Raw genomic sequence first — 144,179 nt, 5'->3', positions numbered from 1 at the left:
TATTGTGAAAGACTAAATACTTGACACTTGCTGATTAAAATACAATTATCAATGATCTGAAGTATAATCATTCTCAGCTTTAAAGCTCATGAATAATAATGTCAGGAAGAAAGATATTATAAAACTAACTCTCCCAATCTATTTGTCATGAAAGAATTCTTTTGGAGAGGTGGCCCCACAGCTGTTACGGTGACTTTAGTTTTTAATTATAACTTTTAATATTTTTCAAATTAGTTTCAGCTAATTCCATGTAAGACACTTAAAATTTAATTACTTTTGAAGAGCCTGTATTTTAACATACCAGACTTTACAAGTAATTCTGATGCATTATAAAGATACCACAGTCTACTGTACAACCCAATTCCATCTTTTGCTATAACTAATGTCAGGATAATGGGGAAAATTTGTCCTTAAAGAGAAAAGGTTATCTAAAGATTTATTTAAATTTAAAGACATTATTTCATGGGACCTCAGCTACCACCTATGCTATATATTCAATGACTTCAAATCTTTTTTCTAAGACTTTATTTTCAAGTTTACTCATTTTTGAGAGGGGGAGGGGGGGAGGGGGGCGAGGGGGTCGAGGGGGGGGGGGGGGGCGAGGGGGGCGAGGGGGGGCAAGGGGGGGACGAGGGGGAGACGAGGGGGACGAGAGGGAGAGGGAGAGGGAGAGGGAGAGGGAGAGACGAGAGGGAGAGACGAGAGGGAGAGACGAGAGGGAGAGACGAGAGGGAGAGGGAGGAAGAGGGAATCCCAAGCAGGCTCAGCACTCTCAATGCTGAGCCTGTTGCAGGGCTTGAACTCAGGAACCATGAGATCATGGCCTGAGCAGAAATCAGGAGTAGAATGTTTAACAGACTGAGCCACCCAGGCACCTGTCTTAAGATTTTTAAGTAATCTCTACACCCAACATGAGGCTCAAACTTACAACCCTGAGATCAAGAGCTGCATGCTCCACCTATTGAGCCAGCCAGGCACCCATCAACATCTCCAAATCTTGATCCACCTGTGCTCTAAATACAACTTTCAAATAGCTTACTGGATATCCTTATCTGGGCTTTCACACTCAACAGATCTAGTTCCAACTCCTCACCCCTCATGCATGTCCGCTGCTCTTCCTATATTCCCTAACATTAATGGGATCATCTTCCACCCAGATGCCTAAAACTCACAAGTACTTTTTCCTCCTTCCTCCCTAAAACATCCAAAAAGTCACCCAAAGGCCAATTCCCTCCAATTCTGAAATATCTTTCCAGTTTATTTTACTCTGCATCACTACTGCTTTAGCTTAGGCCCTAAGGATTTCTCAGATGTTTTACGGAATTCATCTAACCGGTATCCCTACTTCTAGTAGTTCCTGCTTGCTAAACTATACACCACAAAACTATTACAATTTCTTTTAAAAATATAAATGTTTATTTCTCTGCTTCAAAGTATCTGATGGCTGCCTTTTACCAAGAAGAAAAGCCAAATCCTTGGCATAGCACATAAAACTCTGAAGATTCCTTCTCATCTAACTCAAGACTCTGGTTGGTCAAAAGTCAACTTTTATGAATGATTCTCCTACTCTCTCCTAGAGAATGAAAGCCCCTCCTATGCTGTTACTTTGTACCCACTTTTAATAAAGCACCTACCCTACCATAATTATGTTTCAATAGAGAACGTTCCCTGAAAGTAATACACATGAAAACAATTCAATTTGTAAATCCAGGAAGGACACAAATAGCTCATTCACAAAAAAAATAAGTGGCTATATATGTATAAAGAAGTCAAATCTTACTTTTTAATTTTTATTAATTTTTTTAATGCTTATTTATCATTTTTGAGAGAGAGAGAACGTGCGAGAGTGAGCAGGGAGGGGCAGAGAGAGAGAGGGAGACACAGAATCTGAAGCAGGTTCCAGGCTCTGAGCTGTTAGCACAAAGCCTGATGCAGGGCTCGAACTCACTAACTGTGAGATCATGACCTGAGCTGAAGTCAGACGCTTAACTGACTGAGCCACCCAGGTGCCCCTCAAATCTCATTCTTAATTGTCAATGAAAAACAATGATCCCATTTTGTATCATACCACCAGATTAAAACATTTGATAATATTTAATGCCTGAGAAAGACTCGTGAGAGTAGAAAAGAAACAGGCAATGTTGTACACTGCTGAGAACATAAACGGACGCTATCTTTTGGGAGGGAAAGAGCTTTTTCCATTAAAAAAAATGTATATAATCTTAGACCTAACTATTCTACTTTTAAGGAATTATCTATCCCAGATAGCGGGGTCAGTGAAAGGAGAAGAGGGTCAAAAGGCACAAACTTTCAGCTTTTTAAAATAAGTTATGGGGGTGTAATGGATACCATGGTGTCTATAGTTGTTAATACTGTATTGTATATTTAAACATCTTAAAAGTTCTTATCACAAGAAAAAAAAGACTTTTAACGGTGTGGGGCCAGTAACAAGACTTACTGTGATCATTTCACAATATATACAAATAGTGAATCACTACACTGTACATCTGAATCTAATATAATGTTGTATGTCAATTACCTCAATTTAAAAAAAAAATGATAAATTATCCCATAAATTTACATAAAAATATTCATTATAGTTTTAAATTAAGAATGAAAATCTGGAATTAAAACATCCTTCAACAGAGAACACGTTCAATTTATCATGACACATTTATATAAAGGAATACTATCCAGCTGTTAAAAACAATGAAGTAAATAAGTATCAAAAAAAAATATCCAACATACGAAAACTTGGGATTCTAGTACAGTGCACGTAGCATTATGCCATCTCTGTACAATAGTCACAGAATCAATAGCCACATGCACTGGTAATGTACAGAAAATACTTAGAATAACAATTACTTGTAGAAAAAGAAAAAGAAATTAGTGGAGTGAGAAGGTGATCTCAGTTTTTCATTCTGTATGGTTTTTGTTTTAATTTCTTAAGTTTATTTATTTTGTAAGAACGTGAGCAGGGTAGGGGCACAGGGGGGTGGGGAGAGAGAGAATCCCAAGCAGGCTCCACATTGCAGGGCCCGATGTGAAGCTCAAACTCACCAACCGTGAGATCATGAGCAGAGCTGAAATCAAGAGTCGGATGCTTAACCAACTAAGCCACCCAGATGCCCCTATTATTGTTCTTAATATGAAGCCATACTACTTTTACAATAAATTTTTTTTTAAAGCCCATTTACAGCTGAAGAAAAAATACCTATAAAGATTAATATTTTAACTAATTGCATATGTGATAAAGCTGAAATATGTTAGGTAAACCACCAAGCAATATTTTAGGTTTATTCTTTCAAACTGCAGTGGGTAGTTAGTTTTTCTAATAAGTATAGTGCTATAAAAAACAGTTCCATTACTCATTAAATGTACTGTATTCATATGCTATACAACCTCCCCAAAACTATACATAGCAAACACCATTAAAAAAATTAATTGCCTCACCTCTTCTACTCTGCACTGAAGCAACAGAAAAAAAGAGATAGGAAAAGATTAGGAATACAGAGAATTCACACATTTGTAGATTAAACTGCAGATATGGAAGCATTCTAAATTAAAGCATAAAAATACTACTCAGAAAAAAAATTTTTAAGTGTTTACTAATCATATTATACTAGATTCTATACAAGTAATGGAAAAGATGAGTGTTAAGTAGAATTGACCAAGTGTTTTTAAATCTAAAATACTTAATTTGATTTCCATTTAAGAGAAAAAATTTCCAGCCACATTTATAAGAGTACTTACTGATCTGATTCAAAGTTTCCTGAGGAATCCAACTCATGTCAACATCATTCTGACTTGATGTACCCATTTCTACCTTCTGTATGGGTCTCTTGCGCTAAAAAAGCATAAAAACATCATTTTAAAGAAGTTCTATCATGTTGTTCACTGTAATTTTAAAAAGACCTATTAAGTTACCTAATTTATATATCTTAAATAGTTTTAAAAACATACCCTTACTTAAGTATTTTATTAATTAAAAGAAAAAAGTCATGTCTAACACTAATTATAAAGAATAAACAATAAGGGGGGGAGGACTTGGGTGGCTCAATGGGTTAAGTGTTTGACTTCGGCTAAGGTCAAAATCGCACAGTTTGTGAGTTCAAGCCCTGCACAGGGCTCTCTGCTGTCAGCACAGAGCCCTCTTCAGATCCTGTCTCCCTCTCACTCTGCCCCTCCTCCGCCCATGTGTGTGTGTACACTCTCTCAAAAATAAACAAAACATTAAAAAAAAAAAAAGAATAAATTATAAGTAATAAATCTTTGCAACAATTATTTGTTTTCAGGTTTTAAAGACCTTTTCCTCTGCTATAAAGCTTCATATGTTGTTATACAACTGGTGGACCAAGCAAGAACTTCTATTTATACAATTTTTCTTTCTCTTTGGGAAACGAACTTTAAAGAATAAGTTTTCTACATCAAACAAAATTCAAGATAATTACTAAAACATTCAATGTAGACAGGCAGATTGCTGCATTGTTACCTAAACACACTTTTTAAACAGACGGCACAGGTAAAACAAAACAAGAACATAAAATCTCATTTAAGCCAACAACAACCTCAAACTTTGTCCCTGGAGTACTTGCAGCAAAACTGTTTGGAAGAAAGTGATTCAATTCCTTCTTTAGTCTTGCTCTTAAAACAAACAAAAAAACCTAGCCATTTACATAAGAGTATTAGTTATACAGTCCAGAAACCAGACTATATACACAGAAAGGTAACTAAAAAATGGCTTCATCCAAATAAAAAAAAAAAAATTTAAAGATGCCATTATACCTAATACACAAATTTATAGCAAAAATGCTATCATGAAAACGTGGGAAAGAAAGTTATGGAAATTAACACTTGAGCACTAAGTATTTCTCTTTAAAAAAAAAAAAAAAAACTTTTAACATTTATTCATTTTTGAGAGACAGAGACACAGGGTGTGGGCAGAGGAGGGCAGAGAGAGAGGGAGACAGAATCTGAAGCAGGCTCCAGGCTGAGCTGTCAGCACACAGCCTAGCGTGAGCTGTGCTCTCGTGAACCGTGAGATCATGACCTGAGCTGAAGTCAGGTGCTTAACTGACTGAGCCACCCAGGGGCCCCATCTCTTTTTTTTTAAGTTTATTTATTTGAGAGAGCGAGAGCTCACAGGAGGGGCAAAAAGAGAGGGAGAGAGAGAAAATCCCAAGCAGGTTCTACATGGCCAACACGGAGCTCAACGTGGAGCTCAAACTCTTAAAACCACGAGATCATGACCTGAGCTGAAATCAAGAGTCAGACGCTTAACCAACTGAGCCACCCAGGTGCCCTGTGTATTTCTCTTCTATTTTTTATCCTAAATGTTTGTTTTAGGGGGGAGGGGGGAAGGGGCAGAGAGAGGAGGAGACAGAGATTCCAAAGCAGGCACCACGTCCGACACAGTACCCACAACCATGAGATCATGACCTGAGCCAAGCTTAACCAAATGAGTCACCCAGGTGCCCTCCAAGTATTTCTTTTATTTTTTTTTATTATTTTTAAAATAAAGAACATTTTATTTTTTTAAAGTTTATTCACTAAGAAAACGTGTGTGTCGGAGTGCACAAGTAGGGGCGGGACAGACAGAAGAAGAGACAGAATCCCAAGCAGGCTCTGTGCCATCAGCTCAGATGCTTGATGCGGGGTTCGAACTCATGAACCATGAGATTGTGACCTGAGCCGAGATCAAGTTGGTCGCTTAACCGACTGCATCACCCAGGCACCCCAGTATTTCTCTTTTAAAGAGGAAGTACTTACTGTCTCTGACACAAATCGTGTTATATTTTCCATTGAGAGCAATAATATGGGTTGCTCTGGTTTTTTGCAGGGAGGACAGGGAGATAAAGATACAGTGATGGAATTAGCTACTGTATCCAGAGAAAGAGAAACCAAGATTATAGCAGGCGCTTCAGTGTTGCCACTTTAGTACCTTAACAAGAAAGCAGAAGCTAGACAGAATACAGCCAAATTCATTCTTCCTTTTTCAAATGAAAAGACTTACGTAATTGCTATCCTTACAATTAAGAGTATTAAAGCAAATCTAAAATCTGTGTTGCTCACGAGTAACAAATCCATGAAAAAGCATAGTAAACAGAACAATGAAATCTTATTGAGTTTAAAGAATAAAATTCTAGCACGATTTAGAATTACAATAAGGTAAAGATCATTCTGGAGGGTGTAGCCAAAGACGCTAATTGTATGTATATGAAAGTCTAAACAAATCAGTCACATATCCAAGGTCTCATCTTCAGTTTATTTTTTTTTAATGTTTATTTTGAGACAGAGAGAAAAAGAGAGAGGGCACATGTGAGCAGGGGAGGGGCAGAAAGGGAGACAGAGAGAATTCCAAGCAGGCTCTGCCAGTGCAGAGCCGGACATGGGGCTCAATCTCACGAAGAACCATGAGATGGTAACTCATGGACACTGAAATGAGCCACCCAGGTGCCCCAGTTTTATTTTAAAAAGGTACAACAGGGATGCCTGGGTGGTTCAGTTGGTTAAGCACCTGACTCTTGATCTCAGCTCAAGTCATAGTTTTTGAGTTCGAGCCCCACATCGGGCTCTGTGCTGACAGTGCAGAGCCTGCCTGGGATTCTCTCTCCGGTCTCTCTGCCCCTCCCCCACTCATGCTTGCTCTCAAAAAATAAACAATAAAAAAAAAATTTTTTTAAGGTGCAACAAACCTGTAAATACACAAACTCAGAATGATAGCAAGAAGCCACAAATAACTAGAATATGCTCAGTATATAACAACTTTTGATGTATGACTGTAAGAGTCATTCATCTAGAATTACCTTTCTAGATTCTAGGAGTTGATGAAGGCCAACAACCACCAACAGCCCAAGACCAGCAAGGAACATATACATAAAGATTCTGATATAAAAGGAGAAAAAACAAACTGGCTTTAATTCATAAGAAACACAACTAATTAAAACTAGAATTCTGCTTTACCTCAAACAATAGCACAACTAATTACAATTGTAATTCTAACACAATGTAAGTTTTCCAAATAACTTGTGGGGCAAAGGAAGAAAATATTTTATATTCAATTTACATCTAGGTAGTAAGTTCCACAAATTTACTTTTATCTTTAAGAACAATTAGTCAAAAAAAAAAAATCAAGTATCTGATCTAAAATAAATAAAATTACTTTATTATTTGTCATACTCAAGCTCAAGCTCAGTTAGTTAAAATAATTGTATTAGCTTTTGTCTCCCTCAAATATTATTTTGCATAATTTGATTTAAAAATTGCTTTTGCTCAATTACATATATGTATACGGTAAGAAATGACTCATCATTATTCATGAAGAACACAGTTTCCAAGATAACATCTTCTAATTTATATTTTTAATAGCGATTTAAGAGGTATGTAACTTAGATGAGGCTGGTGATCAACTTATGAGCATGGGGTAGAAAAGAATTTAGGAGAGGGGTTGTTCAGAAAGCCAGCTATCTTTTTTAAAAGTTTTTTTTTATCAGTTTCAACTATCCTTCCTCTCTGTTAATAGTTATAAGAACCACCTAAGATATAGATTTCACAAAATTTATAGGTCCGTTTTCGCTATTAAAACAAATGTTGACAGGAGCAAGCTTTCCAGGCCTGACATGTGAGATCAAGATCTACCTACACATTGCAACTTTCACTTACGTTTCTCCATCTAATCCATCCTCTCTTTCAATAATCGTAACTGTTTGATTGAAGACAGCATCTTGGAATACATTGCCCTATTAATAAAATAAATCACAAAAATGTGAAATTCATTGAAAAAATAAAAGGTACAATTTCTTAGAAGAATCCCCAACAGATAAAGAAACAGCTTTCTCATCACTTAGCTCAGTGTCAGAGACTCAACATTGTATTACTTTCTTCTACAAAATAAAAAACCTTGCTAAATTGTCCTCCACTTTCATGAGGGCAGAGAAGGGGAAAGGTGTGAGAAAACAGGGAAGTAAAGTAAAAAGGAGACAAATGTGCAGAAAGAAAGAAAAAACCCCACAGAACACCCATTAACTAGAAGCCATAACTTCTGTTGTACAGAATCCTCCAAAAAAGAAGGCAACAGCATGAAAATGTAGAGTAGCAGATTTTAAGAACTAGATTTGAACAGAAGTCAAATCCATGCTCTAAATTCACAATGAATTGGAAATCAATTTACAATAAACATGATCTGCAGTATCAAAGGATGTTTATGTTGTGGTCTTGGAATAATTTTGTCAGTTTCACACAACTTCAGTTTTCAAATTCATCATAGTCACTGGGACAATACTTAGATGTTTTCAGCGTTTGATGCTTCACAACAAGGCATTACTTTCTCAAAACTGTCACTTATTGCTAAACTGTAATTATTTAAGTTTTACTTCAAGATCTTTCCATCCACATTGCTCCAATGACAATTCCAGCAATCAGAATACATTGATACAAACTAACATTCAAACTGGAACTGAAACTATGTACATGTGTGCTCAAAAACAAGACAAAATATATAATTATTCAAACTGTTTAACTATGAAGTTGAGGAAGCTTAATACATTATTTTGAAGGATGAAAAACCCTCCCACTAAGTAATTTAAAGAAAAAAAGAAAACTTAATGGCAGCATGAGAAATTAATCTCAGACATGAGTGAACATGTTGACACTATGCGATAAAAAGGTTGAGTAAGCTTCCAGGAGAGGATGAAATTTCCCTCTTTGAAAACTTTGAGAAGGGAATGGTTTAGATGTGCTCTCATCTAAAGGACATAATAGTTGGCACCTAGAAGTCAACTCTCAGCAGTAAAATTCTAGTGGCCTTCTCTCATTAATTCTTTGGATATACAATGTGTATATTAAAAACCACAAAAAAGACAACAGAGCATATTAGACTATTTGGTTCTCATAAACCATAAACCTCACTGCTCTAACTATCCTAAAAATACTTGGTTATGTTTTTATCTATGAGGGTATAAAACGATGGAAAAACAGTTACAGAAAGACCTTCACTTACAAATAAAAGCAGTAAAATGGGCAAAATGCAAGCAATAAAAGGAAGTACAAAATAGATTACTTAACACATATTAACATGTGAATACGAAGCAGACTCCACTGTGTGGCTTACTGCTCCTTTTCCTTTTAACATCTAGCTCAAGTCACATCCACTTTCATACTACAGCACTTTACACCCATCCCTCGCTATGTATCATTTATAAATGCTGTGATATCACCTGTTTACATCCATCTGCCCCCCCCCCCCCACTGGATTCTAGATTTGAAGACAAACATGTGTAATTTATTTTTGCCTCCCTCTTGCCCATCACAGTTCCAACTACAAAACAGGCACTTAGATGAATAAGAGTATTCATTAAACAATGTCAACTGTGTCCTCCTCCATCTCTAACTTAAAAAAAAAAAAAAAAAAAAAAAAAAAAAAAAAAAAAGGTTTAGAAGGCCTTACGTTCAGATCTTTGTAGTTTAGATTGATGACTAGACCAAAGGGTCGTCCACCCATGGGCTCTGCAGGAATGAAGGAGTACTCAAAAGTCGCCTGTCTCTGGGGCGGTACTACAGTGTTCAGAGGAAGAGCTGTGAAATTCTGGATATAAAACTGGTAGTCCTGAGGATAACGGAACGAGGCATCTAAAGACTCAACGATAAAATCTTCTGTACCCTTGTTTGTAAAGCCTACTAGGAATTTCACAATGTTATTTGCTGGAAAATCTAAGAAACAAAAAAAGAAACCAGAAGATTAGAAAACATTCAAAGGACACGAAGAGACATTATAAGGATCTGGGCACCCTCTCCTACACGTGGACCTGGTTTCAGAATCTTTTTTAGTAGCTCACTCCAGCCCCCTACTAACTAGTAACAGATTACAGTTGATGTATAAACTGCAACCTTTGTCTGTGCTCCAGCGTTCCAACTTAAGAACTGAATGGAGTATCTCAATGTCAGACTACATCACTTGCACATCATGTGGTCTAAGAAAGAGATGTGTACTTTTAGCAGTTAAGATTATGCTGCCGTGGGACTATCTGTCTTGAAGTCACCTTCAACTCAGTATCTATTATCTGTGCAAATAACAGAAGAATGACAGAAAGATAGGCCTAAGAGATTCACCTGAAAATTGTAGTATCTGTTAAAATACTGAGAAAAAAACAAAAACGAACCAGGTAACCCATATCCACTTTGAGCAATCACTCAAAACACAAATTTGAAGGTGAGACCCCAGGAGACAGCTACAAAAAAAGGAGAAGGGGGGAATCTCTTATTCATATCATACCTATTGGAGGCATAAAATTGGAATGTAGGTGAGAATAAAACAAAACTTGAGAAGACCAAGATAATTAATAATTTCAAAAAAGAAGTCTTCAATGATTACATTGTGGTCTACAGAGCTGAGTTTCACCCAGTTTAGCAGAGGCTTTGGGACAGACAAATCTGGGTCTGTCTTCACAATCTATTTACCAGCTGAGTCACCCTGGACAAGTTCCTCACCTCTCTAGACTCTCTACTGAACAGTAGTAACTATCCTCATATGGATTAAATAATACACACAAAGTACTGAGAACAGTGTCTGCCATACAGCCCTCAATAAACCTAAGACATTATATGTATTTTCTTTTACTGAAACCAAGGCTCTAATCAAGGCCTAATCATACAGATTTAATATTTCACTAATATTTACACTCAAAATATGAGTTAGTTTACTGTGGCAGTTTGAAAAAAGTTTTAAAACAGTAGCTTTCAAAAGGACATTTAACTTCTAGTTAAAATGGATAGTATTTATTTTCCCCCTTAGTTTAAATGCCAAGAATACTACCTTACAGATATGGCTATTCACACATATAGGAAAACTTGTTTGGAGATATGTATTTACATACTTATTTGTAATCTAGAGAGGAAAATAATAAAGATCTTAACCATCTCTGCTTCCCAAATAAAGTGAGCTTGTCATCTGAAAAATTCCTATGTCTGAATCAAAACTAACATTTCTCTATTACCTTCTCCTTTCACAAACAAGATTGTTGTATCTGCACTTGGTGAAGCTTCAGGTTCACCAGATACATCTTCTTCTTCTTTATCTTCAGCCTAAGAAAAACAACATTAAAAAGTAATTATGGGGTAAAAATACATTATTAAAAAATTAAATAATGACTTTAAAAAAATGACTTCACTAGATTTAGCACAAAAGACTGCTTCTCTGAGGCTTTCTTGGGATTAGTGAATGAATTTCAGTGTATCTCATCAGTTAAAATAAAATTTACATCTCAAAAAGTAAAGTGCATACCAATCCCCTGGAGATTTTATGCAGATCTGATATAACTCTAGGGAAAGCTGGAAATTCAGTATTTCTTTTCCCCCCCCCCCCAAAATTTTTTTACATTTATTTATTTTTCAGAGACAGAGCATAAGCAGGGGAGGGGCAGAGAGAGGAAGACACAGAAACAGAAGCAAGCTCCAGGCTCAGAGCTGTCAGCAAAGCTTGTAGGGCTTGAGCTCACAAACTGCGAGATCATGACCTGAGCCAAAGTCATACTCTTAACTGACTGAGCCACCCAGGCGCCCCGGAAATTCTGTATTTCTAAAAGCACCCAGGAAATGCCAAGGCTGCAAGTACTCAAACCACACTTCAAGCTTCAAGGTTCTAAAGCATGGGTTGGTAAACTTTGTAAAGTTTGAAAAAAGCTTAAAATGTGTCTGTCAAAGGAACATTTTACATTCTAGTTAAAACAAATAGTATTCATTTTCCCCCTTAATTTAAATACCAGGAATACTACCTTATAGGAAAAAGTCTCAAACTTAGTCTTCCCCAGCTACCTGCCCCATCCTCCCACAACATGGGTGGAGGAAACAATACTCTGAAAGTGGCACCAACCCATGTACCCAGATACCAAGTATTTTTGGCTTTGAGAACCATGAGGTCCCTCGGGCAACTACTCAACTCTGAGGCTGCAGCATAAACGCAGCCACAGACAATTATGTAAAAGAATAAAGACCACTAGACTTGGCCTGTAGCCCTTTTGTCAGACTTCTGTTCTCGAGCACCTTGTCCTCACCCTTGGAGTGATTTCTATCCTGATTCAGAGAACAATTTTCCTCTGAGAAGACATCACACAACTTGGTAAAAATGGTAAAGGAAAGAAAAGAAAGGAAAAGGGAAAAGAAAAGAAAAGGAAAAGAAGGGCAGGATCATATTGGGATGATGGAAATGTCCTAAAACTCAGAACTGCTCACCTTAGTATTTACTAAAGATCACTGAATTGCATGTTTAAAAGAGACTACCATGATACGTAAATTAGGTCTCAACAAAGGTGATAGAAAATATGAACTAATTTTAATTTACAATTTTAATCCTCAGTGCAGTCCTTCTCCAAGCATCAATGAGAATTACAAAGATATTCATATATTTGAAATATTCAGGCCCTTAATAAATTGAGATGCTTAAGGGCACTACTGTTTATTGGCATTTTGCCTTTCATTTATGTAAAACACTCTCTCCCCCAATAGACAGACGTCAAGGGCAAAGACTGTCTTACACTTTAAAAAAAATTCTCCACAGCCAGCTAGTACTCAAGAGAAGGCACTCAAAAATTTGTTTGATGACTATGCAATTGTATAATGTTATATTTTAAGTATCCTTAATGATACCACTAATTTAGTAAGACTTAGTGAATTTCCACCTTTGAGAAAGGAGACCAGAGACAAGAAGACAGGAACCCTAAAACTGTATTAAGGAGGAAAGGGTATGCTAGAGAAAGTTAAGACAAGTCACCCTGAAGGTATGATTTAATGGGTTGTGGGATAAAAAGAAATGGAAGTAATAAGGCAAGAGCTTGAATCACTGAGCCATATCAAAACAGTAAATAATTTATGGAGGTGTGATGAATGCTAAAAGCTGAATTCCATTTTGGACATATAAAATCTGAGGTACTAAGGGGAGCATTGGTGGCTAGTTGATTGGGCTTCCGACTTCGGCTCAGGTCACAATTTCACGGTTTGTGGGTTGGAGCCCTGCATTGGGCTCTGTACTATCAGCTCAGAGCCTGGAGCCGGCTTCAGATTCTGTGTCTCCCTCTCTCTGCCCCTACCCTTGCTCACACTCTGTCTGTCTCTCTCTGTCTCTCTCTCTCTCAAAAATAAATAAATAAATATTTTTAAAAATAAAAAAATAAATAAAATTTGAGGTACTAATGGAATATCCAGATGGTGCTAACTGGCAAAGAGCTGGAAATAAAGGTATGGAGTTCAGTAAGGTAAGTGGTTAGAGACAAGGTCTGAAGGTTGTCAGTTAAAGATGGTGTTGGTTGAAACCACAGGGGTTTTTTTAATGTTTATTTATTTATTTTTGAGAGTGCACACACAAGTGGGGAGGGGCAGAGAGACAGGGAGGCAGAATGTGAAACAGGCTCTAGGGTCCAAGCTATCAGTGCAGAGCCCTACATAAGGGCTCGAACCCACAAACCATGAGATCATGACCTAGGCCGAAGTTGGACGCTCAACCAACTGAGCCACCCAGGAGCCCTGAAACCACAGGTTTCATTAACATTATGGGGATAAGCAGGGGAGAGAAGATAGTGGAAAGACCAAGCAACAGAAGATGGGCAGAGGAAACTAAAGGGGGAGGGTACCACAGAAGCCAACATGAAGGGACTGAAGGAAGGGATACTCTACTCTGCAAATGCTAAGAGTTTGAACAGGAAAACAATGAAAAACAGACCAGGAATTTCACAATTAGGTCAGTAGTGACTTAGCAAGAACAGTTTTACTAGATATATAGTAAAACTATACATTTACTCTTTCAAGAAATGTGCTGGTAAAGATAAAATGTGTAGCAACTTAAAGTGGAGAATACAAAGTGGTGTATGTAAGTACTGTATATGCATATACAGTTTGAAAGAATCAAGTCACTAAGAAGGATCAACATGTGAAATTACAGAATAATACAAAATCCCACAGGACAACAGGGGGACAAGAACACAGGTGGTAGGGCTAGCCTTAGAAGACAGTAAAGACAACTAATTTTTAAGGAAAATGTAGAAAGAATGAGTAACATATTTAGAAGTAGAAAATTTGACAGCGTTTGCACCTGATAGCCTTCACTTTCTGACACTGAAGGCAATGTGTTGCTAAGACTGTGAAGAGGACAAATTTTGGGGTTTAAAAGTAGTAAAGAAAAAAAAAATGTGTAGGATAAATTATAGTAGTCCAAGAGAGGAAATGAAATTAGCTAGAAGCATGCAGCAATAATCTTGATTTTAGCCTAACATTCTTACTGTCATACTATAATTTTAGAGTAAGTCTCAGAACTAGAGGACTTTCAAGACATCTTCTCTAAACCCCTTCCTCTTCACAGGACGCATTTTATATACTGTTTACTGCCTGCTCCTCACTTCCTGCCAGCAAAATACACACATACCGCCCCAAAAACAGAAACTCCACGATAGCAGAGAAAATATCTGGTCTATCCTCACACCAAGAACAGTGCCTAGCACATAGTAGGGACTCAGTAAATAGTTGCTTACTGGATGAAGGAAAGAAGAGGCAAATGAAATCCAGAGAGAAAAGCTACTCAAGGTCAAAAAGATAAGTAGTATGCATCCCAAATCTATCAACACTGGTCCAGTGCTATTCCCACTATACTATTACCCTCATAGACTCACAATCATATGATCTTTAATTGTTCTTTGTTTCATGTCTCCTTCCTTGTGCAAGAAAATATTTATAATCCATCCTCAATGACTGGCCCCATTCTCCCAACTTCAATCCACTTTGATCACATTTACAAGCCTCTAAAAGCAAGAATGTTAATATCAAATTTGTCTATAAAAGGATAAATTCTAGAAATGACATATACATGAGTTACATTGTATAGAACACTAACCAAATCTGTGGGTTCATCTTCTTCCACCTCTGCTTCATCATCTTCATCTTCAATTATCGAATCTTCTACCGTTTCTTCATCTTCTGTAAGATCTTGAGCCTCAGCTAATGAGCCTAACAATAAAATACAAAACAGTTAACCTTTACCCCTGGCAAACCAATGTTTTTTAATCCCAGGTATAGGCAACACACTTTCCCCCTTGGAGTAACTCAGTCTCTCAGTTCACTTGAATGATGACAAATAACAATGCATCTAGATGATTCATGATTTTATCTTATTGACTGTCTTACCAACTATATGTTAATTTTAATGGGAAATGCTGTTTAATTTTAAAAAGCATCTAATTGTTAGGAAAATGAAGGTGAAACTAAAGATGCCTGGAGGCTCAAATAAAAAACTTGAAGCAAGTTTGTTTTAAAGAAGCTCCAGGAGGCTGAGTGGCTCAGTCGGTTGAGCCTCTCTTGATTTCAGATCAGGTCAGGATCCCAGGGTCGTGGGATCAAGCCTGAGATTCCTTCTCCCTCTGATCCTCTCCCCTGCTAGTGCTCTCATAAATACATACGTACGTACGTACGTACATACAAAGATAAATGTAAAAAGCTCCAAAATTTAATCCCTGTCATTAACCATACAAACAAAAACCCTGCTCAGGCCTAAAGGAAAACAGCACTCTCAATAACTAGGCAAGAAACATTTGTTATTAAACTTGACTACAGTTCTAACTTTTAGAACTTGATAGCATGTAATTTCAAGGAACATACATTTGTATGGCATCCATGGTAAAAACTAGCTTGCATAAATGCATATGATTTAATGAAAACTGCACTGATAACTTCAGGGCTCATAGCCCTGAAAGCATGCATTTATTTCTGCACATACCTTCAAACATGTTTAAGTACTTTTTTATTTTCCCTACACTTAAAAATTAAGCATAACTGTAAGGCCAAGAAATTATAATTTTATAGACAAAAGTTCTCTAAATAAGTCACATTAAATCTATCTCAGGCAAGACCTCAAAAAAGAATTTCCAAGTCCTAGTGATTCTTCCAACTTTCCTCAGAAAAAAAATGATGATGTGGCAGTTCAGTAGAGGGAAAAATGTGGGAAAGGAAGCATATGTACATGCTGCAATACCCAAGAAAAACAGTACATATTAAGGACTGTGCATTTTAAGTTTTTTCCACTTCCTTTAGTTCTTACTGGTTGTTAAGATTTATTTAAAATATCAAAGAACACTGATCCACACATTGCGAACACATTGTGAAAAATAGCTTCTACTGTTTGCTGAAGAAAGACTCAAATAGTGCATTCATAATTTACAAGTCATTTTCTAAAACCAGTAAGAAAAATACCTATGCTCACACAATTTTAAGCTGTACTTAAATTTCAAGACTTCTCAATATATATAATGAATTTGCACCCTACATTTCAGTAGACATTAATGTTAACCAGTAACAATCTTGTGCCTAAAAGTCTAGCAATTTTCAATTGGAAAAATGAAGAGAAAACATCCTTTGAAAGACCATTCCTCACAAAAAATGCTTAAAGATATCCAGTTAGCTTTAGATACTGAATTGATGTTTCTTAAAGATGAAAATGTTTTAAAATCTGAAAAAATACACCTAGATTCTAATCAAGTACAATCGTCTAATTTTCTTTAAAAAGCCAAGTGAGCACAGACCAGCAAGCCACTCATAAAGGAAAAGAATCCCTCTTTAAACCCGCAAATGATTTCATTGACAGGTTTGGGTAATTCTCTCACTTGGTTTTCTATCCACTAAATAGAAGCCAGTCACCTCACTGTTCTTTGCAAAACCACTCATGGGTACCTGGCACTATCATTCATTTTGCCACACAGCTTGCTTGAACTTACAGAATGAAAGGAATTCTAGTAATCATTTAGTCAGACTGAATTTTACAGATTAGAAAACTGAAGTTCCTGATAGAACCAGGGCAAAAAGCCAAGTTTCCACATCATTAATGTTCTAAGTTATTTCCACACCAGGTTAACTGTTGGAAAGAATAAGCCGAAATAAACGTATCGTGTCGAATTAGATTCCCCACCCCCCACCCCCAAGAGCAAAGCGCTGTTTCCCACAGAACAAAAAACAGTTAACAGAAAAACGATAGGAGAAGAAAACCGAGGGCTCAAGTAATAGCAATTCCTCGTTCGGCCTGGGAGTAAGGGGTGGACAATGAAGGCGAACATGTGGAGTTCTTCTGAAATGAAGACTCCTGGTAACACGGACGGACCGAGTGCTGATAAACAGGGAGATGGCCAGAAAAAAAGATGCTCTAAGAGTTTAGGTGTGTAGAGACCAAGGGTTTCAGCAAATGAATGGAGGGCTCCCAGCGTGGAAGCTAAAGACACGTCAGCCCAGAGCGGATGGGGGTGGAGCGGAGGCGGCCAGAAGAAATACAACGGGCTGCAGAGCGCGCTTGGGGTGCAGCTGTGCCCACTGCCCCTTCACCTCCTTCCCCCAAGCCGAGGACCCACCAACTCCGGCCACAGCTGCAGGCGCGGGTCCCGGGCCAGAGGAGAAGCCCAAGGCTGCGGGCGGCCACCAAGCAAGGTCGCCCGGCACTGCCCCGCGCTCCGCACGCAAGAGGCGGAGACCCCAGCGGGACTCAGCCCGCGCGCGCTGAGACCCCCTACTACCGGCCGGGGGTCGGGGAAGGGGTAGGGAGAGGGTGGCGGGACGCACGCCGGACCCAGGAGCCGCCGCCGCCTCCAGCTTCAAACTTGCGGTCGGTGGCGTCTCGTCTCCTTCCCGGCCAAGACCCGCCACCTACTCCCTCGCCTCACCTCCAGGGCCGCCTCGGAGCAAGAGGGTGGCGGGAAACACAAGCAAGAGAAGCAGAAGCAGGCGGGAGAGGACTCTCATGGCGCGGCCGGTCCGGTAACCAGTCACCGCCCGCCAGTGCTCTCCGCGGCTCCGGCGGTAATGGCGTTACTCTTCATCCGGGCTCCGGCAGGGGGCGGGGCACGTACACGCAAGGGCCCTCGCCACGCCCCCTCTTCTGGCCCAGGAACGCCGCCAACGTGGCTGCTTGGCTCGGAAAGGGGGGGAGCACGGGCAGCCCCAGGAGTCACGTGACGGATTGCCGGCGGCCTCTGATGTTCCCGAGAAAGTCCGCCTCCCGCGTTAGACGCGGGCTGGCCACCAGTGGTTTGTTGCTCGCTCCGCCCTGCTTGTCCGTTGGTCCCAATTAATTAGCGTCGCAAGTAGTTACTTCGTTTGAGTGACGTTCCGCCTGGTGCCCAGCGCGCGATAGTCTTCGTATAATTTTAAATTACAGTGCTACAAGGAACATGAAGTGCCCGTATGTGGCACTGAAAAGCAGAAATATGTTCTGTAATATATAATTGTTAAAAAAAAAACCCAAAAAGCATTAAAATATACACTGAAAGATCTTGCCCCCTATCTGCCCACAACCTCATCTATGGTTAAATAGTGACAGTTCTTAAATTCTTTTTTTTTTTTTGACAGTTCTTAAATTCTTACTTGACATTCCAGAATTATAAATCACCTACAACAGTGCCTGGCATATGGTAAACATTTGGTAAATATAAAATAGAGGCAGCAATGGCTGTTCAGTGTCCTTCAGTTTCCTCATCTAGTTGGGTTGTTACCAATAATCTGGTATTTCATGCAATTAAACAATGTGAATATGAAGTATTACTGGATTGAATCCGTGTGAGATGTCCTATAGATGATGAAACAAATAAGTTAACCTTTATTGCCTGCTTATTATTTCCAATCACTATTTCCTAGAGCTGTGCTTTCATTATAATCTCAGTAATCTCTAAAAATCCCTATGAGCTGGATATTATTCACTGAAAAGAAAACTGAGACACAGAAGGGTTAGTAATTTACCCAGAGCTTAAAGGCTGGTCAATGGCAGATGCAAGATTTGAACCTGGCAGGCTGAGTCCACATTCCTGCTCCATGGCCTAGGGCCATCTGCTGTTCTGCTCCTGCATTGGCTCTTCTCAAGGCCTCTTTGCCCTGGGGCCCCTGTAAAAGCAGTTTGTGGCTGCTGTTGCCATTAATTCTGTCTACTAAAATCACAGCCTGACTGTGCTGAGCTCAAGCAGCTCAGCCCCACTCCACTCCACCAGGCCACCAGTGCCACTGCCGCCACTGCTGTTACAAAGAAAATCACAGGCCCAAAATGGCATCATTTAGGCCAAAACACCAAATCTGGACTTGATATGCTACTTAATTGCGGTGTCAACTTCCCCCAGAAATAGAGTCATAACCAGTCAGTCACGAATTTTCTGATCAGCATCAATGAGGCATCTAGTCACATGGGCCCTTTTCTGTCTCCCAAAAGAAGGTAAGGTAATCAACCTAATAAGACACCCTGTTCTTCCCCCTAAGAGCAGGTGACCAGGCCTGAAACAACCCTTTCTTTTCTTTTGCTAATAACTTCTGGCCCCACCCTCCTTCCTATAAAAACCTTCCCTTTTGTACAACTCCTTGGAGCTGCCCTCTACTTGCTAGGTGAAATGCTGCCCAATTCACGAGTCGCTTAAAAGAGCCAGTTAGATCTTCACATTTACTTGGTTCAATTTTGTTTTTTTAACATGGCTAAGGCACCTGGCAGAAGTGAGGCACTTCCTGAGAGGGCATTCTCCCACTCTGCTGCTGCCTCCATTTCTGTGCTCGGTTGCCAAAGCTGCCACTCTGCCAACGCCACCAAGGCCACTGTCAACACTTTGTGGCTGAACCTTGCGAGTACTCTACTGGCGCGGGAAGACTCTCCTTCCCAACCGTGAGGCAGCTTCTGTTCCCTGAGTTTCAAATCAGGCCTTTTCTGAGTTCCTGATGTGTGACAGGTTTCTGACAAACAATCCTATTTAACTTGCTGCTCTCTCCTTGTACCAGAATGAATCCAATGTGAGCCGTGTAACAAAGTATAGGCATTATGTACAGTACTCAAAATCACCTCTTGTCTCCTCACTGGACCAAGGATGTCTCACTGACTCTCATTTCCCTTCAGAGGACTGATTTCCCATGGGGAGGATTCTCATTACAACTCAAACGAGATTCCTATTAGGTCTGTCTCCAGTTCTCAGGACGTGTTTAGACAGTAGCCTGAACCGGTGAGGATAATCTAGTTCAGTCTTAAACTAGGACTGCCACACCAGGTATTAAATGATTACTAATTGATTTTATTTGTGACTTGAACTTCAGGCAGCCAGCTACCTAATACTCATCAGAGACAAAGTGTGCCTATCCTGGAAGTGACTTATATGCAGAATTTAGGAAAAATAAAAACATACAAACAGAAAACAAAGAAACCTATGTGACTGCCCAGTTGGTATTAAAATAAAAAGTAGTTGGGGTGCCTGAGTTGAGCATCCAACTCTTGGTTTCCGTTCAGGTTATAGTCTCACAGTTTGTGAGTTCCAGCCCCGCCTTGGACTCCAAGCTGAGGGTGCGGAGCCTGCTTGGAATTCTCTGTCTCCCTCTCTCTGCCCCTCCCCTGCGAGTTCTCTAGATCTCTCAAAATAAATAAATAAACATCAAAAATAAAAAGTAGTTGCCTGTGGATCAGGGAAGTAAAATACTTACCCTGATCTTGGTGCTTACAAATCCTGTGTTATGATCTACATTTTCCCAATAATAAGCAGATTTCCCATAGTGCCCACCCAGAGCTCTCCCCCTTAGCTGGTTCCAATCCTTGATTTATGGAATTAAGACTCTATCTCCTAATTTAAGGGCACCTGGCTGGGTCAGTCAGTAGAGCATGTGTGACTCTTGATCTTGGGATTGTGAGTTTGAGCCCCATATTGGGTACTGAGATTACTTTAAAAATCTTAATTAAAAAAAAAAAAAACAAAGAAAGAAAGAAAGTACTAATTTATTTAGGTCTTTCCAAATATTTCCCCACGTTCTCTTTTTCTTTCACCTCTGCACCTATCTGTCTGAAGATACTCATTTTCCAGGAATATACCACATCCTGGTTATTCTCTTCCTACAGCTCAGGCAGATCCACAGTTGAATTTCTCCTTTGGTCATTGTATTCCCTTAGAATTTGCAAAAGCAGAGCCTTCTCTTCCTCTGATTACTTAAGTGTTCCTTCAGCCTCTTTGGCAAATGGGCTCATTAAGCACCAGTTTTTGTTCTGTGTTATTATTTCTCCAGGTTACCACATAGCTGAGGAACTTCCTCATGTCCCTTAAACTCTTGCTCAGCTGTTACCTTGAGGGCTTACCTTCACCTCCTAATTTAAAATCGCAACCCTTCAGCCTTCCCTCCCCCTCTCCCCCACTGCCTATTTCCTTCTCTCTATTCTTCACTCACAGTGCTTACTACCTTCAACACAATATATAGTTTATTATGTGTCTTGTCTTTAAACATCTTGAGGCCAGGGATCAGTGTGCCTAGGCGACACGGTTACAGAAGAGTACACTCTGTGATAACACAGAAAATATTTGTTGAATTTGTTATATTGTTACCAGTGACATCTGTTCTTCACAAATTTGCAACTGAAGTTTAATTGTAGGCTTAATAGGAAATGAAAAAACATCAAGCAAAAAAAATGGTGTGTTCATTACATGCAAGCAAAGACTTCACCTAGCAAGGGCTAAAGAAAAGAATTGGGCTTTTTGTGCTATACTTTACCTCTGAAAGAAATTCCTTATGAAAAGGGGACATGACAGGAAAAAGAAACAGAAAATAAGGAAAGCTTTCGTAGGAGTTGTGGCTCTGGGGCACCTGGGTGGCTCAGTTAGTTAAGCATCTGACTTCGGCTCAGGTCGTGATCTCACAGTTTGTGGGTTTGAGCCCCATATCGGGCTCTGTGCTGACAGCCCAGAGCCTGAAGCCTGCTTCAGATTCTGTGTCTGCCCCTCTCTCTGCCCTTCCCCTGCTCATGCTCTCTCTCAAAAATAAACATTTAAAATACACACACACACACACACACACACACACACACACACAAAGAAGTCATGGCTCTCTAAGCTCTCCTAACTTAGGAGGAGGTCCTACATTCTCTCCCGGCTGCTCTTCCCATCTGGTTCTCTTTCTGCACAATTCACAGACCTCCCCAGCTCATATTGCCTTGAAAAGAATGGACAGACAAAAGCACAATCACCTGATCATTGTCCACAAAACCCTCCACTTATGTCCTTCTGTACACCTAGGCTCTGCCCTCCTTTCTGTTACAACAAAAATATTTATAGGCCCACCAAGGGCATCCACCATTTGTGGTGCACATCCTATCCCCTGCTCAAAAACGTATTTCAAAGATAGCCCTCTCTTTTCTACCTCATAATACATTTCTACTTCTCCAATCCATTGCTCCCATGAACATACAAACATACGGTAATATCGCCCAAGTTAAAAAACAAAACTCGGGGCGCCTGGGTGGCTCAGTCGGTTAAGCGTCCGACTTTGGCTCAGGTCACGATCTCACAGTCTGTGAGTTCAAGCCCCGCGTCGGGCTCTGGGCTGATGGCTCAGAGCCTGGAGCCTGCTTCCGATTCTGTGTCTCCCTCTCTCTCTGCCCCTCCCCCGTCCATGCTCTGTCTCTCTCTGTCTCAAAAATAAATAAAAACGTTAAAAAAAAAAATTAAAAAAAAAAACAAAACTCCCCGTGGCCCCTGTTCCCCTTCAGCAACAGCCTCATTTCCCTGCTTTCTGACACAGTAAAACTTCACTAGCTCACCTTTCAACTTTCTTCTCCACCTATTCCAACTGGGCTTTTTCTTTTCAACAGTAAAACATCTCCATCTTGCTAAACCCCAAAGTCCTCATCTGAGCCCCGTTCCCCGCTTCTTTCACACTTGTTTCTCTAGACTCAGTGACAACCTTACTCTCCTAGTTCTCTTTCCACCTCACCGCCCCCTCCTCCTCTGCCTGGCTCCTAAACGTAAGCCTGTTTGGGATGGATCTACTATGTAAGGCTGGAAGACTCACCAGCTCACATTCTGGGAGAGGGCCTGGAGGACACTCCATCTACCAAAGCAATGAGGAATGCAGAGGCAAGAAGGGTTCCAGCCTCAGTGAGGCCAGTGGTGGGTTGTCCTCTGTAGCCCAGGCTGAGGGTAAAGGATGCTGTTACAGAACTGGGCTGATAGCAATGAGGACGAGTGGATGAGAACAAAGACCAGATGGCACCCCTTAACCATCCAACAGGGTGGGCTCAGTTATCACCGTCACCATGAGCTGCAAAGTCTGATAGGGAGAGGACTGGAGAACGAGCAGGAGGAGTAACCTGGAGAGAGCCACGGCAATGGTTAATAAGATACGTGGGCACTCAACTTAGTGTTAATTTATACAATTAAAGAAATCAAGAAAGATCGGGAGGGTGTTGAGGGCAGTCACCCAGGAAAAAGTCATGGTCCCCTCCTCAGCTGCGCCTGAGCTGGTTCTCAATTCCAGAACCCAGTAACTGCAGAGAAGCCAGGGTACTATGATGGGGAGTCCTGAAACCCCACAATAGTTGCCATTCAGTTGTGAATCCCCCATCCTTCTTCAAAGGACGGACATTTACTCACAGTAATCATGCATTGAGGAAAGGGGAACACCAGGCCTTTGGAGGATTCTTGGACACAAGGTCTGAACTGATGTTATATCCAGGATCTAACATGCCAACATGGCCCCCTTTTAGAGTAGGAGTATAAAGGAGCCAGGCAATAAATGGAGTCTCATCCTGGGTCCAGCCAACAGTGGATCCTTCAGGTTATCAGACCCACCATATATGGTCCCTGAAAGTACAGATGGAATGGACATACTTGGTGGTTGGTTACATTGGTTCCTTGGGGAGCTATCAAGAGTATTAAGAGTGTGAAGGGCTCAGTGGAAGCTTCTCAAGCTGCCACTACTACTCTCCTTCCCAATGGAGATAGTAAATTAAAAGCACACCCACATCCCAAGGGAATGGTAGAAGTGTGTGCCACTCTCATAGGGTGGTGGTCTCCATCAAATTCCAGTTTAATTTGCCAGCTGGCCCCTACAAGAACTAGATGGGTCATGGCAGATGACAGTGAAATACCAAGAAAGTAACCAAGTAGCAGCCTTAATGCCTCATGTTCAGACACAGCAGCTGATCACAGTTTGTCATACTAACCCTTCTCTTGTATGTTTCCCAAGAACAAGACTGACCAGAATCCTGAAGAAATTGGGGGTGAAAGCAGTGATTGGCTGCCAGTAGGCTAGAGGAGATTTGGGGTATGTGAGATGGAAATATTCTAAAACTAGATTGTGGGGATTATTGCATGACTATACATTTACTTTGTAAAATCACTGAGTTCTACACTTAAAATAGGTGTCTTTTATAGTATGTAGATCATCCCTCAATAAAGGGAAGAGTATATTAAAAAGATGTATTAGTTGTAGTAATTCCTCATGTATTTATGTACTGTAGTTTTTATACCTATTTGTGAGATAGAAGAAAATATATACACTGGTCTCTGCCCCAGTTCCTGTCATAGAGCACCTAAAACTTTTGTCAATTCCTAAGTGAGAACAGCATTAGGGGCATCTTTTGTTCTAACGAGGCAACTCTGTGAGCTCTGGATGGCTCCTGGCTGGGGGCTGGTCACTAGAAAGACCAGACCATGATTAGGAGGTTGGAATTTTCAGCTCTACTGTCTATTTTCCAGAAAGAGGAAAAGGATTGGACATGGATTTAATGATAAGTCATGGCTACATGAGGACACCTCCATAAAAATCCCAAAAGGATAGGATTCAATGAATTTCTCAGTTGACGAATACCTCCAAATACCAGGAAGGGAACACACCCCAACTCCATGGGGACAGAGCACTCAGGATCCTCCCAAGACCTCATCCTGTGTAACTCTTAGTCTGGTTTTTCATCTGTATCCTTTTATAAACTGTTAAAGGTAAGTGTTTCCCTAAGTTCTGTGAGGTGCTCTAGCAAATTAATCAAACCTGAGGAGGGGTTTGTCGGAACCTCTGATTTATAGCTGGTCATCACCTGGACTAGTGATAGGCATCTGCCGTGGAGTGAGGGCAGTCTTGTGGGACTGAGCCCTTACCCTGTGGAGTCTGATGCTACCTCCAGGTGGGGAGTGTCAGAATTGATTTAAATTGTAGGACACCCAGCGGATGTCACAGAGAATTGCTGTCGGATGCTTGGTGTGTGAAAAAACACCACACATCTGGTGTCAGAGTGTTGTGTGGTAGTAGCATCAGAGTAAAGGAGAGACATGGGAGAGAGGGAACTGACTTCTTCCTAGACCCTATTCTCCGAGTACCAAAGGTCTCTGATAGGGATGTTCAAATCCTCTAGTCCAAATGGAAGTGGAATTCATCAGTAGAGTGGTTGTGCTGTGAAATCACAGAAATTCTCTTCTCAGAACATCTTTGTTGACCTTGGCCCCATTTATTAGAAGGACCCTCAAGTGTACATTAGTGCCATTGAATTTTTCACCATATCGTGCTCACTGGAATTTCTTAAAAACTATGTTCTAATTGTTCTTCATGCAAGGTTGGCCTTGCTAAATACGGGAGGATCTATGTTCAGTTTCACAAAGTACCCCAGAGGTACAATTATGAATTCATACTGACTCCTACAGTCCTTTGTAAATATTTCAGAGTGGAGCTTCCGGAATTACATATGCTACTTGCTCATACCCAGCGTTTTATTTCTATAGGCAAGTGTCACAATCTTTTATTATTTTATTATTTTTAAAACGTTTATTTATTTTTGAGAGAGAGAGAGAGTGAGCAAGTGTGCATGACGGGGGCTGGGGGCGGGGGGCGGGCAGAGAGAGGGTGACACAGAATTGGAAGCAGGCTCCAGGCTCTGAGCTGTCAGCAAAGAGCCCAACGTGGGGTTCAAACCATGAACTGTGAGATCATGACCTGGGCCGAAGTCGGACGCTCAACTGATTGAGCCACCCAGGTGCCCCTAACAGGTACTTCTGATTATAGCATCACCCACCATCAACCTACCCTTTACATCACTTTTAAGGTGATCTTTCAAAATGCATATATGACCACATCATTCCTCTACTTTAAAGCTTTTGGAGCTTGAGATTTCATAAGGATAAAGTTCAGATTTTTTGGCCAGGCATACAATGCTATTCATGACCATCTTCGCCTCCTGCCATATGAAGAATGTGGGTTTTAGACATGACTTGTGGTTCATGGGATGTAATAGAGCCTATCATGCCTCTGTGCTTTGACTGTGCTGTTGTTTTCCCCTTCTATCTGTCTGGGGACTGTCCAGTCAGGGACAGATCTGGCTCAGGTGTACTGAATTTCCCTGACATAGTCCTGGGTCATTTCATCTATGCTTCTAGCGTACCCTGGACAGTTACACCTGCACCCCACTCTAGAACAGTGTATCTATCTTCTTTGGATTATGTAGTCCTTCCTTGCCTGATTTTTCTTTGTGTCCTTGGCATCTAACATAGAGGCTGTCACACAGTTTATTGAAAGTCACTAAATGTTTTTTGAAAGAAGTACAGGCTTAGACTCAGCATCCTTCAGTCATGCACCAGAGGAGGCACATTCATTTTGAGACAACCTGCAGGTAAAATATCATAAATGTCTAATAACATACATGGCAAATGTGGTGCTTAGGCACACGCTCCTATTTGCAGACAGCCTATGTTAATCCCTCCTTTCCAAAAGTTTCATCACAATCGTGTACAGATTACAGAACTGCATTAGCCATCTTTATGTTAATATTTGTCTTTCTCCTGTCATGTTTTTGATTTTCCCTGGAGGGGATCCTCCAGGGAAACAATATCTCTTTTTAAAACTGGAATCATTTCCAAAACTTTCAATGCTTAATTTTCTGAAACACAACACTGTCACAGCTGCATTTTTCTGTGCATTTCTCATCATTTGTCTTAAATGGTATTGCAACTTTTTGAATTTGAGAAGTTAAAATTTCTGTTTCAAAATTCACATAAGATCTGTCTTACAGAATTCCTCAGCAAAAATAACAACAATAATAATAGCTTTTATTTATTCAGCGCTTCCTTCAAGTGCAGATATATATTCTCCATATATTCTTCTCTTGTACTTACCTGAGTAATTTCAGTGCAAAACTAATTTCAGCAAGCTAAAATAATTTCTCCCTTCCAATAGTTGATTCAACAGCTACATCTCCATCCTGGTTCTGGGATTTAGCAAAAGGATAATATGCATGTAGGCACATTTGTTTTTCTGTTTTATCTCACAAAATCAGCTGTCTCTGGTTCCTTTGTTTAAATTCAGAACTAATTCCTCAAAACTATGTTAAAGTAGAAATTATGAGTTAGGTCTCAAAGGACCAGTCCTCCCCTTTCATCTGTGTTTTAATTCCAAAGGATTTCAGAATTAGTGTCTTAAAATTTGGTTGGTAGTAGGAAGAGCTTGCCTGCCGGAAGAGAAAAACGATGTCCTACAGGCAGAAACAAAAAGTTGGAATGAGATACATTACTGTTTTATGTGTCCTTAAAGGCTTGATAATATGGAAGTGATATTGTGTGAATGAAAATAGACATTTGCAAAAGAAGCCACTTGTTCCTCTGTTTATGTTAAAGTAAATATGTTTTGTCATTCACAGGAATAAATTAGAAGAAAAGTAATCACAATTTTTAGGATGTATAATTTCATCATTTATACAGATTTTAATGTATCATTTGTATGATTGATCTGGTTACTATACTTAGTAATGACTGTGCTCCTGGACTGGTTGACGAAAATGATTAATGTTTAATCTTCAATCCTATTTAATTTAAATAATTTCTATTTCCTTCTAAAATATCTGGCATCTAAAAATGAAAGGAAAAAAATGTATCAAGTTTTTAGGAAACACAGGCATTCAGTGACAGGACAGCTGATTCTTGATTACATATGGCATTCTTAATTATATATACAATTCTTACTGCATAAACAGCTAATTCTTATATACATATGGAAAAGTAGTACAGCCTGTAGATGGATAAACTTCACAGATGACACCACTACTATATTTTAATAAATAATTTTTTGTTTCAACCTTTTTCTCATTAAGGAACATGGCAAGGAACAAGGGTGGTTGAGTTTCATCTTCCTTGGTTTGGTTGCCAGCTGGCAGAATGAAGAAAAAGGAATAGAAACAAGAATGTAAATATTTCATAAAATGACTTACCAGCACAGTATAACTAAGAACTGGTAGGTAGTATTAAGGTATTCTCATAACTCCACTATTAGAACAGCTGGGTCTCAGTGGAGCATATACAGACATGCCCTTGACTGTACCCCTCTTCCACAAAGCTATATCACAAATAGGCCACAGGTTTTCATGAACACATACCCTTGGCCTGGGGTAGGACAAGGGCACCAGTGGCTACATCTTATATTAGGAATTACTCCACCATGGGTAGCATTGGTCCTGGGTCCTGAGTCTGCCTAACACCCCCTCCTATTTAGTACCTATTAGGGGATAGGTGCTGGGGGATACCAAAATGAATATGAGACAATCCCTGCACTAAAAGGGTTCTAGTCAAGTTAAGGGATGTGCAAGTAGAGAACAGTAATGAAATGTTGCAGGTGCTGTTTTATCAAAGGGGACAGTGTGGGCACGTGGTAGGAAGCCAGTCAGTTGCATGTGGGAGACAGGGCAGGAGAGGCTTTATACAGGAGATGGAGCTTGAACTGGTCTGTAAGTCTGTGAGGTGGGAACTGAAGTAAGAGGAGAAAAGGAATTGAGAGAGAACATTCCTGGCAGGGGAAGATGCATGGGCCATACCAGGAAGGCATAAAAATAACAGCATGTTTGGAAAATGGCAAGTGGTTAGATGTGGTTTGGTGTATGATGACAAAGAGGAAGCAGTGAATGAGAAAGCTGGATAGGAGGGTGAGGGCCAGATCATAGAGGACCTTACATGCTGCGCTAGGGAGCTCGATTTGATCCAGAATGCAAGTGGGAACCACTGAGGGGTTTTATGTAGGGAAGGGGCATCATCCTTTTTGCTTCTGAAAGATGACTCTCTGTCTACTCTGTGGAGGATGGAAGGAAGGGGTGCCAAGCTGGAGGCAGAAACAAGTAGGAGATGACTGTCATAGGCCAGATGAGAAATGATGAGGGCCTGACATGTGGCAGTGGCTGTAGGGATGCAGTGAAGAGGATGAATACAAGGAAAATTTCAGAAGGAAGGTTCCCAGTTACAGGATGTATGATGATCAGAGGTCAAAGAGGCCTCATCTGAGGACAGAAAGGAAAGCGACACTAAACATTACTAAAATGTAACTTTAGGAACTCCTATTTAATCTTGTGCTATGGTCAAATTACATGGAAACAGAACATTCTTTATAGTGATCATCAGTATGACCTACCACGGTCAAGGACTTTGGATGATATTCTAATCTTCTTGGTCTGTAGGAGATAGAGAATAACGTTAAAAAAAAAAAAAAAAAGTGGCGGGCTAAAATAGAGACCCTAGTGAACAAGTATGCCATTATTTAATATGTTCTTGCCTTCACTTTCAAGGAGAAATTGCCATTTAGGATAGAACTATGAGCACCTAAAAGATTCAGAGAAAGCTTTTCAGTGTGTAATATATGGATCAGTCTCATTGCAATTAAATAAAAATATTGAGCCACAGTCTTGTGTTTTAACATTCTCATGGACTTCTTTAGGATTAGATTCTGGCTCTTGAAAATGATAGAGAACTAGAAGCAAAAAAAAAAAAAAAAAAAAAAAAAAAAAAAAGACATCTGAAACTATTAACGTGCTCGCTTTTATCTCCGAATTTCCCACTCTTTCCACTACTGAAGACAGTCAGCGACAGGAGCATCACAATTCTGAGGAAGTGCAGAGGTAGTCTAAAGTGTGTTCCCCATGCTGAGGGGAAGCTTCAAGGACGGTGGTGGCTGAAGGCTCCTGTAAGTCTCCAGTTTTCTAAGAAACAGCCTTGACCAGCCGGAAAGGGCTCTTCTACTTCAGCTCACCCCCTGACTTCAAAGGCCATTCGAAGTTTACACAAATGGGCCTCAAACCAACTGTGAAAATAGGCTAAATAAACAACTAGCTGTACTAGTGAAATCTGTAAATTTATATGCAAATTTTCTTATTTTAAAATAAGGATGGGAAAAACATTCCACAGTTTCTGACAGCAATTCAGAGAAGATTCATATTCAGTTTAAATTAGCAACTATAGGGCATCTGTAATATGCCAGGCATCAGATTGTATTCTTTCATATTAGGGGGAAAAAATCATAGTTAACCTATCACTTTGCAAATAGTAGGATAATCTGCTAAGGGGTTTTAATTCTCAAAACATAGTTGTATTGCAAATGGTATGCTGAACATTCGTGACTCATAACATAGTCAAAACTCAACTTTAATATCTGCTTCCCATTTCTGCTTTAGACTTTCTTCACTCAAGAAAGCTTTTCCTTTGCCATTGGCTAAATATGCAGCAGGCCCAGTGATGTCGTTGGCTAACTCTAAGGTGAGGTCAGTCCTCACTGTGGGGCACGAACACAATCTCAATTCAGTAAGCAGAATGTCTGGTCTTGCATATTAATCCTTTAATCTTCATTCAAAAGTAGGACTTCTCCTCCCCCTTGCCAAGCTAAGGCATGTAGTTGGGAGCACCACCTGCCATTGGGGGTCAATTTCTGCTCCCTCTTCACTCACCATCTCCCCCATTTGCAGGAGGAGGGAGGAGAAGTAAGGTGCTGGGACATTTTTACTTGGTATGGTGACTTCAGTCTCTGGGCTTGTAGTGGCTAAGCTGACTGCGTCTGTGGAGCTTGCCACTGCTAGGGACCTCTGTCCTGCAGTTCCCTTGACCAAGGCCAATGCATCTCCCTTCTGGTGGTCACCTGATACTCCATCAGCCTCTAAAAATCTGGCATTCCCTTCTGGCCTCTTGGTGCTGGTAGCCTTCCAGGCAGCTTTGGGCAGAGCCCAAGATAACTCAACTCTCTCCTGTCTGGTTCTTAAGAAACTATCACACACATCTTTTGTCCTGCTGACGAGCTCAGAGAGAACAGGCCACCCCATCACAGCCCCTCTGTGGATCTGCCACAGCTTGCTTTAGTTATCTCAGGCATGGTGTGTCACTGGCGTTCTGTTTCCCAACTTTTAGGGCATGCATATCAAAGCTCTCAAGTTGATCTTCTGGAAACCCCCACACCAGGCTTTAAGCAAAAGAGGTAGAATTACTTGGGGGCAATGGGAGCTCACGATATGATGGATTCAAAGAAATTTCTTTTCCAGTCTTCCCCACTCTCCACACTTTTTATACATTGGATCTGGTCAAGAGATAGGAGTCCTGAAAGCAGTTCTTTGCAATTTCCTTCAGAAACTCTGCACATGGGGAAACTCACTCTCACTTTGAGAACTGATAACTGTTTTTTTAGCACCTCAGGGACTAGGCCGTGAGGAATCCCATTTTAATATCCTGCTATGGTCTTAATCAACCCCATAGGGCTTGTGCATATACCTTGTAGCATCAAAATTACAGAAATAATGTATGTATTATAAGATTTAATATTAGTGTAAGAAAATCTGGTCATAAGATATATATGTAAGCTGTTTTGGTGTAGACAAAATATTAGCTCATATCTTTATTATAATCTTCCTTAGAGGTGATTGTAAGTTCCATGAGGGCAGGTATTCTGGCTTTCCAATTCAGTTCTACAAAAAACATTTATCTACCAACTATTTTATGCCAGGCAAAATACCAAGCACTTGCATATAGTGTATCTTAAATTAAGAAAAGGAAAAAAAAAGTTTTTTAAATGTATTATTCATTAGACTTATGTTTTAAAGTTAAAGACATTATTATTTAGAAACAAAGAGAAAACTTACCTTGATTTTCTTGCTTTCTTTCTGGGCCTCCTAATTAAATCTTCCAGATGTTTATTTCTCTTTTCTAAACTGAAGGAAGAAACAATTGGATTTTATGACTAAAACTGACTTTTCTAAACTAATATTTTGTTGGACTCACTGGGGGATTTGAGACGATAAGTGTAAGTGGTGATCTAGCTTCCTGTATATCATCCATCCACCTCACCGTATGAGAATTTGGGATTCTTTCCTAGCAACTCAAATTATTTAATTAATTTCTTCCTTTATAGGTTCCAGTAGTGAAGAAGGAAAGTAGATAGTAGTAAACCTATAAAGTGACAGACGTTCTATTCATTTACACAGTGAGAGAACTGATCCCTTTGCTCGAGGAAACTCAACATGATCCTGGGAATTACATGTTAAAAACACAGCCCCTGGGGGCGCCTGGATGGTTCAGTCGATTGAGAGATTGAGCGTCTGACTTTGGCTCGGGTCATGATCTTGTAGTTTGTGGGTTTAAGCCCTGTATCGGGCTCACTGCTGTCAGTGCAGAGCCCTCTTCAGATCTTCTGCCCCGCTGTCTCTCTGACCTTCCCCTTCTTGTGCTCTCTCTCTCAAAAATAAACAAACATTCAAAAGAAAAATATTTTTAAAAGCACAACCCTTGAGCTGTGAACTGCTTTAACATGGGGGAAATGTGTAATAGTGTCGTAGGAAGGATCACAGCACGCAGGTGGCCTGTTAGAGATTTACTTGTGTTCTACTTTTATGGCTTTTAGCAAGAGAGGTACAAGCAGGTTCCCTTCTTGCCTTTAGGAGGGCAAATTCAGTTAAAGTAGTCTCTTCCCAAACTCCCTTTCCCATCCAGGGACAGTTTATTAGTTTCCTGTGGCTGCTGCAGCAAATGACTACAAAGCTGGAGGCTTGAAAAACACACCTTTATTCTCCCACGGTTCAGGAGGTCAGAAGTCTGAAATCAGATACACTGGGCTAAAGTCAGAGTGTCAGCAAGGATGTGCTCCCTCCAGGGGCTCAGAAAGAGCCTTCTTTGCCTTGCCTTTTCCCTCTCTCTGGCCTCTGTCCTAATTCCTTGGCTCCTGGTTCCTCGGCACATGGCCTTTACTCTTCCTGCTGCTTGATCACATTGCCATCTTCTGTCATCAAACTTCACTCTCTCTGCCTCCCTCTTGTAACAACAATTGGGACTGCATTTAGGGCTCACCCAAATAATGCAGGGTAATCTCACCATCTCAAGATCCTTCATTTAATCACACCTGCAAAGCCTCTTTTGCCATACAAGGGCACATTCACAAGTTCCAGGGAATGGGATTTGGATGTCTTTGGGAAGCTTTTTTCAGACTACTATGGAGAGTAAACAGATCTGTGGAGGATAGGAAATTCTCTTGCAGAAGTCATTACCTCAAATGCCTATGGAAGAGTCAAGCAAGTATGTGAACTGAGTAAAGCCAGCTAAGTGGGGATTTGGACAAACCAGAGAGCATTTGCCCCTATTGTAGAGGTCACTTTTAAGTAACAGACTTGAGCCATGAAAACTTGATCAAGGCAAAAGGGCCCACAGTGACCCCAACCTCCTGGCTGAATACAGACCCGGCCCATCAGGCAGCCTACCTCAAAATATCCATAAGCCCTAGCTGACCAATGGGTTACTTACAGCCAGGCACAGTTCCAAAAAAGGGAAAATTCCATTGGTCACCATACCACCTCACCTTCCCTCTTTAAATACAGTCCCCACCCACTGCCTTGTGGCAGACAGTCTCTCCTCTGCTGTCCTGCCCACTGCTCCCTTTGGTGTATTCAATAAACTTCTATCTCCTTTGTTCTGCCTCATGTGAATTCTTTCATTGCCCAGGCCACTGGCTTCCACTCAGTCTGGTCGCCCCACATTTGGGGGCCCCCATCTGATTGGGAGGGAATCATACCCATTCCCTGCCTAAAGGACAAAGTTGCTACTTGGCTGATGTTGCCTGATGTTGCCATGTGGGAATGTTGCACTAATGATGTCAGATCTTAATTTTAAAGAAGAGATGGAAATCTGAATCTTTACAGGAAATCTTCCTTTTTAAATATTAGCAATATTTCAAAAATACTTTAAACATTAGATGGACCAAACAAAACACATCTGCCTTGGGATATGCCTCATGGGGTGTCATTCTGAAACCTCTGCATTATTGTCCAGAGATATCAGGCTTTTGTTTTCAAAGATTAATGGGGAGATGTTGTCCATCCAGGAGGGGATGAAAATATTAAATAGGTCCTCTGTTTACAAACAGCTTGAGTCTGTCATGCTTCATTATTAGAGAAAATGCCATGGAATAAATCTTTGTCTTTCTAGAGCTCACAAACAACAGCCCAAGTCGTGGAGGAAAAGGATACTCAAGGAGAGAGACTAAAGGGGCTGAGTAGGTTAAGCATCTGACTTCAGCTCAGGTCATGATCTCACGGTTTGTGGGTTTGAGCCCTGCATTCAGCTCTCTGCTGACACCTGGAACCTACTTCGGATTCTGTGTCTGCCTCTCTCTCTGCCCCTCCCCTGCTCATGCTCATGCTCATGCTCTGTCTCTCTGTCTCAAAAATAAACATTAAAAACAATTTTTTTTTTTAGGATTTAAAAAAAAAGTAAAAAAGGAGAGAGAGTGAAAAGTTCTTCTAAGCGTGCTGCAAGCACCAATGTAACGTACTTATACACAGTGCTCCTGTGCATAGAGCTGAGGACAAAAAGTCACAACCTAAGGCCAGGTAGATGGAGTCATTGGTTTCCATGGGGGAAGTGATATCCTCCCTTGAAGGACACTGGCAGCTCATGCAGAAAGCCAAGCAAGCAGAGCAGCACCATCCAGCAGAATGAAAGTGCTAACTGGACCAAGCCAACAGATGGCATGATGTCCCTGCCTGGGAGTGGAAGTCAGACTTACCCATTGTAAAGTCTGTGTTAGCACTGGCGTTTGTTCTTTGTTTTTTAAACATCTTTATTAATGTATAACTGACATATAATGAACTGCACAAATTTAACATGCAGTTTGATGTTTGACATATATATTCACCCAGAGAACAATAATCACAGTGAACATAGTGAACATATCCATCATCTTCAAAATTTTGCTCATGTACTTGTGTAATCCCTCACTCCCATTCCTCCTTGCCCCCAAGTCCCCAGACAACCACTGACCTGCTTTCTCTCACTATGGATTACTTTCCATCACCTAGAATTTTATATAATGGAATCTTACATTCAGTCCAATTATTTTGACATTGATCCATGTTGTTGCCATGTACCGAGTCCATTCATTTTCTCTTTTTTTTTAATCACTGAGTAGTATTCCACTGTGTGGCTATTCTACAATTTATCATTTTACCATTTGAGGGACATATGGGTTGTTTTCAGCTCTGGGCTATTACAAATAAAGCTGGCATGCACAGTCATCTTTGTGTGTACACAAGTCTAGAAATACAAAGACTTATTCCATGGCATTTTCTCTAATAATGAAGCATGATAAACTCAAGTTGTTTGTAAACAGGGGGCCTATTTAATATTGTCATCTCCTCCTCATTTGGATCAACACATAGGAGTGCTGAATCATATAGTAGTGTCTGTGTAACTTTGGAAGAAGCTGCCAGACTGCTTCTAAAGTGGCTTGTGTCATATTCCATTCCCACCGGGATGGTCTGAGCTGGTCAGCTGCTCCACATCCTTGCCAATACTTTGTAGAGTCAGTCTTTGAAAACTTCCAGTAGTTGTGTAGAGTTATTCATTGTGGTTTTGTCTTTTAATGATGCTGAGTATCTTTCCATGTGCTTCTTCATCATCCATATATCTTCTTGGTGAAGTATCTGTTCAAATATTTGCCATTTTAATTGGGTTGTTTTCTTACTACTGAGTTTTGAGATTTGTTATATATTCTGGATAAAAGTTCTCTATCAGATATATGACTTGCAAATGTGTTCTTTCAGACTGTGGCTTGTCTTTTCATTCCTCTGTCTCCTGAAGAGCAGAAGCTTAATTTTTTTTTGTTTCATTGAGACATAATGACACATACATAGCACTATGTAAGTTTAAGGTGTACAGCATAATGACTTGATTTATACATACTGTGAAATGGTTACCACATGTTGCAGACTATGAGCCTGGAGTTCTCTCTTGTCCAGCAAGACAGTGGATGCAGAATTGAATATGTGAGAGGCTAATGTCTGGGAGGAGACAAGAGCCCCAAACAGGGGTTTCGTCTCCGTATTTGAGTTCACAAGATATTACCCACATGGTGAACGTGGAGAAAACAAGATATTACCCATGTGGCGAATGTGAAGAAAACAAGATCTTACACACATGGTGAATGGAAGAAAACAATCAGATAGTAATCATTAACTTGTGTGTAAGCAAAGGATCTTGAGGGCAAGTGGAGTTTGTGATCAAAGTACAATAGTATATTGGTGTCAGAATGGAAAGTACTCATGATCCCATTACAATATCTCACTACCTAATCTCGAGTGCTTTTGCCCCGTGGTGTTGGCTTTCCACCCTAAGCTTTTTTCTAACCCATTTATGTAAGTAGAACCTATTTCCCCACAACCACAATAAGTTTAGTCAACATCCATCATCTCATATCAATACACGAAAAATAAAGAGAAAATAGGGGCAACTGGGTGGCACAGTTGGTAAAGTGTCCGACTCCTGATCTGGGCTCAAGTCCTGATCTCATGGTCGTGAGATAGAGCCCTGCGTCAAGCCCCATCTTGGGCTCTGTGCTGGGTGTGGAGCCTACTTAAGATTTTCTCTCTCTCTCCCTCTGCCCCTCTCCCATTCTCTGGCATTTATGCTGTTTCTCTCTTTCAGATTAAATAAACTTTTAAAAAAGAGTAAAAGTTTTTTTCCTGTGATGAAAATTTTATAATTTATTCTTAGGGACTTTAAAATATACCATACAGCAATGTTCAACTATAGTCATCATGTTTTACATTTCATCCCAAGTACTTACATATCTTATAACTGGAAATTTGTACCTTTTGACTACCTCCACCTAATTCTCATGCCTCCTCACATCCCCCACCACTGTTAATTACAAATCTGATCTCTTTTTCTATGGGTTTGGGTTTTCTTTTATTTTGTTTTTCAGATTTCACATATAAGTGATATCACATAGTATTTGTCTTTTTGTGACTTATTTCACTTAGCATAATGCCCTCAAGTTTCATCCATGTTGTTGCAAATGGCAGGATTTTCTTCTTGTTTATTACTGAATAGTATTCTTCTGTGTGTGTGTGTGTGTGTGTGTGTGTGCATGTGTGTGTACATAACACACTTTCTTTATCCATTCATTCATCTATGGACACTTAGATTGCTTCCATACCTTAACTATTGTAAATAATGCTGCAATAAACATAAAGATACATATATCTTTTTGAGTGTTTTCATTTTCTTTGGATAAACACCAGGACATGGAATTTGTAGATCATGTGGTAGTTCTATTTTTAATATTTTGAGGAACCTCTACACTGTTTTCTATAGTGGATGCACCAATTTATATTCCCACCAACAGTGCATAAGTGTTCCTTTTCTCTATCTCCTTGCTAACACCTGTTATCTCTTGTCTTTTTGATGATAGCCATTGTAACAGGTATGAAGGCATATCTCATTGTGGTTTTGATTTTGCATTTCCCTGATGATTAGTAATGTTGAGCATGCTTTCTTGGACCTGTTGGCCATTTGAATATCTTCTTTGGAAAAATGCCTATTCAGGTCCTTTGCTCATTTTAAAATTGGATTGTTTGTTTTCCTGTTATTAAGTTGTATGAGTTCTCTACATATTTTAGATTTTAACCCCTTATAAGGTATATGATTTACAAATATTTCTACCATTTTGCAGGTTGCCTTCTCATTTTGTTATTTCTTTTATCATGCGGAGTTTTTAGTGTGCTGTAGTCCCACTTCTTTATTTTTTTATTTTGTTGCCTGTGCTTTAGGTGTCACATCCAAAAAAATCAAGACTCATGTCAAGGAGCTTTTTGTTTTTAATTTTTTTTAATGTTTTATTTATTTTTGAAAGAGTGCAAGAGGGGGAGGGACAGAGAGAGAGAGGGAGACAGAGGATCCAAGTGGGCTCCGTGCTGACAGCAGTGAGCCTGATGTGGGGCTCCAACTCACAAACTGTGAGATCATGACCTGAGCCGAAATTGGACGCTTAACCCACTGAGCCACCCAGGCGTCCCTGTCCAGGAGCTTTTTAAGCTATCTTTTTTCTTAGGAGTTTCATGGTTCCCAGTCTTTCATTTATGTCTTTAATCCATTTCAAGTTATTTTTTTGAATGGTGGAAAGGAGTGTTCTAGTTTATTCTTTTACACGTGAATATCCAATTTATAAGCACCATTTATTGAAGAGACTGTCTTTTCTCCATTAAATATTCTTGGCTCCTTTATCAAATATTAGTTGACTGTAAATGTGTGAGTTTATTTCTGGGCCCTTGGTCCTGTTCCATTGGTCTATGTGTCTGTTTTTATTCCAGTACCATGTTGTTTTGGTTACTATCACTTTATAAATATAGCTTGAAATCAGAAAGTGTGATGTCTCCTGCTTTGTTTTTCTTTCTCAACATTTGCTTTAGGCTATTCAGGGTCTTTTGTGATTCTATATAAGTTTTAGGATTTTTTTTTTCCTAAGAAATTTTTAATTTTGAGGAAATCCAATTATCAAATTTTATTAAAAAAATTTTTTTTAATGTTTATTTATTCTTGAGAGAGACAGACAGAGCATGAGTGAGGGAGGGGCAGAGAGATAGGGAGACACAGAATTGGAAGCAGACTCCAGGCTCTGAGCTGTCAGCACAGAGCCCGATGTGGGGCTCAAACTCACAAGCCACGAGATCATGACCTGAGCTAAAGTCGGATGCTTAACCGACTGAGCCACCTAGGTGCCCCTCAAATTTTCTTTAATGGATTTAGTGTCTTTTCTAAATCATTGCCTAACCTAAGGTTAGAGGCATTTTCTTCTATATTTCTTCTAGAAGTTTTATAGTTTTAGCTCTTAAATTTAGATCTAATATGCATTTTGAATTTTTTCTGGCTGTAGTACAAGGTATAAATTAAAGTTTTTCTGTTTTTTCTTAAGTTTTTTTAAATTTATTTTTGAGAGAGAGAAAGAGACAGAGAGGGGCAAAGACAGAGAAAGACACAGAATTGGAAGCAGGCTCCAGGCTCTGAGCTGTCAGCACAGAGCCCAACATGGGGCTCAAACCCACAAACTATGAGATCATGACCTGAGTTGAAGTAGGACGTTTAACCCATTGAGCCACCCAAGCGCCCCAAAGTTTTTCTTTTTAAACAAATGAATATCCAAGTATTTCAGCACCATATGTGTCAAAACAGTCTTTTCTCTACTTCATCACGTCTGCACCTTTATGAGACATCAGTCACCCATATATGTGTGGGTTTGTATCTAGATTCCATATTCTGTTCCATTGATCTTTTTTCCTATTTTAACATCAATGCCACACTGTTTTGATTATTGTAGCTTCACAGAAAGTCTTAAAATCAGGTTTTCCCCCAATTTTGTCCTTCTTTCTCAAAGTTCTTTTGACCATTCTGTGGCCCTTTGAATTTCCATATGAATTTTATTTATCTTTTTAAACTTTTGTAAATATTTATTTATTTTTGAGAGAGAGACACACACACAGCATGAGCGGGGGAGGGGCAGAGAGAGAGGGAGGGGATCTGTGCTATCAGCACAGAGCCTGCTGCTATCAGCACAGAGCCTGATGCAGGGCTTGAACTCAAACCAAAGTCAAGAGTTGGACACTTAATGGACTGTACCACCAGGTGCCCTGATTTTTTTTTTTTAATTATTAAAGCTTTCTACTCATTACTCCATGAATATTTTATTGCACTCCACTTACTTATGTATTCTTTAATCTTCCAATAAGGACAAAAATTTCTTTCCAAAGTTCATGCACATTTTTTGTAGGGAACTTTTGTTTGCTATTATATATAGACTTTAAAATTTTATTTAGTTTATTTACAGTGTAAAGAAATTAAATTGACTTTAGAAGTTTTTCATGATTGTCAATTTTGCTAAAGTCATTTGTAAATATCAGTAATTCATCTGTAGATTATTTTGGGCTTTCTGGGTAGGCAAGTATATCATTGGAAAATAATGACAATTTTGTTACTTTTATACTAATATTCACAATTTCAATTTCTTTCTCTCTTCTTAGGACGTTGGTGGGGACTGCCAGCATATTACTACATAGAATTGTCAACAACAATGGGTTTATTTATCTTGTTCCTGATATTCAGATGAAAGAAATACTTACAGTGTTTCAATTGATTATTATATTGGCTTTGGGTTTTGGGAGGGCATGGGATGGGAACATACCCTTAATCAAAAGTAGAAGATTCCTGGGGTGCCTGGGTGGCTCAGTCGATTGAGCGGCCAGCTGTTGGTTTTGGCTCAGGTCATGATCTTGTGGTTTTGTGAGTTTGAGCCCCGTGTCGGGCTCTGCACTGGCAGCACAAAGCCTGCTTGGAATTCTCTGTCTTCTCTCTCTCTGACCCTCCCCCACTCATGCTGTCTCTGTCTCCCTCAAAATAAATAAAAATAAACTTAAAAAAAAAAGTACAAGATTCCCTTATTTGTATTTTTGTCATGAGCTGTACAAAAATATTTTTAATGTATACTGCTGTAGAATTTCTGAGCCTATTTAAATGCTATTTTCTCCTTTAATCAGTTAATGTGGTGGATTTTATTAATAGAGTTTTTAATGTTTCATTGCTGTAATAAATTCAATTTGCTCAGGAAGCATTGTTGTTCTTTTCATTGCTGGATTCAGTTTGTTTATTTTTGTTGAGAAGTTTTGTATCTATGTTTATGATGAAATTAATTTATCATTTATGCTTCTCAGGCTGTCCTTGTTTGCTTTTAATATTTTTTTCTATAAACTCTCCATTTCATCTAATTTTTCAAAATCATTGGTATAAAGTTTTTATTATAATATCTCCTTAATTAATCTCTGCTGCATCTGCTGTCATTTCTCTGTTTTCATTTCATTTTGAAGTTTCTAGCAATAAAGTCTTATTGTCAAGAAATGATCTATGTTTTTGTCTGAAGTTTCTGTATCTTATCTGCATTTCTTCAAGAGTTCAAGTGGATAAAACATTCTAGGTTGGCAGTGACTCTTATCAGCACTTCACAGACAGTATTCCACTCTCTTCTGGCTTTTGTTGTTGCTATCCACAGGACAGAGGTCAGTCAAGCTGGTTTGCATTTGTAGATAAGGTCATTTCTCTTAAGCCTGGTTTTAAGATCCCCTCTTCCTATCTAGTGTTCTTTAATTTTACAACAACATTTCTAGGTCTTGGTTTCTTTACATTATCCTGTTCTGAAAAATCCTCCATAGTTTATTCTCCACCATTCCATTCTCTTTTTCTGAAATTCCAGGTAGTTTGGATCTTATTCCTCTGAGCAGTTTCACTTGACCTTTATTTCATATGTGTTTGTGTAATACAGTGTATGCGTTTTTTTCTCTTCTAACTCACTTATTCTTTCTTATTCAGTGACCAGTCTACTGTCTATCCTGTTCATTGAGCATGTATTATGTATGTATGTATTTCTGTGATACAGAGGGACTGGAAGAAGGGTCACATTAGATAGTGTGGTCATAGAAGGTCTCGGAGGAGGTGACATTTGAACAGAGACTATAGGTTGAGAAGGGCAAAATGTCAGGTCAGGGGAAAACATTCTAGGCAGAAGAAAGAGCAAGTGTGAATGCCCTGAGACAGACATGTCTTGCCAAGTTCTAGCAACTACAAGGAATAGGTAAGGAGAGACCAAGATGAGGTGGGAGAAAGAGCATGAGGTAAAAAAATTCAGGGTTTTAGCAGCTGTAGTGGAGAGTTTGCATTTATATTAAGGGTGAGGGGAGGCTCTTCAAGGGTTTAATGCACTTTGAAATAGTGCTATCTAATTTGTGGCTTTTAAAATAATTTTTAGAGAGATATAATTGACATAAAACTTCATTTTAGTTTCAGATGTTCAGCATAATGCTTTAATATTTGTATATATTGTGAAATGATCACCCCAATAAGTCTAGCTGCCATCTGTTACCATATAGAGTTACAAAATTTTTTTCTTGTGATGAGAAATTTTAAGATTTACCCTCTTGGCAACTTCCAAATATGCAACATGGTATTATTAACTACAGTCACCATGCTGTACATGACACCCCCATGACTTATTTTATAACTGGAAGTTTGTACCTTTTGACCCCCTTTACCCATTTCACCGCCCCCCCAACCCCCTACCTGTGACAACCACTAATCTGTTCTCTGTATCTATGAGCTTGTTTTGTTTTAGTTTTTAGATTCCACATATAAGTGAGATCATATGGTATTTGTCTTTCTCTGACTTATTTCATTTAGCATTTCAAGGTCCATCCATGTTGTCACAAATGGTAGAATTTCTTCTTTTTTATGGCTGAATAATATTCCATTGCATACGTACATCACATTTTCTTTTTCTTTTCAGCCATCAATGGATACTTCAGTTGTTTCCATACCTTGACTATTGTAAATAATGCTGCAGTGATTTTCATTTTCTTCAGATAAATACCTAGAAGTAGAATTGCTGGATCATATGGTAGTGGTATCTTTAATTTTTTGAGGAACCTCCGTACTGCTTTCCACAGTGGCTGCACCAGTTTACATTCCCACCAATAGTGCATGAGAGTTGCCTTTCTTTCACATCTTAGCCAATACTTGTTATTTCTAGTCTTGTTAATAGCCATTCTAACAGGTGTGAGGTGATTTCTCCTTGTGGTTCTGATTTGTATGATGATTAGTGACATGAGCATCTTTTCATGTAACTGTTGGCCATCTGTATGTTAAACCAGGATATTTAAAAAATTTTTGCTTATGTTTATTTATTTGGGGGGGGACGGGCAGAGAGAGAGGGAGAGACAGAATCCAAAGCAGGCTCCAGGTTCTGAGCTGTCAGCACAGAGCCTGACGTGGGGCTCGAACCCATGAAACATGAGATCATGACCTGAGCCTAACAACCAACCCAGGCACTCTGAACTGGGATATTTTTGTGAGAGGATCTACCTCTCACCAAGATGTTGTCATAGATGTGATGGGGAGGAGGGTACAGAGAACAAGTCTAAAATTCCATAGAAAACTGTCCCTGAACCAGGAATATATGGAGCGGTACTTTTATACCTGAAACTGATCTGGCCACAGGTATTACAGGGAGAGCAGTGTTCGGGAGACAGATGCTTGGTTACTTGAATCTCTGTAGCATTACGGAAAAGCTGCCTTACTCAGACTGGGAAGACAGTGAATATACCTCTGAGGAAAGGGCACTTGGGTAGAGATTTTAAGAACAGTAGGAGATAACTGAGGTGCAGGTAGCCTTAGCGTTCCAGGTGGAACAGCCTATGCTAAAGTTATGAGGCCAAAGGGAATGTGATGCATTCGAGAAGCTATAACGTCTCCAGTGTGGCTGAAGGCAATGCAGGGAGTGTGGAGATGAGACTGGAGAGGCAGGCAAAAACCACATTGTGAAGAAAATTTTAAGTCATGTTAAGGATTTTTCTTTTATCTAAAAGTGGTGGAAGAAATCACTAAAAGTGTTTTAAGAGGCATGATCAGATTGATTTATATTTCAGAAAGATTACTCTGGCTGCATGCGCAAAATGGATCTCACCAAGTTCCTTCTTTTATTTAGTCTTTTAGAAAAATCAAGTGTCATTAACGGCTTTTATAAGCAAGCAGCTGTTTCTAAAATTCAAGGCATGTAAATTGAAAACTTACAGTATATCCAGTGAAAATATTTAAAGATACTTCAAACACTGCTAAATTTTAACAGAATAGCACCACCTTAAAGAAACATTGCTCTAATGATGTATTTGATAATTTTTGATGTAGCATACACCTCTTAAAAAGATCAAAACTAGGGCATCTGGGTGGCTCAGTCAGTTAAGCATCCAACTTCTGCTCAGGTCATGATCTCACATGAGTTCACCAGAATATCTGTTGTCAGTGCAGAGCCTGCTTCGGTTCCTGTCTCCCTCTCTCTCTGTCCCTCCCCAGCTTGTGCTTTCTCTCTGTCTCAAAAATAAATAAAAGCATCAAAAAATATTTTTAAAGATCAAAGCTAATTCATGATAATTTAAAAAAACTGCTTTCATGAATGTAAGAGACTATATTTGATTTAAAAAATGATGATTCTTATCACTTAAAGCAAATCAACTCACATGATATCTGGCAGTGGTTCTTGAACTGTCCAGACATTAGAATCACCTGGACAGCTTTTGAAATACACTGATGCCCAGAACCCACTTGTTATTTTAGTTTACTGCATCTGGGAGTAGAGTCTGAGCACTGTGATATTTTTAAAAAGCATTCAAGGGAATTTTAATGAGCATCCACAGTTGACAACCATTTTAGTAAAATTTATAGAACCCAGATGTCAAATCTCTTCTTTTTATTTTTTATTTATTTATTTTTTAAATGTTTATTTATTTCTGAGACAGAGAGAGACACAGCATGAATGGGGGAGGGGCAGAGAGAGAAGGAGACACAGAATCCTATGCAGGCTCCAGGCTCTGAGATGTCAGCACAGAGCGTGACGCGGGGCTTGAACTCACAGACCGTGAGATCATGACCTGAGCCGAGGTCGGATGCTCAACTGACTGAGCCACCCAGGCACCCCAAATCTCTTCTCTTAAAAAAAAATTTTTTAAGTTTATTTATTTTGAGAGAGAGCAAGCGGGGTAGGGGCAGAGGCAGAGGGGAGAGACAGAGAATCCCAAGCAGGCTTCACATTGTCAGTGAAGAGTGTGGGGCTTGAACTCATCAACTGTGAGATCATGACCTAAGCTGAGATCAAGAATCAGATGCTTAACTGACTGAGCCACCCAGGTGCCCCTCAAATCTCTTCTTGGCCACAAAGTGGATCAGTCACTTTTCTGAAATGTAAGTTCAAAAAAATTTGAATTTTAAAAATGACTGCGGCAAAGAAATGTGGCCAGAGTGATGGTTTGATATTGGTTTAGAAATATTAGGTTATTTGTTATTTCTATATTTCATGAGCCCATGATGTTTGAACATTGGCTGAGTTTTCTTGGTTACAAGCTAAGGAGGAGTCTTATTTTACTTGTCTTCGGTGTATAATTAACACTCCTTTCCTCTTTCAAATTTAAAATTTGTCAATGTCAGTCTGAAAAATGGGAAAATTGTTTTAACATTCATTCTGCTTAGATACAATAATAAGAAACAAAAACAAACTTCCCAAGGTACAAATACCCGAACTGCCTTTGTTAGTTATCTTGTGGTGAGTTAGTCCTATAGAAAGTTCACATGTGGGGTGTGCCTTCTATGTAAGAATGTGCCTTCTATGTTCCTTCTATGTAAGACCTTTTGCTTAAGCTTAGTGATAGCCAGCACAGTATAAATGAAATTGGGGGAAGGATGAAGAAACAGCATATGAGAAATGAAGATAATAAGCGAAAAAAATTGCAGAATTTTATTTATTTATTTATAAATGTTTATTTACTTTTGAGAGAGAGAGACAGTGCACATGAGTGAGCAGGGGACAGGCAGAGAGACAGACACAGAATTTGAACAGGCTCCAGGCTCTGAGCTGTCAGCACAGAGCCTGATGTGAGGCTTGAACTCACAGACTGTGAGATCATGACCTGAGCCAAAGTCAGACACTTAACTGACTGAGCCACCCAGGTGCACCTTATTTTTTATTTTTATTTTTATTTTTTTTAGAGAGAGAGAAAGAGAGTGCCAGAGGTGGAGAGAGAGAATCTTAAGCAGACTCTGTGCTCAGAGTGGAGCCTGATGTGGGGCTCCATCCTATGACCCTGGGATCATGACCCGAGCCAAAATCAAGGGTAGGACGCTCAACTGACTGAACCACCCAGACGCCTCAAGCTGAATCTCATTCTCATGAGAGAGTTTAGTTGGTACTTGATATATATATATATATATATATATATTTATATATGTTTCATTTGGTGTGCATTCAAAACTTTTTGTGAATAAAGTCTAAGCATTGCAAGGTTATTTTACCTGAACACCATGGAATAGCTCCTGAAATTTTTGGATGTTTCTCACTAAGTTTGTCACCACCCCCCTCCCTGAAATCAAAGGGAGCTCTGAGAAAAGAAGATGAAAATCTGGTTATTCAAGTAGTCAGACATTGAGCAGACTATTTGATTGAAGAATGGCCTTAATTTATAAAAACTTCACATTTTTCCTCTTTCTAGGAGCCTAAAAAAATAAACTTGGTAAGCCAGAGAGCAAAATAAAATACCGGTAAATGTTTACAAAATTAAAAACTAAGCTTTTTTCAACTTACTGTACAATATGGGAGCGGGATATCTGAAGCCTTTGGTCAGCACATTCGATAATTTCTTCATATGATGTAACCTTGAAAAAAATAAGCCAAAAAATTATTCTATGATAAATTCTAGAATTTTTATTTTTGTTTATATTTGCTTTTATAAAAATCTCTTCAGTTGAAGTTCAATTATGTGAATTTCATCAATAGCTTTACAGTAGGCAAAACATCTTCCTTACAGTTTGAAATCAGGAATATGAATAGAAATAGAATCATAAAGTACCTATTCATCATGCGGAAAGAGTGAAGTGTCAGAAAATGGACAACTGTAGTGAGTCAACTATAATCCAGTTGTCTTCCACACAAGTGGTAGATGTATCAGCTAAGGGTTAGAGCCTGTTTGGTTAAAGTTAATGCAGTTTTCAGAAGGTAAACTAGAATGTTAAGTTGAAAAGATCTACAATTACCCTCAAAATGAAGTCGTAATACTAAGACCTAAAATTGCCAACAGCAGGGGATAGATACACAGAATGTTCTTTGTTAGATGTCAGCTAAAAGGCTGATGGGAGCATTTTATAATGTCATTATGAAGTGAAAAGAATCAATATAAATGTGTTCCATCATTCTTCAGATCCTTTGTAGCACTAAAATTCTATTATTTTAATATTTGGCATAGTTTTTAAAGACAAATATTTCTATAAGAACATTTGTACCTTATTTATTAAGTTGCCTACGTATCTTTGATATTTGTCATTTTCTTCAATGAGTCTGTTGCAATGGTCTTCTTTTGACTCTAGAAGATTTCCTAATTTTGTGATCTATGGAGAAACATCAGTAAAAATACTAACCTGGAAACTGCCATGAAAACCACACATGGTTGCTGAGAACTAATGAGAACAGTAGCCTATACTTTATTTCAAGATTCTTTTTTTTTTTAAGTGTATTTATTTGTTTCTGAGAGAGAGATAGCACTAGTGGGGGAGGGGCAGAGAAAGAGGGAGAGAGAGAGAGAATCCCAAGTAGGCTCAGCACTGTCAGCGCTGAACCGTGGGGCTTGAACTCACAACTGTAGGATCGTGACCCGAGCCAAGAGTTGGACACTTAATCCACTGAGCCACCCAGGTGCCCTTATTCCAAGATTCTCTTAAACCAAGTTGTATCACAAGTGAATTAATAAACACTAATCCTAGTTAGATTGCATTTATAACAGAGGAACAGAAATAATTTTATAATTTTATACTCACAATTATAACTTCCTCCAATTTAACATTATGAAAGACCTTTGCAAATAATTGAACATTTGTTAGTGAAAACGAACATCTGCCCAAAATCTTCATTATCCTCTTTCCATTTATAACCAGTGCATTGATATATTTGCTCCCATCTGAAGTAAAGCACTGATGTCCCTGATGATGCATTTTCAGGTTTGATACATAGTCTCAACTTGCATAAATGACACCAAGTTTTTAAAAAGGCTCAGCTCAATGTATGTCATGTTCTGACCTAAGGTCTAATGTTTTACACACAAAAAACTACCAAAAATTTAATGTTTATTTTTAGAGAGAGAGACAGAGAAAGAGAGAAAGCACAAGTGGGGGAGAGGCAGAGAGAGGAGACACAGAATCCAAAGCAGGCTCCAGGCCCTGGGCTGTCGGCCTAGAGCCTGATGTGGAGCTTGAACTCACAGACCCTGAGATCATGACCTGAGCCGCAGTTGGACACTTAACCGACTGAGCCACCCAGGTGCCCCCAAAATGGCCATCAACCTTCTAATGTTTTAGATATACTTACATGTCTGTAGTGAAATCCCATAGGAGAAGCAACAGCAAAACAAATTTGCTGCGGGAATAGCCACTCTCTTATTCTCTCTTATGTAAATAAATGGGGACAATACCAAATTAATGGTCCTATTCTTCTGACTACATACATTATTTAAGGTAGGGAGTACAGATATTATGATCTCAGTTTAACAGATGGAATCAAGGGGAAGAGAATCTAAAAGTTTTTGAAAGGTCTAGAAGTGGGGAAGACTAAAATCCGTATTGATCAACTATTAGCATAGGGCTTGGCTTTTCCCATTCTATTACTTCCCTGCACTCCTCACCTGGAGCTTCAGGTATCTCGTGACCTCTAACTAAAGCAATATGGAATTCTTTCTCACTTCTGTTTTTCATTTATAGACTTCATGGCACGTTTTGGATTTCTTTAATGGCTTTCAAGATCAAAGTAATAACTCTTTTAAATCTGCTGACTGAATTTTTTAAATTTGTTAACCTCAGATTAAAGAAATAAGAGCAGAATATTCCTTAAAGAATATTTGTTTTAGAGGTGAAGGAATAGCTCTCATAAAGCAGTTTTTTGGATTACAGTAAAAAGGAATCAAAATTTTAAGTTTCTGCTGAAGTGTGTGTAAAGTTTAACTGCTTTAAGAGTATTATTGAGGGGCGCCTGGGTGGCTCAGTTGGTTAAGGGTCTGACTTTGGCTCAGGTCATGATCTCACCATCTGTGAGTTCAAGCCCCACGTGGGACTCTGTGCTCACAACTCAGAGCCTGGAGCCTGCTTCAAGTTCTGTGTCTCCCTCTCTCTCTGCCCCTCCCGTACTTGTTCTCTCTCTCTACCTCTCAAAAATAAATAAATGTTAAAAAAATTAAAAAAAAAGAGTATTATTGACATATGACAACACATATTTTTATTAAACAATTTTATTCAATTTATTAAATATATTTTATTAAACATTTATTATTTATTTTTATTTACCTATTTTGAGAGAGAGAGAGAGAGAGAGAGAGAGAGAGAGAGAGAGAGAAAGAAAGCATGTGCATGTATGATTGGAGTAGGGGCAGACAGAAGGAAAGAGAATCCCAAGCAGGCACCATCCTATCAGCATGGAGCCTGACATGGCACCTGATCCCATGAAACATGAGATCATGACCTGAGCCAAGATCGAGTTAGACGCTTAACTGACCAAGCCAGCTGGGTGGCCCTAAATTGCACATATTTAAAGAGTACAGTTTGCTGTTTTCACATATATATACAACCATGAAGCCATCACCACAATCAATATAATGAACATATCCATCACTGCCCCTCCTCTTGCCTTTTGGTAATTCCTCTTTCTTGTCTGCCTGTCTTCCCTGACTCCCACACTCTATGTGAGCCCTGGCAAATACCCATCTGCTTTCTGTCACTATTGACTGGTCTGTATTTTCTAGAGTTTTATAGAATAGAAGCGAACAGTATTTACTCTTGTCTGGCTCTTCTCACTCCACACAATTTTGAGCTTCATCTAGGTTGCATGTATATCAGTAGTTCATCCCTTTTTCCTTGCTGAGTAGTATTCCATCGTGTGGACATACCACAATTTTTTTTATCCATTCATCTGTTGCTAGACATTTGAGTTGCTGTCAGTTTTTGATTATAAATAAAGCTGCTAGAAACTTTCACATCCAAATCTTTGTAGAAACATATGCTTTCATTTCCTTGGGTAAATACCTAAGAGTAGACCAATGGCAGGTGTATGTTTAGCTTTTTAATAAACTGCCAAAATGTTTTCCAAAGTGGCTGTACCATTTTACATTCCCATCAGCCACATATGAGACTTGTAGTTGTTCCACGTACTCATCAATCCTCAGTGTGATCAGTCTTTTTAACAGACACTATAATGGGTTATGTAGTGGTATTCATTGTGAGCCTGGAGCCTGTTTCGGATTCTGTGTAACGTTTATTTATTTTTGAAACAGAGAGAGACAGAGCATGAACGGGGGAGCGGCAGAGAGAGGGAGATACAGAATCCGAAACAGGCTCCAGGCTCTGAGCTGTCAGCACAGAGCCAGACGCGGGGCTCGAACTCACGGACTGTGAGATCATGACCCGAGCCGAAGTCGGCCGCTCAACCGACTGAGCCACCCAGGCACCCCAAAAAAAAATTTTTTTTAAATAAATTGGGTTATTTTCTTCTTATAGAGTTTGAGGGTGCCTTACATATGTTTTTAAGTTTTCTTTTTTAAGTTAATTTATTTGAGAGAGAGAAAGCATGAGTGGGGGAGGCGCAGAGAGAGAAGGGAAGAAAGAGAATCCCAAGCAGGTTCCACACTGTCAGCATGGAGCCTGATGCGGGGCTCGAACCCACCAACATTAGATCATGACCCGAGCCCAAGTTGGACGCTTAACCAACTGAGCCACTTGGGCACCCTGGTGCTTTACATATTCTAGATACAAGTCCTCTATCAAATCTTTGATTTGTTGGGCACCTGGGTAGCTCAGTTGGTTATGCATCTGACTTAAGTTCAGGCCATAATCTCATGGTTCATGAGTTCAAGGCCTACAACAGGCTTTACATGGAGCCTGCTTTGGATCCCCTGTCTCCCTCTTTCTCTGCTCCTCCCCCACACTCTCTCTCTCACTCAAAAATAAACATTAAAAATATCCCTGTGATTTTTAAATTTCTCCCAGTCCATTGCTTGTCTTTTCATTAAAAGCTCAAATTTTAGAGTTTAAAAGAAATTTCAAAATAGAAATATTTTAGGGGCACCTGAATGGCTCAGTTGGTTAAGCATCCAACTCTTGATTTCAGCTCAGGTCATGATCTCACAATTCATGAGATGGAGTCCTACACTGGGCTCTGTGCTAAGAGTGCGGAGCCTGCTCAAGATTCTCTCTCTCCCTCTCTCTCTCTCTCTGCCCCTCCCCTGAATGCACATTCTCTCTCTCTCTCTCTCTCTCAAATAAGCTAAAAAAAAAAAAAAGAAAAAGAAAAATTTTAGAAGACAGAATTGAATCATTGAAAAAGTCTAAAACATTTTCATGAAAGCATACCAAAAAGTATATGTAAAGTAATATTTAAATAATAAAGGATGGAGTGGTGGTAACATTTTTCTTTTGTAAAGGAAGATACCATGAGATAACCTTGAATGTGATATTTGAATAATATTAATGAAAGGTGTCCTTTAATGTGTCTTTTCCTTGATGTCTCAGAGACACTGTAGCACTTCTGAGCTGAATGCTAACCTGAACCCACTTGAAGTCTCCACTAAAAGAAAGTAGATTTGGATGAAGTATGAGAAACTGAAGAGTAGTAAAGTGACTATCTATGCACTTGGCTTAAAATAGCAGGAGATCTAGACCACTGTCAAACCGATGATAGAGCTCCCATTCACCACATGGTTCACAGAGAAGAGGCTTCACTTGGCTCTATTCTATCTGGCCCTAGATTTCTGGATCCATAGGTACTGTACCTGGTGCCACCACACCTCCAACCCATCCTCCTATCTGGTCGATGATTCTTGTGGCTTCCCTTCTGGGTCTTTCCCATGACATTCCTGCATGGTTTTTGGCCTTGTTTAGTCCTTTGATTTTGGCATCCTTTGTTGCGCCCAGTGAGGATCTCAGCCCTCACGGGGAAACTCCTCCCCCTGCTCCCCATGCCTCCCACCCTCCTTGGTCAGTCTCCATAACTAGGTGAAGGTAGAAGAGAAATCAGATTTGGGGACACGTGAAATTGAAGAAAAAGCAAAAAAATCTTTAGATGGTTATCAGGCCTAGGAATATATACAATAACATTTAAAACTTTGTCTTGGAAAGCAGTTTGGAATCTGCATATAACAGGATGTTATTTATTCTATCACAATTATTATTCTTTAAAATATAATGCATATGTTAAAATCTCTGTTAAAAGAGAGTTGTTAAACTCTGTATATATTAAAATCTGCAGGTGAGACTGTCCCCCACACACAATTGTAAAAACAGTATGTTAAAAAATGTTTCATCTTACTACAAGTATAAACTAAAAGGTCAATTGTTAGAAACATTTCAAGTGGTAATATTTGATGAAATAGCACCATTAACACACTGATATCTGTAAGGTAAAGTTAGTCTTTTGAAATTCATTTGATTATGTACATAAAGATTCACATGCATATTTATAGCTTTAAAAGCAGTAATGCCACTTCAATAATTTATTCTAAGGAAATAATCACAAATGAAAAGCCTCTCCATAAAACCAGAAAGAACTCAATCATCCAATAAGGGGAATCGCTAAAAGATTATTGTATTTTCACTCTATGGAATATTATGCAGCCATTGAGAATTATATATAATCTATATACAATCTATAAGGATAGTATAGTAGCACATAAAAATGTGTGATATATCAATTAAAATTCAACAGTATATAGACATTGTGATTTCAACTCTGCAAAGGTTTGTGGACAAAGACTCGGTATATCTGAAATGTTCTAGTGTGAGCTATGATTTATTCATATGTTAAAATACTACATAGGAGTGAAAATGGGTAAATGCAGCTACATCTATCACACAAAAAAAAGAACCTTACAGTTATAGGATTGAGGCCAAAAAACTTAGAAAAGGATGTACAATAAAAAAGATATGTAAAATAATAAAAGATACGCAAAACAATACTGCACATTGTTTAAAGATACATATATATGCAGGAAATACAGACCTGCATGGTCAAGGTAAACATTAAATTCAGGATAATGGTTACCACTGGGTGGAGGGGATGAAAATGCAACTGGAGACAGCCACAGGGGGCTTCAACTATATTCACGTTTCATTTCTTTACCTGGGTGGTACATACAGGGCTATTTATTTATATATTATATTTATTATATTATATTAGTGTGAAATATTTAAAATAAATACTTTTTAAGATCGCATCAGAGCCCTTGCATAAGTGGAGATAAGAAGTATCTGGAGGGTGCTCGAGGGCTGACAGCAAGTGCAGGGGCATGCTCTCTCATCTCCCCAGCACCTCCCTTCCTGTGGGGTCTGCCCACGTGTGCTGGAGCACGTGGTGCAAATGCAGACCTACAGCAGTGGCGAGGGGCCTTGCCAATGATCTCAAAGAGGCAGGCTCCCAGGGTAGGGCTGAGCTAGGCAGAGGAAGAGTGCCTGTGTCTGGCCCTATTCACAGGCCCCATACACTTGGCCAGAGTAGAGGACGAAGTTCTCCCGGAAAGCTGCTTTCCATGCTGTGTGGATACAGGTACTGAGAGGTGAAGAAGCCAGCTGGCTGGTGGTGCTGGATGAGGTTCCCTCGGACCAGGTGTTACTGCTCAGTTATAAAGTCCTCCGGAGGAAGATTTCCTGGGTTGGGTCCCCTTTACAGTCCCCCTGTGTTCTAGATTTATAGACATAGTTCCAAGTTAATAATATATTAACTTGCCCTAATATATTATGAGGCACTGAAATCCACCCCCCCCAAAAAAATAAGGCCAATACCTCTTGTATTAGCTTTTTATTACTGCTGTAACAAATAGCCACAAACCTAAGTGGCTTAAAACAACAGAAATTTATTATCTTTCATTTCTGTAGGTTAGAAGTCTGGCAGGGATCTCATTTGGCGAAGGTCAAAGTGTCAGCAGGGCTGTGTTCCTTTCTGAAGGCTTTAGGGGAGATTTTCCAGCTTCTAAATGCTGCCCACGTCACTTGGCTTGTTGTCTCCTTCCCTCATCCTCAAAGCCAGCACGTTGCATCTCTAACATTCTTCAAGGCTGTAGCTCTCTCAGACATGGCTAGATGCATGAGATTAGATTGGACCCATCCTGATAATCCAGGATAATCCACCTCCACATCCCAAGGACCTTGATTTAATCATCTATCTCCACAGAAGTTTCCTTGATTTAATCATAGCTACCAAGTCCCTTTTGCTCAAGTGCCTAGATTTTTTATTTCATTAAGCGACACAAAATCTCTGTTGCCGTGTTGGGTGGCCATTGCTGTGTCTCCCACACACCTCTGCGAGGATCACTGAGGCCTTCTATGATGAGAGGTACAAGTGGCCTGGTAATACAGTCAAGCTATTTGGTTCTACATAGTTCATAATTCCAGGTTTCCTAAGAAAAAAAAATTTTTTTTTTTTTGCTTACACTAACACTTTTTCCTCAAATGGGATTGTCTTATGCTCTGCTGCTGTCAACTTACAGAGAAAGTGTGTCAAGGTAGAAATAACGTTTAACCATGATCGTAAATATATCTGTCATTATTATGAATGGCCTAGGAGACTGGGACATCTGAAGGCTGGCTGATTGATTGATTTCCCAATTCTTTACATGGTTTTGAGATTGAATACATATAGTAAAATATAAGTTAAATGCAATTAAACCAGAACGTACAGAACAAGTGAAGAACAAGATGCATACATGAAGACAGTTAAAACCTGCACTACAGAGCCATGCATTTGATACTGAACTTCCTGGCAGCTAAAGCAAAACTGACATCTGGCCAGTTACATGATTTGCATTATTCGTGTGATGAAAACACACCTGTTTCTAAAGAGTTTTTCCTAGTAGGCCTGAGGCTTCAAAGGAAGTTCTCATCCACATGGCACTAAGTGAAACAATAATCTCTCTGTAACAAATAGAGAAAGAGGTTTCCTAGGATTGCTAAGGGCATAACACGAAACACAACCTGGTAAAAGCAATCCTTTTGGAGGGCCAAGACAACATGTTTCAAGCAGCAGCTTTCTGCTAATAATCATGATCCAGGTTGTGACTCATTAAGCAGTGAAATGAATTTATGACCAACATGCACAAAAATGGAATAGAACAGAACAATAAAAACCCAGTGTTTCTTCTGTGCGTGGGGTATATGTGTATTTGACCAAGAAGTGAAATGCATTTTCTACTGTGGATTGCTCTGGGAGGAATGACAGGGCTGCACAGATAATTTTTCAGAGATGGAAGAGTTAAGTTCTAGGTTGGTCAACAAATAGACTGATGTTATATCCTGCAACCAGGATCTGTCGTGCAAGTATTGCTTCTTGCACTGGCTTCACAATAGGATTTAGGAAAATCAAAACCAGAAAGATGAGGAAAAGGAGCAGAGTATCCCATGAATGCCCTGGGTGCTGGAGAGGGCAAAGAAACAGATGGTAAGGTCGATATCTTCCTGTGGAAACTGAGGAGCAAGTGTTCTGCCCAACTGGATAGCCCTCCCATCTGTGTGACCTGAGTTCCAGTGAGCCCAGAATCTTCCTCAGGAGGTTGGTGGTTCAGTGGCAGAGAGGCCCACAAACTGTAAGGTTTACTCAAGGAAATACTGTATCCAAATCCAGGAACTGGTGGGTATATTTAATAGTTCAGAGGAACCATACGACATTGGGTTGTGATGGTTTTCTTTTGGCTTACTTAGAAAAGTTTTCCTAGAGTAGTAGTTTTATGCCTTATATAATATTTGTTTCCTTATTTTTAGGACTATAGGAGATCCATATGAAAATGAAGCAAATTTGCTACTTTCTGAGCATTTCCTTGAGAAGAAATAAACTTCTAACTTTTAAGACTACCAAAAGAATAAATTAACGTTTCATCTAATACAGTGAGTGTTACAGTAAAGTGGGATGTTTTAGAATAGTATTTCAGTTTTTAGTCTTCAACTATTATATAATTATGGTTACAGGATATCTTCTAGGGGCACCTGGGTGGCTCAGTTAAGCATTCAACTCTTGATTTTGGCTCAAGTCATAATCTCACAGTTGATGGGATTAAGCCCTCTGTTGTGCTGAGAGCACAGAGCCTGCTTGGGATTCTCTCTCTCTGCTCACACTTTCTCTCAAAATAAATAAGTAAACTTAAAAAAAAAGGATATCTTCTATAATACTGGTGTAAAAGTATTTTATTTTTATAAAAAGATTTTGGGGGCACTAAAATGGCTCAGTCAGTTAAGTGTCTGACTCTTGATTTTGGCTCAGGTCGTGATTTCATGGTTTGTGAGATCAAGCCCTGCCTTCGGCTCTGTGCTGACAGCATGGAGTAGGCTCGGGATTCTCTCTCCCTTGCCCTCTGCCCCTCCCCCTCCTTAAAAATAAATAAACTTAAAAAAAAAATTCCTATTTTACTGAAGATGGGATCTAGGAGGACCCTGAAGAATCATTACAACTAGCCTAACTTGAACCCTAAAATTCATCACTGTTTTTTTAATATTTATTTATTTTTGAGAGAGAGAGAGACAGAGCACGAGTAGGGGAGGGGCAGAGAGAGAGAGAGACATACAGAATCAGAAGCAGGCTCCAGGCTCTGAGCTGTCAGCACAGAGCCCCATGCGGGGCTCGAACCCACGAACCATGAGATCATGACCTGAGCTGAAGTCGGGCTCTCAACCGACTGAGCCACTCAGGTGCCCCATCACTGTTTTTTTAAAATGTTTATTTATTTATTTTGAGGGAGGGAGGGACAGAGAGAGAGAGGAAGACAGAGAATCCCAAGCAGGCTCTGCACAGTCAGCGCAGAGCCTGATTCAGGGTTTGATCTCATGAACTTGAACTCATGACCTGAGCCAAAATCAAGAGTCAGATAGGAAACTTCACCAACTGGGACCACCCAGGCACCCCTGAACTTCAGCACTGTTAACTAGACGCCTGTCTGTTCCCTCTGACTAAATCCCCACCTTTGGTGTACCTTATCAAGGGCTTCTAGGATCAGGATACATTTTGCACTTGACAGTTAAACAACCACAGTGCTAGAGCCAGTCAGTAGGCAAAGCTGGGGTCAAGGACGCTGTCTCAAGATGGAAGAGGTCAGGAGGTGAAACGAGCAACAAGAGGATCAGAATTGTGAAGAAGAACCAAAAGCAAGGGGTCAGAAGGGCCACAAGAGAAGCACAAGACAAAGGAGGAGAGGAGGTATGAGCCTCAAATTTAGCTCCAGCAGACCAAGTCTTGCTGGCCTAGAGTTCCTTAGAGAATGAGAAATGAGCCTTTTGGAGCATACTTCTGCACTTCAAAAACAAAGAACACAACTAAAACTCTTTATTTGGGAAAATTCCAAACACATACAAAAGTAGAGAGACTAGTATAAATGAACCTCCATGTTCCCAGCACTTAACTTCAACAACTTATCAACATTTTCCATTGTTTTTTCATCCGTTTTCAACCTCTCACCACCCCAACTTGGCCGCCTTTTCATTTCCCTGGAATATTTAAAAAAATTTTTTTAATGTTTATTTATTTTTGAGAGCGCCAGTGGGGCAGGTGCAAAGAGAGGGAGGGAGACACAGAATCTGAAACAGGCCCCAGGTTCTGAGCTCTCAGCACAGAACCAGACCTGGGACTAGAACTTACGGGCAAGATCATGACCTGAGCCAAAGTTGGACTCCCAACCAACTGAGCCACCCAGGCCCCCCTAGTTTATTTTTAAAGTTTATTATTTATTTTTGAGAAAGAGATAACATGTGCACACAAGTTGGGGAGGGGTGGAGAGAGAGGGGGAGAAAGAGAATCCCAAGCAGGCTGTGCACCACCAGTGCAGACCCTGACGTGGGGCTCAAACTCACAAACCGTGAGATCATGACCTGAGCCAAAATCAGACTCTTAAACAACTGAGCTACCCAAGTGTCTATTCCTAGGGTATTTTAAAGCAAACCTAGACATCCTATTAATTCATTCACACATACTTTTCAATATGTATCACTAACAGATCAGGGCTTTAAAAACACAGTGATATCACTATTTCATTTAGTAAAATTAACAATAACTTCTAATATTATACCTAGACTGTGTTGATTTTTCTGCTACTATCTCACAAATACCTTTTTTTTATTTAAAAAAAAATTTTTAACATTTATTTATTATTGAGAGACAGAGACAGACAGAGTGTGAGCAGGGGAGGGGTAGAGACAGGGGGAGGCATAGAATCTGAAGTAGGCTCCAGGCTCTGAGCTGTCACCGGGAGCCCCTCACAAATACCTTTTTATAGTGGGTTTGTTCAAATCAGGACCTGTATACATGGGTGTCACACACTCACTGCATTTGGTTGATTAGTTTCTTGTCTCCAAACTCCTTTAGTCTATAATCGTTATTCCTTCGCTTCCTTCCTTTCCTTGTGTCCATTGTTGACTGATGAGAGTTTTTCACATTCTCCATTTATTACCATGGTGTCATTTAATTCATCTCTTTACCTACTGTCAAGGTAGTTAGGTCTAGAAAGCTGCCTTCGGACCCAGCTGTTTTGCTGAAAAGGCTTCATAGATGCTGCTGTGTGTGTGTCCTTCCTGTGGCACGTCAGGGGGCACAGGCATGTGTGTCTCCCCTTTAGTGAGGTTGACATTAATCAGCAGGCTCAGGTGGTTGTCAGTCTGACCCATTCACTGAAAGTTCCCCCTCAGTCTTTTAAAAAATTTTTTTCATGTTTATTTATTTTTGAGGGAGAAAGAGAGACAGCATAAGCAGGGGAGAGGCAGAAAGAGAGGGAGACACAGAATTGGAAGCAGACTCCAGGCTCTGAGCTGTCACCACAGAGCCCGATGCGGGGCTTGAACCCATGAACTGCAAGATCATGACCTGAGCTGAAGTTGGACGCTCAACCAACTGAGCCACCCAGGCACCCCACCTCAGTCTTGAATGTAGGGTTTTAGCAGCCATTAGAATTGCTAGGAAAAGATGCCTCTTCTCTTCCGCTTTTAATAGCTTACTTTTCCAGTGAAGAGTTGTCCCTTCCTCATCAATTATTTGGTCTGAGACATGGTTTGCACAAGTAGGCCACAGCACACTTTAAAAATGACATCGTGGGGCGCCTGGGTGGCTCAGTCAGTTAAGCGTCCAACTTTGGCTCAGGTCATGATCTCGCAGTCCGTGAGTTCGAGCCCCGTGTCGGGCTCTGTGCTGATAACTCAGAACCTGGAGCCTGTTTCAGATTCTGTGTCTCCCTCTCTCTCTGACCCTCCCCCATTCATGCTCTGTCTCTCTCTGTCTCAAAAATAAATAAACGTTAAAAAAAAAAATGACATCGTGTATCTGACATGCTTCCAGTTGTGTGCGCTTTGTCCTTCCCAGCTTCCCACTGCTGGGGACATGAAGTTCACTCGCAGTATCTTCTATGCTGAAGCAGAGAAACTACTAATGAACTTACTGAGGGTCTGCTCTCATCCCTCTATGGTCGGACATAACCAGCCATTCTCCTTCACGAGGTGTTCCATGACTCCCCCACCTGGACAGCATCTGGTCCTCCTCTGAACTCCTCATTCAACAAACATGGCCTCTGACAGATGCTAGTCACTGTATCACTTTTTAAGAAATTTCTCCTTTGGGGCGCCTTGGTGGCTCAGTCGGTGAAGCGCCCAACTCTTGATTTCAGCTCAGGTCATGATCTCATGGTTCGTGAGTTTGAGCCCCATGTTGGGCTCTGCCCTGTCAGTGTGGAGCCTGCTTGGGATTCTTTCTCTCCCCCTCTCTCTCTGCCTCTCTGTGCTCTCTCTCAAAATAAATAAACTTAAAAAAATTCTCCATTACCCCTTATGAATAGTTATTTATGTTAGAAGTGGACATCAGGGGGTTGCCTGGGTGGCTCAGTCAGTTAAGTGTCCAACTTCGGCTCAGGTCACAATCTCACGGTTTGTAAGTTTGAGCCTTGCATTGGGCTTTGTGCTGACAGCTCAGGGTCTAGAACCTGCTTCAGATTCTGTGTCTTCCTCTCTCTGCCCTCCCTCCTTTGTTTATGCTCTCTCTCTCTCAAAAATAAACAAACACTAAATTAAAACAAAAAGAAGTGGACACCATGTTTGATTTAGCTCTCTGTCTCCAGAGTGACTACAACTTTTAGCCTTTTCTGGGAAGTCAATAATTACTTATTAAATTAAAAAGTTAATGAATTACAAGAAACTTTTGAGCCCATTGGACTTTTTCTTCTCTCTTAAAGATGAATGGTTATGCTATGAATTTAGTGCAGAATGCCAATTTTTAATAATTTAGAAATATTATAGACTTCTCTAATTAATCACTATTAAAAAACAAATTACATTAATTAATCACCTTTTCATTATAGTAAAATCCAATTGATTGTAATTCTGTAACTATCTAGATACCAAGATCACATTTTCACTTTTTTTTTTTTTTTTAAGTTTATGTATTTATTTTTGAGAGAGAGAGTGAGTGTGACCAGGGGAGAGGCAGAGAGACAGAGGGAGAGAGAGAGTCCCAAGCAGGCTCCATGCTGTCAGTGCAAAGCCTGACTCGGGCCTTGAGCTCACAAATTGTGAGATCATGACCTGAGTGGAAATCAACAGTTGGACACTTAACTGACTGAGCCACCCAGGCACCTCACATTTTCACTTTCTTATAACATATTTTTCATGTTTTATCTTTATTTTTTTCTAGCTTTATTGAGATATAACTGACATATAATATTGTGTAAGTTTAAAGTATACAACATGTTGGTTTAATACACTTCTATATTGCAAAATGATTATCGCCACCACATTAGCTAACACCTCCCTTAAGTCACATAATTACTATTTCTTTTCTGTGGTAATGCCTTCATCTTTAGATGGCATCTAAACTAAACTATAAGAACTATTTCCCAAAGTACTCCTAAATCATAGTTGTTATAAACAGCTATTGATATACTGATATAAAAATGATGGTAGTGGGGTGTCTGGCTGACTCAGTCAGAAAAGCATGTAGCCCTTGATCTCAGGACTGTGAGTTCAAGCCCCATGTTGGGTGTAGAGATTACTAAAATAAATAATGTGCAAAAATATAAATGTGCTTCAATCGCTGTGAAAAATAGCACATGTTTTTTTATTTCTGCATTTTGAAAAAATAAATCTGATTACTTTAAACAATATCAGGTAGAACAGTATGTAAGATTTCAAAACCTGAAAGTACAAACTTCAATTCTATACTCTTGTGGTCAAATAATACTGCCACAGTGCCAGTGTAAGACCATTTTAATGAACAAAGTTTTTGAAGGTTGATAGTTTTTTTTAAAGTTTGATTCAAAGAATCCTTTATTTATTTAATTAAAAAAATTTTTTTAATGTTTATTTATTTTTGAGAGAGACAGACAGAGCATGAGTGGGGGAGGGGCAGAGAGAGAGGGAGACACAGAATCCGAAGCAGGCTCCAGGCTCGGAGCTGTTAGCACAGAGCCCTATGCAGAGCTTGAACTCATGAACGGTGAGATCATGACCTGAGCTGATGTTGGACACTTAACCAACAAAGCCACTCAGGCGCCCCGAAGGTTGATAGTTTCTTAAACTTGTCCATAAAATGGTGCTATGGATAAAAAGGATAGCAGACCAACAAAAGATCTTTCTTACCAAGCAATCAAGCTCTTCATTCAAACTGTGGTACTTATTCCGTTTGGCTCCCAGTAAGATAGGTACATCTCCAACATTCTTGGTTTCATCTGAATCAAAGCCTGTAACCTGAGATTACATACATTTGTGCTCACTTCCAACACTTCCACATTCCTTGGAAAATTTGACAATAAATACTTTATAAGTTTAACAATCAAAGAGATCTTCAATGGCTAGAATCATAGACGTATAGAACATACAGCTGGGAGGATTTCAACACATTTCCCAGAAGAACATAAATATCTGAAATTGTATTTTTGTATGTTAAGGACAGTGCACAGTAAATATTACACTCACCTCAGTAACTTGATCTTGAAATGCTTTTTCATTAGTAATCAACTCTCTAAAAGCTGTGATTCTGTCTTTATGTTTCAGTAGCTAAGAAGAAAAGCATTTTACATTTCAGAAAAGAAGACAAAATAAGACTACATTCTATAACATTTATAATAAAATCATCAAATCATGCACCATCTAATCCCTGGTCTCCAAAGATCTACTGTTTTCACAGCTCATGTACAGAAAAGCGATCACACAGCAGATCTGAGACTGCTCTCCTTAGAAAGGCCTGCTAGTCAGATTGCTCCCTTGGGGACTGGAAACTTGGATTGCAGGAGGATTTCCATCGTTCCGTAATATGAACAGCTCATTGTGCCTCATCTATCTGTACAAAGATACAGTGTTTACTGAACACCTCTTTCCTTCTGGACGGTCTGGAATTTTAGTATGTGCTAGTCAGAGGTGCTTATGTGAGCAGCCCCCAATAAAAATCCTGCGTGCTGGGTCTCTAATGAGCTTCCCTGATAAAAACTTCACATATATTGTCACAGCTCATTGCTGGGAAAATGAAGTGCATTTTGCGTGACTCCACTGAGAAGGAACTCTTGGCAGCTTGAATCTGTTTTCCTCTAGACTTTGCCCCGAGCACCTTTTCCAGGCGCTGACTTTGCTCTGTATCCCCTCACTGTGAAACAGAGCCTCGAGTATGACTCTGTGCAGAGTCCCACGGGTCCTACCAATCAATGAACCTGAGGGTGGGCTTGGGAATCTCTGGGAGCTTATGCCAATATTCAGTTGTTTTTACAACCAGGCTATCAGAATTCTTTAGAGGAAAAAAAGAAACTACCAATTTTTCCTAGGTGTAATTTATAATCATTTCTTATTTGTTAATTTGTTCCTTCAGTATAATAACAATAAATCTTAATCTTCAAAATTCAAACTTCTATAAAAATCAGTGAGGTAAACTATGAAGCACAGAATTATTATTATGAGCAATTTCCAATATAGATAGAGAAAAAACTTGAATGAACCTTCATTTAATTATCACCCAACTTCGACCATTGACGGTTAGCAGCCAATCTTGTATCATTCATATCCCCAACCATGTCTTCCCCACTCCAATCCTCCCCTTCACTAAGTCAAATCACAGACACCACATCATTTCACCTGCCAATATTTCGGTAAATTTACCAAAAGAACACAAACATCTGACATTGTATTTTTGTAACATCCTGCTCCAACCCTCAATGGGGCCTATTTTTTTTTTAATTTTTTTTTTTTTTTACATTTATTTATTTATTTATTTTTGAGAGACGGAGAGAGACAGAGCACAAGTGGGGAAGGGGCAGAGAGAGAGGGAGACACAGAATCCGAAGCAGGCTGTAGGCTCTGAGCTGTCAGCACAGAGCCCGACGCGGGGTTTGAGCTCACAAACCGTGAGATCATGACCTGAGCCGAAGTCAGACGCTTACCCAATGGAGCCACCCCGGTGCCCCATCAATGGGGCCTATTTTTGAAGAGTAGCTTAAAAAATGGAGGATGTATCTGTTTCTCTGCATATCTGTTATTCCTTGATCCTTTTCTCTACAGGTTAACTAGAAGACAAAGAGACTCCCCAGAATACCTGCATAAATTTCTACCCACACCAGTTCAGAGAAGTAATTTCCTGATAATATAGGACTGAGTTTGTTACTACAATCCAAGATCCCATACTTGAGTATATTTTTATTCTGTTAGCTGATAAACTTGTCACTTCTGTTTTCTTCTCATATGAAAACTGGCAGAAGTTAACATCCTGGTATTACCTTCCCCATTTCACTTACTCTCTTAATCTGTCCCTCCATCTCTGTACCACTATACCAAGAAAAGAATAATTGAAGAAATTCCAGGAATCTCTTCCCTTATGCTTGTGCCACTTGAAAAATAAAATGACTGGTTTTCAATGTATCCACTATTCCAAGTGATAAAGTTTGAAACCACTATCGGGATATCAAAATACACTGTTCTTCAGGAATCTGTAGTGCTGGGATGCCTGAGTGGTCCAGTCGGTTAAGTATCTGACTTCGGCTCAGGTCACAATCGCGTGGTTTGTGAGTCTGAGCCTCACATAGGGCTCTGTGCTGACAGCTCAGAGCCTGGAACCTGCTTCGGATTCTGTGTCTCTCTCCCTCTCTCTGCCCCTCCCTGGCTTGTGCTCATTCTCTCTCTGTCTCAAAATAAACATTAAAAAAAAAAAAGAATCAGTAGTGCCATGCAAAAGTGGAAAAAATAATCATACCTTTTTTTGGTAGATGAATATTTTGTAATACAAACTTAAGTTATAAAACAAGCCAAATGTTGAACAATGTATCTCCTTAGTTAGGGCCATAGTAAAACTAATCTGGTCCTCCAAAATGATTCTTTTAAAAAAATCAAAATTTGGAGAGTTTTATGTTACCTTTCTCTTTGACTATTATTTTCACCAAAAATGATACAGGTTTTAGAATAAAGAATACAGTACCTCTTTATCTAAATTTTTCTTTTTAAGATGGAAGTGCTTCAGTTTTTGTAGCATTATATCACTGATTTTCTCACAATCTTTGAAATATTCAGCATCAGTAGTAGTAATGTCCTAAAGGGTAATAGTTTGAGAAGCTATATTAAAAAGTTTTCATTAAAGCTAAAAGGACAGAAAACACACACACACACACACACACACACACACACACACACACACAAAATTCCATAATACCTGACCAAACCAAAAGAGATAAAATAATATTGAACTCAATTACTCATCCATAAGACACCTAATAAAGGGTTATAAGAAAGAATTCTTATAGATTCACACTTGTATATAAGTGGTTATTGGGACAGATTGGTATAATCTCTGGGAAGTTAATACTCACCTATAATAAGGTGAACATCTCCTGTTAGCCTAGCCCGGTCAGTTTACAAATCCAAATTTCAGCCAAATTGCTATATCTAACAGCAGAGTAATCAGACATCCCCAACAATACTGAAGCTCTAGGTGCCTAGAATGAAGGTATTTGTATGTATAACCTCAGGGCCAAAACTGTGTGCATGAGTCAGACTGCCTGAGTTTGTATCTGAGTTCTGTCGCTTAATCCTATGTGAGACTTTGGACAAGACACCTTACAGTTCTAAGTCCCAGTTTGTTTTTCCATGTTTTGTTTCCATTTTTTTTAAGCCTGAGAATATAAAGACTGACATAAGGAATGGATGAGATAACCCATGAAAGGCAGGGACAGTAAATTTAAATGCCTCCAAGGACAGGTTGGAAAGTCAACAAATATTTGTTGAGTGCTGATTAAGGGCTTCATCAGAATTAGATACGGGGCATACAACATACCACGTTTCTGATGTTGAAGCCTTCCACTCTGGTGGGGGTGGGAGACACAGAATAAGCAAACAGATAGTATTTGGTGTGGGATGACATCCACCAACAAGAGGGATGAAGACACACTCCTCATGGGGAGGTGTGGTGGAGAAGCAGCCTCCAATGAGGCTTACAGTAAGTAAGCAAATGTTTGAAGGAACAAAGTAGGCTGGAAAAGTTTGCAGCTAAGGAGAGTCTGTGCCACATTCAGAGTCACATATATAAAAACAAAACGTTAGGTGGATATAGTCTGCATGCTGCCACTTTGTGATCTCTGCATAAAATGCTCAGCTCAGTGTCTAGCATTAAATAAATGCTAGCATTCAACAAACTTTAGCTAAAACACAATAGAAATAAGGGTTGTGTTGGATCAGGAACATCATAGACCATGCCCCCCAATTTGGGCTCTGATGACTACACCCAAGATCAAAGAAATGGACAATAATGAAGAGGAAGAAAGACAGCTAGCTCATTTGAGAAGCTATCAAATGTCATGCTCTGTACTGTCATCTCTCGTTAAATGTAGTGCTTGTAACCTCCCAAGGGCAGGGGCAAGTATCATTTCCCCTACTTACAATGCAGAAACTGAGGCTGAGAAAGGCAAAGTCACTTGGGCCAAGTCACAGAGCCAGAAAGTGGTGAAGTCAGAATTTAAACTCACCTACACTAATTTCATTCTTCATTCCACTAATGTATACAACTCCCCACTGCTCTCCCCCTGCCCAAAAGCTAAATTTTAGATTGGGCAAACAGCTCCATGATGGGAACACTCACTAATCACTAGGAACCAACTGAGCCAGAGAACAAGACTATCACTCTGATAGAGTTTCCATGACATGTAAGAAGTACCGAATAAAAGGTTTTCTCTGGTGCCTTTATCTTGTATCTGATTATATTATTTTACTTGTGGGAATTAGGTGTTAAAGAAAGATAAAAAGAAGCAGGAGGAGGTATGAATTTTGTCTTCCATTTTTTTCTCCCATGACTTAACTCCAACGCCTTATATTGCTTCTTTGGTTTAGTCCAACTTCTATATTTCTTCCTTCCCCAATAAAAAATATGAATTTTTTAAATTACCTGACATGTGAGAAGTCCTATGACCAGAGCCAGAAGACTGTGAAGTTTGGAGACCAGCTGAGAGGTTCTTTTCACATCTGGGGGATTCAGGCTTTCTTTTTCACAAGGTGAGCAATTCAGGAACAAATTAGAATGTATCATCTTTGCATCCTATGTGTACACAATTCAGAGGTGTTACAATAAAGACAGAGAGTCTGGATTGCTCTTTAAGTAAAATTCTGAATTAAATACCACTCTTTAAAACTTTGAGCAGCCCTAACAACGTGGCACTCAAATTTAAATTTGAAGAGATAGTGGGACACCTGAGTGGCTCAGCTGGTTGAGTGTCTGACCCTTAATTTCGGCTCAGGTCATAATCCCAGGGTTGTGGGATCGAGCCCTGTGTCCGGTTAAGAGTCTTTCTTTCCCTCAGTCCCTCTTCCCCACTTGCTCATGCTCTCTTTCTAAAATTAAAAACAAACGAAATTGGAGATAAATGTTAATACTTAAAAAAAACAAAATTATGAGCTGTGGTTCTCAAACTTCTGATTCTCAGGACCCCTTTATAGACTCAAAAATTAATAAGAATCCCAAAAGCCTTTTTGTTTATATGGGTTATATCTATCAATATTTTTTGTATTAGAAATTATGACTGAGGGGGTGCCTGGGTGGCTCAGTTGATTAAGCGTCCCATTCCAGACTTTGGCTCAGGTTGGTGGGATAGAGCCCCATGTTGGACTCCACACTGACAGTACAGAGCCTTTTTGGGATTCTTTCCCTCTCCTGTCTCTCTCTGCCTCTCCCCCACTGGTGCGTGTGTATGCACATGCTTTCTCTTAAAATAATAAACTTTAAAAAAAAAGAAATTATGACTAAGAACATTTAAAAATTATGTTTACTGGGTCACCTGGGTGGTTCAGTTGGTTGAGCATCCGACTTTGGCTCAAGTCATGATCTCACAGTTCATGAGTTTGAGCCCCATGTCAGGCTCTAGGCTGACAGCTCAGAGCCCGGAGCCTGCTTTGGATTCTGTGTCTCCCCTCTCTGCCCCTTCCCCACTCTCTGTGTGCATGTTCTCTCTCTCTCTCTCTCTCTCTCTCCTTCTCAAAAATAAACATTAAAAAAATAAAATAAAAATTTTTACTAATCTATTCAAATAACAATAAATCCTTTGTGTCAACATAAATAACAATTTTAATATGAAATTACCACATTTTCCAAAGGAAAAAATTAGTGGAAAGAGTGGCATCTTTTACATTTTTCTAAGTATCTATAATGCTGACTTCATAGAAGACAGCATGATTCTTACATCTGCTTCACACGTGGAACAGCCATAAAAGCAATGATCAACAGTTTCTAGAAAATGCCACTGGGAGCACTTGTGAAAAAAAATGAGACTGGCAAGGGCATAACATCTTCCTATTACTATGAAAATACTTTTGATCTCATGGACATTCCCAGACCACACTTTTGAGAAAACAGATCTAGAGTTCATGAAAAGCAAAACTAAAAGCAGAGTAAGGATGACTTAGGGATATTAAAGAAATTGATTAGTCAAGATAAAACAAAGAACTTTCCTTTTTTTAAAAAAAATATTTATTTGGGGGAGAGCATGAGCAGAGGAGGGGCAGACGATCTCTGGGCTAACAGGCTGATAGCAGCGAGCTCAATGTGGGGCTGGAACTCACAAACTGCAAGATCATGACCTGAGCCAAAGTCAGACCCTTAACTGAATGAGCCACCCAGGCACCACTACTTTTGTTTTTTTAAAGAAAATTCAAGAAAAAAAATATGTACTGTGATAAACCTCTGTACAGTTGTACTACCTTATTCAGAGTTGCAATTCAAAATTTGTCATGATTTGGTTAGCAGCTAAACTTAAGGTCATCTCTGCTTAGGTTAGTGGTTTTCAAAGTGTGACCCTGGGACCAGCAGCATGGGTGAGACTTGGGATCTTCTTAGAAATGCACATTCTCAGCACCACCCTCCTCCCTGCACACCTACTGAATCAGAAATGCTGAGGTGGGCCCCAGCAATCTGCATTTTCACACCTAATGTTGATGAATGCTAAAGCTTGAGAACCACTGGCATAGAAAATCCTAACTTCTTTCTGGAGAAAAGATCACAGAGAGAATTTTTTAAGTATAAGACAATATTTTCCTAAGAATCATTAAAAAAATTAGCCTTCTTCTAAAAAAGTTTTTAATGTTTATTTTTGACAGAGACAGAACAGAAGCAGGGGAGGGGCAGAGGGAGACAGAGAATCCAAAGCAGGCTCCAGGCTCCAAGCAGTCAGCGCAGAACCCGATGCAAACTCACGAACTGTGAGATCATGACCTGAGCTGAAGTCAGACGCTTAACCAACTGAACCACCCAGGTGCCCCCAGATTAGCCTTCTTTCTAAATAGTCAGAATTAATAAGGCTGTACTATAAATAATATTTTTAAGTTTATTAATTTTGAGAGAGAGAGAATGCACATGGGAGGGGCAGAGAGAGAGAATCCCAAGCAGGTTCCATGCTGTCAGTGTAGAGCCCAACTTGGGGCTTTATCTTGCCAACCGTGAGATCCTACCTGAGCCAAAATCAAGAGTTGGATGTTTAACCAACTAAGCCATCCAGGTGCCCCTATACTATAAACATCTCAAGACAAGCCTTCAAAACTGAAATAGATGTGCTCTGGCTTATGAAAATGATCACTTCCAGGACATGCTTCCAGGTTCTTGTCTACCAAGTCATTTGAACTGCATAGAATACAAAATTACAGCCTCTCCAAATGTACTGTTATGAGGCTTTCATGTTATTTTTAACAGATGTTAACTAGATTTATTGTGGTGATCTCTTTGCAACACGTACAAAAAACGAATTATGTTGTAAACTGGAAACTGATGTTATGGGTCAATTACACCTCAATCAAAAAGTGTATACTTTATAAAATTAATATGTGATATAATATAGTTTTGTTTTACTTTGTAAACCAAATACATAATTGCGTTATTTACTTTTATCATTGAATAGGCAGAAGTGACATGAAAACATAGAGATCCCCATGTAGAAAACCCTTTCTCAAAGGATACTTCAGATGATTGGTCATAGGTACCCAGAAAATTCCCATGTTAATTTTCATCTCTACCAAAATAGTCACAAGAGGCCAGAAATAGCCTCTTTAGGTGAGTATCCAAGAAGTAGCTGTCTTTAATGTGAGTACCCAAGAACCGGAGAAGCTTCTCCAAATCTGTGGTACCTTTTCCACTCTCCCTTTTTTTGTCGTTGTTAATAATTCTTTCTGCTGACAAAGTGCTGCATCTAAATATGCATGAGCAAACTGTTAGCAACTCCTGAAATTCTGCGTTAGAGATTCTGAATTTGTGACCATACCTTTGTGATATCTGCCTCCACTGCCTCCCCAGAGTCCTCCTTTAAATGAGCCGTCTCAAACCGAGGGGCGTAATTTTGCTCCTTGCTCCCTGCAATCTGCTGCTGTAGCCTCACATTTTCTTGTTTTACTGAGCTGACCTGCTGCTTCAGTTTGGCATTCTTCCCCTTCTCGTTCTCAGATATGAACTGTAAATTATTAACTTGAGTGAGCAGTTTCTCCAGTCTTGATTTCAGTTTCTGTCGTTCTTCCAGGTTCTTCTTTTCATGTTTCTGAAATTCCTCCTGTAAAGACAGGAACTCGTGCTCTCGGGTCTTCTTTTCCCTTTTCAACAAGTCCAAAGCAGAAGTGGTGGCCTTTTTCAATTCTCCCTTGAGCTGCTTCAGCCTCTCTACCTCTTCTTCTTTCTCACTTAAGGTTCTGTTCATCTCCATGCACTGACTTACAGTTTTATCTTTCTGTTGCATTTCAGTCATGTACCTTTCCTGTAGGTGAACATAATTGCCCTTGACCTTCTTAAGCTCGAGCTGTAAGGTTTCCTTTTCATTCCTAGATTCCTGGAGATGTTTTTGGGTGTTAGCCAAAACCTCCTGCAAGTTCTGCAGTGTCTTCTCTGTATCATTCTTCTCTAGCATCACTCTGTATTTGTCTTCAATTAGTTCTTCCACCTTTTCCTTTAGCTTATTTATGTCAACGAACACCTGCTGCTTGGTAGTCTGCCTCTGGAGCTCTTCGACCTTCTTCTCTAAATACTTGTTACTACACTGCAGGTCTTGGATCAGAGTTTGCTGCCTTTTGTTAGTATGTTTTAATTTCCATAAGACTTCATTTAAAGCCATGTCCTCTTCCAGAGGTTGTAAGCTCTCCAAACTCTGCTCCATGTCAGGTGCCTTGCTGTCCTCCTGAGATGCTCCACTACTCCAAGAAATGACTGCAGGAGACCAATATGAGACAGTCCCTGGTCTGTCCATGTCCTCCACTGTGACTTCCTTTTGGTGACTGACTGGCATCTCAGGAATATCCCTGAAACTCTGGATTCCTTTCGAAGACACTGAAATCTTATAGTAAATAAAATAAGTGAAAAAGAGTATAAAGATCATAAGTTTTGAAATCAGAGCTAGCCTTAAGTCCTAGGTCCCTAGTTTGGTTTTCTCAGCTCTAACAATGATAATACCCACTTCCAATAATACCTATTTAACAAACATACTTAGGTATTAACTGCTAAGTATATATATAGCACCGATAGCAGAGCACAAAGAGTAGGTATATGATAGGTATCATATTTACTTTTACAAAAGAAAAACTCAGCTTTGATACTCTGACCACTTTCTATGGTGCGAAATTTTCTGAACACATGTACTTTCTTTGACTTCAAATGAATTAAAACAAATTTATCAATTACCCTACAGTCTGTGAGGCCTCTTCTGAATGAAGACTACCTTTCTTTTAATGTTTATTTATTTATTTGGGGTGCCTGGGTGGCTCAGTCGGTTAAATGTCTGGCTTCAGCTCAGGTCATGATCTCACAGTTTGTGAGTTCAAGCCCCACATTGGGCTCTGTGCTGACAGTTCAGAGCCTAGAGTCTGCTTTGGATTCTGTATCTCCCTTTCTCTGTCTGCTCCTTGCCTACTCACACTTTGTCTCTCTCAAAAATAAACATTAAAAAATAAAAAATAAAAAATGCTGTTATTTATTTTTGAGAGAGGGAACAGACACATGGGGGAGGGGGAGCAGAGAGGGAAAGAGAAAATCCTAAGCAGGCATGAGGCTCAGTGCAGAGCTCAATGCAGGGCTCGATCCCACAACCGTGAGATCATGACCTGAGCTGAAATCAAGAGCTGGGTGCTTAACCGACTAAGCCACCCAGGCTCTCCTGAATGAAAACTACTTTTATTGCCTGCTAAACCATTATCTCATTGCTATGACTCCTGTGAATGTAAGAATGTCAGACGAACATGTTTTGCCATTGACTTTCTGCCCACAACACAGGTTTTAGGGGCTTTTTCAAAGGACAATAAGTTGTAGTAAGAAAATACTGAAATGAATATGACATTAAAAATCTTGTAAAAGATATTTGCAAGGGTGGGCTGTATAACTTCCTAGAACTTAGAGATATTGGACCCCTGTATTTTTTTTTTAATGTTTATTCATTTTTGAGAGAGAGAGAGAGAGAGAGAGAGAGAGCGAGCCCGGGAGGGGCAGAGAGAGAGGGAGACAACAGAATTTGAAGCAGGCTCTAGGTTCTGAGCTGTCAGCACTGAGCCCTATGCAGGGTTCGAAGTCATGAACCTGCCAGATAATGACCTGAGCTGAAGTCGGAAGCTTAACTGACTGAGCCACTCAGGTGTCACTGGACCTCTCTTTTAATGGTTTACTATCATTCTGGGATAAAAACAACTATCCCTACAGAGGCCTACAGGTTCTACTATCTGGTCTTGCTGCCTAAGGCTACCTTTCGTCCTCAACTACTACATGCCTCCTTCAATCCAGGCTTCTGTCAGGTCCTAGTGGGTGCCATGTTCCCTGAAGCCACAGGGTTTTCCACGTGTTACTTCTGCATGGAATGCTCTCCCACCCACAGTTCCTTAACTCATAACTTATCCTTCAGAGCTCAGCTCAATGACCACTACTTCCAGAAGCCTCCCCCAAACTCACTGACTAGGACAGTAAGACTCCTGTCATTTTATTCACAGCTCTTACCATCCTTGCAGCTTACAGTTTATATGTAATACTACAGCACGTTATCTACACTTTACATACACTTTATATGTAACCACTCAGAGCCTTATCATAGTTGAAAGTTTACATTTATTTGTGTGATTCTTTAATGTGAGTCTCCTCTACTAAGGTGTTACTTTCATGAGGACAAAATCCACATTCTTTAAAACCATTATATAATCAACACATAGCATAGAGCCTAGCACAGAATAGGTTCCAGAAAGTATTTATTGACTGAATAAATGACTAAATGCAGTGGAAATAGGAAGGAGCAATCTTGAGAAATGCTAATTAAGCAGATTTTTTAAATGCCATTTTCCAGAATCAATACAGGGAAATAAAGTTCTCTTTTAAATAGTGCTTCCAAATAAATGAACAAAAAAACTGCTCATACTTGGAAATGAAAAATAGTCATAGCTTTTCTCATCAGACTTAAAATAAAAAGGTATTATTTTTACTATTCTTGGATTATATTTGCCCATACCAAGTCTTAAAACTATTACTTTTAAAAAATTTTCAGAGAGCACATAGAATTTATACTAGTGGCATCTTCAGTGTTCTTAGGATACTACATGTATGCCCAGAATCAATAAGTCAAAAGACAAATTAGTATTTTCACTTTGGTAGAAAAACTAACATTTTATACTTGTTAACTGAAATCCCTCATGATAGAAAAATTTTAAGATTTTCCTGTCAAATAACTTAATACCTCCATCCTTCTTCCTCTTCTCAACCTTTTCCTTACTGTAAACTCTTGAGTTCCAGCCAATTTGATTCACAAATATAAAAGCCAAGGCACCATGTAGATGCTAAGACACATAAAAGGATGAGTAAGACAGAGCCTTGGTCCTCAAAGACATGACCATTCAGTAGGGCTAATCTCCATGTATGGACATGATTTTAATACAAAAATCTGTTTCTAAATTGATTAAGATCTCAGAAGGTATTTTCCCCAGAGAAACAATGTCCCTCTTGCTGATTATTAGATTTAGTGGTACTTGGAAAAGTCTAAAATTATATACATAGTTTTGGGGGTTTTTTTTGAAAGCACATATTTTAATACTCCACAAGCTATATTGACCACCCCAAAATTTACCTTCTCTGTTGCATAATTAGCTTTCAGATCAAGCTGGTTAAAGCCGTTCTCTTTGTAAAACGGTTTGTCAACATCACTGGGTACATTTTCCTCATACCAGAAGCTCTGAGGTTGACTAGGTTTGAGGGCAGATTCTGTGGCAGCACTTTTAGCCAGTGACATTTCCATGAATTTCACTGTCTCTCCACTGCTGTGGACTACAGGTGGACTTCTAGAAGGTTGTATGACACATTTATGAGCAAATTGCTCTTCATTTGTAGAAGTGCTAGTTCCCAGTGAATTTTCTTCCTTAAATGAATCTTCCTTTATATTAGTGCCTTTTGCACAATAATACACATGATTTTGCATTTCGGGTTGTACTGTATAAGGTAAGCCTTCTTTCAGATTTTGAAATGTTATCATTTCATTACTAAATGCTTCTGTGTGATGAAATTTGCAAATGGGTTCAAATTGTCTGAAGGAAGAAATGCTGGGGTCAACTAGTTGAGGTAGTACATTCTGTGAGTCATTTCCAATGTTGAAATCTCATTAGAAAGAGAAAGATGGAAATAAGAATTAGCTGTCCATACATTTACATGCTAACAGTTATATTTACATTTATGAAATAAACTGTTGGGAGTCTTTTTAAAATTATATTTATGTCAACATTTTTTTATTGAGTGTATTTCAGCATGGCTTTGTGCTAGCAAACAAAATAAACTACTTTTTACATGGAGACCAGAAGTTCTCAAATGACTGCTACCAAAAAAGTTTGTACATCATTCTGGTCAAATGCCATTACAACAAATTCCAAGATATCTTCAAAATTCTTTTGTTGTACTGTAATTTTAAAATGTTTTGATTATGTGTCCAAAGAATACAAAAGCACAATGAACAGTATAATTACAAACACACATAAACTTGGTTAATCTCACAGCAATCCCCTGATCCAGGCACTGTTATTATCCCTGTTTTACAGATAACGAAACTGAGACATAAGAGATGTTAAATCACTTACTTGCCTAATGTCACAGGTTGGGTAGGCAGTGCACCTGGGATTCTAGACCACTATTTCTAAATGCTGTTTGTCAACATGACAAGTTATCCAGACTTAAGACATTTAAAAAAATTTTTTTAACGTTTATTTATTGAGAGACAGAGAGAGACACAGCATGAGTAGGGAAGACAGAGGAGGAGACACAGAATCCGAAGCAGGCTCCAGACTCCGAGCTGTCAGCACAGAGCCCAATGAAGGGCTTGAACTCTCAAACTGCGAGATCATGACCTGAGCTGAAGTTGGATGCTTAACCGACTGAGCCACCCAGGTGCCCCAAGAAATTTTTAAAAATCAGAAGTAGAGATGCTTGGGTGGTTCAGTTGGTTAAACGTCCAGCTCTTAGTTTGGGCTCAGGTCATTATCTTAGGGTTTGAGCCCCAAGTTGAGCTCTGGGCTGACATTGTGGAGCCTGCTTGGGATTCTCTCTCTCCCTCTCTCTCTCTCTGCCCCTCCCCCACTCATGCTCAGCATTCCCTCTTTCTCCCCCTCCCTCAAAATAAGTAAACATTTTAAAAATTAAAAAGATAAAAATCAGAAGCAAATAGGCAATAAAACGTTACAAAACTAATTAATGATGCCTCCTTCTATCTAAATTCCCTCCTTTCCCCCTCTTGAGAGATAACTACAAAAGCTGGTATGTATTTATTCTTTCCACCCATATTTTTCTGCTTTCATTACTCAATTATGTACCTTAAATAATATATATCAACTTCCAAGAATTGGAAAGAAATACCTAACAGTTCCATTTATTAAGTAGTGAAGCTCAACTTCAGTATTTGTCTCAACAACTTAGATGTTTGAAAATTACACACAAACTGAAAGAAAAATATAATGCTTTATTTTATTCTCATACAATTGAACTTACTACTTGGATGCACTACTGGGTATCACATGTCTCAAATCTTGGAATCAGATAGGACAATGCCAACCATCACTTTCTATTCTACACTGATTTTTGTACAATACTTGCTTTTTATCACAGCAACCTTCAAAGACCCAGCTTTGCAAATAATACTTTATAGAAAGGGTTATAGTATGGTTTTACACTGAAATAGTAAACTATCTCAAGCTGGTAGCTTGTGGAGTCCAACAGATGTCCAGTGTCACAGCTTCCTAAATATTTCAAAATGTCATGCAGCACCCTGGGTGATATACAGTACAGTACTATTTTCCGTGCTTTAAAATTGTATGTAAATAGACTCAAATTACATTTGTAACATATACATTAGACATAAAACATATGTATATACTTATATCCATACAAAAGTCTTTATTTCACTTAAAATTTTGCTTTTCAGACTTAGCCATGTAAATATCTGTGATTTGGTTCATTTTACTGAAGGATTACACTTTAATCCCTTTTTGTTAGATATGTTTCTAATTTTGCTGTTAAAAACAACCTTCAGTAAACATCCTTATACATGTTTCCTTGTACACTAAGAATTTTTGTCTAGGTTCTGGATATACATGCCTCAAAGTAGAATCACTGGATTATAGAAAATGTTACCTTCAACTTCACTAGACATTGCAAAATTACCCTCCAAAGTAGCTGTACCAATTTATACTTCCAACAAGAGCATAGAAGTTTATTTGCTCTACTATGTCCCTCCAACGCATATTAAACTGGTATGCATTAAATGGTATTTTGTGGTCTTTTGAATAGTCTTGCAGGTTTCCTTTTCTGTGATCTGCCTGTTAGATACTGTTATGGCCTCAACTGAATCTCCCCAAAAATCACATGCTGAAGGCTTAACCCCCAGCATCTTACAGTGTGACTGTATTTGGAGATAGGACCTATAAAGAGGTAATTAAGGTTAAATGAGGTCATAAAAGTGGGGCCCTAATACAATATGACTGGTGTTCTTATAAGGAAGAAAGGACATCTGGGAGGCCTCAGGATAAACCAACTCTTCTGACACCTTGATCTTGGACTTCCAGACTCCAGAACGGTGAGAAAATAAATTTCCGTAGTTGAAGTCACCCGATCTGTGGAGTTTTGTTATGGCAGCTCCAGCAAGCTAATACGTACACTTGGCCTGTTTGTCTATCAAGCTCTAGGGGTCTTTTTCTTATTGGAGTTCTTTATATCTCGTCAATGTATACATTGCATGTGTTTTTAGTCTGTGTGTTGTTTTTTTTTTTAATTTTGTTGGTTATAATTTGGTCATATAGAAATTATTTTTTATTTTAAGATAGTCAAATGTGTTGCTAATGGTTTGTACTTCTCATGTTACTCTCTGGGCCTCATGCTTCTCATCTGGGTAGATAAAAACAACCCTTATTCAAAAAGAAAAAAAAAAAACCTATTTCATAGGATTGTTTGTGGAGTGTGATCATGCATATAAAGTGTATATTAGCACATGGCTATTATTATTATTGCTGTTATCACAGGACACGTACACACACAAATCTTGTTTCTCTGTGTATTGCCAACAAAGAGATACTCACCACCTAACCAGTCATCTAGTGTGCTATAAATTTCTTCAGCAAGTGTGAGTTTAGACTCATCTTCCCTTTTTACATTCTTTATTTCATTCTGTATTAATAATAAAAAAGGCATTAGTGTTAATACTTTAAACAAACATCAGAAGCTTCTTCTAAATGTGTATGTACATTGCTATGTAACTTTTCTCTTAGTATTTTTTGTTGCATGGGTAGAATGTACTTTCCAGTATCCTTCCCTACTGTATATCTGAGCTCCTTTACTAAAAAGTAAAACCATGCTAAGGGAGTCACGATATTAAATGACGTTAAGCAAGTATCTTGCTATTTTAATATTTTAGTTTTTTTTCTAAGTCAAATCGTGGTACTACAAACATGAGTATATAATAATGTATAAATCTCTGATAATCCTTTGGAGTCTGTTAAATCTGGTCTAAAGATCTATTAGGGTAGTTGTCATTCAAGTCTTTTAACAGTGAAGATACAGAGTGGGTTCCAGTAATGAGGTGAAATCTGATTTCCAATAGATAAAAATCTATAAAAATTCATGTAAGACTTATTCTCAAAGTTATCTCAATGTTATCTAAGGGAAAGGTTTTATTAAGTAATATTTTAAACGTTTGAGGAAAACATTGGTTTCATTATGAACAGTGTACCAGGCATGTAAGACAAATGATGCTCTAAAAAATTTGTATCTCCTACTAAAATCAGCTGGTTACACGCTTCTATTCAATCATGCTTTTTATAACATTGTTCCACTTATTGAAGGTACCTAATAAGTATGATAAAAACTGAGTTATATTTTATAAAAATTTGTTTTTTAGACTTCTTGCTAATTTAGACCATTCCTGCTAATTAGATTTTAAACATATCAAGAAGAATATCCTTTATTTATTTATTTATTTTTTAATGTTTTTACTTATTTTTGAGACAGAGAGAGACAGAGCATGAGCGGGGAAGGGGCAGAGAGAGAGGGAGACACAGAATCTGAAGCAGGCTCCAGGCTCCGAGCTGTCAACACAGAACCCGACGCAGGGCTTGAACTCACAGACTGTGAGATCGTGACCTGAGCTGAAGTCGGACGCTCAACCCAGGCGCCCCAAGAAGCCACCTGGCGCCCCAAGAAGAATATCCTTTAAAAAAAATAGTACTATTCACATGTATTGATGTTATATTTACATAAACTTCTTGGAACTCCACTACTCGTTGAATTTCAGAGACTACCTCTAACTCTAGCCTTCTATGATAATACTGTCTTTAAAATATGCTTGTTGTTCCTTTGGTTTATAAATTCTTTATAAAGAATAAAATACTCCGTGAGTTCCAAGACAGAGAACCTCTTACATAATTTAGGAGATTCATTCTTTACAATTTGATATATATAATATGTTAGACTTTGACTAACACTGTAATACTATGATGAAATTTTCTTTTAAAATGAAAATATGAAAGGGGCCACCTGGGTGGTTCAGTTGGTTAAGCCTCTAACTTTGGCTTAGGTCATGATCTGGCAGTTTGTGAGTTGGAGCCTGCATCAGTGCTGAGCCTGCTAGGGATTCTCTCTCTCTCTCCCCCTCTTTCTCTCTGCCCCTCCCCCACTTGCATGCACATGCACACACATGCATTCTCAAAGTAAATAAACTTAAAAAAATAAACGAAAATATGATAAAAGTTATCATTATGAAAATAATCTTGAACATTTTAAAAAAGAGAGAAAGTAAAAAACACTCAAAAGCCCACTACCCAGTGAGAAGCAATGTGATCATTTTTCTATGTCACCAAATATACAGTTGACCCCTCAACAACATGGGTTTGAACTTCCCGGGTCCACTTACACAGATTTTCTTATAAATACAGTATAGTACTATAAATGTATTTTATTCTCCTAATGATTTTCTAAATCACATTTCTTTCCAGTATATAATAAAGATAATACACAAAATATGTGTTAATTGACTGTTTGTTATTGGTAAGGCTTCTAGTCGTAGTAGGCAATTAGTTAACTTTTGGGGGAGTCACAAGTCATATGAAGCTTTTCAACTATGAGGGGAGTCAGTACTCCTAAGTGCTGCATTGTTCAGGGGTCAACTGTGTATCTGTATTATCATATTTAAGGTTTACATATCTACTGTACATCTGTGCAAACATCTACCTAGGTTCCTATTGGTAAAAATTTGGTTGCTTCTAGTGTTTAAATAATGCCTTTCATGAAAGTTTACTTGTTTATTTATAATCTCTACACCCAGTGTGGTGCTTGAACTTACAACCCAGAGATCAAGAGTCACATGCTCTTCAAACTGAACCAGTCAGGCACCCCTGATGTTTATTTATTATAGGTAATCCTGCACATAGCTCATTTGCATACTTCCTTGAGATAGAATTAAAAATAAAATGCAATTTCGTCTCACTAAATAGCCCTTTATTTTTTTTAAAGATGTGTTTCTTCAGTTTGTTTTGTTTTTATTTATCTTGAGAGAGAGAGAGACAGAGACAGAGACAGAGACAGAGAGCGCCTGTGCATGCACATGTCTGCAGGGAAGGGGCACAGAGAGGGAGAGAGAGAATCCCAAGCAGTCTCTGCGATCCCACAAACCAGGAGATCATGACCTGAGCTGAAATCAAAAGTCAGACGCTTAACCAACTGAGCCACCCAGGCACCCCACTAAATAGCCCTTTAGATAGTTTATGCCAATTTATGGGTTAGCCCACATGAAATTGTCAATATTTGTCCATTTTCAAACTATAAAAAGGCAATTACATATGGCGCAAACTAATTCACTCCTATTATTTCCCTACACTCCTAGTAATTGTCAAACATTCATCACAATTTGGGACAGTATAATTTTTTTTTAGTTTATGAGAAAGGACACTTGTAATTGTCATTAAGATAAAGTCATTTACATGCAGGGCTCTGTCAATACCATGATGAATGACATCTAAATCATTTGCATGCTGACATATTAGAAAATGCTCAAGACCAGATGTCTGGCCCGTTGGGCTCTTTTCCTGCCTCTGTAACCGAGTTGTTGTGGCCATGTCCCCCTGGCTGCATGCTTAGGACTTTGTGTGGAGGCTAGAAAGGATCAGGTTTAATGCTCTATTTGTAACGTTCTACCTTTGGGAAAACTAGACCGTGTATTCCCCTCCTTTGAGCCTCCACTGGAGATTCTTTTACTGTTTTTCGTATTTTTGAGGACATTTTCAGAGGAAGACAACGTGAAAGCCGAATACATCTATACCTCCTAGAACTTACAAGTAATGCACACCTGAGGCAAGTCTGAATTGGTACTGCTGGTGTCCATATAGAAGGGAGAATCTGAGCGAGTTAAGTCTTGACAAAGACTGCTGACATTCCTGGCATCTGCTTCCAAGTTGCTTTCTAATTTTTCATGAGAAGCATCCACTTCAAAATGCACAGGATCTGAAGGTGATGACCAAACTTTTTGATAATCCTTGTTCCTAACTGGTGAATGATGAAAGTCTTCTTTAAAAAAAAAACATAATTTTAATGTTTATTAGTATATGCGAACAGAGAGCTTTGTCCCCCATGCCTTCTCACATTAAGAAAGCAGCAAAGTTCAGTGTCCTAAATTTTAAAATGTCATTGGTCAAGTTATTAGAAAAAAATTTTTTTTAGTCTGAGTATACCATGGTCACTTTGTATAGTGCAAATACTGATTTGGACAAAAACAAGTTGATATGTGTGGCTACTATCCAATAATTCCCTAGAAGACTTGGGACTCAGAAAGTGAAGGGACCTCTCAGTTACTTAATCAAAAGATGTTTACAAAATATTATCAGAGAACTATTAGGTTCCACAAAATACTGTTTTTATTTACTTGGTACTTTCTATTATCTCATTATCAAGTCAAATCCAACAATGTAAATCCGTTTCCCCCACTTTCCTATGCCACACCCATTCTCTCAGGCCACTGGGTTTGAAAACTTGGAGATGCCTTTGGTATCCTTCTAGCTCATCATTATGAGCCATCCAATTACCAAGTCCCGTCCATTTCTCTTTTAAAAATGTTTTTCGTAACCCATGCTTTCTTTCTACTACTCGCGCCATCACACAGGCCCATACTCTCATGACTTCCTCAGGTCGGGGATGGTAGTGGACAGGATGTCCAATCACCTGGAGTCCAAGTTCTTCTGCTGGACTTTCTAGGACTCCCATAGCCTGGACCCACATTACCTATCCAATACTCGCCTGCTCTAGTCAGATCCTACTCTTTACTATTTCAGTCTGACCTGGCAAATGCTTCTCTCTCCTAAAGCCTTCCTATATACCCATTCAACTACCTAAAAAATTCCTGCAACATGGGAAATCTCTACAATTCAGCACCTATTTGTTTTGCCGTTTTAGCTTTTACCACCCTTTCAAGGGTGTTAGTATTTACAGATTATAAATGCCTCCAGAAGAGTCCATTCATGATTTTCCAGTAATCACCGCAGCAAACAGCAATGTTGTTCGCAGAGTAAATTCTGATCGAATGAATCCTGCAGTTCAAAGATTTTATTTCTATTAAAACTTTTCAATTTACAGTTGCTACCTATTTGCCCGGATTATTTTATTGAATTATCGAATTAATGAACAATTTATTGAGGCTTGATTTGTTTTCCCAAAGCCATGCCATCGTCTGAAATATAAAAAGCCAGTAAGACAAGCAGGCTAGTCGGGCTTAGTGAAAGGCCTAACTTTATGCTCACCTTTTCCACCTTCCGAACACATAAATGCTGCCTAGGCTGTGGTGAAAGGAATCTGAAAAATCTTCGTTTTCCAAACGCAAAAAAACTCAAGGCCCTTATTTCTTCAATTTCTTTCTTGGTGAACCTAGAACTTCCATTTACACTTTTATAAATTTGTTCACATGGCGCAATCTGTCAACTTACTTTAAAGTGAGGTTTACTTTTTCCATCTCTCATCCTGTCCTTACCAGGTCTTTGCCAACATTTTTAAAGTATTTATTCAGATGTTTGGGTAGATATTCCAGGAACATTATAAAGCTGTTTTAAGATGGGCGCTAAAAGGGTCGTCATTTGGAGTTACCACCAACATTCTAGTTGTAAAATTCTCTCAGTTGTATGACAAACATTTTAAAAATCACTCCTCTCATTTTCCCTCAAAACAATGCACCAAACTTTTCAAGTCTAAAAAGTGTGCTCACTTTCAGGGTCCATAGCTTCTTGGATCCGCTGTAAGGATTTAGCGCTTCCACCTTCCGCACAGGGTTTCGCGGGAGGAAGAAAAACGCCTCACAACCTCATCCACTGAAGGCTTTGAAAAACTCGGAGTTGGCACACGGGCGCGCTGGAACGGCCCTGTGTGACGCCCGCCCACCTCCCTAGCCAGTCTCGGCTCGCTACGACGCCAGGCGGGCTCCCACGCCCTGCGCCACGCCCCACGCCCCAGGGGCGCGGCCGGGGGAAGGGCGGGACTTCCGGCAGGATTGAGACTTCCGGTCGGGCGGGAGTTCCGGTCAGGGCGGTCCTAACTGTCCTGGTTGTAGGTCCTTATCTCTCTTAGCACGTGGCGTTCGCTTTTGGCGTTGGAGCTTCTGAACAGTTTGATAGGCGGGCATCTGCCCAGAGGGGGTTGGATGGGCTGCGAGTAGCGCTGTCTCTGTGCGGCTTCCGTCCCAGCGCGGGGCGGACGGCCTCCAGGGGCGCCGAGGCTCTGCGCGCTTCCGTCATGGACTACCGGCGGCTGCTGATGAGTCGGGTGGTTCCCGGGCAGTTCGACGACGCGGATTCCTCGGACAGGTGGGCGAGCCCCTTTGGGCACACAGACTCCGTAAGGATTCTGCTGTCTCCGCCGCCGCGGGCAGCCTCGGGCTTTTTGAGGGAGACAGGTATTTCATTCGGAGTAGTCTCTCCACAGCCCTTTGCTTCTTTCTCCATGCCAGCCGGGTCTTTTAATCCCACTTTGCGCCGGAGTTCACGAAAGCCACTTGTCAAGGGAGTTCCAGATTGGCTAGCCTCGCTGAGAGGCAGAGTTGGAGACAGTGGTTGGGAAACGTAGATTTTTAGTCTTTAACTGCATTTGGCGTTCAAAAAATATTTGAGCACCTGTCGTGGGCCAGGTTTTGTCCTCGGCGCGGGAGATGGTGGTGAACAAGATTAAGTCCCTGCAGTCTTTGAATTTTACCTTCTATTTGGGAAGGAGGGCAGACAATTAAGTACATACAGATATTTTATAAACAAACAACCCCCCCCCCCACAGATAATATACTCTATGCAAATAATTAAAATCAGTTGGTAGATTAAGTAATGACAGTGTCAGGGATGAGTTAAGTCCACATCTGGAACTAACCTCAGGAGGAGCAGAGGGAACAGCAGTTCAGGAAGAGGAGACAACAATGCACAGGCCCAACGTTGGCATCACTCTTGGCTGTGAAAGAAAGAGCTAGAGGCCAGTGTACCTAGAGCACAGCACAGGTAGTTGAGAAGATGGCTAGGTAATGATGTAGAAGTGAGAAGGGGCCAGATCATATAGAGCCTTATAAGGGACGATAAGCAGTTGGGATATTCTAGGTCTTAACAGAAAGCCATAGGAGGGATTTTACTAGGGGAATGACAATCTGATTTATGATTTAAAGGAATTACTCTGTTATGGAGAGGATGGTTGTAGAGGGCATGAGTGGAAGCAGTTCAAAAGTGATAAAGTAATTCAGTTCAAACATGAGGGGAGCTAGAGATAGGGTCACGGGATATGTTTTGGAGGTAGAAGTGACATGGTTTGGTGGTAGATTGGCTGTGGGATGTGAGGCAAAAGGATTTCAGGATAACTCCTACATGAAACATAAGAGTTCCTTTGGAATTCCAAGAAAACATTTTTTACTTTATATTCACAGTAAAGATTCATTACATGTAGATTTTAGTAGTCATTTGGGGATTTTTTTTTTTCCAGTAAAAATATGTTGATCATTTTCTGTGTGCCAGGTCTAGTGTTAGTGGGTAGGGATACATTGTAAACACCACCCTGATTGACACAGAGCTTACATGATAGGAGGAGAAACATTAAATAATTGGACAAATTATTTGTATTAGAATTGGGTAAGTAGTACAAAGGAAAAAGGAATGAAGAAGATGGGAGACTTTCCTGACCAAATGATGATAATCTAATACTGAAAGGTTACATAAGATTTAGAGAAACAAGAAGATTTTATTTCAGATGCATTCCAGGTTTATGTTTCCAGATAACCATATAAAAGTCTTTAGGGAAGAAGTAGGAAGAAGAAACAGCCCAGTGTGGCTGGTAAATAGTTGGCAGTAATGGGTATACACTGGTTTACCATCCATCACTGGATATTGTGAAGATAAGCCAGTGGACTTTGTGACCCTGCCACACTCCAGGGTCCACTCCACTGGGAGGTGGGGGGGAGAGCATAATGTATTGGGTAGGTAGAAGCCAAAGATGCTGCTAAAATCCTACAAGGCAGAAAACGACCTCCCACCACAAAGAATTGTCCAGCCAAGGTTGAGAAGTTCTGGTACAAATGAAGTATAACTTTGGGGCGCCTGGGTGGCTCAGTCGGTTGAGCGTCCGACTTCAGCTCAGGTCATGATCTTGCAGTCTGTGAGTTCGAGCCCCGCGTCGGGCTCTGTGCTGACAGCTCGGAGCCCGGAGCCTGTTTCAGATTCTGTGTCTTCCTCTCTCTCTGACCCTCCCCTGTTCATGCTCTGTCTCTCTGTCTCAAAAATAAAGAAACATTAAAAAAAAATTAAAAAAACAAACAAACAAATGAGGTATAACTTTAATGTGCCATTGTAGATTGTTGGCAATTAAAGGATCAAATTAAGGATTTTGTTTACAAAATCGTAGTAAATAGCAGGTGTTTGATGATTATTCTCTTCCCACTCATGTCCATGGAGATTTGGAACCCTTTGAGCTGTGGCTAATTAATAATCAGGATTGATCACCTGAATTTACTGAACTCTTGTCTGACCATTTTTAAGCTGGTAGTTCACATTATCAGGGTTCTATGTGGTTCCTGTGTTTGTTCTCTACATGAGTGGTCAAAACTGGTGGGACCTCTGTTGAATCTGACCTGCAGACATATTTTGTTTGGTATGCACAGTGTTTGGTTAAAATTAAATGTACCAGTTAAGTGGGAGATTTAAAAGTCCACACTTCTGGCTTCTCTTGAAAAACTAAGATCTGGTAGCACTGGCTCTGAATTTTCACATGGCAGAAAAACACCCTATTGGTTGTGCTCCATTTACTCTGGGCCTGATCTCTGGGTTTGACAATCACCACTTCTCTTACTGAATTACACCCAGACTGCTCTGAATTACACCACTCATTTGTGGTGCTTATGTTCACCATTCCTTCCCTTTATGAATAGGGGTGATTTGAAGTTCTTTATGTAGCACAAATCTTGATATAGCTTCTTTTGTTGGAGTGGTATTGAGTTCAAGGTAAGGCTGCTTTAGGCTTAGTCCCAAATTTTGTCAGAAAGCTTTCCCCCAGCTGACTCTTAAGACATATCTGTGAATGGTTTTCCTGGAATTGGGTCTGGTGTACTGGTCAGAGTGCATTCATTCAGCAGAGAAAATGACAATGTAAATCCTGACTTCATTAAGGCCGAAGTGGTTTAACATCTGATGTACCTCTTCTTTAGTAGGACCTGGAGAATAAGCAAACAATGGGAATGCCACTTTGAAAAACAGAACCTGGTATTAAGTTTGAGTTTATTGGGAGATAACGTTGAGAGGAAAACTTTTAGATTTATTGGTATAAATTTAGTCTGTTATATCACAAATAGCTGCATGTATAAATCCAATTAGAGTTATGTGGAAACATGCTGCACATTGTTATTTCTAGTGAAAACATTGACCTGAGGACCATCAGAGAGGAAGATATTCTGTTTGAAGATCTGCAGAAGAATGTGCCTGAGAAGATGGGTGGAGGTGATATGGAAGAGAAGGAGGAGGAGGAGGAAGAGGAGGAGGAGTATGATGATGACAACTGGGATTGGGATGATGGAGTTGGAAAACTCACCAAAGGTTGTATCTCAAATGCAAGGAGTAACCCACAGGTATTTTACAAATGATTGTATACATCTTTATGTTATTTATGTCTTCTTTTTTCAAAGGACTTTTTGTTGTTCTTGACTTGAATTGGAAGATTTCCCTCAGGTTATGTTGCCCTGTAGCCCCAACCTTTAACGGGTTTTGTTCTTCATCCTTTTTGTATTTCTGATAATTTCCTGGATATAGGTTCTTTTCATAGTCAGTACATTTTAAAAACTATTTAAATTATGGTAAGATTAGGAGCTTTAAAGTCTGCATGGGAAAAGATGCAAATAGGCAGTTCACTACAAACGGTTAGGAAACATGGAGAGAAAGTTCAGCTTCCTTAATAATTAAAAAATGCAGATTAAATATGTAGAAATGCTGTTTTTTCACTTATGAAACTGACCAAGATGCAAAATCTATAATTGCTGATTGAGTAAATAAGTACTTATTTAGAGGATAAACTGGTATGTGATAAAAGCTTTTAAAACATAAAATAAATGCTTTGATTCAGCAATTCTTTTAAGATTGTGCCAAGAATGGTGTTATGAGAATGATTCTCCAGCATTGTTTATAGAGAAACACTGGAAACAAGCTTGACTAAATTTGTTGTGGGACTGATTTCACACAATGGGATATTATGCAGCCGTAAAATACATTGCAGTGAAAAACTATATTAATGACATGAATCTGCCATCACCTACTGTGTACCGGGCACAAGTTATCAGACTGTAGAGCCTGCTTCTCAACTGGAAGTACTCTGTTTCAGGATTTTGCAGAGCCTTAGGATTAACATGGTACATCTTACTAAAGCATAAAGATTTCTGAAAGAGATGGAGGGGGAAAAAACCAACAATATTTCTTTGAATATTAAGATTGCTATATTGTGGATAAGAATGAGTGCATTTTAAAAACAACCAGATGAATTTCACACTTGTCTGTTTTGGTGAGACGTTGAGCTATTTTAATACAGAGTTTATTCTCTTTTAATAAAGATAGAATAAAAGGCAAGTGTATATGCTTAAATGTTAACTATTATCTTTGGGTGCTGGGATTGTAGATGATTAAAATTTTACCTGTGTTTTCTACTGTGAATCTGTACTTAGAAATGTTTTTAAAGTTATATCTGGTAGAAAACTTTAAATAGGTCTATACAGACAGCATAGGTCTATGCAGTCAGCCTCACACTTGTAAGCTGAGATACATGGAGTAAATCAGTCATTGTTATGAGCCCTTTTTATCTGTACTATACTCCCTTTGAATAAGGGTTCTTTCTTTTTGTTATTATTTTAGTTTGTGTATAGCGCCAGTGTAAGTGGTAAGCCTCATGCCTGATCTTTCCCTTTCTTGAGACAATAGGCCCAAAATGAAATTCTTAGAACGAGTTTAATGTTGGCCTTAGCCATTCATTATACGTTTTGGAGGTAAATGAACATTGTCAAATTCTAAATCTATTAACAGTTGAATTAAAAAAATGCATTTAATTACAATTTGTTATTTATAATAATGAGGAATACATTGTAGGGAGGTTAAAAAATACAGATTATACAGACTCTTCATTTTAGCCAGTAACTTTGTCCTATTTCAAATGTCTTTTTAAAAAATTTCTTGAGCAAATATGATTGATTCTTAACCTTTTCTTAGGGTACTCCTTCAAGTATTGATGCTCTGATAGTTAACTGTTAGCTAAGGAGAAAGACATGTAATAACTAACCTTAGGTCTGTATTTATAACTAGTGCCTTCAACTCTGGAACTTATTTCTTCTAGGCAAATCAGCAGACTTCCAACTACAATTTGGCCAAAATATCTACTCCAGCAGACAAGGTCTTACGGAAATTTGAGAATAAAATTAATCTAGGTGAGTTCATAAAATATATTTGGGCTATGAGGAAGCTATTCAGAAGCCATGAAGTGTCATAAATTTTGTTAGGTCAAGAAATGAGTGTGTTCAGTGTTACTGGCTGAATAATAATAATGTTTAGAGAAGATAAAAACTCAGTATTTAAAGACCTGGCTTTAGGAAGAGACTTCAGCTTCTGCTTTTTTAGCTCTGTTTGCTCCTCTGCTGTAAAAAAATTTACAGATATCTGTTCAAGTTTTCGTCTGTTTTGTATTAAAGTAGCATTGTCTCAGACTAGAACGTTGAAAATATGTTGACCATTGAACTTGGGGGTTGGGATGCTGACTCCATGCAGTTGAAAATCCACGTGTAACTTCTGACTCCCTCAAAACTTAACTACCAGTAGCCCACTGTTGACCAAAAGCCTCGCTGATCACATAGACAGTTGATAAACACATTTTATATGTTATGTATGTTATATACTAAGTTCTTACGATAAAAGAAACTAGATAAAAGAAAATGAAAATGTTAAGTCATAAATACATGTACAGTACACTACTGTGAAAAATCCATATATAAGTAGATCTGCATAATTCAAACACATGTTGTTCAAGTATCAACTGTACTAGAATATTGAATATAAATACGTTTTGTTTTACTAGACACTTTTTATGTACGCATTAATCATTTAGTGAGCTGTTGAATGCAAGGAATCAGAATGTTGATTTGAACCACCACCTCTTAAAAAATGCAGGATCATCTTTGTCTTATGGAAGTTGATTCATTATAAACCTAGCACAGTGTCTCTCATATCCTATCACTGACCTATAACTTGAAATTAAACTGTAGTTTTTAGAGTTAAACTTGGAATTCGGGCAGTTTATATTCCCAAATTAGCCGTATAAAGTATTAACAAGTGTCTGAAATTCAGCATATGCAGGTAAAGGATTTTGGGGAGATTCCTGGATCTGGGTTTCTGTGGCTCAAATTAGAGCTGTGTTGATGACAGTGACAACACTTGTCACTAAGGAGACATAACTTCATGCTCAACATCTAAAAACATTAATAGTTTTTCATCAATAAAAGATATTCTATATGTAACAAAATATTTGGAAAATAGAGGAGGAAGAGGGAAAAAGTATTCTATTCAAAATGTTGTCTTTTTGTCTTAACGGTTGTTTACATTGTGGATTTTTTAATTTTTAGATAAGCTAAATGTTACTGATTCTGTCATAAATAAAGTCACCGAAAAGTCTAGACAAAAGGAAGCAGATATGTAAGTAATATTTTAACTATAAAACATGGCGGATAGGGACTAATTCTAGACAAATGAGCATCTTGGTTATAATTCTTTTGGAAAGGATATTTCTTTATATGATTAAACCAGTTATTTTCTTTTTCTTTTTAGCTTAAATGAGGGTGTCCTTTCCTTAGTAAGTTGAGAATATTAAGTGAGTTTTAAATGTGTGGTCAAACTATAATCTTGTGAAATTCACAATGTGCTCTTGGGAGGGTAATGGTAAACTAAAACGTAGATTCCAGTTTAAACTGAAGTGTTAAAATGTAAAAATGCTTCCTTTTAAAAACTTATTAAAAATTTTTCCCTTCCATGAAATGTTTTTAAATTTTTATTTTATTATTTTTAAATTTTTTTAAGTAGGCTCCACGCCCAGTGTGGAGCTTGAACTCACGACCAACTGAGCCACCGAGGCACCCCTCCATGAAATATTTTAAAAAATGTAAGGGAAGATTTAAAATTAAATAGTGATCTAATAAGAATAATTTCTATTTATTCTTCTCAAAACCAGTTGTTTAAGTGCAAGCTAACTTCTATATGCTAAAAACACTAGGGCATTGACATATTGTAGAAAATGACATTAAGTTTATACAACTAGCAGTGTTAGAACCGAACTTAAAAACCAACTTTCTTCTGACTAAAAATCACTTTTCTTCTGGTTTATTGCTATCCCCAAGAGATACCAGCCTTTTGAGAACTGCCATAGTCATCTGTTATTTCATAGAAGTGTCTGAATCTTTGTGTTTGAATCTTTGAGTTGAGGTTAGTGTGCTAATAGAATCAGTGTCTGAGCTGAAGCCAGTCAGACTCTGCATTTTAATGCAGAACTCAAGAACTGTCTTTAGATGACAAAAACCCGTGTCTTTGTAGAAAGGGACTCTAAAGAGAAGGTGATATAAATGACTTTAAATCTCACATTAGATTAATAGAATCATTAAAGATTGAAAGACAATATTAACAGACCCGATGTTTCCTTTTTTGCAGCATGGTTCACCTTACCCCGGCTGCTCTCTTTATCTAATCCTTCTGAAATATGGATAGAATGATTTTTTCTTACTGCAGATGTGCTCCTTTTGCTCTAGGGAACTGAACTGATGATTAAGGGGACACAAAGGAAGCAACACTGAGCAATGAAACTACAATGAGATTATGAAATGGGTTATTAAAGAAAGTAGCTACTTAGGAATTTTATGGGATGAGATACATTTCGAACTTTTTATTTTGGCTTCTGAATTTTGAATGTCACATTCTTTTTTGGTTTTGGTTAGGTATCGCATCAAAGATAAGGCAGACAGAGCAACTGTGGAACAGGTACAATTTAAATGTGCTTTCATTTTAAGTTAGCATTTTAAGTTCTCATTTTAAATTAGCACTTCTTTTCTCTTGGGATTATAGTTTGCATTCATTCTTCTTGCTTAATGCTAATGTTACCTAAAATTACTCCTTCTAGTTTTGAGTTTAGAAGTCTACATTTTGAGGGGCGCCTGGGTGGCTCAGTCGGTTAAGCGTCCGACTTCGGCTCAGGTCATGATCTTGTGGTCTGTGAGTTCGAGCCCTGCATCAGGCTCTGTGCTGACTGCTCAGAGCCTGGAGCCTGTTTCAGATTCTGTGTCTCCCTCTCTCTCTGACCCTCCCCCGTTCATGCTCTCTCTCTGTCTCAAAAATAAATAAACGTTAAAAAAAAAAAAGTCTACATTTTGTTTTATTGATAATAGATAACTTAGAGTCATGCCCCCCTCTGTGGCCACCATGCGGTGTTTTCATCTTCTATGAGGATGCAGAATTTACTGGAAGTCCAGAAATCTTTTGTCTTAAGCAAGATGTGCAGGAATTTTGTGAGCTTTATTAGAAGGTACCTGTCACAAAGTGAAGGGATAGGGCAATGCCTTCAGATTTTCACTAGAAATCCCTTACTTGGTTTAGACATTATGCTGGTTTTATTCTTTCTGTTCAAGAATGGGGGAAATTTTTCCTAATTTTCCCATATGTAGAGAGTTGTGAATTGGAAGTTAGCATTGGCTCCGATTTTTGACGTGAAGGTGGTAAAAAGGGTCAGAACATTGTTACTGCTATCTACCACCCTTCTCACCCCTACACAGAGGCACAAACATTTTGGAATAGTAGCCCCTATGATCCCCAGATCCTTGATACAAGATGTGAACCCCCTGCTACTAGCCACCTCAGTCCCCAGCAGAGTAACACCCAACCTGAGCTCCAGAACCATTTGTGCAGTTGAAGAATTCCACCTGTCGTTGGGCAGGAGTGGGTCTGAGATCTGTGTCTTCCTTGTCCTCTCATTTATTTTGTGTGTGTGTGGTTGGAAACAAAGCGTATAGTCCAGCTGAGAGAAGTGAGGCAGCCATAATTTTCAAACACCCTAAAATAACAAAGGCAAGAAATCCTTTTTTCCCCCCTTTTTCAAAATTAATTTTGAATTAACAATGTATATCTTGGTCTTAAGCTGTCTTTTTAAATATGTATTTGTAAAGTTTATTCCATTCTCCTGTTTCTCTTCCCTATTTTGTTTTTAAGCCATTTTGGTACGTTGCTCCTCCTACACCCCTGCCTTGGCTTCCTCCCAGTTTTGCAGCCACACAGGTGTCTGCCTGGATTCTCAGCGCACCGCTTCCCTCTGCTGACCTGTGCAGTGAAGTGGGAATGTCAGTTAGGGCCCGTTAGCCCAATTCCCTTTCATTCCTCTCTAGTTGCCATAGTTGCAGTTTGGCTTTTTGTCCTGTAGCCTTTCCAGGGTTGTTTTGTTTTTATTAACCCTAGGCTTCTGGTATGACCGTGGCTGCATCACTGAAGGATAGACCCTAAAGTATAGTTAGATTTGGCCACTTCACACTGTCTCTCTCTGTGGAGCTGGAGGGGCTGCTGTGAGTGTCCCTTGAAATTGCATGTAAATATCTGGCTGGTTGAGTTCAGGCATGGATGAGACCAGGCTTTAAATTCCTTGCTTTCTGTTAAAGAGGACTTTGGGATCCTTTTTACTCAAGATTGATTGCTCTAACTTTGAAAGAGACCCTTTCCCTGATTTACTCATCTATAGCAGAGGTGCACAGACTCTTTCTTTAAAGGGTTAAATAATAGGGGCGCCTGGGTGGCTTGGTTGAGCATCCAACTCTTGATTTCAGCTCAGGTTATGCCCACATTGGTCATGCTCCATACTCAGTGCAGATCCTGCTTGAGATTCTCTCTCTCCCTCACCTCCCTTGTCCCATCCCTCCCCAACCACCCACTCGTGTGTGTGCGTGTTCTTGCTCTCTCTCTCTCAAATAAAAAATAAATGGGGTGCCTGGGTGGCTCAGTTGGTTATGTGTCCGACTTCTACTCAGGTCATGATCTCATGGTCCATGGGTCCCCCATCGGGCTCTGTGCTGACAGCTTAGAGCCTGGAGCCTGCTTCAGATTCTGTGTCTCCCTCCCTCTCTGCCCCTCCCCTGCTCACGCTCTAACTCTCTCTCAAAAGTAAACGTTAAAATTTTTTTTTTAATAGTAAATAAGGAGTTAAATAATAAATATTTCAAGCACTGTGGCTCACAATTTTTTTTTTTTAAGCAACTTTTAAAATGTAAAGACCATTCCTAGCTTGCAGGCTGCAGAAAAAAAAGCCGTGGCCTGGATTTGACTTCTGTGCTGTAGGGTGCTGACCCCAGTTTAAAGTTGCAAATCCAGTACAGTGACCACTGAACACTTGAAACGTAGCTAGTCTGGATTGACATGTGCTATAAACATAAACCAGATTTTGAAGACTTGGTGTAAAAAAAGAATGTTAAATCTCTTACTGATAACTTTTTGTATTGATTACATGTTGAAATTGATAGTGTTTTAGATAGATTGCATTAAATAAAGTATATCAAAATTAATTTTACCTGCTACTTTTTGCTGCTTTTAGTGTGACTAGAAAATGTGAAACTGCTATGCAGCTTGCATTATATATTCTATTAGCTAATATCAATCTAGAGTCCATTTCTGCTTCTGTTGAACTTGGTAGACTTTGACTTCTGTGTCTGAACGAACTTGTTGGTTTGTCTCTTGTTCCTTTGGCCTTCGTGTCGTATTTTATTTACTAAAAATCAGAATAAATAAAAACACCACAATTGAGACTGTCAGTCAGCCAGAATAGCATAGTATTTAAGCTCTTCAGTTTATTAATGGTCAGGTGCTTCAATGAGAAATACTTGATACTATCTTTCTGAACTTTCTATTTTTTGCATTTTTATAGGTGTTGGATCCTAGAACACGAATGATACTATTCAAGATGTTGACTAGAGGAATCATATCAGAGATAAATGGCTGCATTAGCACGGGAAAAGAAGTGAGCTTTTCTTTGGATGCCTGAATGTTTTCATGTTAGTTTTCTTATTTCAGATACCAAATGAAACTAAGGCACGTAGTAAATAAATGGTGCCTTTAAAAGAAAAGAAAAAAAAAAGCATGCACAAGTCAGGATAGTTTAATTAGTGTTTGTAAAAACAGCTTTATTAATATTTATGGCTAGGTAGGAAGTTGTGCACATAAATCGGCCTTTTCACTATCGTTGCTGTACTGGATCACTGAGTCCAGGTAGTGCCCAGGGTAGGCATAGGTGGTCAGATTACTGCAGGCCCCAGTCCTTGCCACATAGTTACTATGGGAAGAGGGGCTCATAGTCTAGTTTCTGTGGATAAGCAAATCTCTTTCTCAGTTTTTCTTTGTACGTGGATATGGAGACAGACATGGCATTTGTAAATTAGCAACTCATTCTATGGGAAGCAGCCCTCAGTAAAATTCAGTTTATAAATCATGAGATGTAAGAATGTCTTGAAATATTTTTCACATACTTGAGATGCAAAGATGTTTGAAACTGCTTCATGCTTAATTATAAATTGGATCTTATATGTAAATCTACTTACTGTACCTTTTGGTATGATGTTTCATATTTTAATTGATGTATTCAAAAGATGATGTTTCTTCTACATGCTACTTCAGTTCACTTGACTTTGTTTTTTTGACTTTTGAGGATAGAATCAAACAGTTGAAAATTAAAATACTTTTGTTATTTTATACAAACTTATTTTGTTTTTGATGCAAAATAGGCTAATGTGTACCACGCTAGCACAGCAAATGGAGACAGCAGAGCAATCAAAATTTACAAAACTTCTATTTTGGTGTTCAAAGATCGGGATAAGTATGTAAGCGGGGAGTTCAGGTGAGTGAGCTCAGATTCTTTTTCCAGTGGCCTGATTTCTATATCCTAAAAAAATAAAAACTAGAATAATAGAACGATTACAATAACAAGTGTTTTTCTTGTTCAAGATTTCGTCATGGCTATTGTAAAGGAAACCCCAGAAAGATGGTGAAAACTTGGGCAGAAAAAGAAATGAGGAACTTAATCAGGTGACTCTCGAGGGCGGGTGTCTGTGCTGTGCCAGGCATACTGGCCCCAGTTCCTTCTTGCTGACAAATCCCAGTGTGGTTCTGTGTAAAGGTGGGGATTCATAGTGCTGTTCAGTTGTGTTAGATCTGAGGTATGCAAAAGAAACCAATTTCTGGGCAAATAGAAACTACCTTATTTTCTCTGTTTTGAGAATCCCTTATAGAAAAATTTACATTTATTCAGCAAGGGTGAGTCGTTTGAAGCACCTTGGTAACCATGTGAAAGCATTTAGAATTTATACGGAGGATGATAGGGGGCTGTTGCAGGACTTTATTTTATTTATTTATTTATTTTTTTAATGTTTATTTTTGAGAGAGAGCGCAAGTGGGGAGAGGCAGAGAGACAGGGAGACAGAGGATTGATCTGAAGCAGGCTCTATGCTGACAGCAGAGAGCCCAATGTGGGGCTTGAATTCACAAACCATGAGATCATGATGTGAGCTGAAGTCAGTTGCTTAACCGACTGAGCCACCCAAGCACCCCTAATTTATTTATGTAAATTCAAGTTAGTTAACGTATAATGTAGTATTAGTTTCAGGAGTAGAATCAGTGATTCATCACTTACATGTGACACCCAGTGCTCACCCCAAGTGCCCCCCTTAATACCCATTGCCCATTTGGCTCCATCCACCCACCCAGTGCCCTCCGGCAACCCTCAGTTTGTTCTCTGTATTTAAGAATCTTATGGTTTATCTGTTTTTATCTTATTTTTCCTTCCCTTCCCCTATATTTATCTGTTGTGTTTCTGAAATTTCACATGTGAATGAAATCATATATTTGTCTTCCTCTGCCTGATTTATTTCGCTTAGCATAATACACTCTAGTTCCATCCACGTTGTTGCAAATGGCGAGATTTAATTCTTTTTCATCACTGAGTAGTATTCCATTTTATATATATCATATCTTTATCCATTCATCTGTTCATGGACATTTGGGCTCTTTGCATAATTTGGCTATTGTTGATAGTGCTGCTGTAAACATTGGAGTACGTGTACCCCTTCAAATCATTTTTTTTTTAATCCTTTGGATAAATACCTAGTAGTGCAATTGCTGGGTCGTAGGGTAGTTCTATTTTTACTTTTTTGAGGAAGCTCCATACTATTTTCCAGAGTGGCTGTTGCAAGATTTTAAACAGGGAAGTAACACAATCTGGTGCTGAGACTGATGGGTTATTTTGTCATAGGTATTGGAGTTTAGATAGTTTTGCTAGGTCCTAAACTCTATTATAGTTTCTTTTTCTTATTTCTATCCAGTTGTTTTTAAAACAATTTTTAATGTTTATTTATTTTTGAGAGAGAGACAGAGAGAGCCTAAACAAGGGAGGGACAGAGAAAGAGGGAGAGACAGAATCTGAAGCAGGCTCCAGGCTCTGAGCTATCAGCACAGAGCCCGACACGGGGCTCAAACTCACAAACCATGAGGTCATGACCTGAGTTGAAGTCGGATGCTTATCCAACCGAGCCACCCAGGCACCCCTCCTCTTTCTTTCCAGTTTTGGACATGTTTATGTATTATTCTTTGTGCTGATCCTTTTATATCAAGTGAAGGCAACTTGCCTAGCTGAGATGAAGGTTTTCAAAAAATTTGAAGTATTTTTTTCTCTTTCAAATAACTTTTAACTTTGTATGTGCCATACAGAGGTAACATACATTGGATACTTTAGTATTAAATCCTTATTTTGAAAGTCCTTCTGAAATCTTCCTGTGTTCAGTTAGCTAGCTAGATGTTAGGTATGAGTTCAACCGTGTTTTGTTTTGTTTTGTTTTGTTTTGTTTTGTTTTGTTTTGTTTTGTAAGTAGACTCTGTGCCCAACATGGGGCTCAAACTCATGACCCTGAGATCGAGAATCGCATGCTGTACCAACTGAGCCAGCCAGGCACCCTGAGTCCAACTGTTTTTATTAATCATTGTTTAGCTAGTCAGCTGAAAAGACATACCTGCTGTATCTCATCAATTCTGAGATGTACATTTGACAGGTTAACATCTCTGGAATGGGACCGAGTGTTAGAGACTGTGAGTAGTTGAATTGCCAGTGTCGTGTCATTCTTTGTCGTGCATCATGGTGTCACCTAAAAATCACTGGGGCCCTAGAGTTTATGACAAACAATAATACAGTTGAAACATGCTGGCGCTGCCTCCTAACAGTGATACTAATCTTCTGTAGCCATTATAATTTGCTTTAGATGCTGTGTCACCTTCTCACTTGTCCTTTTACCTGTTTGAATATCACAGGCTAAACACCGCACAGATCCCATGCCCAGAACCTATCCTGCTAAGAAGTCATGTTCTTGTCATGGGTTTCATTGGTAAAGATGACATGTGAGTACGTAGAAGGCCTAATAATTACATGCTCAGAATGGTATTTTTAAGTGCTTTGAAGTATACAGTGTATAAATATTTCCCATTTAAATAGCTCCTTTTATCTTGAAGTATTTCATAGGATTTTTTTTACTGTATGAGTGCATAGAGTTAATTTATTCTACCTTTTTTAAGTCCCCAAATGCTTCAGAATAACAAAGTTCACCCTGTTTCTGAGAAATGTTTTGTATAGTAGGCTGCAAGAGCACTTGTTTCTTGACAGCGTGTTGAAATGGTACATCTGTCATGAGCCAAATTGTTCAGCGATGAGTTGTCGAAAAGAAGTGCATGTAGCAATGTAGTCTAAAGCAGGAAAACTTGTTCTGGGGCATTTTATCTTAGTTCATTTGATTTTTATTCAAGGCCAGCGCCACTGTTGAAAAACGTCCAGCTCTCAGAATCCAAGGCTCGGGAGTTGTATCTGCAGGTCATCCAACTCGTGAGAAGGATGTATCAAGACGCCAGACTCGTCCACGCGGATCTCAGTGAATTTAACATGCTGTGAGTGCATTTTGTCCTTTAGGAGCCACCTGTGTGGTGTTTCATGTCCTTTAAAAAAATAAAATCCCAATCCAAGAAGTCATTTTTAAATTTTAAAGTTTTAAAGTTGGCTTCCATGCGGTCATAGTATAGGGTGTGTTCTCTGCCTCTGGTGACCACAGTCACAGAATTGCCCATCTGATCATTAACAGGCTTCTAGGACTTTGGAAATTTTCTCAGTTTTCATCTCTTGTTAGTCAAGCGGCCTCTTATCCTTACCCACCTTGTTCATCTTATGGGTTATTTCCCTTGCTTTTAAAGTAGAATTTTTTAAGCAAGGAATGCAGGAAAGTAGTAGCATCCAAGTCCCTGTGTGTCTGGCCCACAGGTACCATAGCGGAGGTGTGTACATCATTGATGTTTCCCAGTCCGTGGAGCATGACCACCCACATGCCTTGGAGTTCTTGAGAAAAGACTGTGCCAATATCAACGGTGAGTGGGAATTGGAGTTTCCAGCCAGCTTGTTTGTATAGTGGTTTTGTACTGTTAAGCTGTTGATATGGCCCTAAATCATTTGATACAGCGATTACCATTTGCTAGGAGATTGTGTATTTTTATTCATCTCTTTGTTTCTCTGTAAAGTAGTTGGAATAAACCTTTTCCCTCATAAAGCTATCATTATATTTTCCTTCCAACAGATTTCTTTTTGAAGCACAGCGTTGCCGTGATGACTGTGCGGGAACTCTTTGAATTTGTCACAGATCCATCCATTACACATGAGAACATAGATGCTTATCTCTCAAAGGTGAGATGGGGCGAGGAAGGGAAAGGGCAGAAAATGGCAATAGTAATTTGCACTTACATGGCGCTTCTAGGGACTCAAATTGCTTAGCATATGTTCATTTTGACAGCTTCCTGAGACCTTTTCCTTCTGATTTCACAGATAGGGAATCAAAAGTACAGTAAAAGGCCAATGAGAAAGCCAGGTTTCTTGACATGAAGCATTGGGCAGGGTTACATAGACTGCCAAAGTTCATGAATGTTTAGTAAGAGACCTGTTCGCTTTTGGTGTTTCCCTTGTTTCTCAGAGGTCTTTCTGAATCCTAGAATTTTTGAAAGTGTGGTAAAACGTACATAGCATAAAACTTGCCATTGTAACCATTTTTAAGTGTACATGTCACTTAAGTGCATGCACAATGATGTGCCGCCACCGCCACCGTCCATCTCAGAACTTTTCTCCTTGTGCAAAATAGAAACTCTGTGCCCATTAAACATTAACTCCTCTTTCTTCCCTCCCACAGCCCATCCTACTTTCTGTCTGTGATGTTGCCTACTCTAGGTACCTCACATAAGTGGAATCAAGCTGTTTGTTTCTGTTTCTGGCTGACTTGATCCCCTTAGCGTAATGTCATCAAGATTCATTCGTGGCATGCAGCACATTTTGTTTATCTATTCGTGTGTGGATGGACACTTGAGTTGCTTCTACCTTTCAGCTGTTGTGAATAATGCTGCTATGAACACGGGTGCACAAATACCTCTTCAAGACCCTGCTTTTATTTCTTTTGGGCATATACCCAAAAGTGGAATTGCTGCATTATATGGTAATTCTGCTTTTAATTTTAACACTGTTTTCCTTAGTGGCTATACCATTTTACATTGCCACCCAACACTGTGCAAGCATTCCAGTTTCTCCACATACTCACATCCTCGCCATTTTCTGGTTTTGTTTTCCTGTTGGTGTTTTCCTGTTTTTGGAACAGCTATCCTGGTGAGCGTGAGGTGGTGTCTTATAGTTGTTAATTTGCATTTCCCTGATGATTAGTGATGTTGAACATCTGTCTTTTCACATGCTTGTTGGCCATTTATAGATCTTCTTTGGGGAAATGTCATCCACTTTTTTGCCCATTTTTAAATTGGATTGTTTTTTGTTGTTGAGTTACAGGAGTTCTTTATATATTCTGAATAGTAACCCCTTATCAGATCTGTGATTTATAGATACTTTCTCCCATTCTTTGGGCTGCCTTTTCCCTCTCTTGGTCACACCCTTTTGATTTCAGTGTATCTGTTTTTACTTTCGTTGCCTCTAAATATTAGAATACTGAATACATGGCATATATGCCCCGAAACAGTTTTCCAGGTTTTATCATACCCTTTTTGTATTCTCCCCTTTCCTTGGAATGCCTTCCCATTTCTACCTTTGCACATTTTGCTCTGCCTAGTGAATGTTAGAGCTCAGTTCAAAAAGCTTTCTCCAGGAGGAATCAGGCAAAAATCATTGTTTCCACGGGTGTATTTCCCATATTATGTGAGCCTGTAATAGAAGTAGTTGTACTGCATTCTGTTATTAAGTTCTTTTTAGTGTTGTCACCCTTTACTAGACCATGAACTGTTAAGGGACAGGAGTTCTCTTCTTGTATTGCCTGTCCCTCAGTCAGTACTGGTGCATACTAAGCAATTGCATATATTAATTGGATAAATGGTATCATTTTTATTTATAAACTCTTAAGCACTAATTTTAGTGTCTGAATGTAAAACAAAAAAACCTAGTACCACAATTTTTTCCTCTTTCCTGTATATTCTAAGTAGAGAACGAATCCAATTTTACAACCAGAAGACTCTTGTAAAATCTGTCATCTTAGTGTCAGTCATCGTTTGTTCAAAGAGCTTTCTTTGGTGGTTGATGCTTCCACAGCATTAGAGACACATACTCAAAAGGACAATCCACCTTTCCTCTTTCATTTCTTTCATTGACTATTCAAGAATTAAAGAATAGGTCTTTCATTCTTTGGGTCTCAGTTTTCTGTTAGTAAATGTTTTTGCTAATCATTTAAAAATTAGGAAAAGTAGTTTTACTCTTAAGGAAAGGGGTGGGGATCCCCTGAGGCTAGGTGAGTTTGATTTATTCTGTTACTTGTGAGCTTCCCGCAGCCTTTTTGGTGAGGTCTGACTGAGAGAGCTAACCTGTATCACTAGAGGTCACTGAGTCTTTTCTTTCAGAAGTGTAGAGGTGATACTGGTAAAAATTAGAGCAGGTTTATACTAAAATTGAGAAATGGATGCATCTTCTATAGGTTGAATATAAAGGAAAGTAACTTCTGATTTCTTTCCAAGGCCATGGAAATAGCATCTCAAAGGACCAAGGAAGAAAGGTCCAGCCAAGATCATGTGGATGAAGAGGTAAGATTTATTATCTACTCACAGGCTTAGGAAACACTGAGTTTTGTTTGTGTTTTGTTTTTTATTTGTGTTTTGTTTTTTATTTGTTTTAAGGGCATGCTAGGTCACAAACTTGATTTTAAGAGAGAAGCAGTTTTCAAATGACTGTTTTCCTTGTGCATAATTTAACTGAGCCAGATTATATAAATACATTTCACTACATCATTCCACTCAGCAGCCTATGAGACAATTTTTCTAGATAGAGAACTCTATTTACTTGAAGAATAATTGACGTGCAGTATTATATTACTTTCAGGTGTACAGCACAGTGATTCAACATTTATATACATTACTAAATGGTCACCACAATAAGTCTAGTTCCCATCTGTCACCATACATAGTTATTACAATATTATTGACCGTATTCCCTATGCTGTATTTTATATGTGACTTATTTTAAAACTGGAAGTTTGTACCTCTTAATCCCCTTCACGTATTTTGCTCTGCCCCTCATCCTCTCCCCACCTGGCAACCACCACCTTGTTCTCTATATTATGAGTCAGTTTCTGTTTTGTTTTTTTTAGAATCCACATATAGGTGAAGTCTTATAGTATTTGTCTGTCTCTTTTATTTCACTTGATGTAATACTCTTGAGGTCTGTCCATGTTATCACAAATGACAAGATTTCATTCTTTTTTTTTTTTTTTTTTTTACTAATAATTTTATTTTACTGTGTGTGTATGTGTATCCACATACATACATACATACACTCCATTTTCTTTGTTGATGGACACTTAAGTTACTCCCTTATCTTGGCTTTTGTAAATAATACTTCAGTGAACATAGGGTACATCTATCTCTTTGAATTAGTATTTTTATTTTCTTTGGTTATATACTCAGAAGAATTGCTGAATTTTATGGTAGGTCTGTTTTTAATTTTTTGAGGAACCTCCATATAGTTTTCCATAGTGGCTGCACCAGTTTGCATTCCCACCAGCAGTGCATGGGGGTTCTCTTTTATCTATACCCTTGCCAACACTGATTTATTTTTGATACTAGCCATTCTGACTGGTGTGAGGTGATATCTCATTATGGTTTAGATTTGTATCTCCCTGATGATAAGTGATCCTGAGCATCTTTTCATGGGTAAGTTGGCCATCTGTGTGTCTTTGGAAAAATCTCTGTTCAGGTCCTCTGCCCATTTTTTAAATCAGATTGTTTTTTTGTTGGTGGTGAGTTGTAGGAGTTCCTTACATATTTTAGATATTAACCCTTTATTAGATGTATCATTTGTAAATATTTTCTCCCATTCGGTAGACTGCCTTTTCGTTTTGTTGATGGCTTTGTTTGCTGTGAAAAAGCTTTTTAAGTTTGATGCAGTCCCATTTGCATATTTTTGCTTTTGTTGCCCTTGTCTGAGGAGACAGATCCAAAAAATATTGCCAACACTGTTGTTTAACTTTACTGCCTTTATTTTCTTTTAGGAGTTTTATAGTTTTGGGTCCTACATTTAGGTCTTGGCTCTATTGTGAGTTTATTTTTGTGAATGGTGTAAGAAAGTGGTCCAGTTTCATTCTTTTGCATGTGGCTTCCAGTTTTCCCACCACCATTTGTTGAAGAGACTGTCCTTTCCCCATTGTGTGTTCTTACCTCCTTTGTTGTAAATTCATTGACCTTATATGCATGGGTTTATTTCTGGCTTATTTATTCTGTTTCCTTGATCTATGTGTCTGTTTTTGTGCTAGTGCTATACTCTCTTGATTATAATAGCTTTGTAGTGTAGTTTGAAATCAGAGAGTATAATACTTGAGATAGAGCACATTTTTAAAGAAGCTATTGAAACATCTGACTCAAGAAGGAAAATCCTGTTTCAGTTCATGACTGTGAATTTTAAAATGATTTATATGTTGATTTCAGTAACATTGTAGATTTTAAATATTTCTGGTAAAAAAGAAAATTGTTTTAGCCTTGAAGATCAGTGGATTTTTTGTGAGTGTGATCCATGTTCTCACAGCTATTAGTGTGATGGATGACTGTAAGGCACCCTATATTTGTCACCAATTCTGAACCCTTTTCACCATAGCACAGGACAGACAATATTTCCATGTAAGAACATGTTCCTTTGTAAGGCATAACCAGGGGCAGCACTTGCTAATGCAACTCCATTCCTTCCTTTCCCACTCAGAAAAGCTTTTGAGAATGCAAATGAAGGGAGAGAGGTGTTATTTTAAGGGTAACTTCAAATCATTTCATATTTTATCGTTAGTAACAAATTCCTTTTGGCACACCACACAGCAGATGTAAACACCAGTGTGTGCGGAGAACCTGGCTGAAAATCAGTGTTGTAGATGACGATAGATTCTGTGACATGACGGGTGTGGGATGCTCAGTGAATGAGAGAAGCATGTGAATAACACTTTTGGTTTTACTTTTCTCTGTGTGTGTTAGGTGTTTAAGCGAGCATACATTCCTAGAACCTTAAACGAAGTAAAAAATTATGAGAGGGATGTGGATATAATGATGAAATTGAAGGAAGAGGATATGGCCATGAATGCCCAACAAGACAATGTGAGTAGCTTGATTTGTATATAGCAAGCAAATTTACAGAGGAAGCTACTGTCACATACCTGCCTCTTGACTGTTGGCTTCTAATCTAGTGAGATGGCTAATTCCCTTTGCATTAACAGGTCCTTTCTGTGTATTGGATGTAAAGGATGTTCACTGGCATTTGTGAAAAAATGACACATTTGAGTCCAATAGACGATAGTTGCAGAAAATTGAAGATATCTGTTTAAGTCTAGGCTATAAATCATTATTATAGTGGGTCTGTTAACATATGTGTTTCAAGGTCTGGAACATTTTTTTTTCTGTGAAAAAGCCAGATAGTAAATATTTTTGACTTTGCAGGCCAGGAAGCAAATTGGAGGCTATTATGTAGGTCATTATATAACAAAGAAAAAATTTCCCCAAGTATTTATTGATGAAATTAAACGCTCTTTAATAATAATCAATTCCTACTAATCACAATTCCTATTAATGAGAGAAGAATGGAGTTATTTGGGGGAGCAGAATACATTTCATTTAATTGAGATTCAGAGTTAGAGTTTTGTGTCATCAGGTTGGTGGCAGAGTTTCATCTGTAAAAACCATCAAGCTGTGGGTAGGTTGTGGGCAGGTTGTGGGCCAGAGTTTGCTCATGTCTCTTATGTTTGGTGGGCAAGAATAATTCCCACCAAGAATAAACTGTGTGTTAAGAGGAGATAAATTTTAGGCTCCTTTTAATAATCACAGAAGGTACCAGTCAGCTCCCAGCGTTCTTCCATAATATTACAGGGTGTGTTCTTCACAGCGTAGGTTTATGTTGACTCTTCTTTTTTGTCTCTTTGGTTATAAGATTCTGTACCAAACTGTTACGGGAATGAAGAAAGATTTGTCAGGAGTTCAGAAGGTATGAGAACATGTGTTGCTGTTTACTTACGTGAATACTCCTTTGGAGGGTGTAAAACTTGATGTATACTAGAATTAAATTAACAGTGGTATTATATTAGTATAGATCCTTTCCAAGTTCATGGGAATTTTCAGAAATGCCCTTTTTGTGTTCATTCTTTTAATCCTAAGACTGAAATTTGGGAATTTACGGTTTATTTCTCATTCTGCCTCCGAATTGTTCTATTGTTGTTGCTGAGGCAGTGATATTTTTTATATCCTGGTCTTCATTTGTGAAATTATTGATGATAGCCATGTATTTCTTAATGTTTTTACAGTCAGCTTTAAAAAAAAAAACAAAACACAATGGAATCTGGTCTCCTACTGCTTTATAACCTGTTGAAGAGCAATCTCCTCATGAGTCTAGCAGTCTTATACCGCTGGATTCCTTAGGGGTTTTTTCTTGGAAAAGTCTTGTTTTATTTTGTTTTACATTTCAGGATGGTGCAGATTAATTCTAATTAAGCAGTAGTAAATAAAGGCAGTTCTTGTTATTTTAATGTTCTTAACTAAAGGCTTAAATGTGAAGGATCATAGTTTGCTTCTTGAAAATTTGATGTGTGTTTGTTTTTGGAAGAATCAAATTAGGAAAACTCACATACTCACTGTGTGTTATATATAGCAAGTGTTACAGGGCTGTTGTGCCATGAATTCCAGGCCAGGAACATTTTGTTAAAACTGGCTAGGAAACCTTTTTGTACAGTTCCCTTTTAAAGTTTACTTTTTATTATAAAAAGAAAACCTCTTGTTCTTTAAAAATGCTTTCTGCTAAAACTTCTAAATGTCAGAAAAGAAAATCTCTCTTGTTTAAATATTGTTTTCCCTTTTGATTAACAATAAATTGTTGCTTGAAATCGTATTCATAGGAAAACAGCTGTGAGATTATCCAAATAAATCTTTTAATTCTTACTTCCATCTATATTTCACATCTTTCGATATTCCAGCTCAGTTCTGTCTTTGATCTGAGTCACCCAGGAAAGCCCCAGTTCCTTCATTTGGGTATGTTCTTGAGCCTTACGAGATGGGCTGTTTTCTAGCTTCTGCCCTGATGTTCTGTTGTTTTCGATGCTTCAGTACAGGATGTTGTTTTTCAGTGTATATCTGCAAGGCTAAAAAATCTGAATTGTGGCTTTAACACATTTAACAATAGATAACTAAGTGGTTTCGAATGACATGGTTTTGTAATATTTTCAAGGTTCCTGCACTTCTGGAAGATCAGGTTAAGGAAAAGGCTTGTTCTGATTCAGATGATGCTGGAAGCTCTGAGTGTTCTGACACAGACTCTGAAGAGCAGGGAGACCAGGCCTGCTTAAGGAAACCCGCTGCTGACCCTGAAGTTGATAAAAAGGTTAGTGAGAACTCAGATTCCCTTGTTCTTCAATGTGGCAGCAAAGCCAGCCTCATTTCTCTTTGCTCACGTATCTAGATTATGATGGCAGAAAATAGTATTGATCAGTAAGTACTTCCAGTTGTAGATCTAGTTTCTAAGTGTGAACTTTGCCTTTGGAAGTCACACTGTTTAGGGATTGGACTGCTATTAAGAGGTCCCTGGGCACTGCCTAGAGAGAAGGACGCACTGAATTCATTGATCAGAAATGATTGTAATTCACTTGAAATACAAATGATGTTGGAGTTGTCCCATGATGAAATACTGAAACGCCATTTTACAGGGGATTTGCAGCCCCGTCAAGTGTTGCCAGGATCTAAAAGACTTACTCCACTCCTAGCCATGGACAAGAGACACTACTGACTGAATGATACATGACTGCTGTGTAAATGTTACTCTTCATTCTTAGCTTGATCCTTTAAACTTTACAACATGTGGGTCCTAAGACTTCTGAGAGACATACCGAGCTCACGTGCACAGAATTTTCTCTTTCAATCTACTAGAAATGCTTAGTCTGTTTCCAACCTTTATTTCTCTTAGAGTATGAAACTTGTGAAGAAAATGAGTTGCAAACATTTAATAATCCTCCCAGATATTTCTGTTTGGCAGTCTTCAAATTTCTTTCTCTTTTCTTTTCTTTTCTTTTCTTTTCTTCTTTTCTTTTCTTTTCTTTTAGAGACAGGGTGTGGGGGAGGAGCTGAGGGTGGGGGGAAGAGACAGAGAGAGAGGGAGGGAGGGAATCTTAAGCAGGCTCCATGCTGGGCATAGATCTCAGGATCCTGAGATCATGACCTAAGCAGAAATTAAGAGTCACTTAACCGACTGACTAATCTAGGTGCACCTGGCAGTCTTCAGGGTTGTTTTTTGTTTTTTGTTTTTATTTTATTTTTTTTAGTCTTTGTTTTTGAGAGAGAGACAGAGTGTAAGCAGGAGAGGAACAGAGAGAGAAGGAGACACAGAATTTGAAGCAGGCTCCAGACTCCGAGCTGTCAGCACAGAGCCTGATGCAGGGCTTGACCTCACGAACTGTGAAATCATGACCTGAGCCAAAGTCGGACGCTTAACTGACTGAGCCTCCCAGGCACCCCGTTTTTTTTTTTTAATGTTTATTTATTTTTGAGAGAGAGAGTGAGTGTGAGTCAGGGAGAGGCAGAGAGAGAGGGAAAGAGAGAATCCCAAGTAGGTGCTATGCTGTCAGAGCAGAGCCTCATGTGGGGTTCAAACCCAGGAACCCGGGAGATCATGACCTGAGCCAAAATCAAGAGTCAGACACTTAACCAACTGAGCCACCCAAGTGCCCCACAAATTTATGTTAAGAAACTCCAAAGACAAATTTCGAACGAAATTTCACTACTAAATCATAATCATTTTCATCTAGCTATATTCACTTTTATCTTTTGACATATATTTTTTTACTTAGTTGTAATAGTAAAGTTAATACCCTGAACAAATGAAGTCTGCAGGTTCTTTTAGTTTATTTTTGTTTTTTTACAGGAAAGAAAAAAGATGGTCAAGGAAGCCCAGAGAGAGAAAAGAAAAAACAAAATTCCAAAACATGTGAAAAAAAGAAAGGAGAAGACCGCCAGGATGAAAAAGGGCAAATAGAATCAGAATGCCACAACATAAGAGTAATTTACCATCTGTCACTTTTCTCACCCACGCTGTGAGCTATGAGCTGCGTCTTGAAGACGTGCTACTGATTTTAACTGAGGTTATCACGGCAGTGTCGTGAAGACGGAGTTACGTGTTCTCATCTAATTATGTAAAAAGCTCTAAGCCCTCTTACCTAGACCCAGTCACTGCCTCTGTGTGGTATTGACAGAGGATTTATTTAAGCAACTATATGAAGAACTTTGTACAATTTTATTTTTATATGTATTTTTTTCTCCTGCAGTGTGTTTTTTGAGGCATCATAAATGTTATAATGTAATGAGCATTCATCGTCTTTAAGTGTAAAGGCACTTTGGACAGACTTGGCAGATTGTATTTGCTTTGTTTGTACATGCCAGAGACCCATCTGAAATCATTTGATCACAGGGCCACGGTTTCTGTAGAAGGGAGTTTCCCTTCGAAGAGAATTCACATGGCTGTTGACATAATCATTCACTGCAACTGTTACGACCGTGAGGTATGCATTGATGTTCATCTGTGATGCACTTATGCATCATCTCTGATACTCTTGAGTTCAGACATCCCAGTTCGTAAGCTGTTTCACACTCCGCTGTTTGGCCTGTTCATTCACTCATCAAATATTTGAGTGGCTCAGGTGCTAGGGATACAGAAGTAAACAAAACCAAAAAATTACTACCTTCAGGTAGTTTACATTTTGAAAGGAAAACGTTAAACAAGTAAATAAAAAACAGTATCTGAGTAGGTGGTGAATTCTGTGGAGAGAAAGGATGCAGTAAAGAGAGAACTCCTGGGGAGGAAGGAGGCTGCCATTGTCAAACAGTCCACACTAAGCAGCTACATTTGAGCAAATACTTGAAGAATGTGAGTCGTGTGCATATTCGGAGAGAAGGGTATTCCAGGCACAACAGGTGGGAAGGCCTTGAGACAGAAGTGTGCCAGAAAGTTCTAGAAACAAGAGACTCCCATAACTGAGAAAGAGGAGATCCGATGGTGCCAGGCTATTAGAAGGTTTTGAGCAGAGGAAGGATATGATCTGACTTGGGTTTTGGGAGGATCTTGATCTCTCTAGCCTGTGTGGAGTCCTGAGTAGGAAGCAAGGGTGGGAGACCAGTGGGTGCTTACGGTGGTAGCCCACGTGAGCGATGGTGGTGACTTGGTCTAGGATGGTAGCAGTGGACTTGGAGAGAGCAGTGGGATTCTGGGTGTAACACAAAGTGGAGCAACCCTGATGTGCTGAGGGGAGTATGTATCAGGCGTGTGACAGACAGTGAGGGATGACTTCAGGATTTGTGACCCAAGCAACTGAGAGACTGTTGGAGTTGCCACTTCCTGTGTTGGGAAGGAATGTGGCTGGAGCAGGTTTTGGGGGTAAGAGATGAGATAAAAGCTTACATTGCAACAAAGCACAAAGGTCAAAAGAAATTAATTTTTAACTTTTTACCATATACTTTATGTTAGAAATGTCTGTTTTAGCCCTTGCATCAGAAACAGTTGCTACAAATAAGCTTAGTTTACCTTAAACTGAAGCTTGCACCTGCTTGTTTGAAGGTTGGTGGGCTAGTGGGGGTGGTCAACTAAGCTTTTAAAATATTAGATCACATTTATTATGTTCATACGATCTTCTCCCTGACTTCAAAAAGTTCAAAATGCAAAATGTAATTCAGTGAAATACAACAGCCCCTCTAAAATATTCTACAATTAACCAAAGGGAAAGCAGAAACAGACTTAACAATTCTATACACCTTTGAGGGTTTTATCTTCAGGATCTTCCCTATGTTGTATTTGTTTGGTCTTAGTCTCTGACAGGGTGTATTTGAAGAGGCCAAGTTTCTCAGTGCTATCTTTTGGTGAATCTAATGTAATTATGAAGTTTGGAATCAATTTCTCTTGGGCAGAAGTAGTGTCAGCAAGATACAGGGACAATTCCTTCTCATTTGCATTGCTTCCGGGAGGAAGTGGCTTGTAAAATACCAAAATTTGGGACTATAGGGAGATTCTGGGGGGTGTCTGGGTAGCTTGGTTAAGCATGAGGGTCGTGAGTTCAAGCCCCAATTTGGGCCCCACACTGGGCGTGGAACCTACTTTAAACAAAGGGGGGGGGTAGATTCTAATTTGAGGAACATTTTTCTAATAACTGTCTTGCTGATAGGCTGTTTCCCTGTTTGGATTTGTGGGCCACTGGTAATATTCCTGGCAAACTTGTCTGAAACTGTATGTCCCCATTCCTGTCTTTCTCACCAGAAGGCTTGGAAGGAGTCTCTTCTTAGGCAGACTTCTAGAGCTATTTGCTGACTTCAGTTGCAATTGAATTTTGAGTGCCTGACAGGTTTTAAGTGCCCATGGATTATTGGTTGTACAGTTACTTTCCATCCGGAGGGATGAGGTTTGGGTCTTTGACTCAAAGGCTGGTACATAATTTTGTCAATTGTACATGTATCTGATTTCCTGTCATATTTTGTTGATACTTAATCCTTTCAAATAATGTACGTTCTTTCTAAAAGTTAACTGTGAGAAATTTGGATAATTTCTTTGAAGCACAAAATCACAGCTATCTCCAGGGCTGCTCTAGGTGTCATCCTTCCTGTGATGAAGCAGTTTGGGACCAGAACTTGCACAGGCCCAGATGCTCCAGCATTTGAGCACGGCCTTGCAGCAAAAAGACAGGAACTATGGTGGCACTATTTGTCTCAGTCTGACAAGTAGAAAACCCAGGTTTCTGTGCTGGCATCAGGTTTCCTTCAGTTTTCTCTCTCCTTGATGAAGATGGACTCAAGAGGTTGGAAAACGTTTTGGTTTGGTACAAAGGGTTGTTTGAGATGGTCTCTCCTTTTCAAGAATGTTCTGTTGAATTCAGTGTGAGCAGCTTGCTGTTTTTTGGTAGTGGGCCTATCCTGTTTTGTGGCTGTGATCTCATTAGTCTTTTGGATTGGCAAATGAAGAGTTGAAAAGTTCTAAAAGCTGGTAAAAAAAAAAAATTCGGTTTAAGGACATCTCAAACGTCATGGGCTCCAAAGGAGGACATTAAAATCTTTTTGTTTTCAAAAGCTTGACAGGTTTTCTAATTTTTAGTTGTTTATACACACAGTAAGTAGAGACCATGACCGTTCAGAGTTCTACCTTGATTTCTGGGGGTTATTTTGTCATGGTGAAAGAGTTGCACTGATCAGCATCTCCTCAAAGTATAGTTTCCCAGGAAGATGTTTTATGAGCACATCAGATGGACACAGCTTTCAACCATGGGTAATCATTAAGCAAGAGCTCTTTATGCTGTGTTTTGAATCAGATTAAGTTGTCACAGTCCCTACATTTCGGTTGCAGTTTTTAACTTCTGTAGCCTTTGGGTTTGTGTTGCCTTGGACATAAAGACTTTTGTAAATGCCCCAGGGCAAATTGGAATGCTGTATATCAAATCATCTAAGCTAGTTTCCGAAGGAGAAGATGCTTTTCTTGCACCTGTGTTCTCCATGCATCTTGGTCCCAGTTGATAGTGTTATGGAAACCTCTGGACTTGAATTTGAGGAACCAAGACTTGAATTGGTGGAATTCTTGACTTTGGTTTTCAGCTTTCCTTCATCTTCTGTGTCACTGCACATCGTGCTTTAAGTGCTGGCAGGCCATGAGTGTGAGGAGGTGGCTGTCCTACAGCTAGAGTAACCACACAGCCACACAATCTTTGTCCTCATCCCCTCCCCCCCAGAACGGTAAGGGGGTCATCTAGTGTGTGAGCAGAGCTACTTGTAGCTCTCTGAGACGCTTCCATGTCTCATGAGTGCTACTTAATAGTTTTTGTTTGTTTGTTTGTTTAGTAGTAGTTTTGTTTAAAGCCTGATCAACCTCATCCTCTTTGGATGAGATTTTTCACCTGTGTAACCACTGTTTGTGACCATCATGGGGTTCTAGATTTGTCATTGAAAAAGTGGTAGGTCCTTGGGGCCAAAGAATTGTTGGAGTCACGATGCTACTAGAGTGCAGAAGTTGGAAAAACAGAGGAGGCCAGAGAAAGGTATGTTTAAGGTCATACTAATGGAAAGTTGCCCTTGGACATATCTGCGGTGCAGCCATGGGTGGGAGTGGCCACGGGAGGGTAGCAGACAAAAGCATTGAAGGCCGGAAGGCCAGGGAACTGAGGCTAGGGCGTGGCAGGGCCATCTGTGTTAGGACAGGCCTAGTTTTAGAGTGTCCGTAGGAGCCCTGCTTCAGTCTTCAGGGAGAGAAGGGAAGTGGGCTGGGGAGGGCGTGGCATCGATGCTTGCCACTTGGAGGGGAAGTGAGCGGTGTCTGATGACATGAAACTAAGGGTGGCAGGTCGAGCAGTGCCCCCAGGAGAGCCAGAGTTTAAATGCAGTAAGTAAAAGGGAACCCTCAGAGGAGATGCTGAGGACACAAGGCTCTTGGTGTCTGACAACGAGTTCTGAAAGGCCCCGTGGGAGTGTTTCAGGACTTAGAAAGGGAAGGGATCTATTTGAGCTCAGGTGCAGGCCAAGCCTTGGTGGTGTTGGCGGCTTCAGGTTCTCAGAACCTGATGCCATGAAGTAGACAGATGCGGCGACCTCTGTGGAGATAGTAGTGGGGCCCACCTCACAGAGTTCCTGTGAAGGACGCTGAGGAGAGCTTGGTGAGGGGTGGATCAGGCCTTCAGTGCCTAGACCCATTGCTCAGTCACTGAAAGTGGAACAGCCAGACACGTGGGCGCTCCTGTTGTGGAGTAGGAAGAAGCGCAACACAGCCACCTGTGAAGTATCTTGCCTCCTACAGAAGCCACTGAGCCTGAATCCAGGTAGTCTCCAGATGTGGTCAGCGGCACACAGGGGCTGGATTAACTGAGGCTGGGAGGAATCAGTCATCCAAATCCAGAGTCAGAATATGTGTCAGGGAAAAAGGAAGAAAAACTGTTGCAAAAAGTGAAAGAAGTCTAAGAGGCAGGCATGCCAATGCTGGGGACGTCGTTTGGATCCTGATTAGACCAAATCAATTGTAAGAAGATGGGCTTTTTTTGTTTGTTTGTTAGGCAAACAGAAGAAATTTAAAATGGAGTAGGTATTCAATGATGATAGGAAGGAATTGTAATTTTACTGGATATGAGGGTGGTATTGTTCCATTTTAAAAATTGTGCTCTCTGTGTGGACTGAAGACTTTATGGGTCAGACAAATAGGATGTCTGGGATTGCTTGAAAATACTCCATCTTTATCCCCTTCCCTGCAGTAGACAAGACAAGATCAGAACATTAGTAAGTGCTAAAGCTGAGAGTAATGGGTGTATAGGATTCATTGTGTTATTCTATTTCTATGTATAAAAGTTTCCATAAAAGTGTTTTTTAAGATGATTTAAAGTGTATTAAAAACAGGGCTTGTCACTTAGTGTCTATATACTTGTCTTATTATTTTTAAGTAACTGTTTTTGCCTGAGCATCAAGGTTTAACCATGTGGGCCAAATAAAGTCGGTATAGGTAGAATCGTGATGCCTACTGGTCCTGGACTTGCTTGGTGTCACTTGAAATGAACTTTTGGGTCTGAAATTCAGATGCCACTAGTAGGGTGCATGTTGGAGAACCTGTATAAAGAACAAAGGCTGATGGAAGCTTTAGTTCTGCCGAACCTGATCCTTGTTTTAAAATATGATGCCACCTTCTGAGTGCCCTGTCCTAACCACTGTTTGGCATGGCTGTCTGCCCACTTCCCTGAGGCCCCTACATTCTTTATTACCTTTGCACTGTTTTTCTAGAGCTCTTCTAACTCACTTACTTAGATATTGAATTTACTTCTGTATATCACGTGTCTTCGCTCACTTCCGAAACTCTGATTAGAATGTAAGCTTCATAAGGGCAAGGATTTTTACCTTTGTTCAGTTTTGTATCCCAGCACCTAGAATGCTGTCTGAAACATAGTAAATGCTCCATAAATATTTAAGTGAATGATAGGTCGTGATCCTTAAACAAAAATGAGAGTATTACATCAATTGGATGCGCCCCTCATGTTCATAACAATGAAAAGTAGAAGTTGATGTGGACTTCTTTGTACCCTCTCTAGCCCTACCCTGACCAGCGGTGTCCACTTTAAAGTGGCTGACCCGAGCTTTGTCTGTAGGCTATAGCACTGCCCCTGTGGCACTCAAGTCAATGGAACTGATGGGTTTTTGTTTTTAGTATTTATTTGAGACGGAGCGTGTGTGCACGAGAGCAGGGGAGTGGCGGGGGTGTCGGGTGGGGGGGAGAATCCCAAGCCTGTTCCTGCACTGTTAGCACAGAGCCAACGCTGGGGCTTATTCTCACGGTTCATGGGATCATGACCTGAACTGAAATCGAGTTCGACGCTTAGCCGACTGAGCCACCCAGGCGTCCCTGGAACTCATGGGTTTTAAACTAGATTGATATTTTGACTTTGACCATGTGACACCATTTGAGCATTATCCAAAGTGCTCAGCCAAAATTGGATTGACTGATGAATTCTTCAATCACCACAATGTATAACAATGGGAATCTTTGAAACCAACATTTGTGTTTACACATTTTGTCATCTTTTCTAAAATATAGACTGAATAGACAAAGTTTTTAAGATAAATTTATTTTAAAAGATGGTTCTGACTTGAGAGGTACCTTGGTGGCTTAGTCACTTAAGTGTCCAACTCTTTTTTTTTTTTTTTTAATTTTTTAGTTTATATCCAAGTTAGCATATAGTACAATAATGATTTCAGGAGTAGATTCCAGTGGTTCATCCCCTATGTATAACACCCAGTGCTCATCCCAACAAGTGTCTTCCTTAATGCCCCTTACTCATATAGCCCAACCCCCCTGCCCACAACCCCTCCAGCAACCCTCTGTTTGTTGTCTATATTTGAGTCTCTGATGTCCCTGTTTTTATATTATTTTTGCTTCCCTTCCCTTATGTTCATCTGTTTTGTATCTTGAATTCTACATATGAGTGAAATCATGTTATATTTGTCTTTCTCTAATTTTGCTTACATAATACACTCTAGTTCCAAGAAAGTGGTCCCGGTTCATTTTTCTGCATGTCACTGTCCAGTTGTCCCAACACCACTTGCTGAAGACACTGTGTTTATTCCACTTGCTGAAGACACTGTGTTTATTCCACTGGATATTCTTTCCTGCTTTGTCGAAGATTAGTTGGCCATACATTTGTGGGCCCATTTCTGGGTTCTCTATTTTGTTCCATTGTTCTAAGTATCTGTTTTTGTGCCAGTACCATACTGTCCTGGTGATATTTGTAACACATCTTGAAGTCTGGGATTGTGATGCCTCCAGCTTTGGTTTTCTTTTTCAAGATTGCTTTGGCTATTTGGGGTCTTTTCTGGTTCCATACACATTTTGGGATTGTTTGTTCTAGCTCTGTGAAGAATGCTGGTGTTATTTTGATATATTGCATTGAATATGTAGATTGCTTTGGGTAGGACCAACATTTTAACAATATTTATTCTTACAATCCATGAGCATGGAATATTTTTCCACTTTTTTGTGTCTTCAGTTTTTTCATGAGCTTACTGAAGTTTTCAGTATATAGATTTTTCACTTCTTTGGTTAGGTTTATTCCTAGGTATTTTATGGTTTTTGGTGCAATTGTAAATGGGATTGATTCCTTGATTTCTCTGTTGTTTCATTATCAGTGTATAGAAATGCAACAGATTTCTGTGCATTGATTTTATATCCTGAGAATTTGTTGAATTCGTGGATCAATTCTAGCAGTTTTTTGGTGGAATCTTTTGGGTTTTCCATATAGAATATCATGTCATCTGCAAAGAGTGAAAGTTTGACTTCCTCCTTGCTGATTTGGATGGCTATTATTCCCTTGTGTTGTCTGATTGCTGAGGCTAGGACTTCCAATACTGTGTTTAATAACAGTGGTGAGAGTGGCTATCCCTGTCACGTTCCTGACCTTAGGGGGAAAGCTCTCAGTTTTTCCCCGTTGAGGATATTAGTGGTGGGTCTTTCATATGTGGCTTTTGTGGTCTTGAGGTATGATCCTTCTATCCCTACTTTCTTGAGAGTTTTTATCAAGAAAGGATGCTGTATTTTGTCACATGCTTTCTCTTCATCTTTTTAGAGGATCATGTGGTTCTTGTCCTTTCTTTTATTGATGTGATGTATCACATTGGTTGTTTTGTGGATATTTAACCAGCCCTGCATCCGAGGTATGAATCCCACTTGGTCGTGGTGAATAATTCTTTTAATGTATTGTTGGATTGGTTGGCTAGTGTCTTGTTGGGGATTTTTGCATCCATGTTCATCAGGGAAATTGGTCTGTAGTTCTCTTTTTAGTGGGGTCTTTGTCTGGTTTTGGAATTAAGATAATGCTGGCTTCATAGAATGGGTTTGGCAGTTTTCCCTCCATTTCTATTTTTTGGAACAGCTTCAAAAGAATGTTCTTTAAATGTTCTTTAAATGTTTGTAGAATTCCCCTGGAAAGCCATCCAGTCCTGGACTTTTCTTTTTTGGGAGATTTTTGATTACTAATACAAATTTCTTTACTGGTTATGGGTCTGTTCAAATTTTCTGTTTCTTCTTATTTCAGTTTTGGTAGTTTATATGTTTCTAGCAATTGTCCATTTCTTCCAGTTTGCCCAACTTATTGGCATATAATTGCTCGTTTTATTCTCTTATTATTGTTTGTATTTCTGCAGTGTTGGTTGTGATCTCTCCTCTTTCATTCTTCATTTTATTTATTTGGGTCCCTTCCTTTTTCTTTTTGATCAAACTGGCTAGTGGTTTATCAATTTTGTTAATTCTCTCCAAGAACCAGCTCCTGGTTTCATTGATCTGTTCTACTGGTTTTTTGATTTTGATAGCATTGATATCTGCTCTAATCCTTATTATTTCCCATCTTCAGCTGGTTTTGGGTTTTATTTGCTGGTTTTTTCCCCAGCTCTTTAAGGTGTGAGATTAGGTTGTATATCTGAGACCTTTTTTCCTTCTTAATGAAGGCCTGGATTGCTCTATACTTCCTTCTTATGACTGCCTTCTGTGTCCCAGAGTTTTTGGGCTGTGGTGTTAACATTTTCATTGACTTCCATGTACTTTTTAATTTCCCCTTTAACTTCTTGGTTAGCCCATTCATTGGCTAGGATGTTCTTTAGTCTCCAAGTATATGTTGTCTTTCCAAATTTTTTCTTGTGGTTGATTTCGAGTTTCATAACGTTGTCATCTGAAAATGTGCGTGGTATGATCTTAATCTTTTTGTACTTGTCGAGGGCTGATCTGTGTCTCAGTATGTGTTCTGTTCTGGAGGATGTTCCATCATCCTCCAGAATGTGTATTCTGCTGCTTTAGGATGAAATGTTCTGAATATATTGGTTAAGTCCATCCTGTCCAATGTGTGATTGAAAGCCATTGTTTTCTTGTTGATTTTCTGCTTAGATGATCTATTGCTGTAAGTGGGGTGTTGAAGTCCCTTACTGTTATGGTATTGTCAATGAGTTTCTTTATATTTGTGATTAATTGATTTATATATTTGGGTACTCTCACATTGGGGGCATAAATGTTTACAATTGTTAGGTCTTCTTGCTGGATAGACCCCTTAATTATGATATAATGCCCTTCTTCAGCTCTTGTTATAGTCTTTATTTTAAAATCTAGATTGTGTGATATAAGTATGGCTACTCCAGCTTTCTTTCGACCAGTAGCATGATAGATGGTTCTCCATACCCTTACTTTCAATCTGAAGGTGTCTTTAGGTCTAAAATGGGTCTCTTATAAACAGCATATAGATGGATCTTGTTTCTTATTCATTCTTTTGCCCTTTGTCTTTTGATTGGAATGTTTAGTCCATTGACATTTAGAGTGAATACTGAAAGATGATGAATTTACTGCCATTGTGTTGCCTGTAGTGTTGGAGTTTCTGGTCATGTTCTCTGGTCCTTTCTAGTCTTTATTGCTTTTGGTCTTTTTTGTTTTGTTTTGTCTTTTCTCCCCTCAGAGAGTCCCCCTTAAAATTTTTTGCAGGGCTAGTTTAGTGGTCACAAAGTCCTTTAGTTTTTGTTTGGGAAACTCTTTATCTCTTCTTCTATTTTGAATGACAGCCTTACTGGGTAAAGAACTCTTGGCTGCAAATCTTTCTGATTCAGCACATTGAATATATCCTGCCACTCCTTTCTGGCCTGCCAAGTTTCTGTGGATAGGTCTGCTGCAAACCTGATCTGTCTTCCCTTGTAGGTTAAGGACTTTTTTTTCCCTTTGCTGCTTTCATGATTCTTTACTTGTCTGTATATTTTGTGAATTTGACTATGATATGCCTTGTCAGTGGTCAGTTTTTGTTGAATCTAATGGGAGTTCTCTGTGCTTCCTGGATTTTGATGTGTGTGTCTTTCCCCAGATTAGGAAAGTTTTCTGCTATGGTTTGCTTACATAAACCTTCTACCCCTTTTTCTCTCTCTTCATCTTAAGTTTGTCCTCTATATTGCTGATTCGCTGCTCTGCTTCATCCATCCTTGCAGCATGGCAGCCATTCAAGATTGCATCTCAGTTATAGCATTTTTAATTTCATCCTGACTCGATTTTACTTCTTTTATCTCTGCAGGAAGGGATTCTATACTTTTTTCAACCCAGCTAGTATTCTTAATATCGTGATTCTAAATTCTTGTTCAGACATCTTGCTTGTATCTGTGTTGATTTAGTCCCTGGTTATCATTTCTTCCTGTTCTTTCTTTTGGGGTGAATTCCTTCGTTTTATCATTTTGGAGGAAGAAAAAGAATTAATAAAATAAAATTAAAATTAAAAACGACACAAAACAATCAAGCAAAGGATGCTACCGCCTGTGTGTTTTGGTCTGGTTGTTGAAAGAAACTTGGTAGAATAGAGAAAAAAGGGAAAGAAAAGAAAAAGTAGGAAAACGTTTGAAATTTAAAAAAATACAATAAAATAGAATAAAATGAAATGATGAAAGCAAAATAGAATTAAAAATTTTACAAAAAAATAAATTTAGTATAAAAAATTAAATAAAAATCTTTTTATAAAACGGAAAATAGGGGCACCTGGGTGGCTTAGTTGGTTGAGTGTCTGGCTTCGGCTCAGGTCATGATCTCACAGTTTGTGAGTTCAAGCCCCGTGCCGGGCTCTGTGCTGACAGCTCGGAGCCTGGAGCCTGTTTTGGATTCTGTGTCTCCCTCTTTCTCTGCCCCTCCCCCGCTCGTGCTCTGTCTGTCTGTGTCTCTCTCTCTCAAAAGTAAACGTTTTAAAAAAATGGAAAATAAAAATAAGTTTCTCTTTATGTATTCACAAATAAGAAACGAAAAGAAAAAGACAAAAAATTGAATAGATGGACCAGTGAACAGAATGAAATACAATTGAAATTACATCCAGTTTCCCCTAGAAGTCAAACTATGAAGTACTTTATAGTTCATAAACTAAGCAGGCGGAGAGACTTGTGTTCCTCTAGAGCACGGTTGGCACAGCTGGACGGAGCTTGATATAATGGCTCCATTCTCTGCTAGATGTTGCTGCTTAGTTTACTGGGTTGAATTGCTGTGACGCATGTACGCTTGTAGGTGCATGCGCAAGAGGGGTGAAAATGTCATCACCCGGCTACCTAGTCTCTAGTATCAGAACTCTGTACTCTCCCCGACTGGCAATCAAGTACCTCTCCTTTGTCTCTAGCTTCCATCCACTTCCCACTTCTACACTGTCTGTGGCCAACTTATCAGCCTGCCAGGTGGCACCTCCCTCTTGAGTATTATCTCAGATGGGTCTGTGTTTCTAAACCCTTCACTTCTGAGGGCCCTGCAGCTTTGACCTACTCTGACCCTCTGGGGGAGGGTCTCGTTGAGCAACGGCCGGGTGCCGGCCTTCCCTGAGGAATGTTCGTGCAACTGTGCTGCTACAGATGCCCAGAGACTGTGGCTGGGTGCCAGCCCACCCCAGAAGAAGTTCGAGGGATCTTGTAGCAGCAGCATTTCAGGGATTATGGTAAATCACAACACACATCTGGCGTCAATCTTCCCCCTTAACGTCCTTGTACCAACACCAGCAAACATGGCACTTTTCCGGGGCCCACTGGAACCTTTGCCTATGGGAAGGCTGCACAGCCTCTACTAAATGTCCTCTCAGCAGGGGAATTGCCTCTCCCTGTGTGGCCTGAGGACCCCTCAGACCTCACTATCTGCTCCTGGGGATTCACCCTTCCCACTAGGACTCCGCCAGGTATTGAGCTGCAGAGTTTCAGACTCTGTGCTGCCCTGTTTATAGAGTCCTAATGGTATTTAAACCCTCTCCTTTCTCCTTTTCTTGTTCAGTCCCTTATGGGTGTTTCCATTCTTTCTCTCTCTCTCTAGCTGCTTTGGGGGGGAGTGCTTTTTCTGTACTCTCCCCTCTGTGTCTGTCCTTTCTCTGCAAGCAAAAATAGCTCCCTACCCTCCATGGCTTCTCTCTCCCCCAGTTCACCTCTCTGCGCCACCTACCTGCCAAGTTCTGTGGTTCAGGTTGTGCAGATTGTTGTGTTAATCCTCAGATCAGTTTTCTAGGTGTGCAAGATGGTTTGGTGTTGATCTAACTACATTTCAGGGATGAGAGAAACAGAAAACTTCCATGCTGCTCTGCCATCTGGGCCCCTCCTCTTAAACATCTAGTTCTTGATCTCAGCTCAGGTCTTTTTTTTTTTTTTTTTTTTAATTTTTAAAAAAATGTTTATTTTTGAGACAGAGAGAGACAGAGCATGAACAGGGGAGGGGCAGAGAGAGAGACACACACACAATCTGAAGCAGGTTCCAGGCTCTGAGCTGTCAGCATAGAGCCCAATGCGGGGCTCAAACCCACAAACTGCGAGATCGTGACCTGAGCCGAAAGTCGGATGCTCAACCAACTGAGCCACCCAGGTGTGCCCTGCAGGTCTTGATCACAGGGTCATGGGTTCAAGCCCCGTTGGGCATGGAACCTAAATAATTAAATAAATAAATAGAGGATGGTTCTGAGTTTAAACAAGACCTCTGCTCACTTGAGAAGCTCAGAAACTACCACAGTGAGGCACCATCCTGATCAGTTCCCTCAACAGGGCATAAAAGAATACCCCATCCCCAGGAGATTGGCATGATTGTTGACTACATAGTTGGTCTTGCCTAACCTGGTTTTTCATTAAATGGTACCAACATTGGCAGTAATGTTGGGAGCTTGTCTCCTGCTCCCCCAGCATGTAAACACTGTCAGACTTTGCTTGAGGGGCTAAAGGAGCCACTAGCCCAATCTCTCTCTCTTGGCTGGAGGAGTGGGTAAGCCACTTTCCTCTGGGGGGAGATTTTTCATCTGTGGATTGAGGGAGTCAGACCAGGTAGTCCTAAATTTTCTTCTTTACAGTTCATTATTTTTAAAAAGTGTAGCACATCAGTGATTTTAAAAAGACCAAGGGACCAGGCTAGAATTACATCTCTTAGAAGAGTTTGTTTATTCAAGATACAATAAATGGGTTTAAGGTGCCAGTTACCATACAAGGCAGATTTGCTTTTTATATGAATCATAATCTCAAGGCAACTTTTTCTTACTGTGTGCCATTTTAATTTTGTGTTCATTGTCCTTGTAATAATGTTTGCTCCTCTAGAGGGAGGTGTGCTCTTGAGTTCTGATTATCAACATGTCCTACAAGCTGTATCAATGGCCATTTAGGCTGCTGATTGCCAGAACTTTTAGACTCTGCTACACTGGTCAAGTTCATCTCTACGTTCCCCTTAGAAAAGGATTAAATGAACGGATCCTGTTGGCAGATGCATGTTTGGTGGCAGATCTTTGAATTAATCCTCTTAAAGAACTCCTGGAGAAATAACTCAATAACATTTTTCCAGAAGTTGTAGCTCATTTAATCAGGAGCTGTTTTACTTGAAAACAGCACACATACTTCAAGAAAAGAGTAACAGTCACACAGAAACAGACATTTGAAGAGCCTTAGATTGGGACTCTGACATGCTGTTAACTTGCTGAGATTCACTTTCTCTTTCTAGGCCTCAATTTCTTCTAGAAAGTGAAAGTGTTTGAGTGATGAGGTCTCAGAATTCTAGAGCTGCCATCAGGTGGTAACCACAGGCCACGTATGACTGCTGAGCCCTTGCCATGTGGCTGGGCTGGATCGTTAAAGTGCAAAATACACACTGGATTCTGAAAACTTAATATGAAAAAAAGAATGTCAAGTAACTTAGTCACTTTTTAATATTGATTCCATGTTGCAATGATAATATTTTGCATGCGGTGTAGCTCCCTCTTACCGGTGGTTCCAGTTACCTGTGGCCAACCGTGGTCCAGAAGCAGATGATCCTCTTTCTGATGTATCCTCAGAAGGTCAACAGCAGCCTAGCACTAGGTCACAGTGCCTACATCATTCACCTTGCTTCATCTCCTCACATGACATTTTATCATCAAATATCCCAAGAAGGGTGAGTACAGTACAGTAAGATATTTTGAGAGAGACCACATTCACATAACTTATGTTACAGTATGTTATCATTATTCTACATTATTCGTTTTTGTCAATCTTACTGTGTCTAATTTATAAATTAAACTATCCTATGTGTGTATGTGCAGGAAAAAATTATATATACAGGGTTTGGTAGTATCTGTGGCTTCAGGCATCCACTAGGGGTCTTGGAACATATTCCCCTAGATAAGGGGTAGGGGGACTACATTATATTGGAAAATATATTAAATATATTTTAATAATTTAATAAATATATTAGACATATAAGTATTAAGAAAATATATTAAAATTAATTGCACCTATTTTTTGTGGGGTAGAAAATTCTAAATTTTGTATATGAATACGTTTTTAAAATTTCATATTCAGGAATATTTATTACTTCTGAAAGTAAAATTGCCATTCCATTTGGCTTAAATATAGATAATAGATAATATATACAAGAGAGAAAAATGGGGCTTCTTAAGAATAAATTAGTATAAGGAGGCATTAAATATTTGTTTCTTTCTTTCTTTTTTTTTAACGTTTATTTTTGAGAGAGTGTGTGTGTGCACATGCTGGAGATAAGCAGAGAGAGAGGGAGAGAGAGAGAATCCCAAGCAGGCTCTGTACTCTGCAGGCGCAGAGCCTGATGCGGGGCTCGATCCCACAAACCATGAGATCATGACCTGAGCCAAAATCAAGAGTTAGATGCTTAACTGACTGAGCCACCCAGGTGCCCCAATACTTGTTTTTTCTAACAGTATTTTGTTAGCTTGTTAGTTTACTCCTCAAACTTTTCTACTGAAGGTACTCACTGGGACAGAAAAGCATGGCCCCACACTGCATTCGACTCTATTGCCAGGCATGACATTTCTTTCAAATCTCTTGTTTTAGCTTAAAAAAAAAAAAATCCATGTGAATTTTGTGTTCTAATTAATAATAAATTCCTGCTAAAAACTTTTTGGAAAGTTTTAAATGACCACCAAGTAATATTAATATTCCAGGCAGTCATGCCCATGTTTAATCTGAGGTTCCCTTGTGGACCATCATAATTGTTTTTGTTTTTGTTTTTTAACTTTTTTTAAAGTTTATTTCTGAGGGACAGTGTGTGTGTGAGCTGGAGAGGGGCAGAGAGGGAGACAGGATCCAAAGCAGGCTCTGCACTGTCAACGCAGAGCCTGATGCAGGGCTCAAACTGACTGAGCCACCCAGATGCCTCCATCATAATTGTGTTTTAAAGTCTGTTGCTGGTGAGGACAGTGTGGCAGGATCTTTGCTTGAAAATTGTAAGATAATAGTATCCATTATACTGCAGTGAGGATTAATGTAGTAAGTCACGTAGTTCAAAATAAATGTTTATTAAAAAAAATAATAAGTATTGGTCACTTTTCTCCTTTGGTTTCTAAAAGGTGCCATTCCATTTAAAATGAAGGATGGAGGGTAAGGATTTTTCTTAGAAAATGTGAACTATACTAGGGGAGCATACATGAAGTTATAAAAGACTGCCTCAGTGTGTGTAGGATAGCCACTTCATGTATAGTATTGTCAACACTTATGCAGGTGTTGGTAGATGGCCACATGCTGTAACTGAAAAGGTCCCACATTTAAATTAAGAAACTGAACTCTCGTCCAGGATCTGATATTCCTTCTTATTTTATTTATACCCCATCTATGAAGAATTTTTAAATGGTTTCAGTAAGCAGCATATTGCAATACTGTCAATAAAAAGAGCAAAGCCATTCGGAGGAAGGGAGAAGTTATTATACCAAAACCCTATGGGCAGATATATATACACACACACTTGTTGCCTGGTTGAATTTCCTGAGCTGTTGGGCAGAGGATCAGTGAACTTGGGGAAGCCATTTGACATAAGCCCTTTTCTCCTCAGCTCCATAATGAGGAGGCTAGACCAGGAGGTTGCTAAGGTCTCTTCTATCCCTAAGTACAGGACTTACAAGTCAGACAAATTCTGACTGGTTCTAATTCCACCTCCAGTGTTCACTAGCGGGATCAACATGGGCAAACTGAACTTTCTGAACTTGTTCCTTCATTTGAAATGAGGATGGTATGGAAATCAAATGTCAGTGAAAGTTCAATGCTTGACAAGTAGGAAGTAATCAATGCCGGTTTCCCCTCAGAATTCTAGGAAATTTGAATGCAAGTTTACTTGCAGCGCCACATTACTGCTCTGTCACCCTCTTCCAAAATGAATGTTTTATTTTATAAACAGGATAATTTAGAACTTCAAAACCAAGAACTCCAGAGCAAGGGGTCACGGAGTCCATGGCACAGCCCTTGACATACGGGGGGATCACTGACCAACCAACCTGCTTCTGGGAATAAATTAAAAAAAAAAATTTTTTTTTTTAATGTCTTATTTTTGAGACAGAGAGAGACAGAACATGAGCAGGGGAGGGGCAGAGAGAGAGGGAGATACAGAATCCAAAGCCAGCTCAGAGCCCAACGTGGGGCTCAAACCCACAAACCACAAGATCATGACCTGAGCTGAAGTCGAACGCTTAACTGACTGAGCCACCCAGGCGCCCCTGGAAATAAGTTTTTAAGAGCAGATGAGGCATTTTATTTCGAGACATATTCACCCCAAATTGTAAAAGGCTAATTTCTGTTGAGCAGACCTGAATGAGGTAGAGGGCAGTGGAATGCCCAAAGGGGTGTGGTGGGAAGTGAGGAGTTTGCAGAACGGGGAGGGTGGAGAAGTCCAAAAGTCAAACTTACTGACTTCACAGTTTTACCTGGGGCCGGCCCTGCCCTCACTTAAAACAGCGGGAGGAGTCGGTTAGCTCTCAGGACCTGCTCATCCTGTTGGGAAGCCTCTCCCTATGTGGGGCATGGGATCTCAGTGTGCTGCTCCCGGATCAAGGTGGAGCTGTTTCAGGGAGCTTGCACCCACACCTAGCACCTGACTCGGAGAAGCTGGCCTTCCCAGTTAGGTGAAGGAGTGCGTGCTCATCCCATAGGGTGGGCTGTGGGGCTGAGGCTGTGAATCACTGAGCAATGGATGTCACTCCACTTCGGGACCCCAGAGTTCCTCTGGGCAGGCAGGCCAGGTTTTAATTAGGATTCTCCGGTAGAGACATGGGTTGGGTTCTTTTGGCTGTCTTTTGGTTTTGCTTTTTGGCTGTTTGCTTTAGGTCATGGCTGTTTTCTGGCACATGTAATTGCTCAGCTCAGTGGAAGGGAAGAAAGCCAGTAGCTCTCCCTTTTGTTGGAAAGCTCGCTTTTGGTTAAGATTTCACCTTCCACCCTGAACTAGTTTCACTGCTTCTTCTCCAGTTTACGAATGAGTACACATTATGTTCACTGCTTTTAGCCTGTGCCTGCCAGGGCAGAAAGTGTCCTCACCAAAAAGGCAGTGAGCAGTCCTGAACATTAGCTGGATTCACCATCCCAGCAGCTCTCAGAGATCCTTTAGACCTTGGGGAGTGGATCTTAGTCCCTGGGATAGGCCACTGTGGGCTTAAATGCTCTTGCCTCTGGAGTCAGGGGGTGGGCAATGAAGATCGGATTCTCCAGGGACAGCTCTTCAGAGTGAATCCAAGTTCCTAAAGGTGTCACAAAGGTGGAAATCTAGCTCTCTGACTAGACCAGCTTGCTGCAGACAAGGCAGTCCTGGAGAAAAAAGGGAAAAAAAATCCTTCAACCATCTTAACAAAGGGAGAACATTTTTGTAACAAAGAAAGAACAAGCCCCAACAAGAAGGCAAGTGCAGAAAAGATCTCTGAATGGCTGTATTTCGGGTTTGAGATTTCAGCAGCTTCTAATCTTCAAGCCCAAGGGAGTCCTGGCCCAGCCCTGGTGGACTCTCTCTGGTCCAGCCACCTCCCCTGGGCCCTCATGATGGGTGACGTGCCAGCCGGTATCAGCAGCCCAGTGAGTGCAGGAGTCTGTTTTCCAGAACCATGTGTTTTGAGATTGGCGGGGGGGGGGGGGGGGGGGGAGTGGAGAATCAGATGAACTAGGGGTGCTTTGGATACTGCCGTCGGAGGACGGGCGTGGGCGCTGCCCAGGCGTGTGCCACAGTCACATGGAGGCAGCCCAGGCACCGCCCATGCACAGTGGAAACCCACGTGTTTGCAGACAACAAGGGCCAGTGAGGAGGGCGATTCCCGGTGCCTGTGAACTGGTGGTGCGGGATCCATCTGGTCTCCCAGCCAGTGCTTATGGGCATTCAGACTGCACACAGAGGCCAGCCCCACACAGCTTGGCTTGCCCCCTAAGTGGGTGGGGGTGGGTGAGGATCAGGCAGTCTTGGCTTTGGCAGTCTGGCCTCTCCAGCCACTCTTGGTGTTCCTGCTCCCCTCCATCAATCAGGTCATCTCCTTGAAGCTGGCGAGGAAGGTTCAGAGATCCAGGCACTTGAAGGAGCCTCAAGGCTCCTCCTGGCCATGGTTGTTGTCCCCAGCTTAGGGGAGGGCTCTCACAGAATCTATGCCCTGGATGTGGAAACGAGGTCCACTTTCTCATGGCCTGTTCTTGAAGGGATTTTATTTTATTTTAATCTTTTTTTCCCTAGGTTAGAGTATGGTTTATTTTTTATATTTTTATATAAATAAATATAAATTAAATAAATATAATTTATTGTCAAATTGGCTTACATACAACACCCAGTGCTCATCCCAACAAGTGCCCTCAATGATCATCACCCATTTTCCCCTCTCCCCCACTCCCCATTTTAACCTTTTTTTAATGTTTATTGTTAGAGAGCACACAAGCAAGTGGGGGAGGGGCAGAGAGAAGGGGACAGAGGATCCCAAGCAGGGTCCAAGCTGACAGCAGAGAGACTGATGTGGGTCTCAAACCCTCAAACTGGGAGATCACAACCCAGGTGCCCGTTCTTGAAGGGACTTTAGATGCTCTCGGTCACAGTTCCAAGAAGTCCAGGGGAAAGCAGAAAGCTGTAGATGTGATTGCCAGCACTCTGCTCTAGTTCTGAGGGCAAAGTTGCAACGGCTTGACCGCCGACCCAGGGGAACAGCCAGGCTGCTCCAAGGTTGGTTCCCCAGCTCCCTGACAAGCCTCTTAGCCGCCTGCGAGTCTGCTCTGGGTTTTGTGGTGTTGGGTTTTGTTTTGTTTTGTTTTGTTTAAGTAGAACAACAGAATGAAACGCTATCCGGAGGCTTCCTTGGGCTCTGGTTTATATATCTTTCATATTGCATTCTTAGAGAGGCTTTGACCACATGAAATGTGCACTGAGGTCACAAGGGAGGTTTGAGAGCTCAGAGTCCATTTTGACTTGCATACCTTAGATTTATTTTCCAAACGCCCATTCCCCCACCAAAAATATAAAATAAAAACAAGGCCCCTGTGAATAAATAGCCAATGAAAATCAACAGTAGCCATATTATTCATGGAGTCTTTCTTTTCTAATTTAAATATCATTGTAAGCTTACAGATGTTATGCTACTGGGGGATAGACAAGGGTTATACTTCAGCTCCTGCCCTTAATGTTACTGTTTCCTTATGGAATAAAACACACACGTGCATGTGCACTCCTACACGGAACAATTGGGAAATAATGCAAGCCTTTTTAAGAGCCACATTGTGTGGTATAGGCAATATGCTATAGCCATATGGAGTGAGGAGCAAACTGTACGGATTGGAGTGGTTGGGTATGGCTTGGAAATAGATCAAGGGATGGGTTAGTTTGGGGGTAGGAAGGTGAAAAGCTGAGCTACATGGCAAAGAGCCATCCTAGAAAGGCTTGCTCTGATTGGCAGGAAAGAGTCCATTAGCATGCTTTGGGTTGCAAGTAACAGTAATCCCTGCCCCATGTGGTGTAAACAGTAAAGACAAAATTGATTTTTTAACGTTATACCAGTTTCAGCATGGATTTTAATACTATAACAAGAATGGCCCCTGGCTGTGGTGATGGAGTAGGGTCCTGGAGGCCTCTGCTATGGCCAGTATTTACCCATTGTGCGGGGATAAGGGAAAGCCTAGCAAATTCTAGGGGAGGAGTGAAGGGCTGGGGTGGTACTGAGACACTCAGGAGGCTCGGGACAATGCTATTAACAAAGCAGCACAGACGTATTTCAATATGCTGACAACGAATATGACAACAGGTGTGTACCTGCTGAAAAGAAGCCCTGAACAGGGCTAGTGCATTATCTTACACCCGTGTTTAGAGGCAGGCCCATCCTGGCTGGATAACTTGGCAGTCCAAGGTCTTCATCCAGGACCTGGTTCTTTATGGTACTCTAGCCTGCCATCACCAGAGCAATCGCATTCTCATGACAATATCCAGAGGTAGAAAAAAAGGACACCCCTCCCCGTTATTCTTTTTATCAGCTAAGAATACATCTATCAGAGGTCTCCTTGCAGATTTTCATGCAAATTGCATTGCACTGCAAATGACTAGTCCAGGATGGCTAGGACTAATTGTGGTTCTCCCCTTGGGATTAGGGATGAGCCACTTCCCCTGAAGCACACGGCCACCACCCAGAGGAAGATGTATTACTGGGATGCACTTGGGGTTCTCTCAAGGGGAAAGAGGAAATGGCATTGGGTAGGCAGTCAACAGTGTGTGCCTAGCGAGGTCACATGAAGTAAGATGGAACCATGTTGGAAAAGGCCTTCTCTGAGTGGAGAAATGTTGACTTAATCAGTAAAACCATTGGAGTAATGTTGGCGACCACTTAGTGAGCACTTACTGTGTATGCTGCTCAAAGACATCATATGCATCACCTCACTGAAGTCTCAGGAACTCCAGAAACAATGGACCTGAGTACCAGAGGGTTGTATACCCTGCACCCATCCCACAGGCAGACCGTGACAGTGCTGGAGCAACCAGCTAATGGAAGTGGTGTTTCAGTGCAGTGTGGCACAGAATAGATTGGGAAGCAGAGAGGTCATGGCATGGAAACCAGTTAGGAAGTGTTGCAGACTATGAGTCTGGAGTTCTCTCTTGTCCAAGAGAGCAGATGCAGAATTGAATACAAGGGAGACTAATGTCCGGGAGGAGACCAAGAGGCCCGAACAGGGGGTTTCGTCTCTGTATTTATTGAGCTCTCAGTATCTTACACATGTGGTGAACGTGAAGAAAACAATCAGATAGTAATCATTAACTTGTGTGTAAGAAGCAAAGGGTCTGCGGGGGGGGGGGGGGGGGGGGGGGGAGTTTGTGATCAAAGGACAATAGTATATTGGTGCCAGATGGAAAGTAATTTCCTGCATGTGATATAACAAGTTACTTGTGATCCCATTATAATGTCTCGCTAGCTAACCTTGGGCGCTTTTGCCCTGTGGTGGCGGCTCTCCGCCCTAAGCTTTTTTTCCTACTTAATGTCTAAACTTTTTATAAAAGTATAAGGAATTCTTGAACCTATTTCCCCACAAGGAAGCTCTGGAAATGATGTGCAGACATGCTAAGGGTCTGAACCACTATGAAATGCCACTATTGTGTATATCTCTTAGACTTGTGCCGTCCAATAGTTGCCTCTAGGCTGCAGGTGACTATTTAAGTTTAAATTAAGTAAAATGAAATAAATAAAAATTAAGTTCTTCAGTGGCACTGGTCATACTTCAGTGTCCAATAGCCACATGTGGCTGGTGGCCACTGAATTGGCCAACGCAGATGTAGAACATTTCCATCATTGCAGAAAGTTCTACCAAAGAGCATTGCCCTAGAGAAACTTGTGCTCCTGGAGCCATATATAAGAATGTTCCTGACCCATTGCTTGTAATGACCTTAAACTAGAAGCAGCTTCATGTCTTCCTGCAATAGATGGGGAAAGTGGCTTACACATATGATGCAATATGACACTCATGAAAGTGAATGAAGAGATGGGGTTCCTGGGTGGCTCTGTTGGTTAGGCGTCTAAGTCTTGGTTTTGGCTCAGGTCATGATCTCATGGTTTGTGAGATCGAGCCCCGTGTCGGGCCTGCACTGACAGCACAGAGCCGGCTTGGGATTCTCTCTCTTTCCCTCTTTCTCTGCCTCTCTCTGTGCTCTCTCTCAAAATAAATAAAGTTAAAAAAAAGAAAAAAAATGAAGAAAGAGGTACAAGAATACACACAGATGGATTATCACACAGACAGTACAGTGGTATGAAGTCTAAAATCATGCACAACTCTAATATATTATTTTTTTCACTATGGCAAAACAATAAAAGATTATCACAAAATGATTATCCCAAATATCAGTACCATGTTAGGATAGTGGTCCCTTCTTATTCAGTCTTCATAGAAAGCTATGCCAGTGGTTTGCTGAAGGAAATGTTTCTGTTCTTTTGGACTACCGAGAGGAAGAAACTAATAGTATCTCAGTTAATTAATCAATCCTTGTAAGACTCTTCTAAGAACGTTCCACAGACTGAATGTTTGTGTCCCCCCAAATTCATATGTCAATATCAAACTCCCATTGTGATGATATTACAAGGTAGAGGCTTTGGGAGGTGATTAGGTCACAGAGCCCTCATGCGTGGGATTAGTGCCCTTACAAAAGAGAGCTTCCTGCCCCCTTCCACCATGTGACGACGCAGTGAGAACATGGCGGTCCATGGACAGACATTGAATCTGCTGGCACCTAGATCTTGGACTTCCCAGCCTCCAGAACAGTGAGAAATGTCTATTGCCTATAAACCACACCCTGTCTATGGTATTCTGTTAGAGCAGTCCAAACAGACTAAGACAGGTAGCTATTAGGGTTGGGAATTATTTGACTTATTATTTTAAAGTGAGGGTAATATAATTTACCATTTCCTCCTGATGGGATGACTTTAAAAGTTTACAGGGATTATAACCATTTTATATTCCATTAAAAATAAAATCCCATTTATTCCTACACTAAAAGTTTTGCCTCACTTCCTATTGTTAGTCATTTGGGACAGGAAGAAGAGGAAAGGTAGGAACTGAGTGTGAGGTTTCAAGAGAGTTTTTGATGGATGAGCAATGCTAAAAACAACTGTCAGCTCTTCCGCCGTCCTACACTGTGTTATCCGCTCTGCACCCATTTATGCAGGGAGGAATGTACTTCTCTGCACTCCGAAGGGGTTCGTGTCCTGAGCTGGCAGCCACCTGGAGAGGTGGCTGTGGAATCAGTGCCTACATCGGGCTTGAGGAGGTGAGCAAGCCTTGGTGGGATACTTCAAAATTTGCAGATGACCCAGTTCGGCCCAGCAGGATTCTAGGATGGAGAATGTTGTTGTTCAGTTAGTATTCAGTTCCTGGATAAAACCGTTTCTGTGTTCTTATCACATGTGACATGTTGGTCAGTGTGTGCCTTGGTCACTTGGGGAAGGAAAAGCTTTGGGTTGCCTTTAGGAACACATTGAACTCAGCATTGCTAAGAAACCTCCAAGCTGGTCAATGCAGTCAAGTAGGGGATTTTACCTCACCCTACCCCCCTCGAATGCTTGGAGCTGCCTTGGTTTAGCAGAGTCCACAATTAATCCACTCCAGAACACAGTGGAAGCCAGCCAAGCCCCTGTGAGCTGACTCAGAGGACAGCCATCTTACCCTCATCTTCACTCCCACAGCCAGGAAGGAATGCATTTCCAGGACTCCAGTGTGTTTGGACTAAGAGCAACCTCTATCTCTCCCCTCTGCCTTCCATGTTATCTCTAGTCTCATTTCCAAAGTGCAAACTCCTCAAGAAACAGGCATGGTCGCTTTCCCCACGCTGTGGCCATCCTTTCTTCAAACATTTTCTATTGTAAAGAAATGGAGTTCTTTGGTTATTTTTTTCCCTTGTATCTCTTGGGTATTCCTTAAGAATGTATCACTTACATAGGCATGCAGGGAACATAGATCTTCTTCCCAAATGATGAAACCTCCCTGAAAACACAAGAGCGCTTGGCCCTTGGGCTCATACATGGAATGCTGATGTTCAGAGACTTTCAAGTAGCCCTTACAAATTTGTGGAGAGAGCTTTAAGTCTTAAGGAATTAGAAAGTTATCAGGTCTGGATATGAGGAAGCAGACAAAGCCCAGAACTGGCACTGTATTCTTACGGTTCTGGAAGAAGTCTCAGGTTTAAGGGAGAAAGAAGGAGATCATCTTAAAGAGTTTCTCAATCTTGTTCCATGAGCAACTTGTCTGAGAAATAGTCCCAGATGCTAGGTGTGTGTCTGCAGGGTGTGGGGGTGGGGAGCAGCATGGGGACGGGAAAGGAAGAGGCCATTCAGAGAGTGACGGCTGCGCTCAGAAAAGACAGGTGGTAACAATATGGCTGGTGGGGGTAGACTGGACATCTCTGAACTAAAGGCAATGAATGTAGGGTGTGAGGAGGGGAGACCATCAATCCAAAACCCAGTTTAACATGTAAGTCTTGGGGCGCCTGGGTGGCTCAGTCGGTTAAGCATCCGACTTCAGCTCAGGTCATGATCTCACGGTCTGTGAGTTCGAGCCCCGTGTCGGGCTCTGTGCTGACAGCTCAGAGCCTGGAGCCTGTTTCAGATTCTGTGTCTCCCTCTCTCTGACCCTCCCCTGTTCATGCTCTGTCTCTCCCTGTCTCAAAAATAAATAAATGTTAAAAAAAAATTAAAAACAAACAAACAAAAAAACATGTAAGTCTTGAGAATACCTGTATCCAAAGGGAAAAAAGAAAAGCTTTAGTTTCATCTGCTCTGGAGCATGACTGGTATACCATGCTTGCTCTGAGGTTCTTCAAAGAAAGTTTGGTCAAAGACATAAGATTCCCAAATCCTGACTGGGAGACTCATGGTTCAAATGGTCTGGCCCTTCTAACTCTGAAAGCCTGAAATCAGTTTTTACCTCGACTGGGAGAAGTTTTCTTTCAAGGTTGGAAACTTCTTTATTTATTAAATTTATTTTCTATTTTTGGGAGAGCACAAGTGGAAGATGGGCAGAGAGAGGGGGACAGAGGATCCAAAGCAGGCTCTGTGCTGACAGCAGCGAGCTGATGTGGGGCTCGAACTCACAAACCATGAGATCATGACCTGAGCTGAAGTAGGATGCTCAAGTGACTAAGCCACCCAGGTGCCCCCAAGGTTGAAACCTTCTAAAAGCTATCATATTTTATGTATATACTGAAATATGAAAATTGGCCTTTACAAAGATGTCTTTTAGTTCTGTAAAAAGCACTGGTAGAAAGTATGCTTTCTGTGTGCACAACTTGCATTTCCTACAGATAGTTCATGTCATTATTACCATTCTTTCAAAAATGTGTCATGAATTGCTTACAGAAATTGAATAATTCCACCTGCTTAAGGTGAGAAATTTGACTCACTTTGGTGTTAGCCAGTGGATTCTTTCTTTACTTAAAAAATTCTAAACTTTATATTAATAAGTTGCTTCAGTTTAGAGTAAACATTTTTTGCTCTTGCAAATAGATCCCCATATTTCATTGTTTTCCTTATTGTTAAGTGTATGTATTATTTATTTTGAAAAGTCAAGTCACCAAGTTACACAGAAAATAGTCTTAGACCACTTTCCCCATGCTTCCCCCCTCCCCTATTATTTCTCCTTTGGTGTCAGCTATGTTATTTTAGTTGTTTCTTAGTTGGTTCTTTCGTATTTGCCTCTATATCTCCAATTAGCAAGATTGTATTACCATTGCTTCATTTCCAGACTAAGGCATTAGTTATTTTTCTTCTATGAAAGACGAGAATTAGGTCTAATCCTCCCTTAGCCCCAGCCCACACTCTTACACTTCCTTTGTTCTCCCCTGTCTCCAGGTCAGTTAGTTGTATTTCACATCAGTTTCAGTATTTACGCCAGTGGGACTTCTGCTGTTCAGAGCAGATCCTGAACCATTATAGCTATGAGTTCTTCCCCAAATTAATGTAGAGGAGCAAAATTTGCCACCCTCAAATGTGTCTTCTTGGCATGCAGATTCTTTTAGCCTCAGTATTTTGAAGAAACAGAAGGCTCAGGAAAAACCTTGACCTTTCCCCTGTCTAGAAGAATTTAGATAGAGGACCTGCTCCAGAAAGGGAAGTATCACCATAGATATCTACAGTATAATATAAAATAGGTGTAGTAGACAAGGAAGGAACTTAGCAAAGTCTGTTTGTTAAAACTCCTCCTTATGTTCCAGTGTTTCTGAGTGGCCCTGCAAACATTTGCTTATCATGTACTCTTTCATCCCAGACTCCTGCCCCCTCTCCTTAGTTTAGGATGACATATACCTCATTTTGCCTGTCTTTGGAATCTGTAGTGTTTATATGGATTCACCATATATGTGTAATTACATTTGATTTTCTCTGGTTAATCTCATGCCAATGTAATTCTTTGACCAACCAAAAGAATCTAAAAAGGTATAGGAAAAATCTTCCTCCCCAATATTAACAACTATCTTCTTTTTTTTTTTTTCATTTTTTAATGTTTATTTTTGAGACAGAGACAGGCAGAGCATGAGTGGGGGAGGGGCAGAGTGAGAGGGAGACACAGAATCCAAAGCAGGCCCCAGGCTCTGAACTGTCAGCACAGAGCCTAATGTGGGGCTGGAGCCCACAAACTGCGAGATCACAACCTGAGCTGAAGTCAGACATTAACCGACAGAGCCACCCAGGTGCCCTTCTTCTTTAAAAAAAAAAAAAAAAATTGCCTCCTTTTCTGTGTGGCTATGACTAATTCAATCCCAAACTCTCTGCTAATTGTCCAGATCCCTTCCCAAAATGTTCCTTTCCATCAAACATCCTATCAACTTCATCTTCACAAAAGCTCCCTGGGCCGGTTACCCCTGTGCAGGTGCACACCTGTCATTCTGGGGTCTCTCTTCATTGTCTCATGAGGTTCCCCTCACCTCTCTTCTGCCTTGGATCTCCAATTCTGTGTTTTATTTGTCATCTTTTTGTCTTTTTGCTCTTGAATTTGCATTTTTGAAAAGTCTTAATTTCCAATATCTTTTTAAAAATCGTCTCAATGCAGCTTTTTCATATTATCCCATTCTTCTTTTATGAATATACTTTCTTCCATATCTCTGCAATACAGTTTACAAAAAAATTCTGTCTTGACCCAGTTTTGTGGCCTTGGTGCTCACACACATACACACACACACACACACGCACACACACACACAGGATAGATAGTCCAGCATCCTGCTGGGAGGCAAGAGCCTGGTTAACCAGCCTAGCACAGGTAGAGGCTTTAACTGCCTTATTCCTCAGTGTGTAAACATTCACGTCATCTTCCCCCTTCAGGAGAGTCTCCTCACCCCTAACTGTACCTGGTGTCTCCCAGATCAGAGAACCTCTCTTTGCCTTCCCCTGAGAACAGATCTCCCACCTCACACTGTGGTGGGGGAGAGGCAGTCATGGAATGCGGGAGGGAATCTATGGATTTAATTAACTGCTTCATAAACAGCTTTCACCTCATCCTCCCTAGGATGGGAGTCACATCTCCTTTACCCCTGGTTTCTGAGATACCTCAGAAATGGTGCTGCCATTTCCTGAGTGTTTTAAGGATTCTGGGGTTAAATCAAGTTGTTCTCAGTTTTCCCCATTTTCTCAGTGTTCAGCTTTTCAAGTTAGCTAAAGTCATTTACCACAGGTCCATTTCCAGCTTCCAAAATTTTATTTTGTCTCCTGTCTCATTCTCCCTGTCCCTGTGCAGGTTTTGTTCGCCGTGGTTTTAACATTTCAGGGGAACGAAATTAGATGCACGTGTGTGTGTGTGTGCTCATCACATATCTTTACCCAGAACTATGTCGCAAATTCTAAAAGAATTGTTTAGTTAAGGATATAAAAACACTGCAGAAATGGCCCAGAAATTTTTTATTTCATTGGTGTGAGCACCTAAGAAAAGAAAATTAAAAATATTATATTTACATGAATGCCTAATTCTTTTATCTTCATGACCTCTTAAGAATCTTTTCAAGCAGGCCAAGGAAGGCAATCATTGATGAACTGAATCATCAGTCAAAAGCTTTTTCTGCTCTCTCTCTCTTTCTCTTTAAAAAAAAATTTTTTTTTAACGTTTATTTATTTTTGAGACAGGGAGAGACAGAGCATGAACTGGGGAGGGTCAGAGAGAGGGAGACACAGAATCTGAAACAGGCTCCAGGCTCTGAGCTGTCAGCACAGAGCCCGATGCGGGGCTTGAACTCACGGACCGCGAGATCATGACGTGAGCCGAAGTCGGCCGCTTAAACCGACTGAGCCACCCAGGCGCCCCTCTCTCTCTCTCTCTTTATTTATTTATTTATTTAAAAAAAAAATTTTTTTTTTTTTAACGTTTATTTATTTTTGGGACAGAGAGAGACAGAGCATGAACGGGGGAGGGGCAGAGAGAGAGGGAGACACAGAATTGGAAGCAGGCTCCAGGCTCTGAGCCATCAGCCCAGAGCCCGATGCGGGGCTTGAACTCACGAACGGCGAGATCGTGACCTGAGCCAAAGTCGGACGCTCAACCGACTGAGCCACCCAGGCGCCCCTCTCTCTCTCTTTTTAATTGAGAAAGCTTTAAACATCATATATCTCTTCACTTATGACGGTGAAAGGAAGAAGAACCACAAGATGACGGTGAAAGGAAGAAGAACCACAAGATTACTTGGCGGGTAGGACTGGAAGGATAGAGAGAAGGTAGAGGAGACAGGCAAGAAGCAGTCAGAGAGGCCAGAAGAAAATGAAGGGCATAGGATTCTCCAGACTCACACTGCTTAGAATTGCCAGCACATGGTGACCATAAAAGCAGAAGGAATGTTGATTGGTTCATTACTGTCTTTGGAATCTTCACAGACAAAGCCATCCCTTATGTCTGCACCTGAGCTGATGGCACTCTCACCTTAGTGCATCACTGCTTGGTGGTTTTAGTTGAGGATCCTGGGAAAAAGAAACTTGTAGTGATCATGTGGAGATTTTATTTTATTTCTTAAAGTTTTCTTATTTATTTGGAGAGATAGCAAGCAAGCAGGGAAGGGGCAGAGAGAGAGGAAGAGAGAGGATCCCAAGCAGGTTCCGCGTTGTCAACGCAGAGCCCGATTTGGGTGAGGCTCGAACTCACGAACCGTGAGATCATGACCTGAGCCAAAACCAAGAGTCAGACGTTTAACCAACTGAGCCACCCAGGTGCCCTTGATCATGTGGAGATTTTAAACCTCAAGGCAGAAAAATGGAAAGATTCTGGAGTCTCAGAAAGTTTAAAAGCTACATAACTGCAAAATTTTTTTGTAGCTCTTCATATCATTCCATTTCTCTAAAATTCCGTATGTGGAAAGAAGGTGTCTTCTATATTTATCTTCACTTAGTCATGCCTTTCATACACATTTATCGAGAACCAGTGATGTTCCAGCCCTGTGCTAAGAGCTGAGGGGTGCAAAACTAGTTAAGACTTTCCTCAAGGGGTTAGTCTGTAGTCTAACTGGAGGGAAAGACATGTTTTAAAAAATGCAGTATAGGTAAAACATGACAAGTAATATAGTAGGGGTTTTCTTGACTACAAGGTCCAGAGGAGGCCCAAAGGAGGATGCGATTGATTTTGTCCAGGGCATAAGAAAGCCCTGTGTTGGGGAGGGCATCTGGGTAGCAGAATAGCAGGGCAGAGAATGGGTGCATCTTTGGGGAAATGAAATCAAGATGGCTGAAGAATGGATGAGTATTGGGGCCAAGTCTTTTGAAGGAATTTGAAGTTTATTCTTTAGGCAAGTGATTTTCAGTATCAGGTCCATGCCAGGCTAACTGCCTATGAGTCCCTGGAGATCCTGACTCAGCCTTTCTTGGGTCCTCTCAATCTCGATCTTTCAAAATCTCTAAGAAACTATTGCTTTAGGCAGCACAATCCCACTGAAGGGATTTAGGTAGGGTGAGAACATAATCAGATTGGCATTTTAGAAATATCCCCTTGGCCACAAGATGGAAGTTGGACTGAAGGAGAAACTAGAGACAGAGAAGCCATTCTGGAGACAGAAAGTGGCACCTGCACCAAGGCAGTGGCAGTTGAGATGGAACAGATTAGACATGGCAGTACATAGCAGCCATGTGGCTAGAGGGAAAGGAGTGGGGGTGGGGTGTCTCAGTGATTCCTGGGTTTCTGCGTCCCGGAGTAGCAGGCTAGACAGTGGCCCGACTGTTTCCATCAAGATGGAAATCAGGAGATGACCAGGTTTGGGGAGACAGAATGAGATACTTTGGGGGCACAATGAGTTGGTACTTTGGGAGGGCGAGTGTATAAATGGATGTTCCTACTGGGTGTGGGGTGGTACTTGACTGTATGAATAAGTGAGTTGCCCAGACAGAGTGTGAGTGAAACCAGTAACCAAGGAGTTGACTGGGCAGATAAGGGAAGCTGGAGCTCTTTCCTCACTTCTGCCTCTTCTCAGAACGCCGTCTGCCACCATGTTCCCGTAAGATAATATTCTTGCTTGAAGATGCCCACGATAGCCAAGTATTAATTTAGTTGTTTTGCGGGAACTCAAGGTTTCATCAAGAAGCTGGCTGGAACCAGTTGGGACCACCCACCTCTTCTTTGAGACCAACAAAATGAGACTAACCCTCCTTTACTTGGTAACTTCCTTTATCTGATTTTGAGTCACTAGCTCCTGTCTCATGTAGACCCTCTTCGGCCTGCCTTTAAAAAACCCCAACTTTTCCCTTTCTGGAGGCTGATTTGAGGCCCTTGCTCCTGTCCCCTCCTTTGGTGGCCTTTCAAATAAACTTCTTCCTCAGCGATGGGCTTTCCTGTGCAACCGGACGACAAACTAGGGTTCTGTTACATGAGTAGACAAGGGAAGACAATTTTTCTTTCAACCTTGAAGGCAGGTAAGACGGCACAGGGTAGGAGAAGGCAGGGGAGACAGCAAAAGTGGCCAGAAGGATCAGAGAGAGAGAAGAAAATGAAGGCAAGGAGTCCTCCACACGGGGAGGACAGCCTTGAAGAAGGGTGTGGTCAGCCGAACCTGGTTCCTCCCCAGGAGGCCCCCTCCCACCCAGCAGAGGCACCTGGGAGTGGAAGACACACACCCTGAGGGGAAGGCGAGGAGCACAAAGCTGGAGACCTCCCTCAATTATTTTTAATCTCCTTGCAGATTCCCTCAGTGCTCAGCAGCATTTTCTCCCAGAGACGAAAGCTGGAGGGTGCTTGGGGCCTGGGTGTGGCTCCAGCAGCCATAATTGCTGAGTGAGAAGCTCCTCCAGAGCTTTGGCGACCCAGCCTTGGGGGAGGCGGGCCACCCACTCTTCAGGAAGAGGCCAATTCTGAGCCGAGCGTCCCTTTGTACTTTTCTTCTCATTTTGGCAGCACAAGCCCAGCGCCCAGAAATCTTCCTAGATGCTGCAAAAACGAGAAAGGACATTAAAGAAGAAAACTTAATTTTCCCCTCTGCTCTCCACTCTCTTTGTTTCAATTTGAGTTTAAATGAGATGTTATGCTTCATAGAGGCCCCAGTTGTGAAGTGAAATATATTTTATTTAATTTACAAGCTTTTCTTTTTTTTTCCATCCAGCAGGATTTAGTGTTTTTCATCTGAAGATCTCAAGTCTCATCAGGGACACGAGTGAACTGATCGATTTAGCACTCCCTGTGAAGTAGGAAAGAACAATTTTCTCTCTTTTGTACAGCAATTTTGAGGATAGATGATTCGGATTGATAACCAGGTGCTATGAGTACATTCATTCACTTATTCATTCAGCAGGCATTTATGGGCTGCCTACTCTCTGCAAAATAGTGTGTGTGAAACCATGCCCTGCCCACGGAGACACAGCCAGCTAGGACGACAAGATACGACATGCACGCGACGTTTAAAAACATCGCAAAGAACAAGGGTCGGTGCCCTTGCTCGCCAAGTGAAATGCAGAAGGCAAGAGCTTCTGTTTGCCAGGGGTGGTCCCTTAGGTCTGTCTGATATGGGGGCGCTGGTGGTGGAGGTGGGCCTCCCAGTGACATGCAGCAGGGTGGCCAGCAGCACCCAGACCCCTGCCATTTGCAATCTCTCAGCCTCCTCCTCTCCAGAATGGGGATAACTATAGCTATCCAGCAGTTATTGAAAGCACTCAGTAAGGGAACGCTTGGGTGGCTCAGTTGGTTGAACGTCCGACTTGGGCTCAGGTCATGATCTCATGGTACGTGGGTTCAAGCCCTGAGTTGTTGGTCTGGGCACCGCCAGTGTGGAGGGGATTCTCTCCCTCTCTCTGCCCCACCCTGATTTGTGCTTTCTCTCTCTCTCTCAAAATAAATAAAGTTAAAAAAAAAAAAGTACTCAGTAAGGATGGCTGATGCTATTCTTCCCCTCCTTCCCATGCACTGCCCTGCCCCCATACTGGTTTGCTCTCCCCCAGAACCCTGCTCTCCACCCCCATACCACTTCTCACACTGTCAAGGGACGGTCCGATTCCTTGTCTGCCACCCTCACAAGCCTTGTCACTGTGAAGTCTCTCCTCTTGGCACATAGTGGGGACTTTGTGAAAATGTGTTGAATCAGGGAACAAAGAGCTTTATCAACAGAGGTTAGAAGTCTGGTCTGAGCTAAGGCTGGAATGTGCTTGGGTTATTGGGAGAACAGTGAATCAACCTGTTTGGGTGGAGTGGAGGGTGTGTGGGAGAGAACAGTGAAAGACAGATGAGGACCAATTGTGGGACATCTTATATGTCCACGTGGCAGACTGGGGATCAGGGCTTTATGCTGCAGGTACAGGGAGACACGGAGTGGTTTGGAACAGGGAGCTGACAGGGAAATGCGGGAGGAACTTGAACCTGGGTTACTGTGGGATGATGGGGCCGGCGAGAGTTTAGGCAAGACATGATGCTGGCCATTCTCGGAGTGGAAATATACAAGCAAAGATACAGTTAAAAAAAAAAAAATAATGTGTCTACCTCCCATTAAAGAGTATTTTAGCCACTGATAGGACAGTGACTTTTATAATTTAAAATACAAACAAGTTTCATTCAGGCCATAACAGAATGACCTCAGTCTCTGAGTGGGATTGATCTGCAACTCTGATCTTTGACTCCTAAGGATGTAACCCTTGTAAACAAGGTCTGTTCTCCATATTTGGATGGGAGACTCTCCAGGGTCTGGACAAACAGGGATGGCAGTGAAGAGTGAGCTCCTATCTTTTGTCCATCAGGAAACTCCTGACAAAGAGGTTTTTCTGGAGGGAATGTGTGTGTGTGTGTGTGTGTGTGTGTGTGTACGCACACAGGCGCCTATGCTGTGGGTGTGGCTTCCCTCGTCCTTCAGATCTTATCTGGAGCAAAACACTGTCCAGTTGCTCCTGATCCTAAACTCTGTTAAGAGAGTCTCAGGGGGTCAGTAAACCTGGGCTTGAAAAATACCCCAGGTCCACACTCCTGGGAGAAGAGGGGAGAAGGACGGGGCGGGTTTCAACAAACCCACTGGCCTGCAGGCAAAGAGCTCGTGGAAAAATGACTATTCTAAGAAAGCTCGGGCGTGCCAGCTTTTAAATTTTTCCCAGGATGAATTAATTTGGCAACCATGACTATGCTTGTTGGCAAACAGAAGGGGAATAGAAAATGAATGGTAAAGGAAGAGGTAGAGGAAGAAAGGCGTGTCAGGCAGGGAGCTTGCCTGGAAAGCACAGAGGGAAAGGGCAGCTGAGTGGAGTCTTCAACCTTGCAGATGGTGTTCGGCCAAGGGACACAAAGTCCGTCTTTGACTACTTCCTTATGAAAGATCACTTTTGCTAATTTGACACAATTTAACCACTGCTATCTTGTATTGAGGGTTTTCTAAGTGGAAGGGCATTACACATTTCATGCTCATTAGAAGTCTGTGAGGGATGTGCATTCTTACCATCTCCACTTAGCTCTGAAGCCTGAGCACTTTACACAGTGAATAAACGACAGAGCTCTGAATTTGAACCCAGACAGCCTGGCTCCAGAGCTCACCAGCTTAGCCAACATCTAATCTGTCCCCTGTCCCCCATCTCCCTGTCCTTGTTCATAGTCTATTAACAAGTCCATGAGGGTTACGTACAATAGGCTTCTCTTAGATTTCAAAAGAAAAACACGTTTAGCTCTGGCAGAATCCCTAACGCATGCCAGGAGCTGGGCTTGACGCTTATTTCCTTGTACACTTCCCATCCTGGGAAGTAGCCATTACTGCATCACTTACAGATTGAGGCATTTTAGAGACAGAAGTAATTTGCCACAGGTTACATAGCTAATAGGTTTCAGAGCCTGGGATCCCAAACCAGATCTGTCTGTCCTGAGACTTCTTCCCATCACTTGTCCACGTGCCCTTGGAGGCATTCTCAAACTCAGATGCATTGCAGGATGGAGGTTACGCAGGTGATTTCTGAGGCTGAGAAGGTAGTTTTCCTTCTCTTTCCTTTCTCTTCCCCTCCTGCCTTCTCAACATCGCAGCACTGTGTTCCAGCCTCTTGCTACTCAAGAATGCTTCCTAGACCAGCAGCATCCACATCACCAGGGAGGGAGCTTGTTAGAGGGCAGAACTTCAAGCCCCACCCACCTGCACAAGCAGAATCTGCCTTAAAAAAAAAAGTTTATTTATTTACTTTTGAGAGAGAGAGAGAGAGAGCATGCACAAGCGGGAGAGGAGAAGAGAGAGAGAGAGAGAATGAGAAGGAGACAGAATCAGAAGCAGGCTCTAGGCTTCGAGCTGTCAGCAAAGAGCCCAACATGGGGCCTGGACCCACGAACTGTGAGATCATGACCTGAGCTGAAGTTGGATACTTAACTGACTGAACCACCCAAATGCCCTTCTTTTTTAATATTTTTATATATATTTTTATTTTTTGAGAGAGAGAGAGAAAGCATGCATGCTTGTGCACACACACACACACACACACACACAAAGTGGGGGAAGAGCAGAGGGAAGAGGAAGGACAGAATCTTGAGCAGGCTCCACACCTAGTTCACAGTGTGACACGAGGCTCCATCTCACCACCGTGAGATCATGACCTGAGCCGAAATCAAGAGTTGGGAGCTTAACTGACTGAGCAACCCCGGTGCCCCTTTAATTTTTTTTTTACAGATTTTTTTCTTTTTAAGATATCTCTACACCTAGTGTAGGGTTTGAACTCACAACCCAAGATCAAAAGTTGCATGCTCTACTGACTGAGATAGCTAGGCCTCTATTGTGTAGTTTCTATCTTTTGGAGAGGGGTGTCTCAATCTACAGTATGAACCCAATTTACAAAGGATCTGGTTTCAGTAGAGGGAGTGGGGTGGGGCAGGAGTTATCAAATCATTAACCCTATTGAGTCTACCATGGACTTCTCCCTTCCAGTTTAAGAAATAAAGAAGCGGGCACCTGGGTGGCTCAGTCTGTTAAGCGTCTGGTTCTTGATTTCAGCTCAGGTCATGATCTCACGGTTCGTGAGTTTGAGCCCCAAGTTGGGCTCTGAGCTGACAATGTGTGGAGCCTGATAGGGATTCTCTTTCTCCCTCTCTCTGCCCTTCTCCTGCTCATTCTTTCTCTCTTTAAATAAACTTAAAAAAATAAAGAAACAGGGGTGCCTGGGTAGCTCAGTTGGTTGTGTCCAACTTCAGCTTGGGTCATGATCTCATAGTTCATGGGTTCAAGCCCTGAGTCGGGCTTTGTGCTGATAGCACTGCTTCAGATTCTCTGTCTTCTTCTTTCTTTGCCCCTCCCCTGCTAGTGTGCGATCTCTCTCTCTCTCTCAAAAATAAATAAACATTTTAAAAATATAAAGAAATAAATCATATTTAACAAATTTATTTAACTAGCCTTATATTATAAATTAATGCGTTTCCCATTGGCTTCTCTAACTCAACCAGTTTAAATTTGAACTGCTCAGCTCCCCTGAGATATATTCCTTTTCTTGGATTTCATCTCCCTGTTGGAACTGTCACTGCCCTGCCCTCAACCTGGGCATTTCTTTTGGCTCCACCTTCCTTCTGGATCTCTCACATCAGCTACTTGTTAGGGTTTGGCCATGGTGGTTCTCGCTGTTCTTCCTTCCACTACCAACTCACCTGGGTAATGGTGTTAGTTCTCAGACTTTCTTCTGTTATCCTTCAAAATGAAACAGTAGGGTTGCCTGGTGGCTCACTGGATTAGGTGTCCAGTTTCTGCTCAGGTCATGATCTCAAGGTTTGTGAGTTCAAGCCCTACATCGGGCTCTGTGCTCACTGCATGGAGCCTGCTTAGGATTCTTTCTCTCTTTCTGCCCCTCCACAACTTGCACTTTCTATCTCTCAAAATAAATAAATAAACTTCAAAAAAGTAACAAAATGAAATAGTAAGTTTTTTACCAGGAAAAACGAGTTTATTTGGAAATTAAAATTAATTGAAAAGAAAAATTAATTCAAAGAAAATTAAAATTGATAAGAACAAGCTATGGCAAAACCATAAGCAAGTCCTTCAACAACGGAGAGGACCCCTCTTTTATTGGAGTGGGGGAGTTGGAAGTTGTTATAAACTAAAGGCCCATAGGAGTAAACCAGGAGTTCCAAGTGTAGTGGCTTCTCATTGGCTGAGTATGCCCACGTCCCATGAGCTGGGCTGTTGCTGGAGGAGGAGGAAATTCTCTTCCTCCTGCTGCCTTCTCTTCTTGTTGGGGGTCCGCAATTGAGGGTGGTAGGCCTTCGGCTCTATGCTGACAGCGCAGAGCCTGCTTGGGATTGTCTCTATCTCTGTCTCTCTCTTTCCTCTCACCCCTCTCATACTCTCAAAAATAAACATTTAAAAAAAAATAAAGGGAGAGTCAAGAGTACACTTACCTAGATAAGCACTGAATAATATATGGAATCATTGGACCACTATATTGTACTCCTGATTATACAACTAGTAGAACACTGTATGTTAACTATACTGGAATTAAAATAAAAATAAGGGAGAGTGAGGGGGTGGGGAAGAGAAGCCAGCAGGGCTCAAGCAGGGACAGGGAAATGAAACATTACAAAAAGCTGTTAAGAAGGTTGGTTTAGGGACACCTGGGTGACTCAGTGGGTTAAGCGTCCAACTTCGGCTCAGGTCATGGCCTCCCAGTCCATGAGTTTGAGCCCCGTGTCAGACACTGTGCTGACAGCTCAGAGCGCGGAGCCTGCTTCAGATTCTGTGTCTCCCTCTCTCTGCCCCCCCCCCCACTTGTGCTCTGTCTCTCGTTCTCTCTCAAAAAATAAATAAAATAGATCAATAAACATTAAACAAAATAAAAAAAAAAAGAGGGTTGGTCTAACTTACAGTTAGGCCAGCTGTGCCCTCTAACTGCATGTATCAAAGTTAGGCATCTTTCTACTCTCCTCTAGAGACTGGGAACCAGAGGCCGTATCCTTTTTTTTTTTTAATGTTTATTTATTTTTGCAAGAGAGAGCACAAGTAGGGGAGGGGCAGAGAGGGGGACAGAGGATCTGAAGTGGACTCCGCACTGACAGTAGAGAGCCAGATTCCAGGCTTGAATTCATGAACCGAAC

At 40.2% G+C, this 144,179-nt stretch overlaps 3 protein-coding genes across 13 annotated transcripts in view; 1 reads left to right on the top strand and 2 right to left on the bottom strand.

Annotated features, from left to right (window-relative positions):
- The window catches only part of SSR1 (signal sequence receptor subunit 1), a 26,439-nt gene extending 8,587 nt beyond the window's left edge, over positions 1-17,852 (bottom strand). Inside the window, exons 1-7 of one of the 2 annotated variants that reach the window (XM_049654892.1) lie at positions 17,679-17,852; positions 14,873-14,985; positions 10,992-11,079; positions 9,446-9,708; positions 7,663-7,739; positions 6,807-6,885; positions 3,754-3,847 (exon numbers count right to left, since the gene is read on the bottom strand). In XM_049654892.1, coding sequence (XP_049510849.1) covers positions 3,754-3,847; positions 6,807-6,885; positions 7,663-7,739; positions 9,446-9,708; positions 10,992-11,079; positions 14,873-14,985; positions 17,679-17,757 — 793 coding nt within the window. In that variant the 5' untranslated portion in view covers positions 17,758-17,852. Of the gene's footprint in view, positions 1-3,753; positions 3,848-6,806; positions 6,886-7,662; positions 7,740-9,445; positions 9,709-10,991; positions 11,080-14,651; positions 14,849-14,872; positions 14,986-17,678 lie in introns of those variants that run through there. The other variant, XM_049654893.1, reaches the window with a different exon arrangement.
- An 8,956-nt stretch (positions 17,853-26,808) lies between these two features.
- On the bottom strand, positions 26,809-81,827 carry CAGE1 (cancer antigen 1). 10 transcript variants are annotated; one of them, XM_049654877.1, is made up of 14 exons: positions 81,617-81,827; positions 79,715-79,932; positions 76,455-76,542; positions 72,971-73,494; positions 69,158-70,213; positions 65,803-65,952; positions 63,847-63,957; positions 61,368-61,448; positions 61,032-61,139; positions 46,695-46,799; positions 46,000-46,070; positions 31,652-31,720; positions 29,167-29,206; positions 26,809-27,918 (listed from the first exon to the last, which is right to left on the bottom strand). In XM_049654877.1, exons 1-14 carry the CDS (start codon positions 81,627-81,629, stop codon positions 27,823-27,825), a joined length of 2,730 nt encoding a protein of 909 aa, XP_049510834.1. In that variant the 5' UTR covers positions 81,630-81,827; the 3' UTR covers positions 26,809-27,822. The 10 variants fall into 10 exon arrangements, with proteins under 10 accessions (XP_049510834.1, XP_049510838.1, XP_049510835.1 ...); XM_049654881.1 differs by having other exon boundaries at positions 26,809-27,620; XM_049654878.1 differs by having other exon boundaries at positions 79,715-79,929.
- A 168-nt stretch (positions 81,828-81,995) lies between these two features.
- Positions 81,996-111,889, top strand: RIOK1 (RIO kinase 1). The gene is made up of 17 exons (XM_049654889.1): positions 81,996-82,211; positions 85,276-85,489; positions 87,235-87,325; positions 88,514-88,583; positions 89,873-89,915; positions 92,833-92,925; positions 93,686-93,798; positions 93,906-93,986; positions 96,258-96,344; positions 96,747-96,884; positions 97,252-97,355; positions 97,562-97,668; positions 99,975-100,040; positions 102,468-102,587; positions 103,414-103,467; positions 104,701-104,853; positions 106,387-111,889. Exons 1-17 carry the CDS (start codon positions 82,141-82,143, stop codon positions 106,495-106,497), a joined length of 1,716 nt encoding a protein of 571 aa, XP_049510846.1. The 5' UTR covers positions 81,996-82,140; the 3' UTR covers positions 106,498-111,889.
- Positions 111,890-144,179: the final 32,290 nt, after the last annotated feature.

The sequence above is a fragment of the Panthera uncia genome (genome assembly GCF_023721935.1).
Source record: "Panthera uncia isolate 11264 chromosome B2 unlocalized genomic scaffold, Puncia_PCG_1.0 HiC_scaffold_25, whole genome shotgun sequence".
Taxonomy (NCBI): domain Eukaryota; kingdom Metazoa; phylum Chordata; class Mammalia; order Carnivora; family Felidae; genus Panthera; species Panthera uncia.
This window is presented reverse-complemented; position numbering and strand designations above follow the sequence as displayed.

Bases quoted from the DNA above. Each gene is read 5' to 3' on its own strand.
- CAGE1 (XM_049654877.1), bottom strand. The intron at 76,543-79,714 runs GTGTGCATTACT...TTATTAATACAG, and splicing joins CCAATTCAGACTTGCCTCAG to AATGAAATAAAGAATGTAAA. The intron at 63,958-65,802 runs GTAATTTAAAAA...ATTACCCTTTAG, and splicing joins TAGGACTTCTCACATGTCAG to GACATTACTACTACTGATGC.
- RIOK1 (XM_049654889.1), top strand. From the start codon at position 82,141: ATGGACTACCGGCGGCTGCTGATGAGTCGGGTGGTTCCCGGGCAGTTC. The intron at 87,326-88,513 runs GTGAGTTCATAA...TTTAATTTTTAG, and splicing joins TGAGAATAAAATTAATCTAG to ATAAGCTAAATGTTACTGAT. The intron at 89,916-92,832 runs GTACAATTTAAA...GCATTTTTATAG, and splicing joins ACAGAGCAACTGTGGAACAG to GTGTTGGATCCTAGAACACG.